Source organism: Rissa tridactyla, chromosome 6, assembly GCF_028500815.1.
Source record: "Rissa tridactyla isolate bRisTri1 chromosome 6, bRisTri1.patW.cur.20221130, whole genome shotgun sequence".
Lineage (NCBI taxonomy): Eukaryota > Metazoa > Chordata > Aves > Charadriiformes > Laridae > Rissa > Rissa tridactyla.
Window position 1 is genome coordinate 54,478,675 of NC_071471.1, and position 117,823 is coordinate 54,596,497.

The following is a 117,823-nucleotide window of genomic DNA, read 5'->3' on the forward strand; positions in this document are numbered from 1 at the left end:
TGGCTGGCTCAGAAGAGCTGGCTGCCAATGGGAATATTAGTGCAACAGGAGGGAGAACAACTGGAAAGACCCAGTATGTTCTCCCGCAATCCCAGGGATGCTCTTCAAGCAGGGAGAGGGGCCTGCATTCTGCAGCCTTCAGCATAGTCTGCTGGGAAAGCGGCTATCCTGTGATAGCCAAAAAAAATAATCTATGAACGCCTTTTAAGAGAAAGGGATAGGAATAGGTTTGCACTGCCATCTTCAGCCCCAGGAAAAAATGGAGCCCTTTCATGTAATAAGCAGAGCAGATGGCTACATGGGGTATCCCACAGTCTGCTTAGAGCAGCCAGGGCAGAAACTGGGGCATGGGGACACCAAAGATCCTCATAGGAAAGGTGCTTCTACGCCTCTTCACACTGCACTGAACCACTCACCAGTCACACGGGAAGAGACGAGGGATTTGCTCCATGCAGCCACTTACGGGTACTACGGAAGGAAAATGCATAACCTCTGCAAGGCATGGCAGGACAACAGAAATATAGGAGCAAAGTAACTGATGGTGAAGTAAGACCTATGTTGGGGAGAGAAGTCCAAAAAAAAAAAAAAAGGGCTGCTTAGAGTCCTAAAAGGGAAAGTGAACAAAGAGCAGAGGGAGAGGCTGGAAAGACAGAAGGAAACTGGGGACAACAGATCTCCAAGTCTGCATTTGAAGTTTGAAAAACTGGTTGTGATTTTCCCCTCTAATACAAATATCTCTTTCCTTAACGCAGTAACAGTTTCACTAGCAGTCAGAAGATACATGATCTGGTAATGAAGTGCTTAATCAGCTTTTAAGATTTTCCGTGAGGTAGAAATACACATCCACCAGAGAAAGGTATCGTTATTATTGATTTACATTGCTGTGATTTTTGGCCTCTTCAAAAATCTTCTAGTCACTTCTTGGAGAACGTGGAGCGGGAAGTACTCTGTAGAGGTTAGTGGGATATTTGCATTATTAACCCCTCCTGTTGCAATTTCTGGAACAGACTTCTCTTAGAATTTTACGAAGGACTCCACTGGAAGTCCAAAAGTGTCTTAAAAATACAGTAATACTGCTTTACGTGAAGCCACACTTCTCTGGAAATCTGACTGCAGAATGAACCATCACATTACTGTAAAGCTGAATAGCTTTAAATACAAAATGCTGAATTTCCAAAAGCTGCTATCAGTGGCCTTTCTGTTTTATGCACTATTAAACTGGTGTGCAACAGGCTGTCGCTGAACATTTGTTGTGCGTTTTGCTGAAGGAAGGATGAATGTGAGGCAGCTAAGGTACCTTCCCTGCAGAGAGTAAAGATGAAGAAATCAGGAGCTGCTGCAGGGATTGAAAAGGAGAGGTGTGGGCTACCAGCAGTGCATGCTGCTGCTTTGGGGATTGTGAGAGAAGGAAGCAAGATGCTGGAGCTTACTGAAATTGTCACAGCTATTATATAAGCCATTTAAAAAAAAAATAATAATAATGTCTAAGCTGTTAGCTATGCAGACTTTATTGCTAATAGCGGGTGGGGGGGAATCCTCATTTGGTGTCTCTCTTGCAATCGGGAGAAGTTTGATAGTGGATGGATGTTCTCGGAAGACAGATCGTCAGTAACAGCTACCAGGAGTTACCATCAGCCTCGAGAGTCTGGCTAAGCAAAAGCATGTATGAACTGCGTCACCTAATTACACCAGTCATGAAGCCGCTCTTCAGCTGAATGTCGTGTGGCACTTGCATCAAATCTGTTGGATAAAGGAATCTGACCTCTCTGGCTAACAATCCGGCACTCTTCACACCCCTAGGTCTACTTACCTAGGAGCTGTGTGGGAAAAGCTGGATGAAATATTCCAAAAAGAAAGATGGCATTAAAGTAGGCATGCTGTCAGGAGGGATTAAACTTGGGCTGATGAAATGTGCCTAAAATCTGTTCTGGAGACAGAAGTCTTCTATCTACCAGACAGGCTTAGCATAGCTAATGCCAGCGTCAGTGTATCCTGTCACATCAGTGTGCCTTTTTTCTTCACCTCGCCGAGTGAGGCGGCTGCGTTACCACTGCAAGGACACACCTAGCTCCAGTCGTCACTCGAAGTGGCTTTGCAGTCCAACCAGCCTCCTGAGTCAAACTGATGATAAACAGAAAATCAGTACTTTTTTTTTTTTTCATAAGAAAGGGAGTATATTTTGCATTTAAAGTCTTCCGGTTTCTCCTAGCCCTTCCTCACGGTGCAGCAGGGGCCACACTGGAGGCGTCGGTACATCTCCGAGGGGCTCCATCTAATGGTTTAAGAACTCCTATTCCAAATGAAAAAATCAAAGAGGGGCTCAGGCCCGCCTTGCTCAGCTTTCTGAAGCTTTGGAGATATTCAAACATCAAATGATAAGCAGTCAGATTTCACTAAATATTACTGCTGGTCAAGGTGTAGCTCTCATTTAGACAGCCATCCTATTTAATTATTTATTTCACCAGACACTGTGACTGATTTTTGAGCCTGGTACTTGACAATTGAAAGAATTCATTGCACATAGAAACTAAAATTTGGTCGTATCATACAAGACTTTCATTTTGAATGAGATTCCAGTGAGGGATGTCTGAGCTTTGAAACCTGAAGTCCAAAGTGCTGCAGTCACAGCAAAATTAAATTTGCTCACCTCCATCTGTAAAAGCAAATCTTAAAGTATCAGTGAAATTATTTGAAACTGAAAATATCAACATTCAAAAATCTCTGCCTTTGGATATTTGTTTAAAAATTCTGATTTTATTGTATTTCTGCCTATAGATAGATAGAGTTAATGAAGCTTTACCTGTGTGTCAGTTACTAAATGAGGTTGAACCAGCTTATTTTGTGTGGTGGCAACAACAGGATTATAAAAATTACTTAGTTGCAAGTGGGAAATAAAATCAGTCAGGAAAAAGATAGTTCCTTTCTCATTTCTAATGTATGAGAGCTTTTTTTAATAGGTTTCAAAGGTATTTGAGAGCTTCCCTTTTATTTGAGGAAAATGCGTAGACATAACGCAGTGTTTTAAAGGAAGAGAGCCTTCTGTGAAACATGGATTTATACTTAACTGGCGCCTTCTCTTCTTGCCTTTCCAAAATGCCTCCTTGAATGACAGCATCGCACTAGGGGTGTAAGACTATAACTGAGGATATCATCCCCGGTAGACAGAACCTACCCGCTTCTTACTCTGCAGTTCACCAGGTGTTGTGTCCATCCATGTTCTTACTTACTCTTCCACCAATGTCTGTATCTAAGCAATTATGGAGGCTTCTCTTTCCCTCTGGTTGGTCTACATGATTCTTTATAATGCACTGAATTCGTACGTCTAAAATTAGTGACTTCTCTCAGTAACTAAGGGTATGTGGGGCTGGACAGAACGTAGCGGAGAAAACGTAAACTAAAAACAGAGGGAGGAAGGAGGAAATTGCAGTAATTACACAGCCATCCAGCCTGGCGAGCCATCTAGCATCACTGACAGATTTCATTCACATGATCTTGTGGGCAACCAGATGGAAAAAGTGGCATTGATTTTTCTTGACTTCCCCCTCCAGTGTTTGTGAATGAAGTCTCCAAACAGCATGAAAAAGCCTGTTCCTGCCACTGTACCTGCAGCGAGCTCTCCTCTGGGGAGAGGAGCTGCCAGAGCAGCTGAGAACTTAAATTACACAAGCACCTGACAGGCATCCCCTTTCCATCTACTGCTCTTCTCTTTCCAATCTTTGTTTCCTCACGCTCTGCTGCTCTTTCTCATTTCATCTCTCCAGCTATGAATTTGTCTTTATCGAACACGCTATACACCAGTGAAAAGAAGTAACACCTTAAATTCCAAATTCAAATTAACTCCACAGCAGTGCATATGGATCCTGAATTTGGCAGGAATTTAGATGAGATCTTGAAATTTACATTACATAAAATTTGGGGGTGTAAATTTTTTCAGTTTCACCACTTCATCTTGTAGATTCTTCCTATTTAGAGCTTTGGCTGTGTGAAAATAGATCCAATGTTAAATTTAGATGTCCACCTGCTTCCATTGATTTGTCACTAAGGTTGTCTGTAAATTTGGTTGCTTAAAACTCTTCCTCAAAACTTTGAATTTCAATTTAAAAATTTATGTTTATCGTAAGGTTACTGCAAATGTAGTTTGAGCTTTTAACTGGCTTTATAGCAAAGTGTTTGGTTAGGATTAAGAGAACTTTCGAAGGCTAGATCTAACTGGAGTTCAGCTGGGTGTTTGAAGGAAATAAGACCTACAGTGCCACGGTTTGTCCACCTGCTACTGGCTTCCCTTCCCTAACGATGTTTGAATTTACTGACAAGTTCCAGCTGTATTTGACTGGAGAGGGAGAGACTGTGAGAACAGGAAGCTTCATGAAAAACAGCAACTGGCCAGAGGAGAAGGACCCAGATTAATGCCACCCCAATTAATGGCAGTTAGTCCAGCTGGTCCCTGACCAGATTAGCTCCAATGGGGAGGGCTGTAAGGGACGCAGGAGTGCAGTGGGTGATGCTCTGTGTGCTGTAGTTGGGAGGGGAAACCGGCATCTGGGAGCAATGGGAAAAGGGGCAGTGTGAGTTTATAGGACAAAAATGGGTAGGGAGCAGGCGGCCAGAGTCCTGCTGCTCAGAAAACAGCTTGTTGGCTTACAAAGAAAGTAATTCGTATTTAAGAACAGCACGAAAGGGGTATGTGATGAGACAGTACTTTCGCATGGTCTTCCTCCCCTAGTCTTCACAGGCTAATTATCCAGAGGCGAGAGATGGTTGTCTCAGGTGCACTCCTCTGGCAAGAAACTTCTTTTCATTAATCTGATGGGCAGAGTGTTTCTGCAATTGTTTCTGCTCTGACTACCTTACAGGCAACTGCCTGCGTGTGGTTTATTGAGGAATGTCAGGGTGTCCCATGTTTCCCAGCAGCCATACTTTTATGCCAGCTTTTCACATGCAAAGCTGAAAAATAATTGAAAGGACAGGATATTTAAGGCTTTCTGAAGTACTCAATATAGCAGCCCAAAGCATTGACGCATCTGCCTTGAACAAATCAAAGCCACCTCTGATTACTCTTGTTGCCTACCATGAAGCTGTAGCCCAGCTCTGCCTAAGTGGAGTGAAGCCAGGAGAAATAACAATCAGACATGTGACTAAAGTGTTTTCAGTTTGCTATAAACTCATCTGTAAGTAGCAGAACTCAAAAATAAAGAGATCACGCACCTCATTAAATAAAATGAGCTAAAAGTAAATAATGCTCAATATACCATTATGGAGCTATGCAGTACCTGGTTTTGAATATGACAGCTCAAATTATGAAAGCACTGTGGTTTTTCTGCATGGATTTGCAGCTATAGACTCTTCATGTTTTAATGAGTGAAAATTTTCAAGTAGCGGGAGAATTCTTAGGCATTTGATAAACCAAAATATCCTGGTAACCATTCTGATTAGAAGTATAAAGAGCAGTCTGTCAAATTCTCCTTCCTTATCTCGTGGTTGAAAATCTTTTCTGTGTTTGCCAAGAAAATACACTAGTACGCTACCACCTGATAAGTAAATCTTTCGCTGACTCATTTTCAAAATATATATATATTGCCTAATAACAATTTAAGCTCTCAACTGTTTGGGCCACTCAGATATATTTTAATAGTTTTTAAAATCATTTAGGATTAAAAACTGCTGTATCCCTGCTGTCTGGGAGGAAGTTTATAAGGAATGTTACTGTGTCTGAAGTGATGGTGCCATCAGGTACATGCAGAGGGGATAAAAAAAAATGCATAAAATATGTTCATGCTATGGAGCAGAAAAAAAGTGGGTTTATACTGTGCATTTTGGTATGTGCTAAAAACCAGGTTGGTTTTTTTTATACAATATTGTGTGTGCTGTGTCATCCTAAGTATTTGTGAGGGAATAAGTTGAGCCTTAATAATTAGAAAAGCTGCTTTTCTTACGGGGACTCTTCAGTCCATCTGTGCTCTATCCTGTGGGAAGAGCTCTTAGCGGCTGCTTGTTTTTAAAGACATCCAAGGAAGATCTCTGATCTGTGGGATGGATTTGCCACACAAATCTTTCTTTTTCCTTTTCTCCTTGTACTATTGCATCCCATTGTAAAGGAAATCTCCAGTATCCACAGCTCTAGTTATCTACACAGAGACCTCAACTGCTCCACCCTAAATAGATAAACCCTTTCCAACTTGCCTTGTTTTCAACAAGGTCTACAGGCCAGACTGAAAATAAACACAGTGTAAGCAGGACTTTTTTTTTTCTCTCTGCCTTTTAAAAATCTTTATTCCTACTTTCTAGCTAACATACAAATAAAACTTAAAAATATATTTGCCCTTTTCTTACTAACATGTTCAGATGCCCCAGAGAGGACCATGACAAAACATACCAACCAGATGAAACGCTTGTGACCTTAAGCATTTTGAATTCTAATGTAGAAACTGGTGTAATACGTGAACTTGACTGGTTGTAATTTATCTCACTGTTCATGTTGCCAGCAAGACCCGCTGCAGGGGCTTTAGTAGAAACTCTAGAAATTTAAAAATCTGATTTCTAGGGATCTTAAAAAAAAAAAAAAGTCTACTACTTCTTTTCACTTCAACATTGGCTCAAATCAACATCATCAAAAGAAAATAAAGACTCAATGCAGGAAATATTTTTATTTAGGATCATCCAAAAATGTTTACGTGGGTAGGGTATACTCATGATCCGAATTCAGGTATGCTCCTGAGCAGCTGCTTCTCTCACTTGACTTGTGAGCTGTTTGGCACACACAGGCTACAGGAGGGATGTGCAGGAGACCAGTTATGTCCCCATCTGTAAGTGAAGAGGAAAAGCGTTCCTGGAGACTTTCCTCTGCATCCTCCTCTCCTTCATTCATTCCATTCAGCAGCGTAAGAGTGACCGTCTAGTGTGGTCTCTGGGCTGCTAAAGGACTGACTCCATTCAGTAATTATGCTCTGAATGTCTCGATAAGGGATTGTCACCTCACTGACAGGAGTGATACTCTCAGAAACAGCTGCTGTGATTACTGAGCACAGGTATCAGTCCTGTCCTGCCAACCCACTCAAACACAACGATAATAGTTTAGCCTATTAAAATCTCTCTTGCAATTCTCTATGAGCAGAACTCCCCAGTGTGAAACAATACAGCTCGTTACTAGGAGACAACCTGTCTATACCCTTCTCCATTTTGGAGGAAGATTGCCCATAGTCATTCACAGGTATTTTATCCTGTCTACAAAATGACATGTTGTAATAGTCTCTTATATAATGTAATTATACCTTAGTTCATATTGCATAAAATGATGAAATTCAAACTACTGCTGGGAAACACCTTTCTCTGACATTAAAACTAAAATACTTAACAGTAATACTAAGCTATAGAGCATGGCTGAGTTAAAAAAAAAAAAAAAAACAACTAGTGAAATGGAAGGAAATAGAGAAAGTTTCCGGAACAGTGCAACTGGAGATGAGATACAAGTCACCGCAAAGCACTAGAGCAGGTCCATGGAGACTCCTGCTGCCTCTGCAGGTGGGCAGAACGCCCTGATGAGGGTTAAGCCCTGATGTTGCTGCAGCTGGGCTTATGATCTGCTCCAACACTGGAGAAGTTTGTCTTTAGTACCAAATGCTGGCTGGTAGCTAGAAGATGGTTGTTATTTATTTACATATTTACAATGCACCAATAGATCATATTAAAGATGCCATTTAGCCACTGATCTCAACAGTTTTGTCCTGAGGAGAAAGTAAACTCTTACATTTTCTTGTGGTAGGCTCTGCACCGACTCTGTAATTAGGCAGAGATCATCTGGCAACTCCTCCTCCTGTTGGAGCTGAAGCCAGGCTGAGCAGGTGTTTTACACCTCTTCCTTCCCCTCTGCAACGGAGTGAAAAGTCTCTCAGTCTAGTCTTAAAGGCAAGAGATCACTTGTTTTCTGACATGTAATTCATATGTCACTGTGTTTTGGTATTTATACAATAGAAATTAAACAATACTCAAGTTGAAAATATTCACCAAAAAGCAGAATTCACAGTTTAGTCTCACTCTTGCTAGGAAATCCTCTGGAATCAGAGTACCTCTAAGCTGTACTCAGTAAAAGTAAAACCCAAGGGTGCCTATAGCTAACCAGTAAACAACTGATAACCTTGCTTGGAGAGCCTCTTGCATACGACACAGTAACATATGTAATGAATGAAACCAAAATGCCTGAAATGCAAAATCATAGTGTAAGATAGCATTTAAAATAGCATAATGGTTCTAAATAGGGAGTTAGGAGTGGTTATGCTCTCTTTTCAAATGGAAGTAGTCATGGAGTGCCCTAGTACTCTGCTAAACGAGATAGCTTAGTAGTCAAATTCTGGATGAAACTCATCACTCACTCTGGCAAGAAGTCCTCACTCATAAGAAAGCTGCATAATTAATGCTAGATATTTTAAAGCCATGAATTGCAACTCCTATGTAAGCTTTGGAAATGGAAAAATGTACCCTGGCAATATTCCTGAGGAGGTAGGGAGGGCACCCACTGAGACTTATGTATGTTCAGTCAGAAATTGAGAGCCAGGGCTCTGAAAGATAAATGTAAACCAAAAGGTTATGGCTTGGCCTTCAGTGGAAAGTATGTGGGCTTATTTGACAGGCAGAATCTACTAATAACTTACAACCCTAAATGTAGCAACTGCTTAGTTTTAAAAAACATTTCTCAACCACGTATTTTACAGTTGAGAACCACATTCATGCCAGTTCTCCAAAGATGCACCATCAGAAGAGGAGATGGGAGATATGGCTGTTGCTCTAATAACAAATAACTGTCAGCTGACAAAAGCCATCATCTTGAGGAAACACCTACATGTTAAAAAGCTTGGGATCAAGAAGAGAGCCCCGGGGAGTAGTTTAAGGCTCCTCACTCTACTAGAAATAAAATCAACAGAGGAAGTGAAACAAATATAATTAGAAAACTGAGTATTGAACCAGACAAAGCCTTTTCTGGTGTATGCAAAGACTACTGTGAAGCTGTAAAAGCTATTTACACTAAAAATTCGGTATCATCTAAGATAGAGGATAAAACTGGAATCTGTAGTTGAGGTTTTCAGAGTCACTTAGTGGATTTAGACCTTTATGTCTTACACTGTATCAAACAGAGCGAGTGGTGCCAACTCTTGTGCTTTGATTATTAGTCTCTTGCTATTGGTGTCTCCTAGGAGCCAAGCAAACATGTGAGAAGATAAGCTTTCATGTAAATTTACAATTATATATATGTACTTTTATTTAAACCTGTGGCCCTCTTGGCTGTGAAGAAAAGCTTGAAAGGAGAAACCTACCTCCATCATTTAGATAGACAGAGAACATTTGGTGAGATAACTGTCTTAATGCTGAATTATGTTTGGCATTGTTTTTATTGTATGCCTTCCTTGCTGTCTTAGTAAAGAAATCTAGTCTCCTCTGAGCTATGTCCTGCCATGTACAGACCATCATCGGTAGCTATATTTTCTACTTAAAACAACATATTGAATATCTTTTTCTTCTGGTATGGTTTCTTCCATGACTCCAGAGTAGGCATTGGTTGTTCCTCGCTGACAGCCCTCTCTCTACGTGTTACAATTTGGTACTATTGTGCCTCCCAGAAACAGGGGAGCTCTCAAAAGTTTTAATGCAGGATTCATTTTCCAGTAAAATCACTGAGTGCTCGAGTACCTTCATGCAAAGGAAGGACTAGGAAGGACGTTGGGGTTTTTCTGCCCTTTTTTCAGACCAAAGACCCCAGTGAAAACTATTGTGTCTCTCTGGAACTGTTCTTTCATGATCCAGAATTTCTTTATTTTCTGCAAATGAAATCTAATAGTCATTAAGTTTTACTTACTATTTCCTCCAAAAAAACAAAGAAAAAAACCTGAAAACCGCAAGGATAGGGCCCAGGTAAAACAATTCAGAGATGTCTGAGTTTTCAGTGAGCCTTATGCAATAGCTTAAAGTATAGATAGCCCAGTTTATTTTCAGTGAAGTTTCTTTTAATCTCTAAAAATATGCTGTGCATCCTGTGACCCCCATTGAGTATAAACTCAAAGGAGCTGAACACAGTGCGCTGGTATCACGAATCTGGCTGATTATCACAAACCCACTTATAACCAGCAGCTGGCCCGACAGGCAACATGAACACTAGTCTGACCAGCAAAGCCTCAGAATAGCCACTGCTATTCTGTGACGGTGCACATTGATGCCTAAATAAATCTGATGCTGCAACCTGGTCAGATGATGCTAAAGCATCTTCAACTCAGATATCCTGGTAAGTGCTGCCAGGAAGGCTTGAAGTGGCTAAAAGGCAAAAAGACGTAAGTCAGCAGGTACAAGAGAACTCTTCCCTAGATAAAAGTTTTTCTTAATGCAGTGCTACTTGGAAAGCATCATGGATAGATTACAGTGAACCTTTCAAAACCACTCTCCTGCTTTCCATCTAAGAATTGAAAGTTGAACTCATGAAAGGCGCTAACTCGCAGGTGAAAGCTGAGCTTTAAATTAGTGTCAGCAGTCCTGACTGCCGCCCAGCAGCTCTGCTGGCTCGCAGGGAAACGCTTCTAGCAAGGGGCCTTGCCCCAAACTTCATACAAGAGGCAACATGAAGCAGATTACAGGGAACGTTGTTTCTGTTACCAGCGTGAGGACGTCGAGTGCTTTACTGTTAAATCTCAGGAAAACTTGATTGAGCAGCTTACTCATGTAAAAATTAGTCAGGGAAATTCCTGTGGTGCATACTGAGAGTGCAAATTGGGGATTCCTATCACAAAGAGCTCTCGTGGCACGTATTTTGATATTACATTTATTGCCATTGTTGACTGGGAAGGGAGTAAAAGGAATAGTTGCTTAATTAGAATTAATGAATACATGAGTAATGTCGTACAACCGTGTTATGTTCTCATTAATTCCTTGGTTAAAATTATTTCTTCCAGTGGAAATTACCAAGGATAAGATATGAGTCACCATCGGCACAGCAGAAATAAACTGAGGAGAAAATACCCATTGCTGCAAGGGCCCTTTGCCTACGCAAACAAGAATAACGTGGTATTTCTGTGCAGCAGTTGCTCGCGGAAGTCAACCTTGCTGCCTGAAGATGCATGCTCTGCACCTCGCATACTGTGCCCACGTACCACCCGAACTTCGAAGTTCTCCTGCTCCGATGCGCCAGGAGCATGAGAGCGTCCTTTTTGTCACCAATGGCAATGCTGTGCTCTCGTCACCGACGGGGCCGCACCTGCCCGCCGAAGGGGCAGCCGCCCTCCCTGGCCGCTCCTGTTACATGGCGGGGGCCGGTCCCCGGGCAGGAGCCGGAGAGAGCGCATCCATCTCCCCGGTAGGGAAACGCCACCACACAGACGAGGAGGAGAGCAGCCCCGGAAGGCGGCCCTTCCTTCCCAGACGGTACGGCTGATAGAGGCCGCATTAGCGCCGTCCCCCTGCTGAGGACGCCCACAGGCGAAGGGTCCCGCCGGGCGCTCGGCACAAACCGCCGCTTACATAACGCCTCCCGGGAAAGAGCGGAGCCGCGGCCACCTCGGCCGGTCCCCGCTCGGTCCCGTCTTTCCCCCGCCAGAGGGGAGCGGATCACGCTCTATGCGGCCCCTCCGCCCGCCGAGCCGAGCTCCCCGAGTCTCACGCGCCGCCCCACACCGCTCCGGCCTCCGGCGGGAGCTGAGGGCAGAGAGCGGGTAACCCCCCCCTTCAACGGCCATGCGCGGCCGCATGCGCCCGCCGGGCCCCCGCCACAGCGCCGAGCATGCGCGGAGCGGGCGGCCAGGCAGAGTCTGAGGGAGGGAGGGAGGGAGGGCGGGTGGCGGCAGCGGGCGCTGGCGGACCCGCGGGGCGGGCGGGCGGTGCGCTCCGCGCCCCGGCGCGGCGCAGCCCCCGCGGGGGCTCCAGCGTCGGCCGAGCGGCGCCGGGGGGCCGTCAGCGCCCGGTCCCGGCTGTGCCCCAGTTTGTGTCCAATCAGAGAGTGAAGTGCGTGCACCGAGCGGGGCGGCAATGCGTAAACAAGCCCCGGGACGCTCCTCCGCCCCCCGCCCGCTCTCCCCGCGCCGCCCCGCAGCCTCCCCCGCCGCCCGCCAACGACAACTCCGGCAAGGCGCGCGCTCCCGCCGCCCAACCGCCTCCCTCCCGCCTCAACCGCCCTCCTCCCCCCCACCCCCCCTCCGCGCCCGCCCAGCCGGCGCCGCCCGCGCCGCCACACGCACCCCACTCCCGCACACGCCCGCGGGTGCCCGCGGCCTCTGGAGGGGGAAGGTAAGGGGCCCGCCGGAGCCGGCCGGCGGCGAGGGCGGGCGGGGACCGCCGGGGTGTGGATGTGTGTGGAGGAGGAGGATGAGGAGGATGGGGATGGGGGGGATGGATGGATCATGTGTCATAACAAGTTGTTAAACGTGACATTGCTCCTGAACCGCGCTGCGGCGGGGAGCGGGGCCGGCAGGGGCAGGGGCCGCCGAGTAACTTTCTCCTCAGGGAGGGAGGCGGCGGCGGTGCGGGCTGTCGGCGGGGACGGCGGGACGCGCTCGGGGGAGGCTGGTGCCGTTCGCGATGCTTGTGGCTTCCTGAGGGAGCGGGTGTGTGTGTGTGTGTGTGTGGGAACGAGCGCTTCGCCTCCGGCCGCCGCGGGAACCGCTTCCACCCCGGCGAGGATTTTTCTAGCAAGGCGCCGGGGCGGGCAGTTAGCGAGGAGCAGGTTCTGGTCCAAAGCGTCTGTTCCTGCGGGGTAATTATCCCTGGGTAATGCTCCGTGGCAGTTTGGCTCGCTTCCGTCGTGATTAGCTTGGCTTATTATATAAGATGTCACCGGAGGAGGAGAGGCACAAGTCCTCTGTGCGGCGGCGGGGCGGGGGGGGGACGGACGGGGGACACACACACCGGGCCGCCCTGCTTTCCCCGCACCGGGTGCCGGGGAGCGGGAGCAGCCCCGGCCCGGCCCGGGTGGGAGCTCCCCTCGCAGCCGCCGGTGAAACACGGTGCCTCCTTTTACACGTGGGTTGGGTGTGTTTCCCAAACCTCGCCTTTGAGCAGAAGTGTAACCTGTTCTGGTTTCTCTCCGCACGTTTGATTTCTTCTTTTCCCCCCTCAAAAAAAAAAAAAAAAACCAAACATTTGAGCACAAAGTTTAAGAACTTGATTTTTTTTTTTTTTTGCTTCCTTTATGTGCATGTTTGGTATGTTAACATGGTCTGGAGACGATTGAATGAATCATCAGTTCCATGGAATAAAAGCAAGTGAATCATCTCTCATACACACACACACACAACTGTGAGGGAGTGTAGTTGTTACTGTAGACAGTGAAAGGTTAGTGTCAGTTTCTGGTACGCAGTGGGATGGAAGAACCATCGACAGCGCTCAGAAGCCCACCAGGTTTCCTGGGGCTGGTTTGTGAACTGTGAAAGTTTTGCAACACTCAACTGCAGTTTTTCTGGCTCAGTGGTTGAATGGAAACTTCTTTCTGCATCAACTGGATACCCTTTATTTAAGCCAAATTCTCAAAAGGGGAATGTTAATGGTAAGATTTAAGTAACTGTGTTATTAAAATTGTGTTATTTTAAAACAAAATTTAACCCCCCTGTAAATGGTATCACATTATGTCCAGACCCTGAAGCCAGAGACTGATCCCAGATGCTTTTAATCTGGGATCTGTTTTGCTTAGTTTTGTTAAGCAAAAATAGTTAGTCTCTGTTAGACTAAAAATGTATAAATACATATTTGGAAGCCAAATTAACCCAGTTTATTTAATAAACATGTTAAGAGTTGTACCTGATAGACTTCTGTTCCCGATCCTCTTGCCTGTTACTGTTTTAAATGGGATTGAGGCTGGGTCCTATATATAGTTTTTCTTTCAACTCCGTCTTGGTTCCAAAGTGGAATTTCCATCCTCCACGTTTTCTTGACATGTCTGTCTCTCCCTGTACAGAGGCAGAACTATGCATTTTACAAGATTAATTCCTCTTTTTTTTCTCAGCATACCTGCCACTCTCGAGAAATGCAGTCACTGTTTATAACAGGGTAGTAGTGCTTTACACGGACAAGCACATGGGTTTACAGTATAGAAGTACATGAAGATCTTTGTACGTCTTACAGATAAACTATTCTGTCTCCTTTGGCATCAGGTATCCTTTATCTTGTTGCCCATGTTTTGTACCTCTAGTCATTCTCCAAGCAGGAATGGAGGAATAAATCAATGATGGAAGGGGATGGTTTAGGTATTTGTTACTGTTGGGGAGAAAGGGCATGTTACCATTTTTGCTTGTGTAGAACTGAGTGCACTGGCACTTCAAAAACAATTTTATAGTGTTAATTACAGGATTGGAGCCGCTAAGTGTGGGAAGTTAAGACTGTAGGTGACTGAACACGATGTTTGTAATAGAGAATCTCTTCAGTTAGGTATATTAGGCGGTCAAGTTAGCAAATAGGAAACATACTATTTTATTTGTGCATTTAAATCAACAGTTAAATAGCATTCATCCTTCTTTATTTAATTTCCTTACAAAGACGACAGAAACATACAGTGTGTATGGCATTCTATGCACCCAAACCTCAGTTGAAAGCAGTAAAGGAAATAATACTGAAAGTGGACGCACCACTCTGCTCCAGCTGTTTTCCCCTGCTCTATATGCACGCTAGGCTTCAAAGCAGAAGTGAAAAATTCTAGGTTTCACTTTTAAGCCTGCAGAATGTGCAAGATAAAATGGATTGGTTTAAGGTTGCTTCTGGGCAGCTCCATTTTTAGGATTGATAAGCAGATTACTGTAGGATGCACAGCAGAACTTTGAGAACAGCGGAGGGCAATGCAGATAAAGGTGGAGTGACTGAACTTTGTATCTTGTTTTTTGTTATGTTGGGATACATAGGCTTTGTTCTTAGCATGATACATTTATGAATATATATCAAATCTTACACTACCTTTTATCATAAAGAAAAAAGAGATGGAAGTTATAATGTTTATTTGAAATGAATAGTACTTTGCTCAGAAAATAGTTCAAGTTATCACCTGCTTTGCAGATTATGTGCTCTGAAAGACTGGTGCCAACAACACCTTCATGTGTCCTTCCAGCTATCTCAACTGGAAATGAATGGTTAACATCCCAATGGGGGTGGGAGAAATAATTCTTTCCTTTTCACAGTTTTTTCTTTAAAGACCCTTTCTAGACAGATGCAGCAGTCCCAAGCAAACTTTTGAACTATTCCTGTAGAAGGACATACTGCTGGTGTTGAAAAAGAGAATCCTTTCTTCAGCTATTGAAAACTTTGCACCAAGAGCACATTGGCCTGGGGGTCATTTGCTCCCCAAATCCCCAGTTAAAAAGACTTGATGCAGTTGTCTGGGAAGAAGTTTTAATTTGTATTACTAGTCTCAATATTTAAAATGCAAAGAAAATAATTAGAAAAAGTTGATACTATATCACGGTGTATCATTGTGTATATTAGAGTTGTAGCTAATCTGTTCTTGAGCGTTGGCAGATAGTGCCTTAGATCTCTAATACAATGAAGCTTGTTCACCTGATTATTTTGTTTTTCTCTTTACATTTTTCCAGTAAACGTAGTGCCATGAAAAGTACCAGCTTGACAGACTTTGAGACTGAAGCCCATAATGAGCAGAGCAGGTGTAGCACTGGCAGCAAGCTCCACCATGCTATGACGAGACTCTGTATATCTAGCTGCATGCGTGCATGTGGGAAATACCAGTGTTACTGTCTCTATCTTAATTATTGCTTATAAAATAAAAATTGTCCACTGCCAAGCGTAGGACACTTCTGGAATGAAAGATACATAGTGTTACTTAAGTACTGTGGTCTCAGCAGCTGTCACTGTTAGTTCTTACATGTGAACCAGATAGTTCTGTCTGGTTACCTAAAGCTGAAACCATTTGTCCCATTATTAATAGTTGAATTCATGCATGTCTCAGCAGTTTTCCTAACATCTGGCCAAACTGTTTGTTTGATACTGTGCATTGGTCATTTCTTTCCTGTTATGGAAGAATTTTCTTCCTTTGTTTATTGTTCTTTTATATGTGTTTCGAGGTTTGGCTGAAATTAAAAAAAAAAATAGACTGCTAATTTGCCATAATAATCCTGTTTTCATAAAAGAGCTAATTAGGAAAAGACGAGAAGACTTACTTTCTCAGAAGAGGTTAAAGATGAGAGTAAAAGTTATTGGGAGGATCTTCACTTCCTTAAGATACTTTTGTATTACTGACTGAGGCATTGCGAAGAGGGAGGCACCAGGCTTCAAGTTGTTGCTGTCTGTTACGGTTCAAGAAGTGCTTTCCCACATTGAATCTTTGCTGGCAGTTGAGTTTGCATGAGTTATTTTAAAGAGCGCAGCACATGGGCATTGAGCAATGACTGCTGAAGAACCAGGTATCCACACTGCAAGTGGGGTGCCTTTGGTGAAACCCTGTGCACAGCTTCAGTATTGGTTCTTCCACAAGGAGGAAAACTGCTTTGCAGTCATACCAGTTCTACCCAAAGCAAACTCTTATCAAAAATAACCCTTCCGACAAACTAAATCACTCATGGAGATGTACCAAGAAATGGTGTAGGGACCTAAATGGTGAAGCTGTGTTTTTTTTCCCTGATTCATTGGTATGATTCATTCTATGCATATTATTGATGGCAGCATTACAAAATTATTTTCTGACAAAGATACATTGTTTGGGGCAACTTTCTGGCAGTTATCTGCTTCCTCAGAAAAATCTATGGCTCTGTGCTTATGGATAGCAGACAGCTGAATCAGTGAGTACAATCTGACACCAGCAGGGACGCTCATAGTTTGTAATTGCCATAGAATTGCTTGCATCCAGTTTATTATTCCCATCTTCCAACTCCACCCTGCGCACTTGTTTAGTTCACCTGTTACAGCCTAGCTTTTGTTTTATGAGCTCTTGGGGAATGCTTTGTCATTCATTCTGTATTTGTAAAATTCGCAGCACTTCAGTAGCCTGGATGATTTGGCTTCCGGTCTCTATGGAAATAAGTAACAAATAATAGCTTTCATTTTAGATGTTTTTGCCTGAATCTTTACCATCTTTCTATCCCAGTGCAAAGAAAAACCAAAACAACTCTTCTGCAGTTTTAATAGAACAGTTGTCCAAAGACCAACACTGTAAGTAAAATATGACTCCAAATAGACAACAGTATGAATGAGAGAGAATAACAAATCTAAATTCACATTTTTGTGACTCATGTGAAGCTCCAGTGAGGGAGATCATGAATGTCTCCAAAAGGAAAATGAAGCCCTGAGAAAAATAAGACTTCAGTTTTGTTTTAATGTAGTTCAGTAGGAAAGATCTCCCAGGAATTCTTGAATGTGATGAACTTATGTAAGGGACAGATTGGTTGGAATTTTCATAGTATCTTCTGGTCCTTCTTAAAAAAAAAATTATTTGTGATTTTCTTGTGTGGCCAAAACACCCTGTGGCACCCTGAGTAGAGGTTGGTTCAGTTTTGGACTTGGAATCACACAGTTCTTTTTGTACCTGAGCTGTCCTGGTTCTCTTCACAGAGATGTGGAGTTAGAGACTGATTATAGACAGCTGAAATTGCTACAATTGACTTCTTCCATGAGGAACCAAATGCTGTGGTTATAACGTGATGACAGTGAGGCAGTTTATCTTCACTATGTAATTACAAGGGTGATTTCACATTGGCACTGTCTCAGACCATAGGAAATACATGGATTTTCAATGTAGTCTTACCTGGTACATTTGTATTTCTCTTTGCAGTGGTCTTTAAAAGTATTGATGTTCACGGATTACTTTTTTTCAGGACTAATATAATTGTTCTGTAGCAGTTTCAGTCAATACTAATGAATTCTATTTTACCAAATAAAACAAGAAAATACCCAGCTTAGTTTGCAACAACTGTGAACTAGTAGTTGTATGATCATATAGATGATTTTATGACTTTTTATGAGACAGTAATATATATTTCTACATATATATTATGCAGAAATAAGTGGCTGCAGCTGACAAACTAATTTGCAGAAGCAGAATATCCAAAATTTCTCTTTAGAACTATAAAATGGAACATTTTAATATGCATTAACATTTACATTTCTTAAGAGAGTTTCTGCCATCGTATAAGAAATCAAAGTATTTTGTATGTATTCATACAGATAGTGTGGATGTAGGAGAATGCATTTGGATTAATTCTTATGTTTTCACCTGCCCATAGACGTTTCATTTTTGCTTTCAGTAATTTTAACAGGGGGATAATTTGTGTAAATAAGAGCTTTAAAAAAAAAAACAAACAAAACATCAACCTAATATAAATCAAGATCGTAGGCTGTAATGTGTATTCTGCCCCAGTTGCTTTGTAACTTTCATTGAGTGTCCTAACCCATGAAAAAGTTCCTGTTATGGAACAATCTCAATTTCCAGTCTTGGCATTCTCCTAATCACTGCGTATTTCATAGTATATGAATCTGTGATGCAGAAAGGAAGTACCTGCTGATTGAAATTACTTGTATGGTCATAATTCCTATTTTAGCTTTGTCGGTACAGTGATAGCGCTTACTGGCCTTGATCAATAGCAGGGCTTGATTCATGAAAGCAGCTCTCCAAGTCTTGACACTGAGTCTCCTTAGCAGTTGCTGACGTAATAATACAATGTAATACTGATGACATGACCTATAACAAGATATTAATTTCCTGAATCTGAAGCTCTACATAGAAGAAAGAAAAGGGACTGGAGTTCCTTGCAATAGCAGAAGACTTCGCATTGTGCTTCCTAGTTCTGATTCTTCTTTTTAATGATGCTGGCAAAATATTATCACCTTATTAATTTCATTTGTATTGGAAAGTCTGTGTGTTACATTATTCCATTATGTGTTAAAAGTCCCCAAAAGAGAAATTATCATTTTTCTTTGGGATGTAAAATGTGCCGGGATTATCTATTTATGTAACTTTCTTAGAGAGAATTTTCCAGATCATTTTTTGCATTGTGTTACATCTATTAAAATCTTTGTGTACTAACAAAGCACATTAAAGTAACAAAATCCAAAATTTAAATATTCTGAAGGTAGATTTCAGTGCTAGTTACTACTGATCAGGTCTGACAGACACGGAAGTTCTCTCTGCCACAAAAGAAGTAGTTGATCTTGACATGAAAGTATTGAGTCATTCTTAGAGAAGCATCACCACTAATTAAAGCAAGTGCAATTATATTTATCTCCTCCCTCAAGAAGAAGAATGAATATGTAAGAAACCAGGCTCTTGATTAATTTCATAATGAAAACACAGTTCTTTTTTCAGATGGAAGATCAGCTCTTAAATAGCCAATGTGTGGATTGAATGAAGGTAAAGATGTTTCTTTCTTTCATGGTTTTATAAAATTGTTATTTACTTTTTTGAAGAATCATCAGCACTAGCTGCAGAGACAAAAGATCCTTTATATGATATAAATGGTATTTTGACTAAGTACTCTTGGTTGATTCTGGCTGTAGAATTTCCCTGCATACAAAGTGATTTTGAAGAGCTGCTTAATCAAACCAATATTTTTCAGCTTTCCATCCTAACTCTTTTGATATGTCATAGATAAAGTAAATTTTCATGCTTTCATTGCAAATACATATTTACTAAAATTTGCAAGTGTTTTGTGTGGACAGCGATCACAGAATGCAAATGGATTTATTTGAAATTGTGTACTCAGTGACGGTGCCACGCATAAGCAAGTGTTCAAAATCTACTATTGATGTGTAACTTTTGTGTATTTGTTGCTGAAAATTTGGAATGTAAATTTACATGGGATTAGTCTACAATTCAAAATTTCCATTAATTGCAGAGGAGCTTTTACAGTGAATTCAGTGTAAAGCTGGATGAAACCAGTGACAAACTTGTTACAAAGGAAATCTATAACATCTGGCTTCTCAAGGTATAATAGCTCTTATTAGATCAAATAATACAATAGGAAGAACCACACAAACTGTTGGGCATACAAGCCCTTCTTCAGCTCTCAAAAAATAGCATCAAACCTTGAACTAGGGGTGCAGTTTCAGAAGACATCTACAGTCACTGCTATTTAACGAGGGAAGTGCTGCTACTGTCCCTTATGCTGCCTGAGCCCTGGCAGTCATTGAACTCCAAAATAAGTTGAGTTTAACTTACCCAGCAAGAAACTAATAAAAACAAGTTTTCTGCTGGGTATTGTGTTAAATGGACTTACAGATGGATCAACAAGCTTTGGAGTGGTCCTTCCCTTTTTTGGTACAACTGGTCCATTAGGTCAGCTCTGCTGTTCAGTTAACTGTAAATGTAGGACAAGTTGGGAATAGTTGCTTTGAGTTTATTGTAATTACGGCAATCGAATAGCTAATTTGAGGGAAAAGTGGGGTTATCACCTATAAAACAAAGAAGATATTAGTATAGGGAGAAATTGTGAGGTAGTGCTCCATCATGGGCAGAAAGAAAATGGGCCATTACCACCAGAACACTGAAGGCTTTAGTTGGAGTGTCATCATGCGGTAGAGGCAGTATCTCCAGTAAGTCTATAATTTTTGATATCTAGAAGTTCTATGAATTCTCATTTCCAGGTTTGACTTGGTGATTAGGACTGCGAAGTGAGAGGTGGAGTTTTCTGATGAAAGTCGTTCTCATGGAATTAATTCTGGCACCAGTCTGGCACCTATAAGTCTTGCTAATATGTGTGCAATTACACTGACAGAAGAACAGGAATAGAACAGTGTACATAAAGAGAGAAGTTATTTAGTATTTATTTAAGGTAATCTCTGGTCTTCCTTCGTTGGATACTTACTAGGCTGCTGCACTAGAAGGGGGTTTAGTTCACATGGACATGAGTTGCTGGAGCAAGTTCGATGTTCTCTGGTTCTGGACTACTAGGTGCAGACTCTGCATCTGACTTCTTTCTTGGTAGTGGAGAACCTTCCCTGCTTCCCCCATCTAGCTGTCCTATACCTAGATTTCTCAAGCACCTCTGATATATAAAGAATATTTGCAAAGATCTGCACATTGTTGGGCCTTTAGATTTACAGTTTCCGTCTTTTTTTGTGGGGTAATATGTGATAACATTAACAGGTAATGTGCTGACTGAAAAGAAATTTCCTATATTTCCTGCCAACAATGATATCTGCTTACCATGTCATTTTTACTGTATTTGTATATGTTATTTTTACTTCAAAGAAAGTGTCTTTGGTCTCATGAATCCAAGGTAGAATCCATAAAAATGCAAATAATTTAGAACTTTAGCCTTAGTTGATGAAAAAGGCTCTAACTTAAACTTCAATTGATCCATTTGACTTTATGCGAATATTGAATATGCCTGTAGAAAGAGGAAAGCCTAACCACGAGTACTGTTTTGCTTATCATAGTTAAATTACCATAGACCTTGCATTGAATTGCTTATAAAATTGTCAGTTATTAAATAATTCCAAGGACAAGATTAGAGAAAAGCTTGTCATTTTGCCCAGTTAAACAAACTTTTGTAACTTTTTCATTAAGCCAGGACTTCAAATTTGGCTTAATTATTGCCCCTGTATTATATATGTATTTTTTCCTGTTCTTGTGAAAATAGAAGTGTTTGATCTAAGTAGAAGAGGCTGGTGAGAGTTTGGCAGCGCCATTTTCCAAAGACAGCATCTGCAGCCAAGCAGCTGAGTAGAACTTTCCGTCGTTGTTCCTCCTTGAATCCCAGTGTGCGCTCCAATACAAGTATTACAAAGGAGGAGATTAGCTCTGCTTTGACTGTTAGAGGCCCAGACATCATGAAGGAGAAAGAAGTGACTGCTTTGCAGAGTTAGAATTGCAAGTTGCTTCTGTTTGCAAGGTAAAGGAAGTTAGAAAACCATTAGGAGGGTCTAGGCACAGGGAAATGTGGAGACATATGTTGAGTGATCTGGAAGGGTCCCCTGCTCGGGGGAGGGTAGGGGTCCCAAACCAATAGAGAGCAGAATTCCTAAGCCTCATTTTTCCTCTGCTATCAGCAAATAGCAGAGAGAACAGTAGGCAAAGAACATCTTTTCCCTTCAGTGGTTGCTGGTTTAGTATTGATTCTGTTTATTTATACACGTGAGGTCTGTTTGGTGGGTGCAGAAGTCAAGCTGCTGACAACTTGCACTGCATGGAGTCATACTGACACTGCAGTAGAATTCCTGTATTTTGGGCATGGTTAAGTATAAAAATTAGACTGTTATAATATAGCTATTTTAAGGCTAAAGGCCTAAAATGTTAGGACATTTCTTATTTTAGGCTGTTGGTGTGACCATAATTTATCCATTGTAGTGCTCTACAGTTCTTAAAAGGCTTTCTCCCCAGCACCGCCTTATTCACTGAACAGTTGTAAAGTATTTGGGGATTTATCTGCAGGAGTTGTCTGCAGTAGAGTGTAGAATGGGCGCAGAGGAATTCAGGAAGAGAAAGAATGATCTCTGCTTAGGGAAGTTGAATGCCACCTTGGAGGACTAGTTTCTGCCCAATGACTATTTCATACTGGGCAGGTAATATGTCATGGGTGCACAGATGAGCGTTCATTTTTTAACATTTGTGAGACACATGTAGCCAAATTTGCCAGTGTTCTGACATCACCAGTACCGCTACAATCAAGGAAAACTAAGCTGTTAAGTGCTAAGAGTCCCAAATGTACTGAAAAATTGAACCTTAAAACTTACATCAGGTGTATGGAACTAAAGACTAGTTGGGACAGTTTGGACCTAAACTTCTACGTCTTCTATTTCTGTAGCTGTAAGTTGTGGCAAGCAGTGTTGTCTTGTTGAATAGGTTGTGGAGAAGAGTCCTTTTTTACTATTTGGGGAGCATCAAAATATTACAGGAATGAGTGTTCAACTCTTGTGGAGTCTGTAATTTTTACTGAAGTTATACTAATCTTGGAAGGCCCCATCTAGATATGGAGTTCTGTTTAGCTTGGTTTCATGAAGATGTATAAGAGATCGGTTTTGCCTAAAGGTTGTGTATTTAGACAATGGAATGTAATAGACAAATTGGGTTCAGGGAGAGGCACTAGTCATACAGGTATGTTTTTCCATAATGTACTTGGGTGTGCTGCTTGGAGGTATACAGGTGCTATTTTATTCCTCAAACTAAGTATGCATTGGGGCACATCTATGTGATTTTGAGCAGATGTATGCTTCTGCTGCCTGAGCTTGAAGAAACTGAGAAGGTATCTGCTTATGGTTGGTGTAATATCAAGACAGAGTATATTAGCTGTGGCTCAGTGCCATGGTAACACCAGAATATGGTTTCTAGTCAGTTTACAGCATAGATTTATCTCATTGCTAGTAGACCCAGCTTGCAACTTTTCTTGTCATTAAAACAAACAAGACTCATTAAAAATACTTTATTAAAACAAGACCTGTGTTATTTAGGAAGCTGTGACAGTGATCTTATGGATGAGTTCTGCATATGGTGTTTTTGGGAAGAGACAGGCAGAGTTTATAAAAGAACTAGTGTAACTGTAGAATAATAGATAGAAGCCCATAATACTTAAAGCTGGACAATGCAGAACCTTCTCTTCTTTTATACCTCAGCGAGTGGGATGTTACTGATCCTGCTTATTGGAGAGTGTGAGATTTACCTTCTTCACAGCAATAAACTTACCCATTCCTTGAAAGTGGTGATTGACAGTTAAATGTTGAACCCTGTGCTTTCCTACCAATAAGAAAAGTGTAAACATCGCTGAGCATCCTGTGTTGATAGATGTCTCAGGAACTTGTGCTGCAGGAGCTTTTTGCAGGTCAGAGTGGATCAGACAGCTTAGTGTGGTATTGCTCTAAAAGTCAGTGGTAAAAGGTTGGCATTAATGATTGTGACTATTCAGTCAGATATCTGACAGGAGTGCTACATGCAGTGTTAACATCGCATCCCACATGTTAATTTAGCTGCTAAACTATGCTAACTTTTCTTCTTAATTGCTCATTTCTATGTATCTTGTGGGCTGCACAGGTTTTTAGTGGCTAAAAAACCTTATACTGCATCACTGCTAATTTTATCATGTTATCATGAGCAGCTCTCACTTAGAAATCACCAGGTCCGCATGCATCAGTCCCTGGACCTATACCAAACACAGGGAAGCAGTGATTCCATATGAGCTATATAGCTAAACAGGGCAGGGAAATCCAGCTGCTGGCTGTGCAGTTGCTGCTCTTGTCTCGCCATGTACCAAAATTAATCAGTGTGCTATACCCGGAAGCAGAGCAGAGAGCTGCAGAACTTTTTTGAGTGCTACTAATATAGAAGGAAAACTTTATGATAGAATAGTTGCTTTAGCAGCTTGTACTTTTTTTTTTTTCTTCTGGACCATGCAGGGATGCAGGAGGAGGTGTTTAGGCTGTATTCCTTCTCTAGAGGAAGGGCAGTAGATCAGATCTTTGTGGGATACCAGTTTGAAGTACCTTTGTAGTCAGAAGTTCACTGCAGCAGTGAACTGCGTTGCAGTTACCTGCACAAGAGACCGCTGGGTTTAATGACTAAGAGTCTTTTTCAACATTGTTTTCTGTGAGCAAGTAAGTGCTAAATATTTTCAGTTTGGGGGGCTGGTGTTGTTGTCTGTGTAAACATAAGTTTGCAGTCTTTTGTTTTTTAGGTCTTATCCTCGTGCTTTTCTCTGCAACACTTCTGTTTCTGAGTTAGCAAGGTTTTGCATTCAGGGTTTAGTTTTTCATTGTCTTTTTTTTTTTTTTCTTTCCATGTTCCTGTTTATCTCACAAACAGAAGGAACTGATCAAAACTGCGGGTAGAAGATAAATTTCAGAGTAAGAAGAAACTTGCTTACACTGAAAAGAAATCACAGAAGGACTGTGGAGAAGAATCTAGAGTACAAGTTCTGGTATGAAATTCTAAATATTTTCCTTGGAATTTAGGTCACTGTCTGCTCTGGAACGCAAACCTTACTTAGTATATAGTATAGCATGTAAAATAGTTCCACTAGGTCTATGCTGGCCAGGCAAAGATTACTTCTTACCAGAAAAACTATGTTTAAGTGGGTTTAGAATAGCATAGTTCCTACCTTGTTGAACATGGTATCCACTAAGATATTTTTCATGCTTTATCTAAATGTTGAAGTGTCTTATATGTAAGAAAACTTGTTTGTATGAAAACTAGCCACAAAGTCAGGACAACTTTCTAGTACTAGATTTTTTTGCTACTGTTAAAAATGTTTTGAGCATGATTATTTTCCTCCTCAAGATACCAGAAGGAAAACCGTATGTAAATATTCTTGAGATGCATTCTTCCATTTCCACAGTGTGAAGTTCAAAAGGCAATTCATTTTCTTGATAATGAAGATGCTTAAATCTTCTACACATTTAAATAATGCTGTATCACTATTCACCTAGAGAATACCTTGGTCTGTTTCTTACTCCATATTTCCACTGAAGGCACTGGCAAGCATTCCTGCTAGTTTGAGGGGCCACAATTTGAATCCTTTATACTTACTGTGGAAATTCTGAATTTAGGCCTGTGAATTTGCAAGAAGCAAGAAAAAAAAGGTCTTTCCCTTGAAATCAGATTATATTTAAAACCCAAGAAAGCTTTTTTAAATTTAGAAAACCTTAATTGCTCTTTTTTCACTTCTGTAGCATTAAATTTGCATTTTAATTTTTTTTTTTTTACTAGTAATTATTTCCAGAATTTGGCTATGTAAAAGCTCGTCAGGCTAAAACCAGGTATACTTGCATTACAAGTTGACTGGCTGGAATCAGTCACCTAATCCTAGAGAAATGGTTTGATTATTTTTGGTCTTATGTAGATGGACTTACCGTTCAAAAATTTTCTCTTTGTAAGTGCAAGACAGAAGACTGGAACGTCACCGTGTGCCTTTTCTAGGCCCATATCCTAGGTGCTGTTATATAAAAATATCCATTTAGTGCCCACTGAACTGAAATTCAAGTTATGATCTCACTGTTGCTAAGTACCAGCTTCAGTTGGTATAAAATGCTGCAGCTAGAAGTTTGTTAGTTTTATGTTCAGGGCGACCAGAAGAAAGGACAGGGAGCAAAAGACAGGACAAACTCGTTACAAAAGTAGTTTAACTAGATAACACAGAACCTTGAATAAGAACTCGTGCATCATCAGAAATGAAATGGAGATATAATCTGGCAATATTCTTGAGGTGCTATAATCATGATTTCCCTACAATAGACATTTGATTCAAGTGTTAGACTAGAGTGCAGCTTAACTGTGAATCAAAAAAGCATCACAAAGGAGACGGAAGGCAAAGAATGCATATAGGGGGTCTCAGTGTTCATATCTTACGAGCTCTTTTCTCGCTTGAAACTGCAGAAATAAAGTATGCAGTGTTTAGGTGTTCATGAGCGAAACAGCAGAAAAAACCCTATGGGAGTAATTCTAAAATTGATATATTCCATATAAATGTAATTAAGCTCCCTGACATTAGATGAGTTCAAATAGAAATCTCATACACTTACATGGGCATGTTCCAGATCTCTCAAAGATCTGAGATAATAAAACAGAGAATAGGATAAATAGCAAAAGAGAAATCACTATGTAGAAACTATTTGTAGGTTCTCTTTACAGAGTGCCTTATTCTTCCCTCACAAAGCATAGACTTCTAAAAGAGTTTTGAAGGGTCATGGTATAATCAGCTGCCAGCATCAAGGGGAGACAAAAGGATGAAGGTAGTCTTGGATGAATGGGCAAGGGGAATATCAAGCAGTTGTCGAATTACATTGCTTCTGTGGTTGTTAATGCTGTGATCACTACTCAAATACTGAACTTGGTTCTGGCAATTGCACTTCAAGGAGGATACTGAAAAATTGAAAAGGGTATGTAGAAGTCCTAAAATAATGATACAGGACTAGGGACACATGCTTTATTGTGAAAGACTGAAGGTACAGCTCCATAGAAGTAAAGCTAAGATGGTACTTCCAGCCAGTAATTGAGCCATCCCTTAATATTGTCTTGGTAAACTAAATGAAACATTTGAGATAAAGTAATCGATATTCAAACCCAGATTGTTCAGTCCTGCAGATTAAAAGAAAATCAAATACCTGCAGTTTAGCGAACAGGGTAGTAAAAAAACCAGACCAATTCAGACTACAATTAAGGATTATTTATTATTACTATTATTATTATTATTTTACTAATTGGAACTACTAATGGTTGTGGTAGATTTCTCTGCTGGTAATCTTGAAAATTAAGAAGGATGACTAGTCAAAGTAATCTTGTGAACTTTAAGAAGTGGGAATTAATATGAGGAAGTCCTATGGTTTGTGGGTTTTTTTAATGGAGGTCAGACTAGATGGTCACAGTGGTCTTTTTTGACTTAATATGTATCATCGTAAAGGTTGTGCAGTCAGTCTTTACTGTAACATTTGCATGTTTTATTACACACAGACCTGGCAGAAAATGTTCTGCATGCGATTACTTGAAATTCTCCAGAATTCAGATTGCTAATTCAGTAAAAGCAAAATAGAGGGACATGTATATTGAGAAAGAGGTAGGATGCTATTAGACAGATGAGACATTTTCAAGAACAGCATATCTAGTGTGGTTTGTCAGCACTTTATAAAGGTATGACAGGGTCCCTTGTAAAATACCTGGCTCTTTCAATTTTAAACGACCTACCCTTTGTGGTGGGTGGTATTCAAAAAGAATACGGAAAGTAAAGCAACAGCTAGCCCTGTAGCTCTGCAAAAGATAGCCCTTAGACACAAGGGAGAGCTATGTACTGTATTTGCATAACATGTTGGTCTCAAAGTATGTTAGATATCTGCTTAGCCATTTGGTTTTCTGTAAAAATACTGTTCCCTATTTGTTCTCTATTAAACCCTTCTTCAGTTATATTTTTATGTTCTTTAAAAATAAACTTAGAAAAGATGTGTTGTTTTAACAACTGATAAAAGCAAACTAGCTAAGGTGCAGAATGGTCCAAGATCAGCGTTCAAAAAGAGTTCTTTCTGAAAGAAGAAAGCCAGACTTCAGTGAACATTTCATATTTATTTTGAAATTAATAAGGTTAGAGAAAATAAATATTGTGTGGAAGTTTATGCCCTAGCTTCCCTAAGATAACACAAGGGTGTATGTTGTATAAGTAGAACTAACAGATGCTTGAGAATCCTAAGAAGTCAGGATTCCTATCTTTCAGGCTTCTTCTCTTCATTTTGGCATTTTTTTTCATACCACTGCTAGAAAAAAAAAATTGTTATAATTGATAAACATCCTTGTTAATAACCACATTCTTTGTACTATATTCCAGTGGTATGCAATAAAGAGCTTTGCCTCAGATGTACAGTGATCTTTAAGCCCCTGTAAGAGATACTCAGTTTGCTATAACAAGTAGATTACACTAGTTCCGCAGTACAATTCAGTGTTCATATCTTTTTTCGTATGTGTGACAGCGATGCCGTGTTTATTTTAAGAGTCAAAAGCCACAGGTTCAAATCCCGCTAAAGTCAATAGGGAAAATTGCTCGCTTCTCACTTATAGCCCATACAATTTGATTTCTATTTTACCCGTAAAATTTCTGTATGAAAATGTACGGCTAAGAGGTTTTTTAGTTTTTGATATAGTACAGCATTTTCATGCTCGGTGGGAGGACATTAAGAATATTCGATAACACAAATGGTGCTTTACTTTGAGTGCAGTAAAAGTAACAAGTAGCAGTGAGATGCCACCCCAGAATACTATCATTTGCATCTATTGTATTCCCATTCTAAAAAAAACAGTCAGTATGTTGATATAAATATCTGTCTGTTATGAGATCATGTCATTTCTCTATATGGCTTCATACACTGTGTTTACTGCCATATAAATGAAACATCTTCCAGCAGTGTATTAAACAATGTGCCTAACATCTGTCACATGCTTTTAACACATCCTCTCCCTAAGAAGAGAAGCATGTGCAGGACACGGCCATGTTTTGGTAGACGTTTTGTGCTTATTTTGGGGCAAGTATGTTGCAAGCATTTATGCTGACAACATGTAATCAATGTATAGTGTTACATGAAGTTACTCTCATATAGCTGATTGACCTATAGACAAACTACAGACTGAGCTGGATACTGCCTGAGTAAGTAGTTCATCTGGCACCCAGCCCATTCCCACGTTCTTTCTGTTGCTCAGAGGTGTTGGTTATGTCACACAGTGCACATCTGTGTCTGGCCGTGGAGAAATGGGGCAGCATACATCTGGTTGTAACGCAAATACAGTCTTAGTCATGTCACAAGTGTGCTTAAACCCTCGATACCTACTCACTCATCACCGGACAGCATGACAGAAAGCTTGGACATCACTAATTTTGTCGATTGTGTTCTTTTTATGGGTTAACCCTGGTAGGGAGCTGAGCACCACAAGCTACTCACTCACTCAGCCACTGACCCGCTGTGGGATGGGGGAAGAGTAAAGGAAGAGTAAGAGCAAGAAAACTTGGGGGTTGAGATAAAAAAAAAATTAATATTTTAATAAGTGAAGGATAAGGGGAAAATGAGAGAAAGGAAAGAAAACAAAACAAGTGAGGCAAAGGCCTCATCAGTCTCCACTTCCCACAGGCAGACTGATCCCCAGCCAGTTCCCAAGCAAAAAGCAGCTAACCTTCCTAAGCCCCCCTCTTTCCCCTTTTTATGGCTGAGCATGACATTATATGGCTCAGAATATCTCTTTGGTTAGTTCAGGTCATCGGTCTGGTTGTGTCCTCTCCCAACCTATTGTGCACCCCCCAGTCTGTTCGCCAGGGTGCAGAGTGAGAAAGGGAGAAGACCTTGATGCCGTGCGAGTACTGTTCATCAATACCTAGAACATTACTGTGTTATCAGCATTGTTTTGGTCACAAATGTAAAACACAGCACCATATAAGCTGCTGTAAGAAAGTTAACTCTATCCTAGCCAGGCCCAGTACAGTTATTTAGCAGGATAACCTAGGAAGCATTCAATACTTAAACTATAAAAAGGCATAGATAGCATCTGAATAGCAAAATATTTGTCGGGAAGGAAGAAAACAGTCTTTTATAGATCTCCTTAGTGCTTTGAACGCATTTTATAGTTCTCGGGGTGAGGGAGATGATGAATATTTCTAACTCAGACTGAGAAGGGAATCCACACATCAAAGATATTCAAGGTACATATTTAAGCAGTGTGTCCCACTGAATAGAAAAATAAGAATTTAGGTTTGTCTTGGACACAAATGTGTACTTAGGTCAGTAAGTGTTCAATTTCATTCATTTTACTGCAGAAAAAAAGACTACTTATACAGTTGTATGCGTTGCATAATCCTCAACTTTCTCAAACTAGAGTGTTTATTTTCTTCTGCAGGAGTCTTTCAGATGTTTTGCCTAAATGTCTTGTGTTTCCACCTACTCCTGTCTAACATAATGCATTCCTTTTATAGAGAAATGAGATCTGAAAGATCATGTTTGGCATTAGTGTCTTATAAAACTGAAATTTTTGCTGGAATCTACTGAGAGTTTTGCAGGTTTACTAGCAGTGCTGGTTTGGGAATAGAGCAAAAAGGTTGCTGTTATTTTTGTTGACGCGCAGTCTGTGAGGATGTAAGCAGTCTAGCATTCCTCATGTGAGCAGTTTTCTTTCTGTAACCGTGTTTGAATATTGCTTGAAAACCTTATTCTTTGCTCATCTCTGCTCACATGTCATTAGTGAAATGAGTTACTGACTCCACTGTGAAGTAAAGAGTTCACACAAGTACTTATAAAGTATGGAATTACTTTAGACAGAGTGGAAGGTACTTATACTATCTAACCATCCTGGGTTTGGAAGGTGTGAGGAAGGGAATGGAAATTTGGCATTTTCTTGTGAGCTGTTTATGCCTGTGCAGTGGTCATCACAATCTAACCAAGGATAACGAAGCATCCATAGGATTATAAATGCAATCTTTGTGGCTTCAAGACGAAGAGGCATAATAGAGCAGTAGACAAGAGGACTACTTCAGTTCTTAATAGTGTTCACATGCTTCCAGCACATTTTTTATTAGATAATGTAGTTGCTGGAATTTTCTCACATAGGAATGCTTACAGGAGTTAGAACGAGAGACGCTTTGTTCTCCCAGAGTTATCAGCGCACTGTGGACACCAGTGGTATCCTTTATTTGTCACCTTCCCTCCTAGTTATTGAGAGATTGTGTATTTGTGCATGTGTGGAATAAAAGTAGTTTACAAGTACACTTCTAACCACGCTGCAAAGAGTGCAATGATGGAGATATTATCTTTAAACCTCACTGCAGAGTATAATAGTGTGTGCACTTGAATCTGTAATGACATTCTTCTATTTGCAAACAAAAATACTTTCAGTTAATTACAAATATAAAGTGAGGCAGTATTTCTGTTCCAGCGATTGTTAATATTAACTGCTGCTTTGGAAATGAGTGTAACTGCATTTTTATTTCCTTTTTAATAATGAATGTGCAGCTGTAAAGCATTCTATCAGTACTAGATGTGTATTAACCAACAACCTCTTCATCACAGCAGAGGTAAAAGTACATTTAATTACATCATATAAACATAAAAATAACTTGTTTCAGGAAGTCATGGAGGTATTGTGTGGGATTAGGCTGTGTAAACAGCAATATTCACATTCATGAGATTTTTGTTAATATGAAAAGGGAAGATGAGTTGATGGGTCTGATTCTTTTTCATCTTAGGTGGTCGTTTACTCTTGCTTAAAACTGAATGCAAAAATGCAATTAAAACACAATGTTCTGTTTCACTCCCATTTTGCAAGTGTATAAAATCATATATCTATAAATACTCAGACACTATATGACGTATGAAATTCTGAAGAATCCAGCTTTTTATCTTCAAATAGTTTAGTTTGCAAAATGTTATACTTGCCTCCATATGCTGAAAATTTGAGACTTACCTTTTAATTCCTTACCAATCCTGTTCTAAAACTTACCTGCAGATATCTTAGTTATTTTCAGGAGCTAGTATCAACAGCAATATGAGGCAATATGTAGGTTAAGTGTTCAATATTGCTATTTTTTTCAAAATAAAATCCCTCACCTCACAGATGAGATGTCTGGTTTAAATGCATATCAAATGAATATTCAGATGAAGAATAATGTTGTGATTAACAATTGTATGGGAATTTGAGAGTTAGAAGTTTAATTCCTAGGCAGTCACATCTCTCTGTGTGGCTGACATCAGAAATTTATTAGGAAACCAGCTAGAAATATTTCACTTCTTGTGTAAAACAGGCTCAGTAATGTATCCTTTTCTTCACACAGTTTAGATTGGAGACTCTTTAGACCAGGTGGACTCTCAAAGGAAATGTTTCCGCTGTAGCTGAAGGTGAATTAGCCGATATATTTGCACTAAGCGTAATCTAGCCAGCTTTGTTAAATAGCAATAAAAATAGTGTCAGGTGTTTTGGTAAATGGGTCCCAGCTTGCCCTGGACCCTTGTGTGGCTACATTATACTGATGTGCATTCTATATGTTCGCTTCCATAATCACTGGAGTTAGCTAGATCAAAGAGCAGATCTGCTTTTCCCTTTCAGAAAAAATGTTTTCTTTTGATCAGCTTTTGTTTTACTTCTTTGCTAAGTTCTGCAGTCAACCTTTAGGTTTTCTTCTGATTTATTCTCCTGTAGAAGCAGGCTTTTTCCATCCTCTGTCTTCCCTTGGCCCTCCCTGCCCCATAGTACATAGATTCTGCCTTTACCCACAGAAGACCAGAAGGCATACCTCTGTGGCTGCTTTGCTCAACAAAGCTGTTTTGCTGGGGAATACTAGTTGACAATTGCCCCAGAATTCCCAAAAAGTATGATTTCCTTAGTGTTTTAAGAAAAGCAAGAAATAAACATAATTAAAGCTTGAGTCAACAGAGATTTGCACAGATTTCCCTAGGGCTGGATAGTGGTAATACATAGCCCAGACCCCAAATGTAGTTACCCTCATTCTTATCCTGAACCACCTCTAACAGAGAGCCCATGAATTACCCACTTCTGAAATTAACATTCTCCTCTATGACAATTGGGCTATAGGTGTTCAAAAGCCAAGTAGCATACTGAATATAAAAATTAGTTGATTGTGTAGAGTTCTATATTATGGAAGGACATATTCTGTGTTTTGAGATTGTTGAGTTTTCCTCTTCAGGGAGGATTTAGACTCCTGTTCCATAAATACCCCAAAGCTATAATATTTTGAAAACACAATTATTTTTCTGGAAGCTAACAGGTAAATTTGTTCATCAGATTTTGAGTTAAAATTTAGTGCCTCTCAGAAATGTGGCAACTCATAGAAGCAGAGGAATGCAGGAAGGACAAGAGAAAGGGAAAAGCTTGAATGGAAGGAAAGGAGGAAGTTGGGACATGAGAAGCACCAATTAACCCAGTTGAACAGGACTGTGTATTTTGCTGTTGTGAACTATTCCAGGAAACTAATGGTAAATCTGTCCTTCAATTATTTAGCTTATACAGTAGCTTCTTCATAATTTAAAGTTTTTAGACATGTCACAGAGCAAATGAGAATGGAAATAGCTGCTGTGTAATATGATGATACTGATCTGTAATGATCTTTAGGAAAACCCAGTGGCTTTTGTTGAGTTTATATTATGGTGCTCACTCAAGCCTTTTGTGGTCCCTGTGAGTGGTGGCGCAACCATCTGGTGTATTAACTACTCCTCTCAGTTTTGCATCATCTGAAAAATTGCTGACTATGCACTCTGTACCATCACTGGGTCACTAATGATGATGTTAAGCGGTACCGGCCCCACAGTCCACCCTTGGGGCACTCCAGTAGTGACTGATCTCCAGCTGGACTTTGTGTTACTGATCATAACCTCTTGAGACTGGCATTCAGCCAGTTATCAGTCCACCTCGTTGTCTGTTTGTCCAGTCCAGCGCCTCTATTCAAAGCAGGGTCAGCTAGACACGTTGCCAAGGATGGAGACTCCACAGCCTCAGGAAGGCAACAATTCCAGCATTTGTCCATGCTCGCTGTGGATTTTTTTTTTTCCTTATGTTTTAATGGGATTCCCTATGTTTCAAATTCTGTCCACTGCACAATATTGAGAAGTCTCTTGGTCTGTCTTATTCACTTCCCCCATCAGGTGTTTATACACATGGATAAGAACCCGCCTAAGCAAGGCTAAACAATCTCAGTTCTCTCAATCTCTTCTCATATGACAGGTGCTCCAATCCCTTAATTATCTTAGTGACTCTTCGAGCACTTTGTACGATAAAATCATAAACAGAGGGAGAAAATTATGTGGTAGATTGGCAGTTACTTTTTACTCTTTATTGTCAATATTTGCATCTTGTCTGATTAATGTTACTGTATTCTGTGGCTTCAAAGAAAAGACACTTATCAAAGAAGTAGGGATATTCATCATCTTTTGTCTATGCTAAATAAATTACTTGCAGTATTCTTGTAAGTGGTTACAAGTTTATTATTGTTTGGGCACTGACTACCAGTGGCTCCTGTTCCATCAGTGCCAGTGGTTTGCAAAATAACCTCAATGTGAGAGGTCATGTTCATGGTGAGGATGTTTGCTCTAAAATTAGTAATATTGACCTAGTTACTAAGTAAAAATCATGTTTCTAGATATTTGGACAGGTGGTCCTAAACTTCAGACAAACTACGGAGCTACTTTTTTGTTCATGAAAAAAGTGCCCATATGTAATCCATCTACAGGAAAACAGTATACTTTCCATTTCTCTTCTCTATAACAATCTTTGTTATGCATTTTTGTTAGCACCACATTTAATTGTACCAAAACTTGTAGTTTTCAGGAGTATTATTGAGTCTCTCTGTACTAAAATTAACTAGTTGGTCCTTATTGAATGAGGGACACTAACATAAAATAGGATTATTAGGAAGCAGTTTCAATACCTCAGCTTGAGGGTTTTGAACTGTTCTTGCATTTTTTTACACTATTCGCTGCTATTTTTTTTTTTTTTTTAAAGGGACAGGATTGGGAATTGCTTCACTGGTACAAATGTGGAGACCAACAGATGCAATGAAGAAATTTGTACAATACATTAAAAATATATCGGATAAAAGTGTGAATTGGCAGTCTGTATTTGAAGGTATCTCTTTTTGATGTATTTTGTAACAATAGTTTCTCTCATGATTTTGGTAAGTAGCTGCTTAGTGGAAGACATAGCCGCGAAATACATATTTTAGTTCCTGACTGATGGAAGGTTATGATGGCACCAATGTTTCTGGCAAGTTTAAAATACATGAGGATAAAACACTAGACAGCATTCCAGATTTCTTAGCAGGAAAATTTAAATCTCCTTAATTTTATTCCTACTGAGCTGTGTCAATGAAGGTCTTGTATTTAAATGTGAATTATTAAATAGACAGCATGATGATGATAGGAGCAGGCTATGTGTTATATGTATCAACAAGTTCTCATAAGCCAAATACCTTGTCAAAAATTCATATTCCCATCTATGCATTTGTGAAAAAGGGAAATAATTTTAAGAGCATTATGCCTTTTATTCTTAAAACCCTACCAAGGATATGAGATTAGGGAATGGAGTGAGATTTGACATTTAAATTGGTAGGTGAAACCTTCTAGCTTTAAGCGTCTAGAACCTAAACTTATCACGGTGCTGGAGAAAATAGTCACACCTAAAAAACCTCAGCAAACTGCATACAGGTTGTAGTAACGTGGAAAGGTCAGATATTGTATGACATCTTTAGCGTACTTTATAATCTACTTTAGAAAAACATTCTTGAAATGTATTTAACAGGCAGTACAGCTCATTACCAACTGTGAAAAATTTAGAAAGTGAAAAGATTTGGGGGGTTGTGTTTTTTTAAAATGTATTGCTACTGTTAAAAGAGAAAAAAAAAAGGCAGCTGGCAACCTCAAGCTGAGGTATTATATCTGAGATAAATCTCATCTCTTAGAATCTCTTAGTGTTCAGGGTGACTATAGGATTTGTAACTCTTGCAATGCAGGTTAGAAATAGCAGTGAGGCATGAAACAATAGTAAAGAATGATGTATGCTCTCTATTCATTTTATACACCTTTGTAAAATGTAGGGAGGTGACACATACATATGTACACTGCTGCATGGACTTACATACTAAGCTTGATGCAAGTGAAGTCACCCACTTTAATGAGCTGAACTGTAGACCTGCATGGACTATGGGCATAGATAGTGACACAGGAATGGTAGTGTTTATAGAATCAGGGCCTGAATACGAAATATAAACATAGTTCATTTGCCATTTAAGTATAGATACCCCTGCAGGAGAACGTAGTGATTTTGGCAAGAATGTGATTCTTGCTAAGTGACAGCTTTTTGAAGAGGAACTAAAGATCTGTTTTTCTAAATATAAAGCAAGAATCTTCATAGAATGATCCAATTTGAGCATTTGTCAGACCTTTTCAGTAAGTGCCATTAGATATTTAAGGATCAAACCAAACATTATTTTGTTTTATTCAAACAACTGCGTCTCTGGAAGGACTTCGCCTGTACCAGTGTGCTTAAGAACTGATTTCTTAATTTCTGACTCAAAAGCATGTAATCTCCTGAAGCATTACCTGCATTTCTTACCATCTTTTTCTTCCTACAGAATTTTATAGCAAAGTAGATCGTGATCCTGTCTAGTTGATGAGACTGGACAATTTAGTAATGTGAGAATGAACTTCTACAGACAGCACAGCTTTTTAAAAGCACAATTGTGTATATTCTTTGTATTCTGGGAGGGGCTCGGCCCTGCTCTGTCCAGAGCCTAGAGAGTCCAAACTGCCATAGCCCACCCAGCTAAGAGCCACATGCTCTCATGAGCACTATACTGAACCCAGAGTTCCAAGCATTGCAAAAAGGAAGCTCGAGATGCAGGGATGGTAAACATATTCTCACAGCTTTTGGTTGATTTTGGGCTCAATCTGATTAAATGCACAACGATGTAGAATATGCTGTTTACATGCAGGCGGAGTCTGAAGGCCATGATTTTGTAACTGCAAAAAAAAATTGAAACTTTTTTTGCATACTTGAGAATTGTTTTATACATCTTTTCTTTGGAAAACTTAGTGATGATAATGTCAGACACAGGCACCACTTATGCAGACTTTTCTGATTTACTGCAGTCATGGGACTAAAGTTGGGAAACCAGCACTGTCAACTTCCTAAGCTAATGTGACTGCAGAACTGGCATATGATGCCAAGTTATGGGCTGAGGAATGATTGTTCACTTGAGAATAGCTTCTGGCTAGAATCCTGAGCTTGTCTCTCCTAAAAACTGGCGTGTTCAAATGAAGAATCAATTAAAAGTACCAGTTTTGCTTAATCTTTTTCCATTAGTATATTGGATAAAAATTATTAATATTTCAAGATAATGCTTTCAGTAAAATGTTATGTGGAGTGACTCTCATTTGTTAATGTGAACTGTTACAAATGTCCAAAATACGTAAAGAACGTATATTTTTGCTTATTCTTAGGGAAAGGTGGAGCTAATGTCTTTTATCTAACTCAGTAGGCCAAAGCCAGCTATGACTGTAGTCATATGATTGGATGGACTGTATCATATGGAGCACATTGCTGCAGAGTTTGACTCTATATACATGCAAAATTGCTGTCAAAAAAGATCGTATTGAGGATGTGAAGCTAAGGTTGGAGTATCTTGGTCTGCCCCCTATTTTCTCTAAATTTATTCAGAAAAAACATTCTCTATCTATTTTAAAAGTTAAAAATGAAATTCGCAAGTATCTGTATTAGGTTTCCTCCAATGAAGGCTGCTCTTTTGATTGTCAAAGTGATGGTTCCCATGAATGAGAGCCTTCCCATGCAGTTCAAATGAAATGGGAATCCACCCAGCATTGTGTTATTAAGTTAAAGGTTTTATTCTTGAGAGAGCTAGAAACAGAACTCCTGTTGAAAATTGATTGAAGTAGGGTAGGTAACTCCCTAAGACATTGTGAATGTCATTAATTTGGTTGCTACTTTTCTATTTCCTTTCAGTCCTCTTTGTTTGCTGGTTCTGCCGCCATAACAGCATGAGTAGATTTCATGAGGATTGCTTTTGCTGAGCTTATTGGAGTTTTAAATTTGTTTTGACTTAAGATCTAGTAGCAAGTCTTGTTTTTAATTTGCAGTGCAAGTTGATTGCATAATTGTGAAGCTGTTTGACATGTGTGATACAATTTGATTTGCATTCCTGCCAGTTTTCAAGTGTAAGAAACAAAATCTGTTAGTAACAATTTTAGCGGGAGTCATTGGAGGGTTCTTGCAGTTTGTTTTCCATTTCACAGAGATTGAAAGATGGCACTCTGATAAAACTATTTGAACACTTCACATTACTGTTCAGCTGAGCTGTATATGTTATATAAGTGGCTTTGATATTTTCAGGGGGAAAAAGAGTGAAAAAAATTATAATCTATTATATATATTTCTGTATATTATATATAGAAAAATACAGTATAGAATGGACAAAGCAATATAATGCTGACAGAAACAAGTGCAGGGTCCTACACCTGGGTTGGGGCAACCCCTGATATCAATACAGGCTGGGGATGAAGGGGTTGAGAGCAGGTCTGCTGAGGAGGATTTGGGGGTATCGGTGGATGAAAAGCTGGACATAAGCCAACAATGTGTGCTTGCAGCCCAGAAGGCCAACCGCATCGTGGGCTGCATCAAAAGAAGCGTGGCCAGCAGGTTGAGGGAGGTGATTCTGCCCCTTTACTCCACTCTGGTAGGACCTCACATGGAGTACTGCATCCAGCTTTCGAGCCCTCAGCACAGGAAAGACATGGACCTGTTGGAAGGAGTCCAGAAGGAAGGCCACGAAGATGATCAGAGGGCTGGAGCACCTCTCCTGTGAGGACAGGCTGAGAGAGCTGGGGTTGTTCAGCCTGGAGAAGGGAAGGCTCCGGGGAGACTTTATTGTGGCCTTTCTGTACTTAAAGGGGGCCGACAGGAAAGATGGGGACAAACCTTTTTGCAGGGTCTGTTGCAATAGGACAAGGGCAATGGCTTTAAGCTAAAAGAAGCAAGATTTAGACTAAATCTAAGGAATTTTTTAGAATGAGAGTGGTGAAAAACTGGAATGGGTTGCCTAGAGAGGTGGTAGATGCCCCGTCCCTGGAAACATTCAAGGTCAGGTTGGATGGGGCTCTGAGCAACCTGATCTAGTGGGAGATGTCCCTGGTCATTGCAGGGGGGTTGGACTAGGTGACCTTTAAACGTCCCTTTCAACACAAATTATTTTATGGTTCTCTGACTTTTTCCCTGGAAGGATACATGCATAGAGTTGACAAAGTGTTTACTGCATGACCAACAGGTCCTGGAAATCTATGAAGGAGACATAGTCTTGCCCATGCAGACAGCAGCTATATTTAGGCTGGCCTGTACCTGTTGCACCACTGGAGTTTTTCTGATAATGTGGCTCTGATTGTCGCTGATTGATTTATTTTTTTCCATTGTGCAGTAGCAGGGAGACTTGAAATAGCATTAATTCCCAAGTAGATTTTCTCTGGAAAAGCCACAGAATAAGCAGGTGATACTATTGTAGAGAGCAGAGTAAAAAGAAACTGAACTGGCAGAAGCATATAATCAGATAGCAATACAGGTAGTTAAGAAGTATTAGAGAATATGGAATAATAGAAATGGCAACACAGGTGTGATTTCCATGAGTTCAGAGACAGTCTAACAAACTATGCAGTGGAAGTGAAATAACTGGCCAGAGGCTAAAAAGGTAATTCTGAAGATGCAAGATCTTTCTGGTGCATGGAGAGCATCTGATTTAGAACCAAGATGGGTTGTTTCAAGTTATGCGTCTTCTTTAAGCTGTTACCAAAATGTGTGACCATTACTTGCTCTAAATTGCTATAAATTTATATAAAACATAGGACTGTGAAAGACTACTTTGGTCACTCTCTGTGGTTGCCCACAATTGCAGGCAACTGTGAAATAATGCCTACTCCATTTCAGCTTACAGAACATACTAAGAACCACAAAATGTTTATTTCAATACCCTATAAAAGACTGAAAGCGGTGTAGTACAGGAGACTGAAGTGCGTGGAAACTGCAGTGTGCAGCAAGACAAAACGAGGAGAGGCTGAGGATACCACCAGTATTTTGGTTGTCTACAGATCCTAACTCCACCGCAGATCATTGTTTTGAAACCAAGCACACTGGAAAATGGAGTCACAGAAGCCTCTCAATCGCACATCTTCTATACTTCCTGCTGCGCATCGCTCCCTGTGAACAATCTCTGATGGTTCACAGGAAAACACCTCTTAGCCATGTCACCACAAAGCAATTACATACAAAGAAAAGAAAAAAAATTATTGTGTCACAATGCAAGCCTCTATACCATAATGAAGAATTTTTGCCTTTGAAGCCAAATGTCAATTAGGTCATTCTCACATGAAGAATCGGCTTGGCTATATGGCAGCTTACTGTAGCTAAAAAAAACCCAACAAAACACAGTTCTCACAGCTGGACACTAGAGTAACAGAATAGAGAATTTGGTCACTAATATTTTAGAAGTTTCTCCCACTTTCTTTAGGAAGTTTCTGGAGATGTTTGTGTCTGATGCATACAATCATACCTATTAAAACTCTTCTTCAAAAGAAAAATACAAAATAGTGACGAAATAATCAAGGCAACACAAGGAAAATACCTTGTGCCCATTGTACTTAATTCTTAAATCTACAGCTGCATTCAGATGAATAGTTTGAATTCTGCTGTGATAGATTAGTGTTAGTATTTTTAAATTTGCAATACCCCTAAAGATTGTAACCACAGTTCTTAACTCTGTTATTCACAGGGAGGTACATCAAGCTGATCACAAGATCCTCCCTCAGTGTGTTTAATGGTCAGCTGATAATATGTTCAGAACCAGGTATTTTTTCACTTCAACCTCTGCATAACAAGGCGCTAAAGTTAAATTGTCTCCTTCATGCTAGTGACAATCTCTAGTCAATTTTATTTCACAGTTGTGATTTTTTTTTCTCTTCAGTGGCAAGCTCCCTCTTCCACTGTTATGGCCTTGTTCCTTACTTGTTTTCTGTGTTTCTCTGGCTGGGAAAAGGCAGTGTGTGCTATGGCTGATCAGTGTTTTAGTGTGCCAAGGAAATGTTTAACAATAGAGATCTGCTCATCTGTCCCGTGGTAGAGTCACTAATTTGAGTCCCTCTCCTTTACTAGCAGCCAATTCTTATAAAACCTGTAGGAAGTTACTTTGCGATTTTTCTTATTTTTAAAAAATTGCTTGAAATTAGTTCAACAAAGTTGGAAGAGTTTGTGACACAATTTTACCTTACCCTTGAAATGTATCTTGAATGCGTTTGTCTTGCTTACTTATTCATCAATGGCATAATAATACAGAAGTTAGCATTTTGCAACCTGTTTTTTTTTTTTTATTTTAGATTATAAAAGAAAAGTAAGCATAAAGAAAGAAATACTATATATATCCCAGAAGTGCTATTATGTGCTAATATACAGCATCTTATATAGAGCTCAGTAGGGATGAAGAAAAGCCCCCACAGTAGAAACGCAAAATCTTATTGCTGATTATTTTCATGAATAAGAGATGGGAATAAGAATAGCCTAATTCCTATTGTTTCCTATCAAATCAAAGACAGTTTTCACACTGAGCATAGTAATATTGTTTATACAATAAACAATGTTACTACTCTTTGCCTAAAAAGCAAAGAAATATGATGCATGATCCCAAGATAATGGCACAGACAATGATAATGACAGTAAGAGTTGAGTTTACTTGCTGCTAGTAAATAATTCATATATATGGAAAATGCACAAGATGAAGCAAGGAAAATTCCAACTGGACCTAAGGGAAAAAATCCACAATGAGAATTGCCAAGGCTTGAAACCTGTTGTCCAGAGAGGCTGTAGAGTTGCCGTCCTTGGATATATTCAGACTTTATTTAGATAAAGCCCTTAGCAGTCTGATTTAACTTTAACGTTAATTTGACCTGCTTTGAGCAGAAGCATCAGACTAGATAGTGTTCAAAGCTCCCATCAACCCAGTTAGTGTGTGGTTCTATTCTAGATACTGTTCTAGTGGACGGGGAATTTAACACTGGAAATAAAAGATCCAAAAGTGGTTATATTTGGTCTGTATTTCATACCAGAGTAAATATGCAGTAACTTCAAGTAAGTTGCCACCAGTTTGAGGGAGGTGATCTTCCTCTCTGTTTGGCACTGAGGAGGCAACATCTGGAGTGCTGTGTCCAGTTCTGGGCTTCTCAGTACAGGAAAGATATGAAACAAGTCCAACACAGGGCCACAAAGATGATTAAGGGTATGGACCATCATTTATATGAGGAGAGGCTGAGAGTACAAGGACTGTTCAGCTTGGAGAAGAGAAGGTTTGGTGGGATCATATCAGCAGGTATAAATTCTGTGAAGTTTTCAGGATTCTAAAAGTCATAAAACGGCATTTCCATCAGATGTCTAGAGATGCAGTACTCAGCAAAGGTGAATGCTGTGGCTTCCATCTAAGTATCATTCAGATTGCTCCACAATGTCTACTAAGAAAAGCAGGGATTATTTTTTTTTCATTATTTTCCCAGTCCAGATGTGTCCCAGTAATTCTTCCATCAACAAAACACAAGTAACTCTTAGGATAACTGGAGGGTAATTGGAGACTTGCCTAGAAACAGACTCCGGTGTAGCTCCATAGGGATGTAAGGTCGTACTCATGTGGACCTACTTGCAGAATTAGAATTTTTCATTCATTTCAAATGTTACTGAGAACTTAGATGAACAATGTTTGTTTTCTCTCTGGAATTTACTTGAGAACAGACGTTGGTATTTTTCAAAAACCTTGGAACTGCATTAATGAGTAAAATTAATGAAATGCTTGCAGTTCACAAGTTCTTATGTGTCCTGGCTGTTCCTTTAAAAAGATCCATTTTATTTGTATTAAAAGTAAATAATTACTGTGTTTCACATTAGGATGATCCAGTAGTTCTTCAAGAATTTCAACCAACTACTCCTCTACTTTGATAATGCTTAGAAAGCAGTCTTTATTTTCAACGTGTCAGATAAGCTCATATATGTGAAAAGAACTTTAGGTTTTTTAAAGTAAGTACTGTGTTAGAGGACATTCTGAGAATTGCTGAGTACTCTGGACACTCTGAGAGCTGCAGTCGATACGAAAGTCAGAAGTTTGAGAAGCAGGGAAAAAATGAGAGCAGCTGTATTTTCATCACTGAGTTGAGGGCTATAATCACCCTCTCTGTAATAACACGTTTGCTGTCGCTAATACATGACATACAGTTTATTTTGTTAATTCTGTTTTTCTCATAATATGAAGATGACCGAGTTGTTTGATTCAAATACTATTCCTCTGTTACCTTTTAACTGCTATAAGTAGTTCAAAATGCTCACATCACTTATATGGGGCTATATTGGGCCCATATGGGACCTGTATGGGCCTTGGAGCTTGGCTGCCAGGTGCGCAGCTGCTATTGTGTAAATAAACCTATTGTATGCAGTGCTAGGAGTTAACTACCTTTGAAATTATAATTAATTCATAAGCATTTATTAACATAATTTGCTTTAAGGATTTTTGTTATACTACTTTCCTCTGATAATGAAATGAGAGCTGCTTCTGCACTGCTTCTCGTGTGTTCTTTACGTTGTGGTCTTGAAAGGTGCCGAATGCCTCAACTTTCATCCTGTTCAGTGAGAGTTAAGAGCGCTCAGCGTCTCATAAATACAGCTTGCTACCAGCAGGAGCGAGCAGAGATGAGGCCAGAATTTGTCATGTACGCTGTCACTTACCCAGTAGCCCTTCAAAGAGGGTCTTCAGTATGGCTGGTGGGAATCTATACCAGTTGTGTGTGTTTGCAGGTATCACAACTGCTGTGCAATTATTACTGTATGGGCTTCACATAAATGATATAACTCTCTGTTTTTAATGTCCTTGAATAGAACATTGTGTATCCATTATTGTGTAAACATGAGCCTAGCTGATAAATTTGTTTAGAATTTTTTATTTTTCCCAGTAGGGACATGTGATAAACTATGCTTTGAAATCTCACTTAGAATACAGTTTATTTTTAAAACAAATTTTACCAGACACAGTAATTTTGAAACAGGCAGGAGAGCATCAGCAGTTGCTGGATTGAAATGCATGTATGTAAGTTTAATAACGGTGTATCATGCTTAGTCCACATTCAAGCAGGGCCACTCTCATGCTCATTCTGAAAAATGTCAACTTCTGCTAAACTGACAGAATGTGACTACTAATTAAAATATTCCCATGAGATATATATAGTGTATGCTTTATGGTATAATAATGCAAGCAATGCTTAACAATAGAAGGCCAAAACCATCAAAACACAACTTTTTGTTAAATTATAACACACACTACTTCAAAAGTTTTTTAGCTTTATAAACTTTTGTTCGTGTTGTAGACAAGTAATCTCATACAAGATGAACATTTTATCAGAAAAAAATACGCACATTCTGTTGAATTACCCTATGTCAGGTTTATCATGCATTCGCCACTGCACTGTAACTTTAATTGTAACAGTTTTCATGCGCCTGACTCAGTCTGACAATTGACTTGATGTAAACGGAGATCTACTGGAGGGTAAATATTCCAGAAGTAGGAATGGATGGCAGGAGCAGGCCTCAGTTATTAAAGGCTTCTGCTGTTGTAGCCCATACCCAAGGATGAAAGGGAGACTGCACTGGAGGGGCAATGCAAAATGAGTGTTTATTTCAAATACAGAATGGAAAAGCAAAGACCTAGCACAGTCACAGATAACGGGATGGTATTGCAGCTGAAACAGGCAATGCCTTCTTATATTCTTGTTATTATTGTTAGAAAGAATACAGAAGACATTTTCTAGAAATAGTGCAATTGAAAAATACCATTAGGGTGGCTTTAGTTTTCTGGATGATTTCCGGGTAATACGGTGCATTTTTGTGAACAGGGGAGCAAAAAGCAGATGCACTGAATCACGGAGACAGCTTTCACTCCCGTGTCATCCTTCTCCGGCTAGTTGGTCCCTGTTAGAGGGAAGCACCCGTGTAACGTGTATAACTCTTTACCGGATTCGGGCCTAACTTAGTTCAGTGGTTCAGTATTTCCTCTGAGGGACAGAAACCCGGGTTTAAGTTTCACCCTTCCTCGGGCAGAAGCTGGATTTAAGTAGACGGCGTTAGGGCCGAAGCGGGGGAGCGTCCTGCCGCCGGGCGCCGGCTGCGCTGCGGCCGACCCTGCGCTTACCTGCGTCCGGCAGCGCCTCCGTCCCGCTCCGCTCCCGCCTGCCCTTCGCCTCACCGCCCCCGGTCCCCTCCGCCCGCCCCGGGGCTCCCGCCAGCTCCCGCCCCGGAGCGGTGCTGCGGGCCCCGGCGCAGCGGGGCTCGGCCGGGGAGCAGCGCCTGCGCGCCCGTCCCGCCCGCCCTGGGACCGGCGGCGGCAGCCGGGCGGGGAGGGAAGGAGGGAGGGCTCGGAGGGGGCGGGAGAGCGCACGCCGTTTCCCTTTCTCTTTCGCTGGGCGGCCGCCCGCCCGAGGCCGCGCCAGGTACAGCGGGGGGCCGAGGAGGGGTGGGGGGCGCCGCAGGTGCGGGGAGGAGGGACGGGAGTCGGGCGAGCGGAGGGAAGAGCTCGGTCGCCGCCGAGCCGCCCCGCCCGCCGCCCTTCCCCTGCCCCGCCGGCCGGGGCGGCGGGGAAGGGCTCCTCGCCGCGGGGGCCCGCCGAGGCCTGCGGACCGCGGGGCGCCCGCCGGGGCTGGCCGGCGGCCCCCGCACCTGTCACCGCGGCGCCCGGCGACTTGTCCCGCCGGCGTCCGGAGCCTGGCGGGGGCCGGGGCGCTGCCTCGGAGCTCGGCTGCCGAGCGGCAGGCGCGCAGCTGCTGCGGAGTAAATAGTAACCCCGGTGTCCCTGCCAAGTTCATGGCGACACTTGTCCTCCGGGGCTTCGTCACCGGTTCTGTGCCGCCAGGCTCACGCACCTCTCTCTTTCCACGTGTGTTACAGGTAGGAAAATGACTCGCCTGGCCCAGGAGCAGGAGTTACGAGCCATGTCCCTGTGAGTCCTCCAGAATTAAGAGCAAATGCCTGGAGAAGTCCAGTTGCACAGAGCAGCGCCGCAGCTCTTGTGAACAGCAGGCATCGACGCCTTTCAGACTTGTTCCTCTGGCACCAAGCACTCTGCCAGCATTTCCTACCCCACGAATGGCTACACAGAGGAAGCACTTGGTGAAAGATTTCAATCCTCATATCACCTGCTATATCTGTAAAGGCTATCTCATCAAGCCGACTACAGTAACGGAGTGCCTCCATACCTGTAAGTAGTGCTTTACAAAATATCCCTCCTTTGTAAGTGATACTTCCTTGAAGTATTATGTGTTTAACATGATCTGTGTGTTGGTTTTTGTTTACTTCTTGAAGTGTTGTATGAAATGCTATGCAGTTTCTAGTGGGGTTTCCTAGACTCTGGTCTGCTATTTGGGTCATCTTGAGAACGTGCCAACTCTGCTTAATGCCTTGCAGAGTAAAAGTACCTCATTTCTTTCCCCCAAGCTAGTGGTGATTGTGCTGGCTCTAGCACCAAACATATCACTGCGGCCGGCTGATCTCAAGGAAGATCGTTAGGTCGGGTGTGGTCTTTTGATAATATAACTGTGCTTTTGAAACTTAAGCCAATGTATCTTCTGGCAGTGTGCATGATAGATACACCAGTTTGGTTAGTACTGGCTCACATGTCTCTGTAATGTGTTGGTGGCACAACGCATAGAAATACTTGAAAGTTGGCAAAATATTTATTTAGGGAGTAGATGTCTTTGAATGAAACTGACTCAGGAAGAAGTATTCAGGTCTTATGACTTACGATCCTAATACTTCTGAAACATTTGTTGGTACGAATTGCATTAAGTGTATGAACGGTCCTGTCAAACTCAGTTGTCCTACTTCCATAAGCTAAGTTACTTACAAGTTTGAATTTTTTACTTTTATTCCTGAATAGAAGATGGTTTGCTTGGACCTTCTGGAGAATTTGGCGTCTTTCCAAATAAAATTTGAATTTTTCTGAAAGAAGAGTAAAGGGAACTATATGGTTTTTTGGTAGATTTCTCATTTTTAAACGTTTAATAAATATTAGTTAAAAGCCTTGTCTTAGCATTTCCTGTCACTTCTGCACGGTGGTGTTCTTGCAGTTGTTACTGTCTTCACTGTTAATTTTTACATTATGGTGTTGCGTCCCTAGTATATCAGGCACATAGAGAACTAAAGTATATCACTCCTTTATGTTGTTCATAGTGCAAAGATAATATTTTTTACCATTATAATAATATTCTTTTTAGTTTATTTTTTGAGAAAAAATAGTGTTGAACTGACTTTTTCCAAGTCTAATATCAGCGAAGGATTGTAACCTGTTTTGTGGTGATATTCTTCTGGTTTGAGTTTCTTGGTAAAGGAATTTAAGTTCAGGAGGAGAGAAGTTAAGCAAAGTGTCCTTATAGAAACTTGAAATAAAAAGGAGGGAGAGGGATATATGAGCTGTTATTATCTTTCCTTAAAAAGAAAATGGAAAAATTCCAGCATTAGTTATTTTTTTTTAATTGTTGAAGTTCAGTGAACGGCAACTTTTAAAAGGTTGGGGTGAAGAGAAAAAAGCGGCATCAGAAATCAGCTCAGACTTAGAAAAAAAGTGTTTTTATTATGGTCTCTTTCTGTTTAGATAATTTATTTGTTTATTTACTTTTGCTCCCATTGCAAAACAATTATGGCAGAAGGCGCGTTTTTTTCTCAGCAGCATCTGTTTCTTTTGTTCACTTGTAGATTGTGAGCTCTTCACTGAGAGAGCTCCGTTACTGCCTAGTCCCCAGATGAGTGCACATGAATTTTACTGAGCTGCCATATAGTTGCACAGGTCTCCTTACAGAAAAGCTGCCACGTGTTTGGGTCATTAAGTAGAACTGCAGGAAAGAAGGTGGTGTTTCTTTAAAGCAAAGTTTAGTTGTCAAAATACAAAGCTTATAATGGTGGAAAGGAAAATGAAAAACTTCAAGTGGTGATATGGAAGTTCTATGTCTGTAGAGGAAAAGGTGATCTGTATGAGGGAGAATTCAGGGGAAGATACTCTGACAGATTATTTTATGCTTTGGCTTTTAGAAGATATTTAAACTTTTGTCTGTTTGTTTGTTTAAGTACAGATATGGTTCTTCAGTCATATCCAAATAGTTACTGCAAAATACAATGATTTTATCTGCCCTTTGGTATTTGTCTTATACTACTAATTGTCGTAATTCAAAACAGTGTTGTATAAATGATCAAAATCTGCAGATATTAATAGTTTAAGAAGTAGCATAAATTCATTAGATACTTGGAGTGCAATGTATACTCTGGAGTAGATGAAAAGCATATATTCACATAGATGTTCTCCAGTGATCATAGAGGAACTAATGTGATCAGTAGTGGTAACCAAATCAGCCGTTAATTCACGTCTTCTGTGTTGCTGAAAAATGTTAAGTAGTAAAGTTCTGCTCTGAGAAATCTGTGCCTTTTTAATAAGAGATGGTTTTGATGACGTTTTTGGAAATGGTGAATAGACAACTTCACCATTTACTGGGAAGCATAAGTGCAACTTGGGCATCAGCAGTACAAACTTTCCTGTCTCTGTTGGGAACGCAATGCTTGTACTACTGCAAAATAGTTAATTATATTGCAAATTCGGTACTTTGTTTCTTTTTTGCTACTTGCAAAAGACTGGGTTTGTCTTCTGGACTGAGACTTTTTTTCTAGTCTGTCACACAGTTGTGAAGGATCTTTAAGAACTACTGGTTGAAGCAGGCTAAATGTGAGCTAAAGGGTACGTCCCATCCTCTCTCTCCTGAGTCACTCTGTATAGGACAGTGTGCGCTTGCAAAACTTGGAAAATAGACTTTCTACAGGAACATTCTTTAGTGTCCTAAAAATTTTCAGACTGTTTACACAATCGTAGAAATGTTGGTTGGAAGGGACATCTGGAGGTTGTCTAGGCCAAACCATGCACAAGGCAGGTTAGTTGCCAACACTACTCCAGGACAAGCCATGGCTCTGTATAGTTGAGTTATGAATTTCCAAACGTGGAGTCTCCACAGTCTCTCAATAACCATTTCCAGTGCTACACTATTTATCTAGTCAAGAAGTTTTTCTGAGTGTCCTACCAGACAACAACTGGTGACCATTGCTCCTTGTTATAGTATTTGCCACTACCAAGAAGAGCTGGTCTCCATCACTCCTGTAACTGCTGTTCAAGTGGTATAGGCTGTTATTAGATCATCTGCTAGCCTCAACCATGATTCGTTTTTGCTAAATCGATATTGCCTATTCCTGATTACGTTTTTGTCCCTCACATAGTTGGAAATTAATTCCAAGGGACATGACATCATCTGCCATCATTCCAGGGAGCTAGAGGAGACTGTTAGCTATAGTTACTTGGGTCATCCTTCCCATCTTTCTTAAAGGTGGGCATAACACACTACCCTTCTCCAGTAATCAGGCACCTCCTATAATCACCATGATTGTGGTGATAAGCTTTCAGCTTAGTGAATCTTACCTGGCCTGTAGATTTGAATACATCCAGCTTTTCTCAGTAGTCCCAAACCTGCTGGTCATCCTTCTCCTTCCCAAATCATGTGCATGGAGATCAGGCTCTTCCTGTGAAAACCAAGGCAAAAAAAAAATATTGAGGACTTCAAACCTTTCTACATAATCCATTCCTAAGTTGTTTCCCTCATTCATTAACAGACCCACATTTTGTCTGACCTGCCTTCAGCTACTAACCTACTTGCAGAATCCCTTTATGTCCCTCATCAGTTTTAGCTATAGCTGGGCTTTGGACTTCCTAATTTTGTCCCTAAGTGCCAGAGCAATGATTTTATATCCTGTTCTTTCCCATCCTTGTTTCCACTTCTAATACGCTCTATTTTTGCATGTTAATTGGAAGCTTGTGCACTAAGCAGTTCTTCTGACAAAATTCCCTGTACAATGGGCTGTTTAGCTCTTGAGGTCTAAATAAATTTTCCTTAAAAATAAAAACCCAACAGCCAGCTTTCCTAAATACCTTTCTTTCTAATGATACCTTCCTTGGGAAATCTGACTGGCAGTTGCTTAAACAAGCTAAGGTGCCACCTCCTGAAGTTCAGAATCCTAACTCTGCTGTTTAACTTTGTATTCTTCCTTGAGATCCTGAACTCGGTCATCCTGTGGTCACTGCAAGGCAAGCTGCCATCTGCAGCTCTATTCATCACCAGTTTTCCCTGTTTATGGCTAGCAGATCAAGTGGTGCATTACTTCTAGTTGCTCTCTCTATTATTTGCCTCAGGAAACTGTCAACCAGTGCAGTTTCTGAACTTTCAGAAATGTCCTTCCATGCAGGAAACTGACCAGAGATGTAATTTTCAATATCAAACCAATAATCTTGCAACCAGACTATTTTTCAGATTTTGCTAAAAACTTGTGCTCTCACCAAGAGATCCCAAAAGAACTTTACTGAAGCAAAATTTCCCACCCTTAGACAGGCAAGCCGAGCCTCCTGCAGAAGCTTCAGTCAATGGCATGTAGCAGGTCTGTCTTATTTTGAAATAGATTTTAACCCAAAAAGCCTTTCCTGATCATCATGTACTGAAATTCTCTCTCTCTTTTAACAGAAGGGAATCCAGCCTGACTGTGTCTGGTAATTGTAATTAACAGTGGAGTAGTCTCACATGTATAGTTTCTGAGAATGGTGGTGAAGTATATTAAAGTTTTCTGTCCTGTTTTTATGCAGACGCTTTTCCTAAAAGTAAGTGCTTTTAAAGCAGGTTTAAGGTAGTTAATTAAATACTTCATTAAACATACCGAATGACTTGTTATTTCTCTGTGCTATCACTGAGATGGGTTTGATGTTCCACTAGCTGTGTGTATCCTCTGCCCCTCCTTTGCTCACTGGATCAGAGTGTGATTAACTTTGAGAGAGGAGATTCTTGGAAGAATTCAGAGGATGAGTTCGGACAAAGAATTTGTCCCACAATTCACTAATTGAACTTTCTCTTGTAGAATATTTTGTTTAAAAAATGCAATATGAGGTTTTATTTAGGTACCTTGTTAATCAGCATTTAAAAAATAACCTAGGAAGAGTCTTCTCATTGAACAATATATGTGTAGATACGCATAAGATATGTAGGGTTTTTTTGTTTGCATAAGATGACATACAGCACAGTCCTGACACTTGTATCTGTATTTTTCAGCTGATTACAAATTAGTGAAAGAATGTGTGAACCAGAGATCTCTGTATTGGAAAGCGTAGCATCGTGTGGTATGTTACAGTTGCCAGCCAATTAGCATATGTCACACAAGTACTTTTATCAGCTGTATGAAATCATCTTATTTGAGTTTAACTTCAGTTGTGGCTCATCTGAAATGTCAGAGTACAACCGTGAAATTCAGGTCCTCGTTTCACTGGCACGTGTAGCCCATACCTCAGTATTCTGCAAACTGTGTATATTTTGGTTAAGCTGTTTTCTTTTGCCTGTTGCCACACCGTGACCTACAGTAAAGCAAGTGAAACCATGTCATTTTGTTAATCTGTACTGGAAACATTAAAGGTTCTGGATTTCTGTTTGTTTTTTTTCCCCCTAGGGTGGTGAATTAAATATATCTGTAATTTAATTGTGTTTAAAGATTCCCTTTTTCCTTACCCTTTTAACCCAGTACTTAGACTTCATCCCAGTGTCCGAGACTTCAAAGTGATAAACTCTGAAAAATGTTCAGTGTTTTATATTGAGACTAACAGAGGATGATTATACCTATCATATCTGAAAACACTGGTTGATCATCCTACTCCTACTAGGAGTGTCACATATCAGTTCATTGTTCTTGAGTGCTAGAATTTGTGTATTTTTCACTTTTTCATTGCTATCGGTACATCACATTTAGTTTTGACAGGCAAATCCTCATAGCACCATAGCTTTAAATGAGAAAAAGCAGAAGTTGTTTTAGGTTACTACGGTATTGGTTTCCAGTTTCAGGGGGAGTTTCGTGATATAAGGTGACCTCATGATTTAAGTTGGCTGCACGAAGACTTGATCCAGATCTGTATGTTGTTTGGGGTAGGGAATACATGCATATAGGACTGGCTTAAGATTCTTGGTTCCTTATGGTGTTTTGTCTCTATATATTCTACTCAAAGACCTCTGTTACACTGGAGATTAATCTTTTCATTAATCATTAGTCACTTTCTTGGACCACTCAAAAAAAATGTATAAAGAGAGCACAGAAATATATTCAGACTGAGGAATTCAGTTCCTTTCCATAGATTGATTTATATTATAAATATTTCTTCAAGTTACATTATTGTGGATCTTAGCAGGCTTTATGTTTAGCAGTGCTTAGTGTTTGGGAGGTTTTGGGGAGTCAGTCATCTGACTTTAAATAAGTGTGTTAGTTATCTATCCTCTGGCATAGAGTTCTTCTGAACAGTAATAATTTCAAATTTCTTCTAGGTGTAAATGAAAGCCATAGCTCAGATAGGTCCTATTTGTCTCTAATTTGGAAAACAAACAAAAAGCCTAGCAAAGCCAAGTTTAAAATGTCTTTGTAAGACAAACCAATGAGTCCTTTTCAAAGCAGTCAGGTCAGTGTCATCTCATCACAGACTTTGAGAACTTCTGTGACGTGAATGGGACAGAGATCCTAAGAGCAAGTGAAGGGAATTAAATTCTCTTCAAAGGGTTTCAGACATAGCTTTCTTAAAACACAGGGAAATGCTTCCTGGAGGAGGCTAGTACTAATTGCGTACAGAAAAAAAGAAATCACTCTGTTGTTGATATGAACTCACTGGTAATCCTTTTGAAGAATTTTTGTGCTAATCCTCTTAGAGTCTCCATTGCTAAAAAATTTCCAAATAAGAGGAGGTTAGGGGTTAGCCTTATCAGTTCCAAAATTAATATTGACCAATACCAGTTACATTTAATGCCATTTTTTCCATTTTTTTTTTTTTTTTTATTCTTTATCAATCATTTAAAATTGGTGTCAGGTTAGAAAGACTGACTCCACAGAGATGCTGCTGTTTCTACTGGACAGGAGGCTTACAAAAAAAAATAAAATTAAAGACCAACCCCTTCCTTTATTGTAGGAGTTAGCAGAAGAGGAACTCCATCTCACTTGCAGTTCTACAGTGAAAAAGAGTTATCCCTCAACTCAGTTTCTGTGAGGTCAAGTCAGAAAAGGTCTAGAGTCAACCAAGCCCTTACGTTACTTACCTCAGCGACTTTCAGCTGAATTGCCATGTGGCCGTTACTCACGACTGTGTTAGACTTTACGATTTCATCATCATACCAGCTTCTCAGGCTTCCCCCCCCTCCCCCACATGCTTTAAATGGAGGTTCTCCAGCTAATGGAATTTCTGCGATAGCAGGGTGATTCTTAACCTTGTGGTTCTCATCAGTATTGTCATCACCCGCCACTAATCTGTACGCTTTTTCCTGACAAAAGCAGTGTATTATCTCCACCTTTAGCACAATATAGATACCAGGATTATGAAATATCAGGTGCTGCAGTTGAAGAGCTTAATTGATAGTAGCATATTTCACAGATTCCTTGAGAAGCTTGAGCAGAATGTGGTTATTTTCATTCTCATTGAAATCATCCAAAAAGTGCTTATTCTAGGACTCTTGTTTCAGACTTTTATTATATCTGACATCAGATTTAGTAGGTTAATCCTACTTAGTCCTTTGGTGTACTTCACACAGACATAGTAGCTCTACATTTAATTGCTTTGATGCTCTCTACTTCAATAATATGGAAGAACCATGCCCAAAAAATGCCCTGATTTTTTTTGGATAAATGGGAAGAAGACAGCTCCATTAATGAATGGAGAAAATGTGATTTTCGACAATGTTACCTACTTCTATTCATGGCAATATTTCCTTTTCTAGACAATCTTCTTTCTAAAAATCTGTGGGCTGCTTAACTAAATTTAGATGCAGTTTAGCCACTAATATTTTTATTTTTTTTTACAGAGATTACAATATGTATTACTATCAATTAAAGAGCCATGTTCATCATGATTTTGTTTCACCTTGTCTTCTGTTTTGATTTTCCTGTCATGTGTTCAGAGTAGGACCTTTTTATGATTGGCTCATTTTTCACTTCTCAAGAAGAGTAAGATAAACGAATGACGTGGTACCAGCATGGCCTATTTCAGAAAGAAAAGCTCCCTTCATCCTACCTTTCTCATGAACACCGTATCAGAATTTCATATTCATTAGTGTTATTGTCTGTTGTTTTTTTCAATTCAAATGACCTGGCAAGCTTGTGATTTAGCTGGAGCCACATCTTATTTTATTTTGAACAATCTTCAGGACTACTGATAGTATCAAAAAAGTAAAGGTTCAGTAATTAGAGTTTTTGAGAATGTTACACTATGTTATTTGGCCAGCTAATTGAATTCTGTCTGTGCACTTGAATGGTGTTGGTGGCTGCCTGCAAGTAATTCAGGTCTGGACACCTGCAGTGTTTGTATTTGTTCCTTAGTACATGTTTTTACAGAGCATTGTGTCTTATGGCAATGCCTGTTCAAAAAGTGTAACTTTGGGAAAGTGATGCTGCTTCTTCATCTGTGACTCTGAGAACCGCTTGTGACACTTCCTGACCTCAGGTACAGGTACTGGAGGGAGGGCTTTTTGTTTGCTACGTGGTACTATACAACAGCCCTTCTTCTCCAGGGCCGTGTGCCCGAAATGAGGGTACGTTCTGCTACCTTTGAAGGTGCTGGAAGTTGTGCTTAGAATCAGGGTATTTGTTTAAAGGGAGCACTGCAGAGCGGATCATGACAGCTTTTCATGAGCAATGTCATGTTCTTATCTATTTATGCTAAAATCTTACAAAACCTAAACCATTTTAAGGTAAGGTGCAAAAAAAAATTAATTGTGATATCCAAGGCAAACAACACGGTTAAAAATCTCTATAATAGATGTAGGTGAAGAAATGAAAAAATCCCACATCTATTTAACCTTGACATAGCTAGTTGAAATCAGAAAGCTCTAACCTTTATCCACCTAGTGCATTAATTTAAGAAAAGAGAACAGCAATTCTCAGAGAGGTGATTTTTGTATATATTTTATTATCTGTGCCTCTTCCCAATTATATCATTGTGCGTATGTGGGTGGGTTTTGATTAGTGAAGCAACTGAACTATGCTTTCTGTTGCTCCCTGTGCTGCTTGTATTTCAGGTGGGTGACAGAAGGAAAGATAGTTCAGATAGTTCTGGGAGCTGGGATTGCAGAGGATCTACTGATCAGCTGGAGTTCCACCTTGTGACGTTTGCTCCTGGGTTGAGCATGTGGAGACACTACATCTTAAGAAAAGCTTTGAGCTGAGAATCTTCATCTCTTTTCAATTTCAAGGATAAACTTCTGTTATTTTCAGTTCTAGAGGAGATTCTCAGTCGTATTAATGAAGAGAGATTATAGAACTCTCAACTACGTGTCTTTTAAAAATTATTGGGACTTGTGCTTTAATTTAAGCATGTTCTTAAAAGCTTTGTTGGGCGTCCATGTGGGGATGAAATTCTCTGTATTCTCTAAGTGTAGTAGCAATACGTTGTTGTAGGAGTACGAGTTACAAAAAGTGAAGAAATGTTGTAGGTACAGAACATCACATTTGCTGCCTTCTTACCCTGTAGAAGTGTTAGGGAATGCATGTGCAAAAATCAATTAAGTCTAGTAATTTAACAAATTATAAAAGATCTGTGATATAAGAGTTCTGTGATTACAGGTTCTTGCATCTGTGTGCCAGTGCTAAATACCTCACAACCTGAGGATAAGAAAAAATCCACTTGTATCCTAAGGGCTGAATGGTGCTGTCATAACATCAGTGGTCTCAGCTCTGCTTTGGCGTCCCCATGTGCAGAGGACAGCTGTGGGCTTGCCTGGCAGGACTCGTGGGCTTCCTGAGCGCATGTCACCAGATCATTGGAAATCTGCCCTGCATCCAGCACTGCTGGAGCCGTTTAGTGTAGCCAGAGCGCTCTGAAGTCAGACTGAAAGGGGAAAGTTCATTGGCATTTCAGCCACAGCTATGAAGTTAACGTCTAGGTTAGTGTTTTAAAGCAGTTGGAAAAAACCAGCTATATGGAGGTTTAATGTGTGTACATTATCAGCATCGGTTGATTTGTAGGAACTCTTCTGAGCATACTAAAGCAAAGATAAATGCAGATTTCACTTGTTCGGTGACATTTGTTAAAGGAATTTCAAGATTCCTTAAAGATTGTCATATAATTAGGATTTACCAGCTTGTTTTAGAGGTACTCTTAGTTCTTTAGGTAATTGATGAAAGAAATTACAGTGTTTCAGCAGAAAGCGTATTGCAGTCCATTTATTTTTTCAGTCCATTTACTGATGAATTTGCAGTTCTCATTTCAGTTTAGGTGAAGTAATAATAAACAGGGGATAGAGTTTATCTCCATCCAGAATGTTGTAACGCAGTAATAATAGCAGGCATATTTGTTCTCATCAGCTTGGGTTCCATTTTCTTATTAATGGCAGTAAAATTTACAGTCTGCAATTAATCATTTAGAAGCAACAGTAGTGTAACACCTTGTTTAGTTTAATTTCAGTTTATTGGATTTTAAATTCACATGGGTGTTGTTTTGGGCTTGTTTATACTTGCCATGGCGATGATCCTGATATTTCATTGTAAGATTCAAGTATTAAATGTTTACTATAGGTTCTGTCGTTGCTTTTGAAGGTGCCATGTCAAAAGGGAAACAGCCACTTTGGACCTGCGTACAATTTCTGTGAACTTTTCTCTTACAACAAGTATTTACACTAGTATTTTCAGTTGCCAGCAACAGTATTGGAAAGAAAATAATGTGCCTAAATCATTTTCAGATTCTCTGAAGTGATGATTGACTCTGCTGGGCTATTGCTCCCCAACATGCACTTTTGCAGAACCTGCTCTTTATGTGTGCGACATAGTATGAGTTTTGCATTTTATGATGCTGGGAGAATTATAAGTAGTAAAAATACTGCGTGGTTTAAAGCAGTGCTTGTCTAACCTGTTCTGCTGAACTCGGTGCTGCTGAACTGGGGATCAAGAATTGGGTAAGATGCATTGTAATTATTTGCTTTAAAATAATACTCTTTTATCTTTGCATGTAGTTAGCTGGTATCATTAGGTCGTGTTCAAACAATACTATTTAGTTCTTGGTCTAAGTTGTTTTTTTTCTCATTTTTTTTCTCTATCTTTTTTTATTTTTGTCCTTCAGTTTGTAAGACTTGTATCGTTCAACACTTTGAAGACAGCAATGACTGTCCCAGGTGTGGCAACCAAGTGCATGAGACCAATCCACTAGAAATGTTAAGGTAAGATGACATTGCACAGCATTTGCTGTAATGTAAGAACAAAAAATTATTATAAAAATAATTTTTAATATCTTTATCCTGAAAAGGAATTTTTTTTTTTGCTTATTTGTATAATATATCGAGTGCCCTTGGCTATAGATTCTGACAATTTTTCGTCTCACAGTAAATTGGAAATTGAGTTTTATCAGATATAATAAAAGGAGAAAAGATAAGGAAAAACACAGCAGGGTTGGGTATATCGTACAAATTAAAACAAGTATTTTAGTGCCTCTATTAAAGAAATGAAGCACATATCTTTTATTCATTACATGAAATGAAGTTCTAGACTTTCTTTTTTCAAACTATTTAGGGCATTCCAAACCGTATGCAACTTTTTTTTTTCTTTTTAAAGCAATGTAGAAAATGAATCATGCAAATAACCGAATGTTTTCCAAGGGGTAGATGTACCAATCTGAATTGAAATCTGCTGTCAGATTAAAGAAAAGATGCTCATGAAAGTTTTGACATTGAAAATGCCCCTTCTTGAGGGTTTACATTTTTTATATCACAATAACACATCTTTGTTTAAACAATTATTTTTCTTGAAATTCTGGATTCTCTTTTAGTGATGTTATGTTGAAACAAAGGTGATAGCCATCCTACAAGTATAGTACAGAGAAATCAAGAAATGTCATCGTAAGTGGAAGAACTTTTCCTAAAATGATGAAGCCACTCCCTGCCCTCCCAACACTCCCTTCACCTTCTCCCGCCCCACCCCAACAGTATTATGAGTTTGGAATTATAATTTAGGAAAAAGTATTCTTACATCAATTTTAAAATAAGTATTTACATTTGGAATTTACTAGGGTTGGTATTATTTCCAAATTCCATTGTGTTTGCTACAATTTGTCATGTTTTGCTTTGCTTCTTATTACTGATGTGTGTGTGCAGAGCAATTCCCACACTTCAGTGATGCACCAAGAGGATAGGTGAGAGGAACTAAATTCAGCAACTCTAAAGGGAGTCGTTAGCTTAAGGCTTTATCATCTGAATGGTTTTGGAAGGGTAGGGCTAAAAGGGCTTATGTAGATGGTTACCATAAGTATTTTTCTGATCTGTCAGTGTCTGAGGCACTGTGTCAACCATCATAGGAGATGCTATATAGAGTGCATAAGGCTACTAATAACCATTTTAGAAATATTTCTTTTATTCTGACAGGACGATTTCATAGGAGCTGTAAAAAGCATTCTCTGAAACATCTAGTAGATGTTTAGTAAAATAATAATATGCCTTAAACAGAAAATGATAGAAGGGTGAGAAAAGTTGAGACCACAAGCCAGAAATGTGGGAAGAGCTATTTTCTCTGTGATTATTTCCTGAAACTCCTTTTAGAGTCATTGGGTTTATTTGCCAACAAACTGCATATAACTAGTAGTTTACTGGTTTTATTTTATGAAACATTTGCTAAACTAATAATCAGAAGAGCACATGAGCTGTCTAATTATCTTTTTTGGATGTTGCCTGCATAACTTAATACATGTCTTGTACTCTGACTGCAGAGGGACCGGCCCCATCATTGCTCAAGAATGCAAGTCATTTTCTGAGAAATGGCGTTGAACACTCTAGATAGTATTTTTAACTGAGATCTTTGAGATAAACTTTATAAACTCCATTCTGAATAACTTCATTGAATCATAGAATCATTTAGGTTGAAAAAGACTTTTAAGATCATCAAGTCCAACCATTAACTTCATATCTATGTGAGGTTTTTAGATGTATCTTTTAGTTGGCAGCACTTACAGTTTGTTGAAACTGTAAGCCTAAGTCTGAAGTTCAACTTTGAGCTCTAAAATGAAAATCCAGGAGGAGTGTTAAATTCTAGAATTCCCTTTCTTGATTTAGCAGAATTCTGTATCAGCAATATTCGGTTGGGTCTGCGTGGGTTATACTATGAAGGCAGGCTTCTCTTTTTCTTGGTAGCATGTTTCTTTGGATGCAAGTTTTCCTGAGTGATATTCTTCATTTGCTTCGCTTCAGATAACTAGCAATTATCAGAGAGTAGCTTTGATCTTATAACTCATTCAATATTATAGAAGAGGTGAAAAAAGAGACTATGCGAAGCTGACATAAATCCTTGGTTCTTCTTTCTATACGTTCTGTTTCGGAGGTTGGAAGGTGTTGGGGGTGGAAAGAGGTGTGTCTAAAATATGAATGTTCTGGTTTCAGCTTTAACAGGAAGTATCATATTAAATGACTGAGACCAACTTTGGAGTTATAGCAAGTAGTTTCACTTTGGAATGAGTTTGATGCAAGTCATAGAAGTTCAGATCTTCATTACAGAGTGTTCATAGGCATGGATAGTAGGAACACTGTAAGATGCATCTCAAATTGAGAATCTTACCTAAATTTTCTCCCTGCGGTTTAAGTTTAGTTTCCCTTTACTTAAAGATCAGATAAGTGGGGGTTTCTTCTGCATTTTTAAAAGTACTAATTAGTATTTATGCTTCATAAGGACAAAATATCTCTTTTTGCTTAGTTTTTGAAAGAAAATAAAGTCATTGACTAAAGTATGAAGCCAGTTCTTGCTGCTGGCATCGTAAATTTGCTAAATAGACTGGTTTTCTTGCTATGTTGGCATTACCAATGACTTTTCTTTTGGGCAGTTGAAGATGAATTAGAAAGTGCTAAGTGGGAATTTTCAAAAATAAATGTAGAAAAACCAGCATGTGTTATACCATCCTCAGGAACGGTTACTGGGGTTTTGAGTTAAGGTAGTAATGTTCTCTTTTGAAGTCTTCATCTGTTTTCTATTAATGAGTAAATTATGAAGATTGGAGCTTTCTTAAAATGTGAAATGAATTCTATTTCCAAGGCAGGTTCCCAAGTTCCCACAGCAGAGCACTGGAATGCTTGTATATTTATTATAAGGTGATAATTGTTATCTATTAAAATGGCTTGTAGGCATTCCTTAACAATAAAATCATTCAGTCCTCTTCCTACTTTGTCATTGCTAGAGAACAAAAGATAGAAAACAGTTATATGTTTTTATATCAGGCCTATAGTGTATCATTAATAACATGTACGCATACATGTGTGTATATATGCAAGTGTATATGTATATAGAGAGATATATATCATTATTGAGATGAAGAATTAAGGCAATTAAAAATATGCCAAAAGCAATTATTGTATTGTAGGTTCTGTTTGAATCTTCTGAATCTCAAGGTGCATAATTTCTCTGGCCGTATTACTCAGTACTTTGTTTTGTCGTGGGTTTTTGTTTAGGCTGGGGGCAGTGGGAGTTACTGCTCACAAGATGTAGGGGACAGGGGAGAGAAAGGAACATGAAACAGAATGAGAGACAGAGGAAACCGAAGGAGAAGTGAGACAGGGAGAGGAAATGGAAATAGAAAGCGGATGATAAATTAAATGAATAGGAGAATAGGTAAAATTAAGAGAAACTAAAAGAAAAATATTTTAGCTTCAACAACAAAGGTAAAGGGGACTGTAGTAGCTATTTTTGGTATCATAGAGAACAGTAGGTCATTCCATGGTATCAGAGGACATGCTTGTGCTGTGTAGTGTTGTCTGGTAGACAAACGCATGGCAGATTTAAAGAGTTTAAATGAATTAGGTTGGGCACCGAGAACTGTCTAGGCAGAGCAGCATGGATGCTCTGTGGTCTTCTTTATCCTGCCAACATTTGTTTGTCTGTCTTGTAGTGAGTAAGGAATAGTCCGTTCAGTTTTTCATAACAGCCTTATTACAAAGGACTTGAACACTTAATATGATAATGAAGTTTATAGTTTTCATGCATGCTACTCGTGACCGGGACCTTAAAATTGCGTACTACTTCTCCAGTTTGTTCTTTCTAGTAACACAGTGGTTTGCATGTAACACAAATTAAAACAATGAAAATTTTAGAGTATAATTTATTTTCTCTTTTGCTTCATTCTTGTCTTTATACATTAAAAAATTTAATTCCTTGGTTATTTCTAAAAGGAAATCAATTCAAGTGGTGGTTGAGATAAGCTTTAATGCATGTTGTTTCTCAAGTTAAAATCCATGGGGTTTTGTATGATGTGGTATTTACCAAAAACATGATTCATTTTATTATTCAAAAGTTTTTGTTGTTTAAAGGCTGAAAATAGTTTAAATGCTAGTTTCTACTAAATTTGAAATGTATTTTTTCCCTTTGAAAGGCTGGATAACACCTTAGAGGAGATTATATTTAAGCTCGTGCCTGGACTTCGAGAACGTAAGTTTCTGATTTGGTTTCAGGTACTTGTTTGGGTTGACGGAGGGAATATGGCTGTTTCTAATGATATACCTGTAGTATTGATTTAAAAATTCACATTACTGTTCTTTGATGTTAACTAGAGGAACTGCAGCGAGAGATCGAATTTTGGAAGAAAAACAAACCTCAAGAAAATGGGCAAGGTGATGATTTTGTTTTCCTCTCTTCTCTGTGTGCTAAGTAACGTTGCTCATTAAGCCCTGTTTCTTCAAACACTGCTGCATGTACATTGTTTTTACTGAATTCAAAGAGACTACAGAAACTCATAACAAATCTGTGTAAATGTAGTCTGGGTCTTCATGTACTGCTGCTTATCTATTAGCCAGTTGTTTTACAAACACTAGCTGGTTTACCGTTATTTTTATTTGCATTGCCCTAAGCTCTCACTTTCAACACTCATGCGATTTTCCACTTGAATTCGTAATTTTCTTAATACAGCAAGATGGAGAACTACTTGAGTTTTTTACAGATTATTTTCTGTTACTGAATTTGACCAGCTGTTAAGTAGGAGGTTGTCAAGAATTAGTTATGACAAGTAGTAAAACAGTTTTCCACACATGCTAAACAATTGTTTTATATAGATTCCAAAATGCTTTTCCTTTTTTTCCTTTTTTTTTCTCCCCCCCCTTTTTTTTGTAGTTGACCCATGAACTTTGAGAGCTCAGTATTGAGGTGCTAAGTGAGGACTACATCCAACTGTTTTTATGCCCCTTTAATTTGATATCAAGGTTTTAGTATCATAGCCTATTTGATTTGGGCATCTTAAAGAATTTTTGAAAAGCTCTGCTAGGCTGAAGAAGTAGCTATTTTTAGTAAAGGATCACTGTCAAGTAAACGTCTTGCAATACTCTTCTACGCTCAACTGTTTATAGTATCTTCTTTTTAACTTCATAACATTTCATTTTCTTTCTCACTAGTTTTGTTGATTTGCATTTGGCATCCATTATAAGGGACTAGGTTCTTTTCTCTATTATATAATTAAATGAAGAACTGCAGGACATTTTAGATGAGATTACATTAGTTAACTACAACGTACTGTGTAGTGTATACCTATTCAGTTTTAAAAATACTTAGAAAATATTTTTATGAAATACAGACATTTGTCGACTGTTCAGAAAACTATTTTCTGCTGTATACACAGATAGAAAAAAAATATAATTTGCAAATTTGTCGAATGTGACCTACTTATAACCAATTTATTCTGCTGGTTCTTACCTTCCTCCCGTAACCTAACGGTAAACCTAATGGAGATCAGTTTCTAAATGTAATGAGTGATTGGATTGTTTTATGAATATGAGGAAGGCTCTACCTCTCAAAATATACTTCTAAGTAGCTACAGATATATCCATCTCTGTTACTGACTGTATCCTTGGCTCTACAAGCCGTTTGAAAGTCGTGACAACTCATTGAGACAAATTATGAGCATTTAAACTATTTTCTGCCATAAACAAGCATTTAGAATCTTGCCTGAGAATAAATATTTTGCTGAGAATTTCAGTAAGAAAGGAGTGTTTGAGTTGTCAATACCATGCCCTGTAATCACATAGCCAGTCTAGGTTAAAAGAGCCCGTCAGTTATGTCGTGTACCGCAGGTCACAACACAGTTCGCAACTTTAGCATCAAAGATCTGTAAAAAAATCCTGGGACTTAAAATTTTCACATGTCAGAAGAAAAAAAAACCAAACAACAAAGCGTATCTCAGGCACTGGTGATTCCACTAGGAGAGCAGTTACCAGAGAAAATTTGTGGATGATGATCGGAAACATACTGTGATACAGAGAAAAAAAATCTTTATTGGTCCTCTCCAGTCTGACCTGGAGAAGAAAGAAGGCAAACAACTTTACATTGACTCAGTCTGTGGCGATCAGTTTTACATTGCATATCTGAAAAAAAATGAAGTAGACAATATCTAAGGCTTGCTAGAAAGATGAGGAAAAAAAAATGAGACACCAATTTGTGCCTTAAGGAAAGAGGGATGGCGGTGAGTGGGGTGTTGGTTTTTTTTTTTTTTGCTGTCATCTGTTCTTGGATTGATGCTTTTGACTTGGAGAACACCAGGTCCCTTTTGGTGAGATTAAAATTTCTTCTTTTCTTTTTTTTAATTTCTGTCATATTTAACCTTAATGACGTGCCTCTAGTGGACCATCACATTGATTTCTGAAGGCTGCCTTTACAAACATCATTAATTCTAATATCAACAAGGATTTTTTAGTAAATAGTCTGGTGCCATTTTCATGGCAGAGCATTTGAATTTCTTACAGAAAACCTTGAAAGATGCAACCTTTTTTGTGCGTTTACCTGTTTCTGGAATGATTTTATGAGTGGAAATTTGCTAATTTTCCTAGTTCTGTAGTTGATTTGCTGTTCAAGACTTTTCGGACTGCATAACTAAATCTTCCTCCGTTGCTCAGCAGTGACAACTGTTGAAAGCTGTGGATGTGTTTGCGTTGCCAAAGAATCTGTAAATCACAGGCAGATACTCCTCACACAAATGCTTATGACAGGTCGACTGTGCCTGCTTGATTAAGAGTTTGCCTTGTGGTTTTTCACGAAAAGAGAAAACATAATCTGTAGTTCGAAACTGCAAATTCTGTTCATAGCAAGGTGAATGTGTGTTATGATACGCATTCAGCCATGTCAATAGCTAGTAGGGACTTGTGGACAAATCTTCTATAATTACAAAATATTCCAAAATTGTAAGACTGAAAAGCAATGAATGAAGCTTAAAACTCATCTTGAATTTGTAAACTCAACAAAGTGAACTTATTACTGTGTTTAGTAAATTAGGCATAGCTTGACATTTGTTAAAGTTTTCATTGTTTCTTCTCATCTTAACTCTTCTAAGTGACTTTAAAAGTTTATGGTAAGTGTAGGAAAAGAGCTGAATTTGATCTGAAAGTTTTTCAGGAAATGAAAAAGTCGCTTAGTCAAGTTACTTGTGATAATGTTTTATTCCAACAGAGAGCAGCCTTTGTTTTAAATCAAAATAAGTAAGTTGGGGATACAGAAAAAGTATACAATAGATTTTTTTTGTATACTGTATTCCAAATTTGTAGAAATTACTCCATTTTATGGTTCATTGTATGGTTATTATTGACGTACGTTGCAGCCTTATCTAGATGTACTTGCTAGTCTTAGGATTCGAGTGCTCAACTATGCTAAACCTTTGAAAACTGTAGGAGATGGTACTTTTTATGAAGAGTTAGATTTCTAAACCAGGAGTCATTAGAACAGGTAACAGCATCAGTGAAGAGAGATAACGTGGTATATATGATTGTAGAGGGTACGTGTGCTCTGCTAAAAAATACAGGGAGCATTCCTCTTTTTTTGTATTTTTATTTTTAAAGAGAAATAAGTGAGTATATGGCTATTTAGTTATAAAATCCTTCTGTAGAGGGACACCTGGAGTTCTTACAATGATGTTACTTAAACCAGGCAAAAACGGATGAAAGTTTCATCTTCCCTTAGTTTACTTCACGACATCATTTCAGGAACTTCTCTCCCCTGGGTTATTGTGGCAGGCAGTTAATATGAATTGATTACTTTGATATACAAGTGTTGGGATTAGTTATTCCACTGTTTGTTTAAAAGCAATGTTTTTGGTAGTGCACTGCCGTACTATAAGAGTAGGTTTGCATGTTTGAGTGATCTTGATGCATTCACAGTTGCAGGGTTTTAATCACTGGACACAAACAGAAGTAGACAGCCATAACCGTTAGTGGTCCACCAGCTTAATTATTTTCTGTCACGTAAAAATCTGTTGTTTGCATTTTACATTAAAATTTCAATTTCAATAGTAAAACTTTGTTTTCAGAGATTTGTAAACTGATCAATTTAAGAATGCAGTGAATTAAAATGGTGTAAAGTTAATTTGAAGAAAACATACGCTCTTGAAAATGAAGTATCACTTTAAATACGTGCTTGTTGCTATTGTGACTTTTAATTATTTTACACTTAAATAATATGATCTTTATATTTTACAGATGAAAGCCCAAAAGCTGATAAACCCAAAGTAGATGAGGAGTGTGATGAAAATGAAGAAGATAAAGACTATCACAGGAGCGACCCACAGATTGCTATCTGCCTCGACTGTTTACGCAACAATGGGCAGTCAGGAGATAATGTAGTCAAAGTAAGTAGTAAAGATAATCTGTGCTGCTGTTGTTGTTGACAGAATAACATTTTACAGGAACCAAATCATTTTATAACCATTGACAATAAACTTCAATGTGGTGACCTGTCTCCCACGCTTATTTGGTCCCTTTGTTTGAGGCATTTCAGTACATCTTGGAATTTTGTAAAAAATACAGTTCCATACAGAAATCTATCTGTTGACAGTGGCTTTTTATTCTTTTTTAATGTATTATAGTTTTGTAGTCTCTAGCCTTGATGGTGCATAACTGCATTACACAACAGGTAACAACATAGCACAGAGGTACTTAAAAAGTTAGCTGTAGGTGAGCTGCCTTACGCTTCCAGGATTGCTGCTTTGCCATGCTGCTGTTCAGTTATGCTGTGCACTGAATGATTGGGATCCAGATCTTCTGAGCTGTAAACCTGATTCTGAGACTCATGTGTCGCCTGTGGCCTCGGGCAGGTCACTTCCGTGTGTAAAATGTGTAGAATAATACCTGCTAACTGCTGTTTTAAGAATCAAGGATATTCGCTTTCTATTCCTGAAGGGAAGATTACCTAATGGTATTGAGTCTAGAAGAAAGTGTTTAGAAATCCTTTTAGATTTTAATAACATTTTATTAAATTAAAAAGACAAAAAATTAAAAAAATACTTAAAATTTGTCTAATAAAACACTACTTGTTTTGTGTGTGCTATGTTACATGTATAATTTTGGAAGTTCTTACACAGCAAGAAAGTTTTGATTCAGCAAGAAAACATATGTATGTGTTATGACTGTCTATTTACGCTACATACAGTAAGAAATCTGTATCTCCATCACCATGTAGGAGTCTCAGGTTTCCAACTTTCCTGTTGAATCAAAACTATTACATCCTGGATCACAGAATCTGTGATAATAGATCACATCTCAGGTTTATAGCTTCCCTGTGTTTTACCTAGATTATTTGAGCATGTTTTAACTTCCTTTTTCTATGAAGGACTGAAGAAGTTCTAAGAAAAGTAAAATCTGTTTGACCCCCGGTGTTGCTAACAACAGACACTTAGATTATTTAAGTTCGTCTGGGGCTTTTGGTGTTTGTTTGTTTTCTTTCCTGCTTCCTGTATCTTTTGGAAATTTCTTTAGAACCAGAGATGGGTCAAATGAACTTGTTTGTCATCTTGTAAATTTTGCAAAAAAGGTAAACAAAAATGAACCTATGGTGCCACTATGAATGAAGAGAGTGCAGTAAAATCAGTTACTGGTTGAAAAAAAAAAAATCAGTTACAGCTGTTCTTGTACTAAAAATTGCTTACGTGTTCCAGAATTTCTAACGTGGTTTTTCTGTTTTGTTGCTTTAGGGTTTAATGAAGAAATTTATCCGCTGTTCTACTCGAGTGACCGTGGGAACTATCAAAAAGTTTCTCAGCTTGAAATTAAAACTTCCAAGTTCTTATGAGGTACATTTGAAAAAATGATGCTTGTATTTTTATTTCCCTCCAAAGTATTAGGTTTTCATGAAGTTTAATCATGTTTGAACTTGAGGAATATTTTTTTTTTTAGCCCAGTCACTAAGTACTGTTCAATATTCCAAGTTGTGTTTTCTGCCCTTAAATGAGAAGTGATCATTTTATCACAGTGACTGAAGTTGCTAATCAAGGAACTCATACAGTAACTTCAGTTTGTTGCTCACCTGTGAACGACATTTTCATGATATTTTTATGTAAAAAAAAAAAAAAAAATACTTTCTCTTTCCATGTGGCTAATAAAAAAAAGTCACTTAATACAGTTTCAGGCTAGTGTGGAAAAGGAAAACTGGAAAAGGAGAGATCAACTAGACATACACCAAACTACTGTGCAGTTTCATTCTCTTTAGATGTAAGAAACTATCCAGGAATTATGAAGAAGTGAGGAGCGATACTATTTGAATCTTTAAAAATGCAGGGTGGAGCTGGGAAGCATGAGACTCCTGCCTTTGCTTTTCTTCTTCCCATGGATACAGGAATTTTGACCTCGGCACTCTCTATTCATAGAATCATAGAATCATAGGGTTGGAAGGGACCTCTGGAGATCATCTAGTCCAACCCCCCTGCCAGAGCAGGGTCACCTAGAGCAGGTTGCACAGGAACGCGTCCAGGTGGGTTTTGAATGTCTCCAGAGTTGGAGACTCCACCACCTCTCTGGGCAGCCTGTTCCAGTGCTCTGCCACCCTCAGGGTAAAGAAGTTCCTCCTCATGTTTAGGTGGAACTTCCTATGTTCAAGTTTGTGCCCATTGCCTCTTGTCCTGTCCCCGGGCACCACTGAAAAGAGCCTGGTCCCATCCTCCTGACACCCACCCTTTAAGTATTCCCTCAGCCAGTTCTCTTACAGGACTCGATGACTCCATGAACTGCAGCTGCCCTTAGCACAAACGGCAGCATCCCAGCCTTGGGCTGAGTTAGGGTAGGTGCACAGGTTATAGCAGAGCACTATAGGCAGGTGTTTGTTACAGTATCGTGATGTGCTGACCAGCCATTTTGATGTCATTTGGTTTTGTTAATTATGTTAATTTAATCTGTTTCTGGCACCTGAATGGCTTGTGTTACATAGTATCTGCTTGCTTCAAAATTTTGGCATTTTTTTTCTTCTTAAAAAAAGAAAAGCATTATGGCTAGAGTAGTGAAAGAACTGTCAAACATTTTCAGTGGAGGGTAAAAGTAAGATGCCACAATACAGTTTAAACCAGTCATCTTTAGCAGTGAGATCATCGCTTTTTTCTTTTCTTTTGTCATTAGTCCTTCAATTAATGAAGAATGATGTTTTTATACTCAGAAATACATTCTTCTTGTCACTTATAGTTATTTTTAAGTATTTTTTTTAATTACTTTATCATTTATTTTTGAAAACTGCAGATTACAGTACTTCCAGTTTGTATCTTTGAGTTTAAAAGAGCATTGATGTAGCAAGAAGGCCTTCAAAATGCAGCACAAAGCTTTGTCTTCAAACAGGTAGCATGGGTCTTGATAAATACAGGGAGAGTTTGTCTTCCAGTGATTTCCTACTTAGTTTAGTAGCTTTTCTTCTGTCCACGCCTTAATTGAAAACACAAAAGTGAAAAACCGAAGTGAAATACTACTGTACAAAATCACACTTTGTCAGTATGTTGTGTTTATCCACATTTGATATACGTCTGATAAAATTACTGTATAACGATAGGAGTTGTGGGATTAACTCTCAGACGTTCATTTAGGAGTTCATTTAGACATTAAAATTTGGAATCCTTTTGTCTTACTGTTTGTTCTGTTGTATTTTAAGCTGGATGTACTATGCAACGGAGAAATCATGGGGAAGGATCATACTATGGAGTTCATCTATATGACGAGATGGAGACTAAGAGGCGAAAACGTAAATGCTGTTACATTATTAATAAATGATGTTCTGGTATATTTAATATAGAGAGTATATATGCTTTCACGACTTGGCCCTTCAAATATCCCTATATTTAAAAATGCATTTTGCATGTTTTCTGGATTTCTCATGTTAAACTCTATGATTGAAACCCTGCAGCACGTATATTGTGTAGATTCTGAAACTTAAAAATAGCAGGTATACAAAGTTCATATGCAAGTTCCGCTCTGAGTTTTAAGTCAAGTATCTGAAAACCAAGTGCTTGTTCTTTTTCTGCAAATTTGCTTTTTAGTGACCTTTTGAGTTGCAATAGTTGGTGAATCTGCATCCAGCAGTTCTTTATTAAGAATCGGTTGTATTCGGTCACTAAACTGAAAGTGACATTGAAAAATTATCATAGAAATGTAATTGGTTTATTGTTTCTGGGTTTACTACACCCATGTTTTTTAGGTGTGCTGTATAACACACATCCAGATAACACAGCTAAATGGGTTTTCCTTGATGCATGTGTGTATTTTAGAATTGCAATATTTAACTTAAAAAACATTTATTTCAGGTCTGATAGTCAGTTTGATTTAGTAGCCCTTAATTGCCTTCTGTATTTAATTTTTTGTTGTTGTTGTTAGAAGTTGTATTTCTATTTCTTCTCTTTCTTTTTGCTTGTGTGTGGCTGTTGATTGTTCTTCGCTCTGTATTGGTTTGCGATATATGCAGGTTTGTTGTCTATCACTACCAGTGGAGGCTATATTGGAGTGCAGCTAAGGTTAAGCACTTAACATGTGTTAATTTACTGATCTGTAAAAAATTCCAAACTCTCTGTACTTTTTTTTTTAAGCTTCCTAGTGCTCAGAATAAAAAACACTGGGGCGCGGACAGAGAAGACAGAGGATTAAGCACACTGTGGAGCTAAAAATTCACAAGTTATTGAAGTTTTACCTTAATCTGAAGAGAGAGAGAGGGGAGAAAAAAGAAAGCTAAATTTTGATAGGAATTAGGGTAGTTAATGTATATAGGCAAGTATTTGTTAATTTTGAAAGTAATACTGCACTGAAATGTGATGATTGCTGAAACCCCAGTACTGGACCAATAAGTAAACTTTAAGTAGTTTTTTTTTCAATACTGCTTTGAAACCAGTTGTTGTTTGTTTGGCTTACCAACTTAAATTTTTGTTAGCATTGGCTGTACTGTTAGGAAATGCTGAGGCAACAACTTTAGTGATAATGGAATTCTTTCATGACACGTAATCCTGCAGCCCCTGTCTACAAATGGACTTTTGGCAGTTGCATTGGTTTAGAAGCAGCAGTAACCATCATCTTGACAAAAGGGACATTATTTGTCAGAGTTAAAATTTTTCAAAAATCTCAGAACTATTATTTATAACATTAAGTGAATGTAAGAGTTGACAACTCGTGGTTAAATTTATAAGTTGTGTTTACATACACATAGTATAGTCAGGTATGTGTTCATTTGTGTGTTTTAAATCAGTCCTCTGAAGTCGGAGATGACAAACTAAAACCTGTAAAAATTACATTGTGCTGGTGATAAACCCAGTAACATCTGTGCTTCTGTGATCGTGTTTTCCCTAACTGTAATGAGTCTCTTTATAAAACAGAAGCTGTGATGGTAGTTAATTAACAATCTCTTCTTTTGGACGAACATCAAGTAAATCCATTATCTCCATCTTTGGTACTATTCACCATGAGCCATGAGGTGTAACCACTGTTACACCTATGGACCTTACAAGAGGTAGAGTAGTAAAGGGAAAATACCCATTTATTCCTTAGAGAAATATTTCCTGGTTTAAATAAGTAGATCAATTTTAAACTTTACATTTGAAAATTTAAAAAAACATTAAATGGTAAATGTGTATGTCCGGCTGTGGATGCCTCTTATCTGATCAGAAAATCATCTCCTTCGCAGTTTCGGTGTCAGAACTGCTCATCTTCGCAAGTCTGCTCACAGGATGGCACTTTTTATCAGGTAAGAGGCACTCACGACTGTACATACTACAGCCATTAAGGTCCTGTCAGCACTTCAATTGTAACCCAAGTTGTGGAGTTTTTATAATTCCTCACTACAAAGTGCTACAATTCTATGAGTAAGGCCTGAGCATTTTCATTCCTTCAGAGAAAGCTTTATTGAATGAATAAATAGAATCCATTCAAAAGGTGTAGGGGTTTCTTTTACTTTACATTAGGCCATTTATCTTTTTGTTAGAGAGATGCCATTCTGTAGGCTGATACCTGCATCAGTCTGGAAGGGTTATTTAACTCTTCCTGTCTCATCCTTCTAACTAGTAGCATTGGGCAGTCACTGACAAGGGATCAAAACTGAAGAGTGTGAGTCAAAAGAGACTACGTTGGTTTCATCTCTTTATGGCAATTCACGTGTTCTTTTTAACAGAGTAAAAATGTTAGATTTTTCTAATGCTGTATTGCTTTCACAGCTTTTAAAATTAGAAATGGAATAATGCCTTATCTCCGGAATATAACAAACCAAAACCTTCAGAACCTGCAAAATGAAGTCGATTTGTAAATTTCATCAATCAAACTGGTTCATACCTATATGAAACAGCATTTCAGTTTCCTCATTGAGAATTTTGATTTGAACTAATTTCTAAAAGTTACTTTGGAAGTTTGAAATAATGTTTTTGCTCGAGGGAAAAAAATAAAGTTAACGATAGAAGGTCAGTCCCCACTGTAGATGGGAGTGACCTACTGCAGTCATGCCTACTTCATTAATAAGAATTGTGCCAGCATAGTGCATTTTAGTTATACAGTTGGTTTGTAATTTTGTTTGCAAAACCACCAAGCTTCGCTGGTTTACACAGCAATTTCTGTGAGGTGACTGCCTGTGTGCACTTCCCATTAGAGTTGAGTACTTTTAGAGACAATTTATATAATTGAAAGTGAAAAACATGTGAAATAGCATTTAAACAATATGGTAGTCATAACCTATGCAAAAAAAAAATTGGAGACCAAGTAATTTATGATACTACAAATATATGTTTGTTAATTGCAAATGCAGACTACACATCGTGCTCCCTGTCTTCTCTCTTAAATGCTCCTGATACCATTGAATACCTCTGGGTTTATGTTTTGATTTCTCTGAACTCCAGTTTATAAATCCCCAGCAAATATGATCACATTTAGTTCATTTCACTGCCACGGCATGGAAAGTTTATTAACCTGCAGTGATATCTTTCTTTTTTGGTCACTGAAGTTGATCTGTATCACATTTGAAGGATGCAGTAAAATATTTCTGGTTTTAGTGATAGCTTCTGTAATAATTCCTCATTATTCCAAATTTGCAATAAAAAGACTTAAATTAGCTACATGCCTCTGCCCTGTGGCAGAGAGGTAGTTAAGCCCATACAGTTGCTGAGACAGTAGGATTTTCCTGGGTTTTATGCTATAGAAAACTTCCAGTAACATAATGATGTTAAGAGGAAAACATCAAACTTAAATGAAATGCTGACAAACTGGAAAAATAAAACATCTAGTAAAACAGAATGTCCATCAACAAGTGCCCAGTTATTCCACAACACTTTCTAGAAACCCGCCCACTCTTGCCTCCTGTTCCCCAACCGTTTTGTCCAATTCAGGGATCCAAGCTGTTGATTAGCCATTTTTTTTTCAGTAAGAACTAATAAAAATGTATCACTAGATCTGCAGTTGAGGAGTTTGGATTTGTGGGGAAGTTAGCCCTTGTCTCGCAGAAAATCAGCTGACAGCAATTTGCCCTGATCTTTTTTTCTTTTTAATATCAGAGTAGCCTGGCTCCCGTTAACTATTGTTGACTACTAGTATAGCTATGGAACCTCCATATACATAAAAGTCAAAGAAAGAACATCATCTGTAAGCGGACTTTGGTTTAGAAATCGTAACATTTCAAGATTGCTTTTCCTCAAACACCACAACGCAGAAATAAGTGGAGTTGTTTGAGCACACCAAGTATATATGTCGGAAAACATAGAAATCACGAAATATATAAAAGCAGATACAGGAATTTTATATTAATGAAAAATAGCTACAACTGACTGACTTAAAAATTAAATACAGATTTGAAGTACAGGTATGGATTTAACTGTTGAAATGTATAGAGTTGTTATGTATGAGTAAAATTGATTACCATATACGTGTTTCTTAGGGATAAGCTCTGTCTAAAGCAATCTTTAATTGCATTTTCTTTGTATTTTTTTATGAATTATGTCTTCATGTTTTCTTGTCTGTTTTTGTTGTTGTTTTTCTCTTGTTTTTGTTTTCAGTCTTACCCTATGGTACTTCAGTATCGACCTAGAATTGACTTCGGTTAGACCAAAGGGCCAGATCCCACTGAGATGAATCCTGCACTATTTGTTTACCCATCGACAGATTGCACAATGAATGGATGTGCCTGGATTAGGGGGACACAACCAGATTTTCAGCATGCAAATAAGGACATTGTCTTTCTTAAAATTGTCAGTTGCATCTCTGTTGTTTCTATTAGAGCAAGCCAAGTGCCATTCTGCTACTGAAATGTGCATAAGATATTTGTGTATCTTACGAGTGTGCTGCAAATCATAGCCAAAATCATGAAGTGTACAGTCAAGATACAAAAACTATGGAATATTTTTGCTTGCGTGTTAGAAAATTTTTCTGGTCCTAATATTGATTACACTAGCAAAATGGCAGAGTGCTCATTCCATGTGGTGTTGCAGTTTCACACACTTACTATTTTACTGAATATCGTTGTTTAAATCATAGAGTACTGTAAAAATAACTAAGGATTATATCTTGAAAATATTTTGTATAGAAAATATATTTAGAAGAGTGGTGATTGGGCCACTACCTTTTTCTTGATAAGCTTCTCATGGGTCCAGGTATAGCTCACTCATGAGTGTGCAACAGTCCTTTTGCAGTGAGTGAAGATTAATTACTGTTAACAAGAGATGTAGAACATGGTAATTCAAAACAGTAATTTTAAATCTTCTAAATAGATTCTGCTAATATTGCTTAAAAGCATTGCAGCCTTTGTGATTGCACTTTTCTATGGTTTCCCTAAAGATTGGAGTTTGGGATACTAGCTATTTTTGGAAAATGGCTTCTGGTCAGATTACATTTCTTCTAATAAAGCCTCCATAAAAAGGAAGTTAAAAATAACGTGTATGGAACAAATAAATGTTGCTGTAAGATTCCAACCAAGGCAAAATTTTACATAATTATTGCCTTTCATAGTAAGCATTTCCTTTTAAGATTGGTTGGAGGTATGTAATATGCTAAAACGAAAATAATATATAGCTTTAATTACATTATATATCTCTTGTGACTATCCGGAGTTTAGCATTCATTATAGAAATTTTCATTCATATTTCTGTAAAATCAGAGGTAATGCAATACTGAAGATAAGCAGTCTGACCAAAATAATTGTTCGGGTCTTGTTTTTCCTAAGACCTGGTAGTGCTGGATAAAAAGTGATTGTTGCCTTAGGTATTGCAGGCATGATGGTTCTAGTATAGAATGTTTATTGAGGTTTCTGGTAATGTTGCAGGGAGCACATTAATGCGTATGTTTTCTGTAGTCTTCCGTTGTCTTTGCTCTGCTTAAAAGTCAGTTGAGTTTTTTCACTTCAAATTCTGTGGAGAAACTTTCAGTTCAGTACCTTTATGTAATTTCTACTTAATACACGCCTGCTAGTACTGTAGATAACTGTTTACTTTCTTACGCCTTTTGCATACAGCAAAAAGGAACCAAATCAACTTTTCAGAAGCTACTATGGAGTGAACTAATGATACTTAGATAAGACAAAGTGAAAAATGCTGTCTTGGGATCGAGTATAAAAGATAGATGCAAGGCTGTAACTCCTTTGTAAATTTTGGTTCATGTACATTAGTATGTTTCTGTAGAGGAAAAAAAAAAAAAAAGGCATGTTGTGGATTAAATCTGGCCCCTTTAATGTTAGTAGGAGGTCTAACATTGATGACTTGAGGAATCCATATATAGTCGGGTTAACTTCTGCCATTGCACTCCAAAGCCCATATGACGTGCACAAATAAAGATGCTGTCGGCAGCAGTCTGCTTAGGAAACCTGCCATTGCAGGTCAAGGTTGCACATATTGTGCAGATGCCAGTGAACCTGGGGAAGCAAAGCGTTTGGGAAGCCACTGCTCCTTTCTGTGGGCGCAGTGTTCTGACTGGTACAGGCACTGCTTTGCCCACACTGCAGATGGGAAGAGGTGCCCATGCTGGCCGCAGGAAGCGGTCGTCTTTTTGCTCACCCAGTCTAGGATGTGCTACTTGATAGAAACAAGAAGGTACTCCATGGAGGGAGGGCTCTTCTCCTCTGCAGAGGCTCTAGGGAGAAATAGATTCTTTGTGTATATAGAAGTCCTCCTTGTGGAGCAGCCTGGAAGAGCAGAGCATGCATTCTAATTGCAAATCATTCTTCTCTTTAGTATATACAGTTGTTTTGTATGGTAGAAATAGGTATTATTTGTAAATATTTACATGCACATGCAAATGACACCTTACAGTTTTTATATATTACACGTGTTTTTATAACAGAATTTTCACTGTAGATTCACTTGAGATAAAACGCCTATTTCAGTTTCTCACAAAACTAATGGTAGTACTCTTAAGTGTAATTTCTGCTTCGTTCAGGGGACAATTTTTTTCTCAACAATTGTGCTTGCTCTTTTGCCAAATTTGAACAGACTTGTTTTAAAAAGAGAAGAACACAGTATTTTTAAATCATTTTCAGGTATCTTGCACAGAAGTTTGCATCCACCTAACAGGACCCCTGAAGTAGGACTGCTTCTGAATGACAACTAATAGAAGATTTGACTGTTTAATGACTTTCTGTACTCACAATTCAGAGAACCGTGAATTTCTCTTGATCAGAATTGGACGTTGATTTAATTCATGGTGTTTTCTTGATGCAACTTAAAGCTAGATTACAGAAGGCAAATCTTCATTTTAAGCATGGAAAATACTGACAGATATGATGTAATGTTCCCAGCTGAGAATCATGGCATTAAATGCATATGATCTAGCCACCTACACTTTAAGCATTTCTGATTTGATGGCACGGTGCCTGCGTGCTGTTACAGTTTAATAGTTTTTGTAGCAGTGAAGTGCCAGTGAAATGCATATCTTAAACCGGGCAGCTTGTATAACACAGGCATTGCCTTTTTTACAGGAAACTTCTCTTCCGTGTAGTATGTATGTGCCATGTGTCTACAGATATGCACGTTTAATTCATTTGTGCCAATTAAGAATTTCTGAACAGCAGGGGAATATGAGAATGCGTGTACAGATTCCTTTGTGCCAAAGATGGGGTAAAGTGAAACGAGTACATAAGCATTCTATTAAAACTGCACCATATGCCATCCTAGAGCAGACTACTGTACACAGTCACACTTTCTGAGCATTTCCGTGGCAAAGTGTCACCACTGCATGTTTGTAAAGAATAGGGATATAAGATAAGTGTTGCTGCCATTGTGTTTCTATGGCTTTCCCATATTGGCAGTACCTAGCTGCAGAGGAATAAGACCTACAAAATTCCACATTACTACCTAACCTTGCTGTCTCTTATTTAGCACATTTGGTGTGCTTTTTTCTTTTCCCCCCTAAAAGTGGAAAACTTTTATGTACTTTTGACTCTGGGGCAACTTATTAATGGAAGTCACAAGCAATATAGCTGTATGCTGCATTTGTCTAGTAACAAACTGTAAGCTAGATTTTACAAGCAAGATCCTATAATATCTCAAACAATATGGAATTAGATGATTAATCAAGAAACGTATCTTCCATCATGCATTACTACACTGCTCATAGCTAAGGGCCTACTCCTATGAACAGATTTTATTTGGATGAAATACCAAATAAGATTACTATAGTAATCTAAGTGACTCATCGCTATAGTAGGTACCATTCCTATGAAAGCTTCTAGGATTTGGGTCCTAGGAGTATGCAGCGCTATAAGTATATTGTGCATACTCAGCTACCTTGCAGTTATTATGCAAAAAAAAATTTCTAAAAAGTATTATTTTGACTTTACTGAAAATGTTATATAAAGCAAAGTGCCTGATTATTAATACAGAATACCTTCTAAGCCCATTATTTGCATTTGGCAGGGTATTTGCTATTTGCTTCAGTATTTTATCTATGGTCTTAATATTTTCAGCAAGAATATTCCATAAACATGCTACATTAGGAAGCTTTCTTTCATGGGAAACAAGCAGAAAAAAAAATGTGTTCTGTTAGATAATTTAAAATTGAAAAAAACCTATCTGTAGAAATTTTATGAAAAGAATTACTTTTATATTGAAATTTCATTTTCTGCATGAGGAGCCCTTGAATTCTGGATCTTTTTTCTTCTCAGGCTCCAACAATTTGACTTTACTTTTTCTCTTCTGCAGTTATCGAAAACAGTTCCAGTGTATCTGTAGGAGAAAAGAGATTGATCACATTCCCTTTAGATATAAGCTAGGCTTTTGTTCTCCACTGCAGGCAAAGAGATGGTCTAGAGTTCCATCTTATCTCCCCCATGTATAATTGTTAAACGTGACCTTGTGAGAGAATTAAGCAATTTTTCCTTCTCTGCTGTTTCTACCATAACAGAATAGGCCAGGGTTTAGTCCTTTAATTGAACAATCACTGAGTTGTATTGTTCCGTTTATGGTTTTTTTCACATTTTCATGTCACTGAAGACCCCAAGAGGCATTCATTCCCCAGAAAAAATATTCTTGGGAGGACTTGCAGCAAAAGGAATAGCATACAGCTCAGCCAGGTACTGTGTCTGGTGGAAATACTAGAGAACAGATAGTTGTTCAAAGCCAGTCTTAAGTCTCAAAATAAACAGATTGAGCCCTGTTTATAGAGAGGCTACATAAAATACTGGTCAGTTACACGGACTGATCAAACTCATTTTTATCCTGGAAAAGACCAAAGGCAGTTAAGACTTATATGCCTATCCACAGCAAATATATAAACACAGGGATGCTTAAATCAAGAGCTCGGTCCAGTTTCTTCACTTAACTTAGACAGGTTAAAGGCACCTGTTTGATTCCATCAAAAATGTATGTATCTTGCAGGATATTCCCCTCATTGTACTTCCTGCAATGTTATTTTATTATTTATCTCAGTTTAAATGTCTGTTTGGGCACCCTCTGTCCTGTAATTGATTCTAGGTTCTTACGCATCCTTTGCCTGTTCCCATACCCCACCCCATTTCATGCCCAGTAAGTAGAAGCATTGAGGAGTTATAAAGGAGAAACTGCACATGAGGAATCGGCTCGTGGGTTTGGTTCATCAGGCAGCTCTCGTGGATTTCAGCAAAGATTTCACAGTTCTGTGTTTGAATCCTTCATAGCCACTTTGAACAAGGTGATGCTTCCACAAGGTGTTCAGCTAAAGATACTTGTTTGAGGAGGGATTGCAGTCTACTGGAGCATGTTCCAGGATGAATTCCAAGACACAAGGGGCTTGACTCTAAAGGGAAGGTGAAAAGCTTCCAACTGCTCATTTACCACTAGTTTTACCCCATATGGGTGGTCTCTGGCCTTCAGACCTCAGATGAACCATCTTTCTGTAGGAATGTCCTCTAAAAGATGATCTTATAATGGTAATATGTTTTTCTTCATAAGCAGATCTACCTGTTGAATTTTTTTTTTTAAACTGCTGTCTATAGTGTCTGTAGGTCAGATTAAACATCAGATTCCAGAATAGGAAATGGATTAATTAATGAATTCCTGACAGATTCTTCCATCCAAGGTATGTGCTATAAATAATGTGAATTCAGGTAACATGCTACTGCAGTTGAGTAAGGATCTTGTTTCATTCTCTAGTAAGCAGTTTAGATCTGTGCAGTTCTGGAGCGTGGCAGTGAATTCGAGGAGGTCTATAGATGGCTGGGAATGTCCTGGCTACTTTTTGTACTTGCAGAAAGAGACACGATTCTGTAGGCTTATGATGGAGGAGACATTGTGGAATCAAAGATTTCTAGGAGTGGAAGGTTTTGTGATGACATGAATTTCAACCAAAGAGAGGCATTAGTTTGACTTTGCATGTTTATCTGAACCATTAGGTGTACTTTTCTTTGAAATAACTTTTACGTGTATTTTTAGCAAATGCTTCTAAGAAGGTTAATAATGTGACAGTTGACAGGAGTAGTTACTGTCCATTTTCCTTTTTCCTCGTGACGGTGAGTGGAAAACAAAGTAAGAGTTAAGAGTAGGTTGCTGTACAGTATACAAAATTGCTGCAACAGTAAAACGTTTGTGCTGCTAGTTAACATACTGAGGTTTGTATTACAAATGAAGTTGTAATAAAGATGTTTATTATCAAAGTATGAGGCACGTATTTTGTGATGGTATTCCACTCCCAAAAGTCTGTTTTGTATTATATTGAGTATAGTAGACATTGTTGCTGTTGTCTCACGAATTTTGATGCGGTAAAATGAAACATGCTCCCATTTTCCTGAAAAATATCACATGCTAATTGGTTTAAAATTACCTTTGTTGTCAAATATTTAGCTCGTTCTTTTAAAAAGTTGCGGTTTTTTTAAAAAAAATAAAATATTTTTACGGATAATCTTGATTGCCTAATAGTTTTAAGGGACCTATTTAGTACCAAAGGTAAAGCCACCCAGAATCTGACTTGGAATAAGGCATTGATGCTTTTCTGGAGTGCAGTGGTCAAGAGTTACACCTGGAATCAGTCAAGCAGACCTTAACTGGTGGTAGCTGTCTGTGTCACCAAGCTAAAGGGTTAGGCACACTTAGCAGTTTCCAAAACAAATAGAAAAGTTGAAAACCAACAGGAGTAGCATAAAGGTTGAGTTAACGGACGTAGAGTAGCTCTTGGAGTCATAGCTCATGTTGACGAAGAGAAGCACAAAGGCTTGTATTACTGATGTGTCTGCTATACCTGGCCTGTGAACTAATAACAAACTTCAGTGTGCTGTAAATCCTGTAAACCTTCCAAAGCACAAAATATTCACCAAGCTACTTTGGGGTTTTCTTGTTGTAGTTCAGTGATATTTTGGAGGGTGGAGAGGACAGACTTGGAGGATAATGAGAAGATATTAAGTGTGTTTTACAGATTTTTATAGATATTTTTTTAGCAAATGGCATTGCTGTCCTTGACACGTGACCATTGATTAGCAAGAAGTTGATTATTTTACTTGTGCAGCACAAAATAGAAATAAAGAAATCCAAATACCTTGATTTCCTTTCCCAGGATAGTGATTATCTGAACTGGAAAGTAATAAGACAATTTAATTATTTAGCTGACTGAAATACTTAATTCTAAAAAGTTACCGGTGGCATTTTTTTTCCCAAATACAAGCTTCCTAGAATAAACATGAAGCAATGCATCATTTTTTCCCTTATTGCAGACTTAAGTATTGAAAGGAAAAAAGGTTGTGCTTTTTAAAATTAATGCAAAGCCTGACTTGTTGGATGTTGAGTACATCCAATTACTGAATAGATGATATAGAGTTATTCTCAATGGATTTTTTTTTTTCGGGATGGGGGCCTAAGTGTCCTTATATAAGCTGTGATCCAAGTTAAGATAAGAAAGGAGCCTATGGTGAGCAGTAATAATGTTCTAATGCTTCCTTGCGTTTGATCAGTAGTTACCAGTTTTTAACATAACAGCCCTCACAGTACTTAGGAGCTCATAGAACATATTGTGATGTTATGTTGCTAATTTGTTTTAAAATATAAAATGTTTTAAGCTTTTTGTCAAAAGTGATAACATCATATTACAAATAAACCTTTTTGTGGTTGTAAAATTTAGCTTATAAATCATTCAAATTGAAGTGAAAAAAACACAGGTCATTGTTAATGACAGTCTATCCTACTATTAAGAATATATGTATTTTTGTAAAGGAAAAGCACTTGTAGATATTTAATCAGTCCAATATCTATCTATGTTAATGTTTTGAAAAAAAAAAAACAAAAAACAAAATGCTGCTTAGAGAATCACTTACATATTTTTATTTTTTGTGCTTAAATGCATTTTCTGTTGATTTATGGAATGTTTATTCTGTGTGAAGCTGTATAGTTAGTACAGCTGGGCTAAATGCATTTCTTACCTTAATCAATTGTATTTGACTATGATAACATATTTGTTGTCTGATCAGAAGGCTGATTGCAAAACAGACTGGTGGTGCTGTTTGTCATCTTTGATATTAGCTTCATCCTGCCTTATAACATTTCTACTTCATAATAATTACAAAACATACAATATTTTTTTGTGATGTTTGTGTTTTAATGGGTGTTTTCAGGTATATTTGGTTATTCAGTTGTATCTTACTATACCTATACGCATTTTTACGAAATGGTGACAAAATTTTGCGTACAGTATTTAAAAACTAGTTTCCCAGATGAAAAAGTATGCCGGGTTAGTCAAGTTTAATACTTACTTTCCTACAGAGGAAACTACTGCTGGGTACATGCGTGGAACATGATCGTATCACTAAAGTTTCTGAGCATTTGTACAGATAGTATTTTTTAAATTCAGAATAACTCGTTTCTTGTAATATGTTGCAGCTATTTGAAACCTCACTCTTAACCGTGTTTTGAGTCAACGTAGTGGATTAACACAGTTTCAGGGGGAAAAAAACAAAACAAACAGTAAAGCAAAGAATTTTATTAAAGTACAGTAGTGACGTTTGTCCACGTAATGACCACGTTTATTTGTAGTTATTCATGTACATTCCAAAATCTGTTTTTCAGTGGGGTTCTAGGGGGGTCTACTCCATTGGCCTGATGCTGAGTGAAGCTCTTCAGCTTGACCTCAGTAGAGCTACTTTCTTTAATTATCCTTGTAGCTACAACTAGAAGTGACCCAGAGTTCCCACTTCCCTCACCGAGTTTCCTTTCATGGGTGGCTAATATTGTTTAAATGTAATCTTATTATATTAACCTCCCCATAAGTAAATCAGTTTTGCAGCATTGAGTGTGTACGCTAGCATTCAGTGTTATAAACTCAGCTGAGTAAACACTTGCATAATTGTCAAATTGGGGGAGAATTTCACTCAGACTCTGAACACTTGTAATGGCACTATCTCATTAATACGTACGCTTCAGAAAGTTCTGCGTGTGATCAAGTTTTGGTGTATTTTATTATTTGAATATTGTCCATTTTTCTAATTTTCGTTAAGAGCTAATTTCGGTATGAATTCATTGGGGTTTAGCATCTCAGGGTCCACAAAGTAGCATTGTAAAAACTTAAATCCATTTGAGCTATGAGCACAATATCAGTATTGCAGTCTTGTATCTTTTAAAGAACCAGATAGGTTGTGTTTTGAAGTATTTTAAAAAGCACTGCAAATTTCACCCAGTTCTACCAAAGGAATTGGGGGGGGGGGGGGGGGTTAATCTCTGCTAAAATCCTTAGAAGCCAAGTGTGGCCCTGGAAAAAATGAGACACTTGTAAACGAATTAGCACTAGTGGGCAGTTTTACAATTAGGTAGGGGAAGTGTTGGTACTAAGGGGGGTTTTGGCAAAACCCCATGGTCCTGCCTCTTGGGGTAGTGCTAAGTGTGCCTGTTCAAAGCTGCATCTACATTTTTTAAGCAGGATTTATTTTAGAACAGCAGCTCATGCAAACCCTGTAATGGACCTTTTAAAACCTCGTGTATAAATCTTATCTGATATGTAATGGTATTTCTAGTCCTGTAACTACCTGTACGGCTCAGCAGCGGTGATGTTAAATTGAGCGCTTCATGCTAATGTCAAGAATGTTCACAGCACCTTTATAACAGCTGATAACAAATGGCAATTTGGTCTGACCCGTATGCTGCAAGATGCCTCTAGCCCAGTTGGATTAATTTTATGAAAAATCTAGATGAGCAAGAAGTATAACTAATCTGCTTACTAGCACTGAATTGCTCCTTTCTCAAAGCAATAAATATATTCATGTTGTAACATCTGTTGTGCAGCCTACGATACGAGTTGTTTTGTTGCATTGTTTCTATATAATTTATTTTGTGCAATAAAAAAATCTCTGGTTTTATCTGACTTCTCTCTAGTTTGTGATAATATTTGAATTAAAACATTTACGAGCTTTATATCTCAATCATGCAAGCGTACTATCAGCTTACAGAAATGCAGAGCAGAAAATGGAATGCAGCAATATTTTGCCTTACAGAAAAATCAGAAGGTACAGGGCCTAAAATTTTGTTCTCGTTAATGTCATAGCATTACCATTAATTTTCATGGCTGCAATTCCTGCCTAACACTAAAGTTGACTGGATTTGTCACCCCATTTGTAAAATGTAACCAGGTGGGTTACACAGTGTGACTGTGTGTTTGAGGCTTTTTTTTTTTAAAAAGTACATTTCAGTGCTTCGCAATCCTATAGAGCTTCTGCCAGGTTTTTTTAAACCTAATTCCACTGCTTGTTACCATTGTCAGCTTCATTTTTTTCCTTTTTGTTCTCTCTTTCTGATGTTTTTCTGATTTAATATGGTTCAGTAGTATTTATTGTTTGATGCTCTTACCTTCTGATTACCCTTTTATTATGTTGTTGGGTTTTTTTAACACTAAGATAACGTAAAATAAATGTGCATGCAAATTGGAAGCTAGAGGATATCCTTAGAAGTGAGCCCTTGGTGTGAACTAACAGTCTTCATACTATATACTGAGTTACTGCAAACAAAAACAGTGGAGGGAGAGCTGTTATTCGAGAAAACTCATACCTTTTATCTGAGATGCTACTGTGAAAACTGCAATACTACCCCATGAGATCAGATTTGGTTCCAATTTGGAAACGATAGAAAGGATTGCTGATTAAACTAAAATGACCCAAGAAATAGCATTTTGCATCTGCTTGTAAAGTCCTCCTAGATGTTAGCAGAAGGTGATAACAATTGCTCGTGAACACAAAATGTGAAGGTATGTATAGCATATTGCAATATGTACATATGATTAAATGAAACGCATTTTTTGTGAAATTTGTTAGTCATTTGTCAGTTTGCTGATACGCAGGCAAAGAGCAGTCGAGGCACCATTGGCTGCTCTGTAACCTGTGCAGCAGCAGCAGCGCAGCCTCACTGGCTTTCTTTGGACCTTTTCCACGTTGAATATTTGACCTTCAGATTTGTCAAAGGTCATAGGCTAATACTTTCCCTTCTTCTAAAACTGTTCTTGAGACTTAGGGTCGTTCAGTGGAAAAAAACCCCAAACTTTACGTAATGCTTCTACGTAATGCTACTACATTCTTCATGAATCGGAAATTGAATTGTATTTAAGTGCAAAATTCTGCTCCTAAGTAGGGAGCAATGTTTCCTCAAGTAAGATTTCCATTTAAAATGTTGGTGATTAAATTATTTTAAATAATCGCTGTTTCAGGTAGCTAAAAAGAGAACCGTTGTGGAAAAAAAGGTGCATAGGACTAGTAACATGCCTGATCGCTCATAAGCCTGGATTATGTTTTATTGAAGGAGGAAGGTAGGTGGCACACAAACAGCTATTTACATCGGGGCACAGCATGTGAATTTCCCTGTTAGAACTGTAATTCAAATTGCTTTCTATCCCGATTATTTTTTTCTCTTTTATTCTAGAGGAGAATATGCTATGCGACATCATTGTAGGCAAGAGTAATGTTTTTCAAAAGAAAAGTGATTTAGTAATCTAGTTTTCATTAGAGAAACAGAAATTTGCTGGCAGTATGTAATATGAGCACCTCGTTCCAGTGGCAGACTTCCAACATCTTCATTTGGAAAGAAGACTGCTGCATTCATAATTCATAAAAGCATTGGCATCTATCCCGTTAAACTAACACAGAAAGAAAAAACATTCTTATATTCAAAAACTCTCTGTCCATCTTTTCTAAACTATTTATTGGTGAAGTTCTGTCCTTTCCTGCAGTATGCAAATAACTACAGTAAGTGCATTTATAAATATGAAAATAATTACAATAATGAACCTATTCTTAAGAAAAGCTGTACTTAATACCAGTTTGGGAGACGCTTTAAATTCCTTGGATTCCATTTCATCCTTTGGTGGCTGAAGATGCCCACGTATGTGTCAGTGCCCCTGCAGACTTCCAGTCCTGTTCCCAGTAGCCTCTACAGATGGTAATGTTCTAGTACATCTGTAGAATTGGCAGAGCTTGTTACTAACCAGTATTCTACCTTTAATTTTTCTGTCCATGTTTTTCTCAAAATGGTATGACTTTTGTCTTGACTGCTTTCTAACCAGTGTTTCACTCCCATGCTCCTCCCTCTAAACTACTGATGGTGATGCAGATGTAAAAGGACTGCTCTCTGTGGTCAACTTGTCCTTACGCTGCACCCAACGTTGAAGATTTCTGCAAATCTGAAAAAGTGGGCTCAGGAAGTTCGCTGCTGCTCCTGCGCTTTGCTAGTTTGTGATGTTGAGTTCGTAAACCACCTTATTACTCATTAAGAACTCCCAGCAGAAAAATGGCTTTGAACAGCAGATCTCTTCTGAGACATAATGCGTGACTCGTGTTACGAAACACATTATTTATTTTGCCTAATTCCACAGGACTAACAAAATTCAGCACCGTAACTTGAATCTGGTTCATGTGAACAATTTTGACTGTCACCAGCCTTGATGTAAAAGAATTTTATCGTTGCAAAAAATGGCACTCGTTCTAGTGTACATCTGAGAAGTGCTAGTGTAGCTGAAAATAATGGATTTCCTACTATTTATTGTAAAACCTATTATGTAGCATTGGGTATAGACTACGTCTTAGGTTTTATACCGCATATATTAAATAGGTCCAGAGATTTTTCTATGGTACAGCATCCAGAACTGGCTATCCGGACAGCGTTCATTCTCTCTAAGTTCTGGAATGTATTTGAATCCATTAAAACGGAAAGGGAAAGGTGTGTACTCTCAATGAGTACCCCTTGGAAGCAACCAGCATCCAGAATAGCACCCGTATTTTTATATGTATTCTTTGTTCATCTCCAGTGTTGACTGCATTATGATGTTAAATGGCCATTTCACAGACTTCTTCTAGACCCTTTCTCTTTCTGCAAACGTTCAGCTCAGATTGTTGTTCTCTGGTAATGATAATCCCTGGAAAAACAGAAAAAAAAAAAAAAAAGAAAAAAAAAAGGCATGGATCTGTACTGGTAAATAGTTCTGTAACTTGCAGCAGTCAAGCTACTGCTCTTTTCATGTTCCGCTGATGGCCAGAATCTTTCTTCTTAGACTGAAAAGGTGCTTTCAGAGTACCTTATAAATAAACGGAATAACGTTACAAATCTGCTTCAGGTAGGAAATATGTAACAGTTTTTCAATTTTTCAATAGTCGCTATTTTGAAGAGCGCTCTGGCTATTACTTTGAGAGGGTAAATGTGTGCGTTCAGAGCATTACCCATCTAATCTGACATTACTTTTATTTACTCACAGACATGTAAAATCTAAAATGTTTGGTCATTGTGACAGGCTAGTGGAAATTTGTGTTAATATAAGAATAAATAAATAAGCAATGCTATAGCTTATTTAGAGAAGTTATACTATGAAGGATAAAATCTGTACTGTTCTTGTTTTCAACCAAAGGCTACTATAATTTAATTTTCTATACTTGCTATGAAAACCACAAGGAATTATGTTGCAACATGGTAACAGCATGAAACCAAAGACGTGTTACATATATGCTTGATCCAAAAAACAGGCATGTACTCACCTGTGTAACGTGCAACACGTGCATAGAATTTTACTGGTGCTATTGTGGAAAGATGAACTGGCCTGCTGGTAGCACGTTCTCCATTTGTTTTACAGATTGTATCTAAAACAAGAAAATCACCTGGAAAATAGATGTCTACCATGTCAAAGGAATCTGAACTTATGTATTTAAAACGTACGCATGCGGGAGTGACTTTGCCATGGCAACGTGGCCATAGGTGAAAGTAGAAAAGAGCAACTTAGCACAAGAAAGTAACACTACATTCAGCTGCAACTGCAAGATAAGTTTTCAAGGTAACAGGAATGTGAAATCAGAATTCACGCTGAAATCTGTTCAGGTCTGTCCCCTGGCCTTGGAGAAAAGTGCCTAGAAAAACCCTTTCAGTGACTGCGCGTGGCAAGCTGCTTACCGTCTGCATTCACCCTTGAAACGCTCATTTCTGCCTGCAGCTCTGGGCCAAGACCTATTCTAACACTACACAAATTCTCAGGAGTAAAAATATTCTTTCATCAGGAAGCAGCGTAATATGCTTTATTACTGTGAGCGTTAATGTAGGTTGATTTCCCAACATGGGGAAACTACAATAATCACTGCTTAAAGAAGTTGAAAAGCTAAATTCTTTTAAGTTCCTTATAATATCTGCTGGATTTTGAGAATAGAATCGTAGAATCGTTCAGGTTGGAAAAGACCCCTGGGATCATCAAATCCAACCATCAACCCCACTCTACGAAGTTCTCCCCTACACCATATCCCTTAACACCACATCTAAATGAGTCTTAAGCACATCCAGGGATGGTGACTCCACCACCTCCCTGGGCAGCCTATTCCAGTGTCTGACCACTCTTTCTGTGAAGAATTTTTTCCCAAGGGAGAGGGCTGTGTACTAATTTTCTTTATTCTGATGTCATCTGCTGCTGGTCACAGGAGGAGCCTGGCTAAAGCCAAAGTTGAATAGCCTGTAAGAAACTCAGTCTTCAGCTCTCATGGTTCCCAGCTCTCTCAATTGCACAACAGCAGGTGGGGCCGAGCATTTCCAAAGATGTAGCACGGCAGATAGCCCCACGCGGAGGAAGTTGCTCTTCGTGCCAAGAGAAGGGAATACCAGGCTGCCACCCCACAGAGCAGCCATGAGGCAACCAGTAGAGCACAAGTAGCTGGGTCGGTACAGTGCTGTCCAAGCTATTAGCAGCTCGGTGCGGTGAGGGTGGAAACTGGCAGCAGATGGGCAGTGGCTGTGGGTTTTGAGCCGAGGTACCAGCCTGGGTCGCTGCCAGCCAGGCTGCCTTCGCACCGTGCTTCGTTGTATACAATATGTTTACCCATGGGGTGTAGATGAAAAACCAAACTTCAAAGTATATTGCCTTTCACCGACAAATGCATTTTTAATATCACCCGTCTTCTTAACTGCTGCCAAGCCAAGCCTCAGGTTAAAATAGATACACCAACAGGTATAACTATGTTTCTTAAATGTCCTCATATTTTACTGCTAGGAAGCTTAGACTTAATTCCAGCTACTGTTAGCGTTGAGTTACTAAAGAATTTGACCCTGGAAAAGGTAGAAGGGCATCCTAGAGCTTTACCATAGAATTACAGACAGAAAAAAAGGTGTCCTAGCTATGGCAGAAGATAGGTTTCTTGGTGCACCCATCAGCCTGAGACTGAGCCTGTGAAACCCATGGCGAGACTCAGCCTGGGGATTCACAGGTTTCTTGTTGCTAAATACTTTGGGAGCACAGGTCTTGGGACAGGAAAGCCACCTGTTGGGAAGCAACTATATTGCCTGGTCTGCTTTTATTTGCCCACAAGCAACCACTGGAATAAGAACATTTCTTTGGGAGTGGTAGAAAGTAATGTGGTAAGGAGTGCACAGTTGCAAATATAAATAAAACATTTCTGTGAGAAAGTAAGCACTAGATAGTGCTTCATGCTATTAATAGCTTCTAAGAAAAGATACCATGTCCCAAGAGCAAAGGCATAGTGGGCTGTAGCCTGCTGCTAAGAGAACTTCTCTAAATGTAGTCCACACAGAGGCTTACGATTGTTTCCATTTACTCTGTGAGTAAATGTGTTTTCTTCCACTTCAGTACTGGATTAATTATACACATCTCTAAAAGCCTACAGGTACAAGCGCCTCTAATGCAACAGACCACAAGGCATATATACATTTCTAATTTGAGGAGCTGAAGCTGCGCTGAATCTGTACCTCTTCATGCATCAGTAATATTTAGAAAAGGAGGAGAAATCCAGCTTTGGTGAGTGACGACCCGTGAAGGTTGCATTAAGGATGCTCAAAGTGTCATACGTCCCTTCCAAAGAGCACTTCAGATGCTCCAGTTGTGCTTCTGCAAAATTCATGGAGAGAGGTGGCAAGAAGATATTCCCTGACTTCCATAAACATGGGAGCAAGCCAGCAATGCCCGGGCGCCGAAGTGACTCTGAGTTAGAATGGGGGGCAGCAACACGGCACACAGCTGATTGCTCTCGGCAGAGCAATGTGGATGTATGCAAGGCCCAGGTTCCAGAGCGGGACACGGAGAAAACAGAGGCGTCCATCCCAAGGAACGGGAGGAAAAGTTCCTCCGTGGCTCTCCAGACTCAGATGGATCCAGGCTTGTTTAGTTTTCACCCACACCCAGTGCTTTTGTCAAGGGTGGAATGCATATGGAGGGTTTGTGCTTTGCATTCAAAGAAAAATTACTTTTTGACAATTTCCCCAAAGCCCCAGGCATTATTGTTTTTTTCTAAATTTGACTGCAAAACCCAGTACTGGAAGGCCAGAAAGCAGAGCTCCTCCCTTAGCACTGAGAGACCTTCAGTGGCACGGAGAGACTGCAAATGTGACAGCAGCAAAGGAAGAGGGTTCTGTGATTGGAAAATGTCTTGTTAAATAGCAAAAACTACAGAAGATTTAAAAAATTACTCACTGGATTGTACATTAAATTAGAAGCCGAGGAAAGCAGAATTAAATACATTTTTAAAAGCTGTTTTTATAGATGTTCTCCGCGTTCATTAATATCTGGCCTTTTTCCTGTACAAAGACAATAGTTGAGCCCTAAGCTGTTAGCATGGAATTTACTGCCGTTAATGATCAGTGCAGAGCAGCCGCTCCCTGGCTTCATATGTGTCCAAGTCAGGATTTTGAGCTGTAAATAACACCTTTACAGTGGTTAGGCAAAAACTAAGCTTAAATGCAGGAGACAGCTGCCGCAGATCAGCTGTGATAGCTGGGGAGGAGGTGTAGAGAGTTATCTTAAGGTTTGGAAACTCCATCCGTGTGCGGTCTGTCATCAGCCCTGACCTTTGGGAGTGGTGTTGGTTAAACAGAGCGACTCCATACCGGGCAGGATGAGACACCAAGCACCACTGTGCAGCTTTAGCTCTCTTACGTGGCAAAGGTTTCTAAAAACATCCTCAACCTCCAGGATCTATTATTTTCACTAGGCGATGCAGCTGGACTCCTCTGATAGCATTTATGCTAGGTAGTTATGTAGAAAAACTAAGGTAAATTGATCAGATCCTCTGCTGCCCTGCAATAAGCAGAACAAAGAGAGCAAAGCAGTTCTTCATATGCAGGAGCCGTTGGTAGGAATGCTGGAGCTCCATGTTTTAAGCTCATTGTATATGATACATGTCACGGATAGTTGTTTAAATTGCAGAAAGATTTTGCTCACCGTCTTTTCTTATCAATTCAGTTCAAACAGCCAATGGGCTTGTGAAGCCATGAGCTTTTCGCCATTAGTTTTACCAGCAGCAGTGCGTATTCCATTTGCTTTCAGCACCAGAAGTCCCACCCGAGAAGCCAGCTGCGTTCTCTTACCAGTTTCCAGCCTTTCAGGTTGGATCTCTTGTCAAATCAAGGTGCTGACTTATCAGATCTTCTTGCAGAAGATTTTCCTCTGTCTGTCATTAAAACATCTTTGTCCTCTTAATAGCAACAGCTCTGCTTGAAATTACAGTGGTTAATTTCTTTGCAGCCGGCTCTCCCAGTGCTGGTTGTGTCAGCAGGCTGGAAACTGCTGCTAAGCCAGCAGTCCCAGGTATGTGCGGATGCGAAGGTCTGAATGCAAAGCCGTCTTAGTCCTCAACCGCTCTTTCCTTATCAGCATACCACCAAAGCATGGGGCATCCTCCCCGGGCTGCCCCTGCTCTGGAATATTCCTGTCCCGCTCCCGAGAGGTGGCATGAACCCACGGGGGGTTTCCCAGGGCAGCAGCATCCCCTGCCCCAACTCCCAGGGGTGGATTAGTTGATTTACCCCCCTCTGCCTTTCAGCTAAGACTCCCGGGAGATAAACCCCTGGGAGATGGGCTAATTTTGCCCCTTAAGTGGTGACACCTGTAACATAAATAGTGTCCTGCAGCGCCTGGGGTAGCGAGACACCCAGCACTGCAGAGACAGGAGAGTTATTTTAAGCATGTGAGTAGATCTATTTTACTAGTGTTCTGGTTAGCCGCGCTTGGTTAAGAATGCATTATTTTCTTTTTATCCTGGTAAATACAGAGTAGGCAGATAGATCAGTTTATGCTTTCATTCTCTTTCCTGCTGTCGTTATTCACAGTGTTTTTCCCTTGGTTTTAGCTTCATATCATAGGCTTACAGTTGATGGTCCCAGTTCCTTCACGCCTCTCTTACATTATGCTCTACATGCTGCAAGGATGGATGCTGTGCATTGGTATTGCATTTCTGAGTCATTTCACCGTGTTTGTTCTGCCCGTGAAATCCCCTTCTCCGTAACTGAGTGCTTTTTCTTCTGACTTTTTCCCTGTGCCTCCTCCCTCTGTGGAGACCTGCTTCAGTTGTTAACAGCCTTTCTTGACGTTATGCCTGAGAACAACTGTAATTTTTTTTTCCCTTAAACATTAAATTTAAAATTTCCTATTCCTGTCTTCTTCCAAATTTTACCTAAGGCCAGCTAATGCCCTCACTAAATCCTGCTTAAGGGTGCCAGTGCTCCTTCTACCCAAGGGTGACTCCCAGGGAAATTCAGACTGGGGCCAACTTCTGTGCTGCCTTTGCCAACGTGTCAGGACCAGGGAGACTACATGTGGCAAGAACTTGGACATGGTAAAACCCTTCTAGAGGACAACCTAATTCTAAGCTTTCTCAGTTTAAGTCTGGCCTTGCTCCACGAACACCGTGTTCATGTAAAGCACATTGAATTAGATCCCAAGATCCTTTTTTTTTAGTACATGCAACATTGGACCTCATTTTTCTTATTGTAAACAAGAGAGATGTAAAAATAGTGTGGTGGTGTATTTTCTTCCTGTGATTAATGCGATTGTGCGTTACTTGCCACAGGTTGCAGGTTTGCAGAACCAGACCCTACCCAAGGAGTTGAGAGGGTCTCCCCAGGGGCATCCATACATAAGCTGAAGTATGACAGCTGCAGGATTCCCTCAGGACCTCCAGGTAAGTCTTTTTGCTCCCTTTCCAGTGTGGACCTGCTCCTGGGGTGGAACAAGGCAGCAAGACGAGTTCCTCTGTCCCAGCTGGACTAGTTTCAGAACTGCGGTAATTTGTGCTGTACACAGGGGATACCCAGTTAGGGTTAATGTCACCTTTGAATTTGTTTAAACATGAAAACAATATTTATAGTAGAAGTGGGTTGACTGTAAACATAGTGAGAATGGACCAGAGCCCATCATTGCTGGTTATTAATCTTTCAGTTAGCTAATTAAAGCGCCAGAACATGGTCTTGCTCTCTGTATTGCTTCCTAGCGTAGGTAAAGTATTAATTTCAACCTTAGCTGCAGGAGGACGTTGGCAAGAGATGTTTGGATCCGAGTAGGTTTCCGGCTTTGTTTTAGTCTGTTTCTGAACATCTGCTGGGGTGGGTGGCTGCTTCAGGGGGGAGTGAAAATTAACTTTATTGATTGAGTAATTTCCTTTATGAAGGATCTGAAGGGGATGGCTGCCTGCAGAAATAATATTTGTTAAATGGCCATATTTGGAAAATGACTCAGTGAGAAAATAGCATGCAAATCCCCCGGCTTATCTCCAGCAGGGAAAGAACAGAGACGTGCTAAGAAAGGGGGAGAGATGCCGACTTGGAGATGCCAAGTTAAAATGACCCTAGCAGGAATTTTGTTTAATTTTGAACTGAAAAATATATCTGGAAAATGTTGGAACTGGCCATTTCAAATGCTAAAACTTTTTCCTAATGAAAAAATTTGCACTGAAATAATTGTCCACCTGCAAAATGTTTTAAAGTTCACAAGTGTCCACTTAATGCTGACTATGTAAGACTTTGCAGCTCTATCCCTTACCTACCTTCACCTGCTTTTTCTAGAAAAAAAGACCTAATGGAGAACACAACAATGCATCTAAGGTATGAATACTAAAAGAAAGGGAAAAGAAACATCTTTGTGTTGTGTGAACTACATTGGCATAATACAAAAGGCTGGCAAGGCCCCAAAAATTAAAATATCTTGCAGACAAATCCTTGGGTTTCAGGCAGCAAGGCAGCAGCCCATCTAATTACCCACAGTTACTGTCTCTTTAGCAGCTTTGTCACCCCTGACCTTTCTCATTTACTGTGAGTCTTTGTAGAGGGCGTTTTCCATAGTCTTTTGTCCTGGCAGCCGGCTCTTTGAACCCAGGAGCAGACTGAAATAGTTCCTACCTTCTACCAGCTCGTGGGTGTCTTGAGTCTCATTTTCTCTTGTGCTCCTGAGATGCCACAGCCTCGCCTGGCTTTGCGTGGATGGGGGCTTGGGGTGACTGCTAGGGGAGTGGTAACGCCTGTTATTTAGAAACTTTGGGAGAGGGGAGAGGTGGAAAGGGAGAGGAGAGCGGCAGCAGCCTGGTTAGAAAGGCAAAGTTACATCATTGGTTTTGTCCTTAGCCCTGGGCCTGGGGTGGGAAATGGTAGATGAAACAATGTAAAACCTGATATTTACTAAGTAAGCTTTTAAAACTCACCCATTAGCCTGGGAGGCTGCCCGTGGAACGGAATCGCTCTGCACTGATGCAGCTGAAATGTTCCCTGCCAGAGCTGAAGCTCAAACCAGCTCAGCACCAGAGAGGGGGTCGCGGGGAGATGCTGCGTGGTCGAGCAGCCGCTCTGTGTCCTGGGGAGACCATGAGGCTACACGAGCAGCTGGGGAATGCTTTGAGGCCTTGGCCTGGAAGGTATTGGTTGACAACAGCATTGCTCGTTCTCACTGCAAATCTCTCCCCACCTCACTGCATGGTATGGACATCTCTAACATGGCTAATGCTCCTCTCCTGAAAAAGCAGGCAGCAAGCAAAGCAAGCCCTCCACGTACCTGGGGCTTTGCAGAGCAAGTATGTGGCACCGAGAGGGACCAGGTGAGCTGGATGTGCCCCGTTGTCAGCACGTCCCCTCCTCCTCTCTCTTGGTAGGCACCGCTTTGCCTCATGTCTGCGCTCGTTTCCATGAAGCCGTTGTGCATTTGGGACATAGTAGAACTCTGTCTTTTAAAAATGCTTTGATTTATCATAGTCTGATACCAACATTATTTTCTTTCCCCGCAGATGCCAGGAAAAACACATCCTGCATTACAGCAAACAAAAAACTCCTGAGTCTCATCTGTGACAAGGAGTGTTTTCCCGCCCACCTGAAAACTCTTATCTCTGGAGTGGTTTTGCTGCATAATTTTTCAAAGGTGAAAGTTCCAAACGTTATTATGTGAAACCAGTTGGTCAAAGCTGTATTGAAATATAGTGCTGCATATGCAGCCAGCAAAGGGAGGGGTGCAAGGTGTGACACGTGCACAAAGCAAGATGGAACACAGCAAACTGCAACGGGGCCTGGGGGGGACAGCCCTTCATTAGGGGATGGGGTTGTCACAAAGACACCACCTCTTAAAAACATGACTCCCTACGTGTCAGAGGGCATTAGCTCTGGCCAGTGAGGATTTTGGCAACTCTTTAAAAAAGATGATCCTTCTAAGAATAATATTTAAACCCTCTATTTACAGTAAGGGTTGTGTTCTGGCCCTGGGCTGCAGAGCGTTGTTATCCTTGTTCTGTTTGCTTTAATAAAGATGGATATATTGCCCTCATGTCCCAGTGAAATATGAATTAGGTTATTTCCTTCTAGATGAAGCTTCCTCTATGTCTTAATTGCCTGTATTCTAATTCGCCTTGTGAGGCTGCGAAAGAGGAACATGCTGTGCAGAAAAGCCTGCCCAGTCCTGGTCGTGTAGGAGGTCTAATGAGCGGGCTGCTGAGGTTGTTCCATCGGCTCCCTCCATCTGCCCCAGAGCCCCCACTTCAGTATCCATCAGCTTGCAGAAGAGAAAATGATTAAGCGTTCATAAAAAGTTTGCACAGTACTTACAGGCGGATGAAGATCTGCACTATTTTATGTAAACTAACACAATTCTTTAAATGGCCGGCACGTTTAGAAATCCTACAGTCTTCCACTGACTCTTTCCCCTGGCAGCATATTCAGAATTTGAAGCGGGCGTTGGCAGTGCCCTCTTTATTCTAGCCCCGTTACCTTGAGCTGCACCCTTTCTGTGCAAGGCCAGCTTTATATCAGCCAGCTCCCGCACCGGGGGGTCTCGGGGAGGTCGGTCAAAGATCGGTTCTGATCTCTGCTCCACAATGGCAAATGTCCCTCTGCTTTGGCCTTGGATTTGGTGTGGGGGATGGAGTCAGTTACGCTAGTATGAAGGAGCACAACAAACAAGCCTGCGTTTCCTGTAGGAGATTTACCCCAGGTTTGTATGGACTTCAACAGGGGCACAAATGACTCTTGTTCGGTTGACCACAAGTGGCTCCAAAGGCAAGAAGCAAAGTCCCGTCTTTAAAAAAAACCAACACTTTAATGTCTTTCATCCTGCACGCTGGTGTATGTGGGGTTACTTCCAGTAGGAAGAGCAGCTGTATATTTTTTTTTTAAAAAACAAATGCAATTATTGACAAATAGATTAATTCAGTGGTGAGCCATTAAAATGGGGGGCTGAGGAGGAGGCTGAGCATACGACAGAGAAGAAGAGAGCTAAGAGGGGTGGGTTTGTTTATCCTGGAGCAGAAAGGGTCAGCAGGATCTAACTGCATTCTTCTGCTATTAAAAAGGGGTGTTAGAGGGTTAAAAGAGGGAATTTCAGTAAAAAGAAACTTCATTAAATACCAAAATCCTTTGTAGGCAGAGGAGCAAGGGCTGCCACAGAGGTTACAGAGTACTGAGAATTGGCGTGCGCCTGCGTCCTGGTAATACCTGCTCACTGCTAGAAGCAAGCCAGCTTATGCGATGTTCACCACACATCGTCTGAAAAGGGAATATCTGGGGGTTTCGGCATTCTTGCAATTTCTGAACATGTATTGCGGCGTCCTCGGAGTGGCTGTCCTGACAGTGGGTGGGAAAAAATAAAAAGCTTCAAGTTAGGAGCTTCAGTTTCATGGGAATTGTAAATGTCTCGGCAAATTTCAGTGGGTCTTTAAGCAAGCAAAATGAGAGACTGCTCCAATGCCTCTGTGTAATCAGCTTCAACATTTATGACTCAGACTATGAAACATGTGACGCTGAATTATTCGCTCTGGGCCAAGAAGAAAAATAAGTAAGTCAGCGTATCTTACCATATTGCAAAATATTGTTACAGGACAGCAGTGGTACGTTGAACTTCTAAAAATCCTCTTAGTGTAAATGAACTGAAAAGTAGCAAAGCAAAACAGGCTTGGCTTTTGGACATATGCAATTTAATTTCGTAGACTTTTTTTTTTTTTAATTGCACTTTTTTCCGATTCATTGGAAAAGCCGAAGTGAGAATCACAGAATCTTCAGAGTTGGAAGGGACCTCTGGAGATCATCTAGTCCAACTCCCCTGCTAGAGCAGGATTGCCTAGAGCACATCCCTCAGGGCTGCATCCAGGCGGGTCTTGAAAATCTCCAGAGAAGGGGACTCCACAGCCTCCCTGGGCAGCCTGTTCCAGTGCTCTGTCACCCTCACCGTAAAGAAGTTTTTCCGTGTATTTGAACGGAACTTCCTATGTTCCAACTTGTGCCCGTTACCCCTCGTCCTGTCACTGGGAACCATTGAAAAGAGTCTGGCACCATCCTCCTTCAGCCCACCCTTTAGATACTTGTATGCCATAATAAGGTCTCCCCTTACTGTGAGAATGTGTATTTGTGTATTGAATCAACATGATGTAACATGGTAACTGTTATTTCAGTTGCTTTTGATCGTTTGGGCGCAGGGCAGTAGGGCTTAAAGGAGTAGCAGGGTCACAGCCTCTCCAGCCCCTAGTCCTTTGCTGTGGACGCCTGGAGTGGTCACCATTTCACACCTTCGCAGTAGCTCACAAAACTCAGTGCGTGATCTAAGCCCAGCTTGTGAGTATTTGTTGGCATTTTTTCAGGAAGATCGTGCCCTGAGACAATCTTTTTGCAATTTGACTCGCTCTAAGTAACCCAGGCCTAATACTAACACATTGCTTGAAGTGAAGTTATAGGGGAAAAGTACTTTTCAGCAAAAAAAAATAACCAAGCAAAAAATCCAACACCCCCTGCCCTCCTCCATGGCAAGGGGTTAGAACTAGATGATCCATAAGGTCACTTCCAACCCAAACCATTCTGTGATTCTATAGATCAAGCGTAAGACCATTCCACCTGAACAGTAAGGTCAGTGTGGCGCTTGTACTTATTGTCTCAATCCTGAAAGTGTCTTTATTACCATACCAATTTTTAGACAAAATCACTGATTTTTTTCCCTAACATTTTAGACTAGCAGTCAGAAAGCCTGAGAAGAGGGTTGTGCAAAGTCTGTATTCTCAGTAAGAAGTTGCCTGGATAATTACCTGCGTGAAATGTCCTACTCCGGGCTTCAAGCTTCGGGGAGAAGCCTTCTCCCAGGAGCCTGGTCCTGGCTCTGCCTTGGGGACAGTTCCAAGGTCCATTCCTTCAAGGAGCAGGGTATGGTTTGCTGCGTGTGTTGGATGTGCACCTTAAAGCAGGGGATTTACATTCGGTTCCCTTCTCAACCTGAGAGAATTCAAATCCACGTGTCCTGTTTTCAAGGCAACCGCCCATCCTGGAAGAACAGCCTTCCCCTCTCCTTTTGAGTGTGTGCCACCAAACCAAAATTAATTAAAAGGAGAGAAAACATAAATTCTGAGAAAGAAAAAAGCTACAGGACTGTAGGCTAATGCTTAGGGTACTAATGAGGAAGACAGGTGTCATGAGCTGTGGTTCCTGCCCCCAAGATGAGTTAAGTTTGGCAATTGAAAAGTAAGATATGCAAGCATTTCTGGCAGCAGAGAGAGCAACCAGGACTCCCTGCTTGCACTGGAGTGCCCTGAGCGTGGCGAGTGCTTCTCTGAATAGTGCCACAGCTTCAGCTGGTGGGATGGGAATGTTCCCTTGAGGAGGATGAAGCTGTCACATAGTGACAAGGACATCCTGCTCGGGATACCAGCTTTCTTGCTCGCAGGCAGATGCTAAGCATCAGGCTGATAATGAACTAAGAGAAGCCCACCTCATCCTCTGTTCTGCAAGAAGATGGGAGCCACCATGATACCCGTCTGCATCTCTGAGTCTTGGAAACCAACCGCACCATGACCGAGTGATTTCTGCCACCTGGCTGAGCTAAAGCCCCGTCTCTGAGTGCGGATCAGGTTGAAGCGGAGCTGGATGCTCCACTCCTCCGCTCCGTCTGAGTGGAGATGGTTCTGGATGTATAAAGTGGAGCAGCTCAGGGCACCTGGGCATTGTCAAGTGGAAAAAGTAGGTATCTGTCAATTTGTGTTTTCGCCAGTGCTAGGAGGCAACCAAGCAAGGAGAGTCTGGGATCAGGTACTTGAGTCCTGCATTAACTCCTTTTTGATGTTGCCTTGTATCCTCTCTTGTCTCTTTTTTTTTTTTCCCCAGCTCTGTTAACCTGAATTCCCTCGTGTCAAGGACCCCATCAGGCCTCTGAAAGGATGAGCATTTCAAGGAGTTAGGTATTATTAGTGCAACTAAGCATAAGAAATGCTTTCCAGTATAAGGAAAAGCTAGTTTTTAACCTGCTTCCAATTTCTCCATTAATCTAAAGGTAGTCTGTTCAAGAAGCTTCTGATGAGAGTGCTGTTTGTTCTAGCACTTAGTGCTACTAGCTGCTTCTGAGGATGTCTAGGTTTGGCTGTAATGACTTTTTAGCCTGGACACGCTCAGCCAGGACATGTTGCTGGAAGAGGGATCAGCATTGGCTCGCTCCTGCTGCATTGGCAGGCATTCCCCGTCACTGATGTCTGTTTTCTTTGCCGCTGGAGCCAGAGAGAGGAGGCTGAAATGAAAGTTAGGATTGGCAAGGAAAGAGCGAGGTGTAAAAACGTGAATCTCGGCATTCTAATCACAACTGTGGTTATAATTAGAGATACGGCAAAGATAAAATACGCTGCATGCCTGAGGGACCTATATATCCAACTGCTCCTGGCTTGCTATCTGACAAGTTAATTAACCACAACAATGTTGAAATACATACTCAGAATGGTTGCTTGGGACTGGACTCGGCATTCTCTCATCATAGGGACATGGAGAGAGCAGATGAAAACTTAAGGGAGTAAAGCAAGCAGTGCAATGAGAGACCTATTTCTCAACCAGATTTGAGGGTGTTCAGTCTGGTAAACCCTGCGTTACAACTAATCGTCTCCCAACCACAGTCTGGACTCGGAGCATGCTTAGAGAACTCAAGCAATATGGAAGAAGAGGAAAACTTTCCTCTATGGCCAGCCCACTTCAAAATAAATTTTTAAAAAGTGGCTTTAAAGTGGCTCCTGGCTTTAAGGAAGTCTCTTTTCTTGTACTTCTGCTTTCTAGTGTCTTACATTTTCTTTTGCCCAAGAGCGGGCGCTTCTGAGTCACCAGGCTTTCTCCACGATGACGGAGCATTTCTTCAGGGTGAGCAGAATGGGGCTCCGAATTTGTCATACTAAATGAATAGCTTTCTGAGCTGTAGGTGCTCGGGTACATACTGCTGGGTATCTACACTTAGATACGCCACTGTTGTTTGGTGTGTGCTGACAGATTCTGGTGCAGAGGAATGAAACCCTTTATCCAAAGGAGAAGAATGCAGAGGTGGCCATAAATGACAATGTGCATCTTGTGTGAAACGCTGATGTGTCAGCATTTGTTATCTTGTCTGCTTGGGACAGAGAGGTGAAATAACGAACTCTCTTTTTTTTGACCTGTAAAAGATGTCATTCATGTGGACGCTGTTTTCTGGAAAATTTCAGATGGGTTTCTATACTGACTACACCCACAAGGACTTGGCAGGGCACCTTGATGATGCTTCAGCGGCACTGTGCCACAGCAGTGGCCTGCGCTTCCTCACCTTTCCGTCTTTGCTGAGCGTTCTGCAGCCCCCCTCTCTGTTGCTCCAATGGAGATGCGCTGTTCCCAGACATGTAGGTTTGAACAACTGGGTCTGTCCATCTCCTCAAACATGAAAATTTGAACTGGAAACCATAACTACAAATGAAATAGGAGGCCTTGTAAGTAGATCCCTCGTCAGACCCAGCTTCTCTCCTCGCACAGGCAGAGTTTGATTCGTGTGATTTGTTGGTAGAGAAAAGGCATAGTCTGTAGGAGATGGCATGTCAAAGAGTTCCATCATAATTTTCCTTGGCTCTGTGTATATACGTTCATTAGAAGGGCTTTTAAAAGTACTTCTGAAAATTTCGACTTCTTTTCTGTTTTATTAGCTATAGAGGTGTGTTTACACTTGGTCTGATGCACCCTCTTGTGTGTCTTGTCCTTTTGCAGCAGTTTGCTGTTAAAGGAGCTGCTTCCAGTGACCGGCAGGTTTGTGGCAGAGGTTCCTCTCGGCGTGTGAATTGTCGGGGCTACCTTCATTTCCTGAATAATTGATGAAGAAACGAGGGCGTCTCCTCTGAACTGAAAATGAATTGTAACCAAACTTTAGGGGGCCCCAAAGATGATAAACAAAAACAAACCACCTCATAAAAATGCGAGTTGAATAAGCTCGTGCTTTCTTCTGCGCCAAGAGAAACATCTCTGTTTAATCAAAATCTGTTCAGTCGCGCTGTTTGTTCACCCGCGAGCACCACGGCACTCTCCTGCCCTCGCCCTGAAGCCTAGCTCTCTTTCAAGCCACAAGTACCCCGCTCCAGGAAGAAATCTGGAAGGAGGGCATGGAGAGGGATTAGGAGGCCAGTAGAGCCATGCTGGATTATTGCGGGCGGTAGAAAAAGCAATTGGTGGATTGCTTTAATTGGGCTCCTTTGCAAAAGTACAAAATGTCACCGTGTTTTGGATAGATGTTTATAATTATTGAGAGAAAACAGCAAGATGTAGTAGATGTAGCTGAGTGTTCATTTTCATTTTAATATATTGGGTGTTTCTGATTGAATGAGAAAAGTCCACAATGCTCATAGACCAAAATGAAGTTTTGGAGCAAAAGCCACATCTTGCAGTCCTTTTAATCAAGCAAATCTCCTAATAATTCAGATGGAAATCTTGCTGCAGGAAGGATCATTTTTTGGCAATACAATATAAGCGCTACAGCAAAACATGAGTAATTTTGACATGATTTACTTTTACTTTTTTCTTTTTAAATGACTTTTTTTTTTCTTATTTGTGCTTGTAACAAGAAATCTCCTCCTTCCTGCACAGCCACAGAGCCTGCTTTAAAACCCAAAAATTATTATTGGCCTATTTTCAGCTGCTTCTCTTGACGTCAGTAGGGAGATGTGGCTCTCCCTGAAATGCATTAAAGTAGTGGATGCAAATGTTGTAAATAAGTCAAGAAATAAAGACATGCCTTCAAAATAAGGGAGCAGCAGCTTCTGCCTCAGCAGACACCCTGCCATCTCCACTCAGCAAGAGGCAGAAGCTTGGCTGTTCAGATAGGTGCCCTTCTTCGGAGCTGTTGTCTTCTCTTCCAAAGCACACCTATTATTTCTAAAGGATTCGTTCATATCAAGTTAAACGTAAACAAAGGAAGGTCCTGACAAGTCAAACTAAGAGGCAACATCATTTTACTGCAGAGTCAAAAATAAATCAAATATTTGCTATAATTTCATATTCCCTGGGCAGAAAAAATGCTTACTATTCAGTCGTGGTGACTGGGTTTTTTTTCGCTGCGCTTTGATATTGGAGGAGACGCAGAGGGTAACCCAGGACACCGGTAAGTGGCTTTTCTTGTAACACGAGATTTTCATGCAGCGCGCATGCGAGCAAAGCATTCGTGTGCAACTCAGCAGGAATAATCCTGCAAAGGTGATCGTACTTTGTTATTGATGGGAAGACGATACGGCTCCTCAGCCGCACAGAAGCAGCTCCCCGATGGTTTGCATTAGTTCATATAGAAGGCATGCGGGCTATGTGGCCGGCAGGCAGCTCTGCCTTATTAGGATGAGGCAGTTTCCTTCTCGGAGCTTGCGCTTCCCTGGGTTGCGCAGGAGCCTGGTGAATGGGTAGACGTTATACTAATCTGACTCTCACTTTTTCTGTGCCAAATTGATTATACTGTTTCAACATAAGTTAGAGCTCCATTCCTCAAGCTATAAGCTGGCATTTCTTTGAGTCTATATATGTAATTTTCTATCTTCGGGAAGGCGTAGATTGTGTTCGTCGCCATCTGTGGGTGAAAGCTATACTCTTCACATGTTCAGCTCCACATGAAATCCTAAAGATGGGTACGAAGGAGGGAGAATTTCTACCTGAACCTCTTCCCTCCTCAGTCTGCCAGCAGTGGATTTTCCATGCGGGGACTTCCTGAGGAGCTGCTGCGCTATTATTAAACAATTATTAAGACTTCTTGTACCAGCCAGCTCTGGGGCTTGAATGATGCTGTGAAGTAAACATGGATGTAAAATATTGGGTGCTGGAATTTTGGTGTTAGGCACATGCCTGTTGTTTTTATACCTATACACTCTAAACTTAAAAAAAAAAAGATGCAGCAGCAGAAGACAGAGTTTCAAGGAGGCTAATTCTGGACTCCCTCTTCCCTAAAGAAACATAACATGATAAATGTGACTTTTTGCGGAACTGAGCAGAGCCCAGTGCTTTATGCAAGTGAAGGCATTGGTGCAGAGGCTGGAGCTACACTGAAAACGTGTACCTGCAGGGCAGCTGGTCGCTCCTGCCCTTCTCCAGGTCTGTGGAGCAGAAGCCTTGGCCATCTGTGAGCGCTGGAGTCTGACCATGGGGCAGCTCAGCCCAGGGTCAGATGTTCGCTTACTGGGAACTGGCGAAATAGTGTTGTTCAACTGGTTTCCACCGTTTGGTGGCCTGGCCTGGACCATAATGTTCAAGCAAGAAGGTACTGGCCTCCAGCTTCAAATACGTAGTTTTTTTCAAGTTGACAAATTACTTTTGTTTGTTCTCTGGTCTAAATTTGCAAACAAAGCAGGACTTTCTGAATACTCAGAAAACAACTGATAATATTGTTACAGAATAGACTTAACCAGGTAACTTCTGCTTTTAGAAAAATAAGTCAGCCAGAAGGACACATGACTACTCTGAACATTTTCTAAAACCACATTTGTCAGTGATGGCTCTTTCCAGTAGGAAGCGCAGGCTTTCACAGCACCACCTTAGGAGCGGCTCTGGGGTCAGTGGTGAGGGGGGCAAGACTCAGAGTCCCACTCATTTTACAGAAATCACAAAAGAACCGTCAATCACAAAATGCTGACTACTTCCCCAAGGGGTTTAAAATTCTTTCTGTTGCTTAAATTGCCGTTACAGCCATAACTAACGAAATAGCAGAATAGGAAAAAAAATTCTTCTCGCTCCTCTGAGTGAGAGGTCCCAGAAACCACTCTGGGGGAACCCACCATTGCTATAGCATTTCATTGCTTTTTCTGCAATAAACTATCAATTCCAGAAGGAAGATAATCCTCTTCTAGACTTTCAGTCCAATAGGAGATTCATTTCTCCTAAGGTTTTCAATCAATTCTCTTATCTGGATTTTTCTCTTACTTTACAGCTTTTGTTTCTGGAAGTTTACCCAGGGACATCCCACAATAATTCCTGCTCTAGGCTTTCAAAAAGCCAAAGCTGCAGCTACACCCATAACTTCCTTAGACAGATTCCTGAGAGAATGCATAATCTTCCCTTTTTTTTTTTTTTTTTTTTTGGCTTGCTGTAACATGCTGAAGTCTTATAAGCATTAAACCTTTTAACACTTTCTAAATTTATGCCACCAAAGAGATGAGCAGTTTATAAGAGCCCTAAATTGCATCTATTATGTCGCTCTCTGTTAAATGTACTGGAGAATGCAATGCCTCCCATCTCGCGGAGATCCCACTTTGTATCAAAAAGACACGTACTTTTAATTAATAAAAGCTGAAAGAAGGCCTCAAGCAGAGGTGTTGTCTTGTAAATCGTTAAATTCTCAGTCTCAATCTGCAAAAAAAAAAAAAAAAAGACAGGTTTAGACTGTTACACTTGTGCAGAACCTCACTACCTGCTCTCTCAAGGATTATAGCCTTCAGTGAGAAAGAAATGTGCAGAAGGTGTGAAAAAAAGGAAATCAGAGGTGAAACATAATGCTGACCTGGGTAATGTACCATTTCTTTAAATATGTATGTTTTTATTAGCTACTAAAAGCTTATTTCTCCATTGCAGACTATTTATAGTAACAGCTTCATTACTGTGACAAAAGTCTGCTTCCAGTTAAATTTGTAACACTAACAAAAGCTCCTTATTGCCATTTTTACAATGATATCTGCCTAAAATACACTTGAAAACTGTCTAATTTTTCATCCTTCTTAAAGACCATTCCTTGGCTGCTCATTATACTTGTTCCCCTGCTTCTCTTTTCTTAGAATTTCTGTATAAAAGCAGAGTATTACTTTTGAGTTCCTCATTGTGGGTTTTCCCTTAACTGTGTGAGGGAGAAATTACTTTTTTCTTTTTTAATCCTCTGCAATGTTGTTTGGAAAACTGTTTTGGTTTGAGAATGCCCACGTTTGGTCTGAAAATAACAGATTATAGCCAGAGAATGTGAAGATATCTCAAATAGTTGTGAAAGTTTCAATGTCTTAGAAATAGTCAAGAGTAGATCCACTATAAAGGGTCTTCCATCCGATACTTGCCTTCTTCAGCCTTGCAAAGGGTTTAATGGACCCCCTCGTGGTTCCCATGGTGCTGTGCACGAGCTCAGCAAATAAAGTGTTTTATAAATTACAGGGTTTGGGGTTTGTTTGGGTTTTTTTGGTTAGTTGGTTGGTTGTCTTTGCTGTAAATAGGTTTGCATCCAATCTTGCTTCCATTGGTTTTAATGAAAGCAATGGCTGCTAGAGTTGACCAAATGACAGTAGTATAATTCCTACCACAGTCAAAGCCAAGCATTAGAAAATACAAACATTAAAATCTAGGGGTCCCTGAATAATAAAAAGAGGAATTTAGCATAAGATAGATTCATGATTGTTCATTTTTGTACTAAGCATCCCAGTTCTATAAATTCTATTTTAGGTAACCTTGATGTTACCTGGCAACTTAGCAGATTTCCCTAAACAAAGGCTTTCACATTTGGAAACACCTCCAGAATGGCCAGTTAAAAACAGTTTTGGTGGTGTTCATCTCTGAAGTGATTTCTACAGTATCAGACACCTGGTTTCTCAGCTTTGCAAATTCTATGTCTGAGTGCAAGGAATTAATTTGCTATTAATAATACCTTTCTTATTGTGTAAACCACAAAACGAACACCTCATAGGTAGTGGGATGGATGTTCCTGTCCTTGCATCGCTGCAGTTCTTGGCATAGGGTTTGCTGCTATGGAGGGTCTCTGTTCCAGGAACAGTTCCCCAGGTCCCCATCATCGACTCGTTACAGTCTGGTCCCACCACATTCTTTGAATGCATTTGGGGATCCAGCTGCCAAAACCCACCTAAGTCCCCTGTGTCTGAACAGTGACTGACGGCTGTTCTGTAGAGCGTAAAAGCAGTCTGATCTCTGCTGGGGCCATGGGACGCTGCAGTTCAGCTCCCCACAAGACAGAGCCACTGCTACCGTGAGCTGCCCGGGCTTGCTGTGAAACCTTAGTCAAGTGATGGCTGCCTAATCCTCTGCAGGCGGCTGATAAGGCCATTAGCTGCCTTGTGGCTTAGCCTAACGTGCAGCAAAGATGGGAACACGGGAACGTAGAGAGAACCGTGTCAGCCCTTTGGAGCCGCTGTGACAGGAGATGCGTTCCACCGCTCACACGGCACAGGCTGACGGAGCTCTGCTCCGGCCAACGTCCCTCACAGGAAGACAGACATAACAGCAATAGCGCTAGTGTTGGCTGCCAACCTGAGAAATCCACTGGCGGCCACGGCCCCGCTCACCTTTGCCTCCCTCCAACACATGAACTAGGCTGGTAATGGAAACAATTCACAAGGCAATAATTTTTAATTGCTGTCACTGATTAACGGCCACAGACTCAGAGGCAGAGCAGAAACTCATCTATTATTCTTCCAAGAAATAGATACCTCAACCATTTAGTTGGCCTTACAGTAAAAAAGAGCCTGTTACAAAGATTTATCTGAAATTTTCTGCTTCTTGGAGCGGATAGGTGGTATAAAAAGATCAACACTTTCTAACAAAACAGAGCAGGACTTTCATTTTCTAAAGACAAGAAAAACATCTTTGGCTTTGTAGAATGAAACAAAAGAGAGAGAGGTGGGAATGCTGCCTTTTCTGGGTCCTTCACTCAATATTTTCAACCCATTTTTTGACCTCTCCTAAACTGATTATTTTGCTATGTAGTGTAGTTGTGATGGGGAGTAGGACTAGAGGACTAACCGGATGGCATTTCTCCGCCCCTACTGGGTTTCTAAGACCCTTTAGAGAGTTTTCAGAACACACTGTCATCTCTTGTCACTTGAACAGATTTTTTCCAGTAAGATATATGACGTGCTTAATTTTAATTCTATTCCTTTTGCAAATGACAAGTTACTTCACTTTATTGAAAAGTGACATTAGAATCAGCACCAAATGCAAAAATAATATGAGGTTTTCTGGCGACACAGGAAAAGCTGTAAGATAAGACAGGGAAAAAAGTTTTCCTCTGTTACTGACCTGCTCAGGGCAGCTGAAGACTTGCACGGCCTCTGATGTAATTTTATCCCAGGCTTTGCTTGGAAAGTGATGTCTCACTACACCCCTGATGAATGTCTGCAAAACACTGTGTCATCATTGCTGGGATATGTTGGAAATTATTATGGGCTTGAAGCAGAGATTCGGGGCTTGGGTTTCCTCTTCTTTTTTCTACATCTGCTGCACAAAGTCCTTGTAATGTGAGAGTGAATAATCATCCCTAATGGTCTCTGCAGACATGTTTCTACTTGCTGCCTTTGTCCTTCTAATGTCATAGCCCGTTACCGGATCAGTGCCAGGATTAACACGCGTTTCTTTAACGTGGGGAAGTGGGACATCACATGAATACAGTCTTTGAATTGCCTCTGGCTGTTCTTGCCAGCCATCTGCCCAAACTGTGCAACGACAACCATTTGTTTGGGCTTGAGTATGGTGCTCTGGTTCAGCTCTGTACCACCATTCCTTGCCATGGGATCTAATTTACCCCCTCCAGTCTAACCAGCACATCCCAGCACAGAGCTCTCTCAAAACCTGCGTGAAGTGCTTAAATCACATCTTTGTTGTGTCTCAGAGAGAAAAGGCCCTCGCTCTGAGAGGCTCGCTCCAGAATGGCCAGCAGCCTAATGCTTAAGGCTTAAGCACCGGCAAGGCGGCAGACCCAGGGCAAAGCAAGGGCTCTGCCTGACAGGGAACAAGAACTTGGCCTGGGCATCCCATGAGTGCCTTGGATGCCAGGCTGCTGCTGTTTAAAAGGTTTCTCTCTTTAGTTATACCCAGCGGAGAAGCTTTTTCTCTCAAAGCTACTCTAAAATCAACCAAAAAAATAATCTAACTTTCTTTGGCAACTAGTACCCAAGAGCCTGGCAGTTAAAGTTCCCCTAATAACATCTATGGGAAGTAAGGAAGGTCTGTTTTGTCACCATTTTACAGACCAAGAGCTGAGACAAACCATCCTGCGAGATAGAACAGCCCTAATAAAACAGAGCATTGACAGAGTTGTCCTAGTTGAACCAGGAGCATCTCCTGCTCCTGTACGGTGAGCACCACAGCCCGTAGGCGAGCGTGCTGACCACGGAAACATTTACAGCCGTCCCCCTCAGCGGTGTACCCCCTCTGGCTGGGCGACCTCCTGACTTCTACCCCAGCCCATGTAACCGATGGAGCCTGGATCTGCCCTCTCATGTCTGAATACGGATTCAGAAGTCAGGCTTGTATATACATTTGGAAAAGGTACTTCTCAAAATCTTCTAGTAAGGCAAGATAAAAAGGCTACGATTTCTACAGGCTAAAACACACCAAGCGTGCTTTTTAGAGGCCTAACTATAGTGCAGTATAGTAATTGCCAACATGTGTATCTTATTTTCAAACTGTAATCCAGCCAATTTCAGTTAATAAACTGGATCATGTATTTGTTTACAGTACTCTGTTTAAAAGAGAAGTCACATTTATAATAATTACATACACATGGAAGTAATTTTATTCGTGTTTTATCAGTTGTTCATGCTTTTAGAATATTCCCTATTCCAGTTTTACTGAAGCGAGGATTATTTTAGTTCAGAATCTGATTAAAGAGAAATTAGTGAAACAAATTTGTTTGCTAAGCGCTGCGGATGAAGGGAGAATTATTTCTGCCCAGTACCAGATCTACCCTGGGGTTTCTGTTGATGTAGGACACTGGTACGCTCTTTGCCTGCCCAGAACCTCGGCCACGTGCCAGGTAAGACTTTGTAGCTGCAGCTGAGTGACTGATACCACCTTATTTTCCTCGTTTGTTCCAGTCTTGCCCAGAGTGAGCGCATTTTTCAGAGTTTCAGGCGTTTGACAGATCAAAGTGCTGCTGTCGCCCAGCACAACCTTGCAAACAATGTCTTTCAAATGCGGCTCTCCACATTGTCCAGATTGCGTCACTCCCATGCAAACTAAGCCAAATTAATGACTTTTTTAAAGTCCCTATTACAAAAGAGTAGAAAGTGTGTACATAGGAGTTTAAAGGATTAAGGACTCGCTGCCAAAACCAATGGCGAACTTAACATCATATTCAATTGTTTTTAACAATTGCAAAACAGAATGTTCTCTTTTCCAGTTCATTTAAGTTTTACGATGGGCTTAGCATAAACTATGATTTTATTAACAGAGGGAGGTAAATAGTGATGGATTTTCTGCTGGAATATGTACTTTTTCATTGTTGTGCTTCAGCTTTCACGTGAAGAATCATTTTCATCAGTCCAGTCTTTATTGAATTAATATATTTATGTTCCCTCTTTTCCTGTATTTTGCAGTCCCCTAATAAGTAGTTGACCATACAAAAAGACTTTTTAGTATTTCTGCCTGTTGTGGCTCTCCTAACTTCCACACTCCTAGCGAGCAGACCAACTGTGAGGTACCCTTATTCCCTTTGAGCGGCGCTGTGCTTCACAAATAGCTTCACTGACATCAGTGGATGTCCTTGTTATGTCTGGCAGCAGCTATTGAGCTGTGATTTATCAGCCCGGTGAAATGCTGGCAGTTACAACAGGGTGAGTAGCCTGACAGAAGTAGACTTGTTCGTACAGTTCATATGGTCACAAGCCCAACAGAAGCGGGATAAACAGAGGAAAGATTGGGAGGGGCTAGGGTAAAAGCTAAATCGCTGTGAACACAGATATTCCAATCTGGCCCTCGATCATAAAGAGTGCTGTCGAATGCTGTAGGACTGCTGCAAATGTTTGGTGATGCAAAATATAGAAGGAATCCTTTGCATTTGAAGGTCATTTGTGTATGCCAGGATGCTTCATACAGCCATTGAGTTTGCACCCCAATGGCTATCTGCAGATACCATTTCAGCTTTGTTGCAGAAATTGTTGCAAAAGCTTGTATGGACAAATGAAAAATGCCTTGTTTGTTTCAGCTACAGTGTCATGAGGGATTTTTCTGTATAAAACTTAATCCTACTCACACCATGTCTCCCCAAATCATCCTACTCGTTTTGCTGTTTCAAAAGAACCATCATTTATCCTTGTGTTTGCTAAATAATACAGTAAGAGCTCAGTTCAGATGCAGAGCTAATCCCAAAACATTTCTTTTCATTTCAGCTAGTTTATTGTTTCATCATGTTTATTAAGTGTTTAAAAGGCCAAAACTCTTGTAATAGTCAAGGAATGGGAGGTAGCCAAGATCCACATCCAAAACTAATAAACTTCTCAAAACCTATAAGGCCTGATAATAAACAGCAGGTTGTTTGTGATGATAACTCCATCCTTACAGAAATCTGCACTTCATAAAACTGGAATTGAATTTTTACTTTCATATATCTGATTGCTGTGAATAAGGATGCTAGGCACCTGGGAGACGGGCTGTGGGAACAGGTAAGGGCATGCAAAGCCTCCCAGTTCCCCATCAGAAAACTTAGCGTGGATGAGTAAGAGCCATATGTAGGTATCGAGGGAAAAGCTGCCTCGAGTATTTGAAGCAGTGAATTGTGGGTCTTGTGAATGCCAATTTTAGAAAGTCAAAACTGATCTAGGTCATTCAGCTGGGAGGTTGGAGGACAAAGAGTGGAAGTCTGAAACTCTGGCTTTTCCTTCTTTGAGGTGTTTCCTCAGCTTCAGGCTGCTCAGTGACACAAAGAGTCGTCTGGAGAAATTATTGCCACTGTTGCTCATGCCGTTTACTGCTCTGTGGCTGCACTGCCCTAACTTTATGCTACTCTGGCAACACAGAGCAGCCACCAGCCCTTAATGATCTCAGCTGGAGGATTATACCAGCAAGCGGCAGGCAGAACGTCATTGTGAGCCCCCATGCTGTTCTCTTGTAGGCCATTCCCAGCGTCTGTTGTTATCCAAGTTCTCAATGTGAGGGTCCACCTGGATGCTCAGCTAGACTTCGAGAGTCAGGCAGAAGCCAGGACAAAGGAAGACCCTCTTTCCTAATTGCAGCTAATGAGAGGTGGGCTGCTGAAGCCTGAGTATGAGTAAAGACAGAAGAGGGAGCTTCAAAGGGCGAGATGAAGAGCCTGGACTTTTCCTCGCACGTGTTTTCCTCAGTGTGTGCAGCACATGAAGGAAATGTGGCACGAGCCTCTGAAAGTGTGTCTGAAACACTGACACGCCAGGGGACAGGTTGTGCACAGGGTTGTCTTGACCTTGGCCAAGATACGTGATAAAGATTTCCAGCTTCATACTGCCTGTCTTTCCATTCGATCAAATGACATATGTGTTGGGTTTGGGGGGCTATTTTATTACCCATCAGATTGTGAAATGAATACAGGTGGAGGGTTCATTGTTTTGGGTTTTTTTTTTTTACTACGAAAGGAGAAGTGAGGTCTAGTGGAAACTCTCTAAGTTTCTTAACTCCAAATACGTAGGTGTCTAAGCAGACCTTGCTTCCCTGCTCAGGCAATACCTACTATTGCAAACTGACCCAGAGGGTTAAACATTACTTTGTTACAGATACTGCTGTGGGAATTTCCAGTGTAGAAACTGAAGGTGGCTTTGGCTTGAAGAGAAAGGGAAGTAAGGATTAAATTTTAGCAGTCTTGCTTTTTTTTACTAATGAGGCCATAGCGGTTTAACTACATGGTTTCCAAACCCTACATCTCTTCAAACTGTGTCACTTCTTTACGTGGGAGACACTAAAAAGTGAAAATGAGGAAATACCAGAAACAAGAACTGTTACTGTCATATGAAGCTAGTTCTATAGTGTTAATGCAGACAATATAGAGAAGTGACAGGATTTGCCTTTAGTATAGGTCTTGTTGAAATAATTAGCACTAAAGAAACGAAGCTTTGAAGAACAGAGTCCTGATATGCCATGAAATATTCATTTCTAGTAAGTCATTTAAATTAGAAGCGTTGAAAAGGGAAATTGTTCCAAGACTTCTCTCCAAGTCTGTTGAACAGTTAGATGGGAATACGGAGGGGGAGCAGGAAAGTAAGACTTGGTTTGGTTTTGTGGTTTTTTTTTAAGTTAAAACCTGGCATGTATCTTACTGCTTATATTATTGATGAGACCCTTGCTATTTCTCTCATGTAGTCATACGATGCTGAGTAAAACTAGGAAGGAAATGTTTGAAATGTGTACCTAAGCCCCTTCTCCCGTTTCAGCAATTTGTATTGTGGTAATATGAACCAGAAAACTGCCTGAGGTCTTGGTTAACACAGCTCTGGAAGATTTATTATGACCCAAAAGCATGAGAAATTCTTCTCAGTTGACTGACTTTATAGTAGCAAGGTCTCAACTGAAAAAAAAAAAACAACCCAAACATGTACTGTGGCAATGTTTGAAAAAATTCCCTTTGTACTACTGTGTCGTAACAAGCTGCCAGCCAATGTCATCCACATGTCTGCTTGGTAGCAAAAAAGATTTTCAGCATTTCTTCTTACAAAAATGAAACATTTTATATATATTTCAAAAGCATCCTGTCGTTTTCAATTAGATCACATACATTTAGTTTTACTTTGAAAAGGAAAACAAGGTTTACACCACTTATAGTTTGGCTTCACTTCCTATCACTCACTTCTTCTCTCCTTTTTCAATCATCTTTCAGCAAAAACACCACTACGCCAACCAGTCTTAAGCAGAATTCATCAGATGAAATGGCCCCAAGTTTATACAGCAGAGAATAAAGGGCACGGCACTACAACTCTACTTAAGCAAATGCCATCAGTGGAGTTACTCCCACAGACTGGGAGCCTGGAGTCTGGCTTGCCACGTGAGCTGAGCTCACATGAACCCCGAGTTCACCACGGTTAATGCTTGGCCCACAAGACTAGAACAAGCCAAGAGAACAGTCTGACAGTCATTGGAGACATTTCCATCACGAGCAAATGGAAAACTGCTGAGGCAAGGACGTCTCATGTCCTTGACCTGTGCTTTCAGTTGTACAGCAATCTGTTACCATTAATAATTCTTACTTGTACTGTGGAGATCCAGTTTGGATTGGGACTGTGTTATCCTTGGTGCAATACAAAGACCCAAGAGACTTTTCTACTTGGAATGCATTTGCCATGACCCATGGACACTGGCAGCAGCCTGGTCTCTGGCTTATTCTCTTGATAAATCTACACCAGAGCCAGAGATGCTGGATTTCTGCCTGCGGAGCACCACCACAGTGTACAACGAGGAACTTTGGTGGGACTAGATTCAGCCTTAGGACAGACCCCTAAGGTTTAAGGGTCCCTCCTTAATCCAGAGATCACAACTTTGTGGCTATCCAAGAGGGTTCCACAATAGGGCATCAAACATGCATGAAGTATAAGATGAAATACTTCAAACGCACTTAATATCCATCAGTGTCAAGAGGAATTTCCAACTAGACTGTACACAGGTACTGCCTGAAGTCCTTCTATTTGGAAACAGTCTTTTTGCTAGAAAACAGCAAGTTTTTACCCCCTCTCACCTTCCCTGCATACCAATTCTTCAGATAGCCGAGCAGACTATAACAGAAAAATTTCCTTAATTGCATCCATTAGCACTTATTTATCATCTGTTGTATCACGTGTGGATTGTCAGCGTTCTTGGGGCCCGCCTTTTTATTCCAGTTTTGGTACAACATTCAGCACAACAGATTTAGAGGCTCCAGAAACAGGGATGAGTAATGCCCGTACACAACTCCGCTAGCTTCTCAAGTGTGAATCTTGGAAGTGGGGATAAAAATCTAGGCCAGTATCATTTTACCTCAGTTTTCCCCTTTCACAGGGGCAGCACAGTGAAATCTCTCCCTCCAGAGGTGTTGCACCACCGAGCCAGTCGCCCTCTCAGTAATGCTCCTGAGAAGATCGGGCACACAGTGAGTCTTCTGGAGTGGCGCTTCTCACGGGCAGAATAAAAAATTGCCGGCCACTTCCTAAATGTACCATTGTTCAGGAAAGAGATGTTACCCACAACTTCACACAAAATTCCACCAGCTTGTTTTTTTGCAGAATAAGTACTGTACACGTGCATATTAAAGATCATGATTTTTTTTGCTAGCTATTCCGCTGAACAGCCTTAAGTATGTCATGAGCAGTACAAAAGAAAAGAAAATACACAAACAACTCTTTTTAAAGAAAACTCGCTGCTCTAAACCAATACATGCACGGCCGCACCTTCATCCTTGTAGCACAGAGTCATTATAAACACAAAAATGTGACAAAATAAAAAATATTTAGAAAAACCTTCAGAGATGTCACTGAGTACTTTACTAAAATTGGTACTTATAGTATAAGAAAATGGAGAGTAACTTTTCCAACTTTAATAATTAAGTTACAAAACATTTATCTTCGTACAGGGTTTGGATTGTTAACTTTGGGAACGCACCTTTTAGATGCAATTATAAGGCACATCTGTTTTTTTTAATAGCAAATAAATGATTACTGTGTGCAAATCTAACCCCGCTGGCATTTGCACAGTGTTATGTTCAGCAAGACTCGCAGTTCTGTGCTCGCAGCGTCCCTCTTGCGCATATCGGATGTTGTCACCATTTTGGCATGGATTCACCCAGTCCCACCTTCTGGATCGGTGCTGATGGCCCCGAGGTGCCGCGTGGCTCCTGTGGGCAGAGCGAGCCGACGGCTGCATCATCCCGCTCCTCCACCTCTTCTGGATGCATTTACTCCTCCTCTACCTCTTCCGCGGATGCTACGTTTACGCTCGGGCAGAAAAAGGAGATTGAGTGGTTTAACAGTAATGTGAAGAGTATTTTGCAACATGGGAGTACAAAAGCACAAGTTTTAATGGTTATGACTAGAATTATTAAAATGCATAAGAATAGAGAAGCAACAGAACAAGTTTGATTTTTTTTTTATTATAACTGGCAATTTACTAAGAAGCAGATTGTTGTTAATGAAACTACTCCTATGGGTAAAACGGGCAGGAGTTGGCTCTACAGCTCTCTGAGGCTCAAACCTAATCAGTTTGGTTAATTTGTTATTTATCCAGAACATTGTGTTTATTACCTTATTGTCCTTCACAAGTAACTCTGTGTATAAATTTCTCTGCTCCCTCTCATCTTGATTACATGTTTGTAGAACCTGAATGTATCAATTTAAATAATTCAGCAGACGCCGCTGTCTATAACCGCGATTTCAAACAGGGTCATGGGTACTTTTTCTAAAAAGGTTGTCAGAACAACTGCTCTCTTTTGTCTGCTCTCTTAAATCACAGTCATTGTGTGCCACCCAGAGTTGGGATAGCAGAGCCAGGGCACTGAGCGGGTTTGGGGGGGGGGATGAGTCACCACAGTCCTTCCGTGTCAAGCATCCCCTCCCATGTTTCCCTAGAGATGAGGGGCTTTAAATATAAATGGGTCTTCCCATGACAAAACACGGAGGAAAACGACGTCTTCAGTAGCTACATAGATATGATGTGTGGCAGAAAACTGATACTTAATACGGTGCGAATGCTTACCTATATATCTTTTATTTACCCATGACACTTCTAAACAGATCCTGTCTCATCCTGCAAAGGACAGAGGGGAGAGAGGAATAAAGGATGTTAACCCAGTCCCAGCTAATCTCGCTGGCAACACAAAAAGGCTTACCTTAAAATGTTCAATGCTACTTTTTCCCTCTTTGGTGGTGACTTCTACTGGGACTGACATTCCATCTCCCCCTCTGCGTGTGATAACATTCTGCATTTCCATGAGCCCATCAGTATTTTTAGCACATATTGCAATTCCTTAGATGGGCAACAAAACCACAACGTTGTATCTCAGTCCAATGGTATCACTTCAGACCGCTGCCAGGAGCTGGTACTTAAGTCATACATCCTTAACTGTATCAGATACATACTAGGAATGCATTCTTTGCCCTGGAAGGTTGCTGTGGTATGTCATGTGTCAAATCACACCACAAGCAAAAAGTATTCACTGGAACTTTTTTGGGCAGTTCTTGCAAAATGTAACCTACGTGTGCGCATTCCCCTTCTGTGCCGCAGGCAGCCGGGCACCAGCAGTGAATTTGGGCTCTGAATCCCAGGGGTGCCCCGTTGGAGTCTCCCCCAGGGGTTGATTTGGTCGCCCTCTTCTGTACAGCACCTACATCAGCGTGGTGAGTTCCAGCCTTGAGCTGGTGCCTGACCTTCAGGCACTGCACCGAGCCAGCGCCGAGCTCAGGCCATGCTGCTGGCCCTCATTGTCTTGTCATGAATCATTTACCAACCTTTCTTGGTTTTTCCATGGTTCAAGCACAACCAGCTCTCGATGTGACCACGTGAAATGCTCCTACAAACACCAGGGCAGGGGAGTGGTGGGATGACAGCAAGTCGCTGTGGGGTGGGGAAGGGTGGACAGCTTCTTTCAACACCAGAACTGGTTTAGTCTTACCCGAAAGCATTCATGAAACTACAGCCACTGCTGACTACAACAGTGTAAGTAACCTATGGAAAAAAAAAAATCCAACTTCCATTTTTCTCACTTGGAGACAGGTACAGAAGAAACTCTTGGGAGCTAGAAAGCTCTGGCACCAACCATGGTTTTTCCTGAAGGGAAATGTTACAATGTGACCTGGGGTTCATGGAGGCTGAGGAGACAGGAGAAACTTCTGGCCAAGGTGTGCTCCTCTTGCCCATTCCCTCTGAGGGCTCTGCTCCAGGAGAAACACGGAGCTGCTGCTGCTGCACACCACCTGGAGCACAGGCAGCAAGGACAGACGACACACTCAGCTCTGGACTGACCTGAGTGTCCCACAGAGCCGTGATGACCTCCAAGAGCGCAAGTGCTGGGCACTACAGCCATCCTGTGCTCCTCTCTCACCTGTGCCCGGCCTTCCTGAAACCCCTTTCAAAGGAGGGAGCACCAGTTTATGCCCACACAGCAGCGGCAGATGATGTGTGACATGAAGGTCCCCGCATTCACGTAGATCCAAGAGGTGGTCTCAGCAGACAGACACAAACTTGGATTCTTCTGCCTGCGTCTTTCTGGGCTGTCTCATTTTTATGCACGTTAGGAAAAAATGCAATCTCTATATTTTCATATATCTTCAAAAGCAAAGGATTGATAAAGAAGAATCCCGTTTGGATTTGGGTTTTCTAATTTCTTTTATTTGTAAAATGAATTTAACATTTTGAAATCATTAAAAAAGATTCAGATTCATAACAATGAGGGTTGGTGGCTTTTTTTAACAAACATGATTTGGTTCAACCTGCAGGGCTGTAGAGTTAAGAAAATGGGTCGCTGAGTTTTCTGTAAATAAGCTTTTAGAGAAATAATTCACAGAGCACACAATGACCAGAAAACATGTTTGCTATTTCACAAGGACAGCTGTAGCAGGAGGGGAGGAGACCTCTGACAAGGTCCCACCAAATGATGATGTGAGATGTGTGACCTTCCCAATAGCATGCTGGAGCATTGTTCGAAGAGCAAGCTCCTGCTGGCATGATTTCAAAACCTGACCATAAATTAGTTCTCATTCACAGCTGTCTGAAACCCACATAAATTAGCTCAGGTTCTTCACGTTGCATCATTCTGACAGGCAGGACTAAAACGTTTGCATGGCATGAGTACTGAAGGTGTGTGTTGTTAAATCTTGGCTACTGAATAGAGCATGATGTGGTATCATTATCTATTATTTTGATACAGCTGAACATTATATGGAGTAAATTTTAGAGGAGAAATTACTGGTGAAAACCTCTAAAAAGAGGTATAGCCAACGACTGTTGAAATTCTACCATTCCTCAGAGAAAAAAAATATGTTTGAGTAGTGAATATATTGTACTATGTATAAGCAAAGGCTTCAAGCTTATAATCTTGTGACTGGTCTTTGTTCATATTTTGGTCTAGTTGGATTCATTGGAATGAAAGGATCTAAACTTAAAAATATTTGTTTGTAACCATTGTGGCGAATTGTTTTATAAACAGATGGAGCATGCCTTCCCAAGAGGGGTAGAATAAAGTCATGCATATTAACTTGCAGTGGCACAAGAGCTTCTACCAAGAGTAAATTGCTCGCTAGAAAAAACAGAGCTATGAATTTGAAGTTCATGTTAAATGAGTAAGTTCAGTTGAAACCTGACCACAATCTTTGCATCCTGCAAGTATTCTCAACACTGAGAAAATTAACAGAAGTCTACATATCATAATATGAGACACTCTTTGTTTATATTTTAACATGCTTGCAAATAATTATGTGTATTTTGTGTCCATTTGTTAGAAATGGAAACTTGCGCTGGAGACAGATCTCTGACTAGGGAGGACCTCCCCAGCTTTTTGTCTCTCCTGTCCCGTCTTC

General features: G+C 40.0%; 1 protein-coding gene across 4 annotated transcripts; it reads left to right on the top strand.

The window, feature by feature from the left end:
* The first annotated feature begins 12,224 nt into the window (after positions 1–12,224).
* On the top strand, positions 12,225–83,001 carry PCGF5 (polycomb group ring finger 5). 4 transcript variants are annotated; one of them, XM_054205786.1, is made up of 11 exons: positions 12,225–12,255; positions 24,686–24,800; positions 45,866–46,175; positions 57,120–57,216; positions 61,398–61,453; positions 61,576–61,635; positions 65,476–65,624; positions 66,966–67,064; positions 68,900–68,989; positions 70,913–70,972; positions 73,260–83,001. In XM_054205786.1, the coding sequence occupies exons 3-11, from the start codon at positions 46,064–46,066 to the stop codon at positions 73,305–73,307; spliced, it is 771 nt and encodes a 256-aa protein (XP_054061761.1). In that variant the 5' UTR covers positions 12,225–12,255; positions 24,686–24,800; positions 45,866–46,063; the 3' UTR covers positions 73,308–83,001. The 4 variants fall into 4 exon arrangements, with proteins under 4 accessions (XP_054061761.1, XP_054061764.1, XP_054061762.1 ...); XM_054205789.1 differs by lacking the exon at positions 70,913–70,972 and having other exon boundaries at positions 12,235–12,255; XM_054205787.1 differs by lacking the exons at positions 12,225–12,255; positions 24,686–24,800 and adding an exon at positions 45,297–45,411.
* Positions 83,002–117,823: the final 34,822 nt, after the last annotated feature.

Coding starts and splice junctions, on each gene's coding strand:
- PCGF5 (XM_054205786.1), top strand. CDS start 46,064: ATGGCTACACAGAGGAAGCACTTGGTGAAAGATTTCAATCCTCATATC. Junction 57,217..61,397: donor AATCCACTAGAAATGTTAAG/GTAAGATGACAT, acceptor TCCCTTTGAAAG/GCTGGATAACACCTTAGAGG. Junction 68,990..70,912: donor GGAGACTAAGAGGCGAAAAC/GTAAATGCTGTT, acceptor TCTCCTTCGCAG/TTTCGGTGTCAGAACTGCTC.